Source organism: Podarcis filfolensis (assembly GCF_964270895.1).
Source record: "Podarcis filfolensis genome assembly, chromosome: 7".
In the NCBI taxonomy this organism is placed as follows: Eukaryota; Metazoa; Chordata; class Lepidosauria; order Squamata; family Lacertidae; genus Podarcis; species Podarcis filfolensis.
In genome coordinates, this window is record NC_139603.1 from 58,471,283 (window position 1) to 58,615,461 (window position 144,179).

The following is a 144,179-nucleotide window of genomic DNA, read 5'->3' on the forward strand; positions in this document are numbered from 1 at the left end:
AAACACCTTCCCACCAGATGTCAAAGAGAACAACAACTACCAGACTTTTAGAAGACATCCGAAGGCAGCCCTGTTTAGGGAAGTTTTTAATGTTTGATGTATTACGGTATTTTAATATTTTTTTGGAAGCTACCCAGAGTGGCTGGGGAAGCCCAGCCAGATGGGCGGGGTATGTATGTATAAATAAATAAATAAATAAAATAATTATTATTAATGGGGCGGGGTGCACTTATGCCCACTCCACCGATGCGTGCAGGGGCCAGGAACCTAACCCCCACATGAAATGGTCCTCACCTGTCCTTTTTTTATTTTAACACTTACAGTACTAAATTGTATCAAGATTTTACTCCAAGTGATTTATAAAAATTTGAAGTTGGGGGAACCTTAGGAAATACAGAGTACTGGCTATGTTATGTGGCTTGAGGAGAAAGAGACCATCCCCGGAATAAAGATCAATTAGGAGGTAAAAGCTAACACTGGTTTTCAGTGCAGGTGGTGAGCAACACTATAAATATTTTACAATAACCTTATTGCAAGCATATCAGGTAACTACTAGAAAGGTATACTCCACATATGCAGTCTCCACAGCACAAACTGTATACACGTACAAATAACCGGGGGGGCGGGGACGGGACTAAACTAATGAGAGGCTCATTTTCAATTGAAATAATTATTATTGATCTGAGATCCTGTGATTTGTGGGAGGGCATTATTCAAACAAAAGCTCCTCAAACATTCTAGGAGGTGTAACATGACCAACATAGATTCAGTGACCTTAGTTCTCTTCCCATTAAAAATTTCCAGTCAGCCAAGAATGCACAGTATAAAAACATCTATGAGGACTAGTGTGGATTTTTCACAGCATCTGCTTGGCCAATCTTCAATCATTTCCTACAGGAAGTCCTTTGCTGCCAGCTAGTAGAATGTACTACTAGCTGGCAGCAAGGTTTGGCGGTTTGGCTCCCTGCGACGGGGTGAGCTCCTGTTGCTTGGTCCCTGCTCCTGCCCACCTAGCAGTTCGAAAGCACGTCAAAGTGCAAGTAGATAAATAGGCGGGAAGGTAAACGGCGTTTCTGTGCGCTGCTCTGGTTCTCCAGAAGCGGCTTAGTCATGCTGGCCACATGACCCAGAAGCTGTACGCCGGCTTCCTCGGCCAATAAAGCGAGATGAGTGCCGCAACCCCAGAGTCGGCCACGACTGGACCTAATGGTCAGGGGTCCCTTTACCTTTACCTTAGTAGAAAGTAAGGAAAGTGGGTATCTTAGTGCCTTTGGGAACTCATCATCCTGTTTATTTCAGTTTAATTTTACTTTGTTAACCATTTAATAGAGCAAAATTGCCCAAGAAAATACACAAAGTAGTATTAATTACAAACCTATTAAAATAAAACTAACTTTTATATTTATGTCTACATTTTTTAAGAAAGCGGAAACAGGTTGACAAATCTCCAACAGGGCCCGTTTCTCTTCCTTGTTCTTATAGGAGCACTTAGCAATTTATTCATGTATTTGAAATATATTTGTCAACCAGGCATTCTAAATGGATGTGTATGGCTTCTGCACTCTGTAGTTTTATAAATATTTTTACTGCCATATGGTTTATATTTGTATTTTTTTAAATAAATGTTACTTAGGTTTTTTAAAAAATAATTAGTATTTGTCTCGAACATTTGGATAAGTGGCATAAAAATTTTCAAGCAAGTTATCACACAATAGTCATTGATCCTTATCGGTTTGATGTAAGGTTAGTTGAGCTACTCAAGAAGAATATTTCCTAATAGGAATGCTAACTAGGCTAAATTGGTATGGCATCTGAGTGCAATGTAAATTAAGCAGAGCTCAGCAAGCTGAAGATAGTCACATTTTTGAAAGTGTGAATTTGAATGCCCGAGGGGGATTTTGCTGAACTCTTAGATTTCAGAGGCAGTTTGAACTCTTAGATTTCAGTGTCAGCTGCATAATTGCTTCAATTACTTACTTAGTAGCTGGAGGAACAAGAATGCTGCTGTAACACTTTTAAAGAAAATCTAACGTTTGCATGGAAATGGGAGACTGAAAATACAATCATGCTGACATGATTATAACAACACTGGTCTGTTTCTCTCATTATTGCTTATCAGTATAAGGGCCAAAATTTTGTCAGGCCTTCTGATACTGAACTTTCAGTGTGTGGAAGTCAAGGGGAAGGAGCGTTTTTAGTATCTTTCCTGTGACGCAATGGGTCAGTTTGTCTGGCTGTTAACAAAAGGTTGGTGGTTTGAGCCCACACAGAACTGCAGGGGGTTGGACTATATCACCCTCAGGGTCCCTTCCAACTCTACAGTTCTATGATTGAAATGTCCAGCCATCTTTAACGTACCCTTTTCCACCCTGTATACTAAGAGAGATCTCACTGCTCTATGTACCAGTCTTTAAATAGCCAAAACGGCACCACCCAGATGAACGTCAACATGCTTGTGTGAATGTTCAGGTCTGCAGAATTGCTGCACATCTCAAAGAAAATAACACTAAGGAGGCAAACAGCCCAAGCATGTTCAGGAGATGTGGAATACTGACTGTGGGGGAAAAAACAAAAAAACTGGATGGGGAATCGAATGAATGTGTTCTGAACCCCTGGCCTACCTGGTAGCAAGTCAGTATGTCAAGTCCAAAGTCCAGGGGTCAAGCCACACAAGCAAAGTTCAGAGTCCAAGAAACGCAGTCCAGGGTCAATCCAATTAGCCAAGTCTGAAGTCTAGAAGTCAGAATACAGTCCAGAGTCAAACCTGAAGCACAGTCCCATAGAGGTCCAGGAGCATCCAAGCCAAGGCCCATCTGTTGTGAAGGATGGGGGCAATTAAAAAAAGATCAATCCTCCTGTCCAATTGGAAATACCCCCTCACTCATGTAGTTTAGGATATTCCACCATTCTTCAGCAGAGTTTTCTTTTCTTTCAGCAAAGTAAGCGGCTCACGTATACGTCAAACAAAGCTTTAATAATAAAGAAGATCATAACACAATAACATACCATCTGAGAGAAACTATAACAACTTAAGGCAAGAAAGAGGCAAAAAGCAAGAATGACAGTTGGTATCTAGCTGAACTTAACTGAACACCCAAAGGAAGGGGCCGATTCCGGAGCACAACACAAAAGCTCCGCCCACCAGATGCCAGACATTCTACTATTCAAATTAGGCCCCAGTGTTTTCCTAACACCATCAACATGGGCAGTTGAGCAGACACAGCACCTCAACTCTGCTTCCCTTTTGTACTTTGCATGTTGATTGCAACATCTGGGCTTAATGAGGCAGATGACCCTCACCTGTTTTAGAACTACTGAGGAATCTACTGAGGAATCAGACACCTCCTCCCAGAGCTAGCAAGCCCCACCTGGCTAGCTGGGCTGTGGGACCTTGCCTGCCTCAGCCTCTTAAAGCACCCCTCCCACTGCCCCCTACAACTCAGAGCCTGCCATGTTTGTGGGGACAGGGCCCCCTCTAGCTCTGGTGATGAGTTCAGCTGCTCTGGGTCCCATGTATTGACCTCCATCTTCTCACCATCCTTGGTCACCCTGTGAGTACCGTAATTCCTTCACCATCCCCCGCATGCCCCAGTGTGTCCCAGCCCCAGCTACACCCCTCACTCGGATCCTCTTCCTCCTTCCTCTCCTGCCAGTTCATGACAGCCCTGATGCTGATATTGTTTACTGCACATTTAAAAATATGTAACTGATTTTTACTTTTAAGCTGCCTTGGTAGGATTTGTAACCTGAAATGTGGAATGTAAATAATTGTAGTAAATCTAATATGTAATTTGGAAAAAACCCCAAGGCTATTGGTTTGTTTCACATCAGCTACAGCATAGCCATTTCTGCTTTGAGTGTTTAAGAGATGAGCTGTGCAGTACATTTCCACATAAAAAGTAGCCAGAAGTACCGTATTTTTTGTTCTATAAGACGCACTTTCCTCCTCTTAAAAAGTAAGGGGAAATGTGTGTGCGTCTTATGGAGCGAATGCAGACGGGAGGCTCTGCTCAGTGCTCCCTTTAAAGAGCCCCATGGAGCGTGTGTGCGGCTCTTGGGGGCTTCTGGGATTGCCTCTTGCTGTTCTGGCTTCTGGGATTCGGAATATTTTTTTTCTTGTTTTCCTCCTTCAAAAACTAGGTCGTCTTATGGTCTGGTGTGTCTTATAGAGCGAAAAATACAGTAAGTTCTGCAGACATTCTGAGACATTCGGACAAGATCACAGATCCTCCTCCCCTCCCCTCTCAATTTCTGCTGAGATGCTATGTTTCTCTGTTCCTTCCCCTTCCAAGAAAAATTACTGGCTAAGCAGAGAGCGGCTGTAGGACAGAGAAAGGTGGCTAATGGCTCTTAGCTATTGTGTAATTGCCCACAGGATATCCCAGTCATCTCCAGGGGAAGTTTCTGCATTCTTAAGTGTGAGAGCTTGCTTACATGTGACTCCTTGTCAACTGGTGGATACGGTATAACATGTCACCAAGTGTTGAAGCCCCTATTGAACGCTCAAATGTACATTCCAAAAGATGTCCTTTCCCCACATCACTCTCCCAGCATATGCCACTGCTCATTTGTAGCCAAGGCTGTGCCAAGGCAATCACAACACAAAGGGATAAAGGGGTGAATTTGCCCAAGGGAAGGATCAAAACTCTGTTTTGGCACTTTCTGAAGCCTGCAATCAGATCAGGCTCTCTCTGCATTGCTTGCTACAAAAAGAGTTTCCCTGAAGACACGAGCCATTCAAGGACACTGCTGGAGTCTGCAGCTCTTCACCCATCATTCAGAGAAATGGAAGTGACAGTTGTTGATGTTAATACCAGTTCCACTCCCTTGGCAAACAAGCACCTGCCATCCAGTTGTGCAACACGTTATCAGAGCCGACTTATAACACAAAACTGATTTAAAACTCGCTTCTCCTTTGACACATACATTTTCTTGCCTTAAAGATGGAAACTTGCCAGGTTCTGCCAAATACATGAAGGCAGAAACTGAAAGAAGGCATGCTCTTTAAGTGTTTATTATATATTTATATTTCCAAAGCAGCAATAGCATACCCAATCCATCTTGCAATAGCAATAACTTATTCCCAATCCATCTTGAAAATCTCTTCCAGAAGCTTCATCTGCTATGATCTCCATTTTGTAATATTACACCTTTTTTTGGAACTTGTGATGGATGGACCTTGGGTCAGCCTCCTGGGGATCCAGAAACCAATCAGGGCTAGGTAGAGTGTTATCCAACCAGGAGAGAGTGGATAGTTAGATTCTGACTTAAACTGTCAGTTAAATAGGCTTAGCTACAGCCTGGATAAGGCTTAACTGTCAGATAGGGCTCAGATTACAGCTGGGAAAGGTCTTGGTTAGTGGTTACCTAGGCAGGGAAACCCAGTTTCTCTCTCTGAGGAGAAGATCCTTGAAGAGACTGGGAGTTTTACACAGTAAAGTGAGTGTTTTAAGTGTAGAGAGTTTTGACTGAAACAAAGTGTTGTGCCTCATCAGAGTAGCCATTAAGCCATAGCCCGCATTGTGTTTAAATACAATTCCAGTTTTGTTTACAAAGTGCCTCATCATTACTTTAATTTTCTGATTGAGGGATAAGTGGTCCCAGATTTTCTTTCATATTATTAGAAATCCTTGCTGCTAGATATGAGAGAACATTACCACATACAGATAATATCAGTCCTCTCAAGTGTTACTGATAGGGAGAACCTAAATTTTAAAGCACCCAAATCTGGTCATGTTACCTCACTCTCATCTTTATTGAGGGAGGTTGCCAAAGAAACATTTTCCCAGGTAAGAATATTTGAATCTTTACAGTGCTCCACTTTAGGCAGAAAAGGAAATCTTAAAGCAATTAAAATTTAAGCTTCCAGGCAAAAAAAAAAAAATAGTAAAGTAATCCAATTATTCCAGGTAAAGAAACATTCAACAAAGACTACTAATTCCAATTGTAATGAAGTGCTATCTTAGGAGCACCCTGGTCGCAAGGGAAACAGACCTGGTACATATGTGGGATGGGTATTGGATGGGCAAGATGAGGAGCAAAATGCATGGGACTCACATCTTGCATGCATAAGATGCTTGGGAAGGTGGACATTCCAGAAAAAGGAGCCAGTCATTCTATAGGAAGGAGGATTGAGGTGCATGATTTGCACTAGTACCAGATCATGTTCAAGATCTTGTCATAATAATAATAATAATAATAATAATAATAATAATAATTTGTTATTTATACCCCACCCATCTGACTGGGTTTCCCCAGCCACTTTGGGCGGCTTCCAACAAAATATTAAAATACAACAGTCTATTAAACATTAAAAGCTTCCCTAAACAGGGCTGCCTTCAGATGTCTTCTAAAAGTCTGGTAGTTGTTGTTCTCTTTGACATCTGGTGGGAGGGCATTCCACAGGGCGGGTGCCACTACTGAGAAGGCCCTCTGCCTGGTTCCCTGTACTCGGCTTCTCGCAGCGGGAGAACCGCCAGAAGGCCCTCGGTGCTGGACCTCAGTGTCCGGGCAGAACGATGGAGGTGGAGACGCTCCTTCAGGTATATTGGACTGAGGCCATTTAGGGCTTTAGAGGTCAGCACCAACACTTCGAATAGTGCTTGGAAACGTACTGGGAGCCAGTGTAGGTCTTTCAATATATAGGTCTTTTAATATATAAAACCCTAAACAACTAGGATCCAGGTTACCTGAAAGACCCCCCTGCCCCTGTATTGACTTGTAAGACCAGTTGGATCATCTGGAGAAAATCTTTTCATGGCACTGCACTCTACATAATATCATAGGGCGATGACCTATGTTCTTGCCCCTGTTCTGTGGAATGTCCTCGCCTCTGCAATTCAGGAAGCAGCAACCACCAGCTGCTTCAGATGTCTTGCAAAGACTTTTTTGGTCAGGCTTTCCCTGACCCATATGACTGGACCCCGATTTATGTACATGAATCTCCTGAACTTGTTTCACTTGCTTTTATATTGTTTTAAGGTTGTATTTTTCTTTTAATGGATAGTGTGTTTACGTTGTACATTGTGGACAGCATTTATGATAATTTAAAAATATTAAATTGCTTAGAAATAGTTTTAAATAAATAAACCAACGATCTGTAGCAAGGCACAAAGCAATAAAACCATAGTAGAGAGTGCAAGAGTCAACAGCACTGTTTGGAATATTTAGCATTTTGACTGCTGATGGTTTTTCCTGTAGAGCCCAGTACACTCTGTACTGGGAGATTACTTGGATACTGTTTCAACTGTATGTGGCTTGCTAGATGACTTGACCCTTATCATCAACACAGCTTTAAAGACCTGAGTGTTCTTCTAAGTAAAACTGAAAGACAGCTGTGGTGAGAAGACAGGACTTGTTCCTTAACCAAAGAGCAACGCTGGAAGCTACTCTAATGATGCACTCCTAGCCAACTTCCAATGGTAGGGTCACTCCCAGGACCCTATGTCTAGCCTATCCTTCTCCAATTGTAACCAGGATGCTGCTGTTGTTCTCTTTCTTACTATGTACTCAAACATTTCTGCTCAAACAGTGATCTTCTAGGGTGGCAGCTGTTCCTCTGGTTTGACCACTGCGCCTTCAAAGTTACATCAAGTCACTGAATTAAGGAAAACTCTGAAACAACCACTACAATGCGCCTTTCTGAAGAAGTCAATCCTGGCTCTTTTGAGCACCATACTAGCTACCACATGCCCTATTCCATACTTTGTCTTACAACCGGTCCAAAATGCAGTGACCAGGCTCCACTTAATGAATATAACCCTTGTTTTAAAACAGCTACACTGGCTATCTATTTGTTTCCAAGCCCAGTTCAAGGTGCTTACTTACACTGATGCTTAGGGCTTTAAACAACTTAGGCCCTGTCACAATATATTGTCTTCATTTTTACAGATCCTCTTGGGCATTCTTTTAGTTCCATCACTAAGAATTGGGTGGGAGGGAATGGCAGCCTGGGAAAGGGTTGTCTCCATGTCAGCCCGAAATTGTGGAATTCCCTTCCTACAGAGGTGCATCTGGCTCCATCGTTATTCAGCTTCTGACTTATACCAATGATGCATATATTTACCTGGACCTTTAACAGTTTAGGCATTTCCTGCCTTCCGACATTCCACCCAAAGATCTGAGGCTGCAGCTGGTGGAGATGGGAGACAGGTGTGACTGGGGCTAGTAGTGTGTGATGCTCGCTCCTGTCTCAGCATGCTTTCAGGTGCACACTTGAATGTGGCTTGGCAGAACAAGATCCGATGCCCTGGTTGGTGTGTAGGCACCAGGAAAAGGGTGTTGTAGCTGCTTTACTGGTGTGTTTGGCTTAGTGCATTGTCCACATCCAGTCCTGTGGTTTAGCTTCTCCCTGACAAACCACAAGCCATAAAACAAACTTGTGGTTAGTCAGGAAAGAGATAAACCATGAGTCTGGATTTGGATGAGACAAGAAACCAAACTATGACTTAGCTCACCATGGCACAGCAGAAAAACCACCAGGGAAGAGGAGCAAAGCAGCTGTGGTATCTTCACAGGAAGCCTTCAAATTCAGGAATTTGTGAATGTAAACCAGGAGGATGCCTTGTCACTGGCTATCCAGACATGCTGATGGAAGTTCTGATGGCAACAAAACTCACAGTATACTTGACAATATACATACACAGCAACATTTCAATCAGTCCAACTGTGTTTTAATAAGGGAATTTCTTGAATCATGGGTAGAGATTGTCTACAAAGTAACAAGGATTATTTTGGTAGTTTACAAATTCTGTTCGGAACTGTAAAATCAAAATATACACCTAAGTGTTAAGAGAATATCTAAAAAAAATAATGGCATTACTATTTTACTTAAATGTTCAATTTCTCCTTAAACAAGAATTTCATATTGTCTTTTCTGGAATGGACTAGATTCATCACTGTAAAGCTGGAAGGAATGGCAGATTGTATCACTGATTTCTGGCAAGTGGATTCCAATTAACACTCACAACATTTTCAAAGATACTAAAAAAATAATGTGGCCCCCTTTTTCAGTTTAAAAAGCTGCACAAACGTTATGGTAGCAATAACAAAAAAGTATTAATTTTATTTATTTTTGTTAACCGTAGGAACTCGGGTGCTGAAGGACTTTCCAAAGTAAAAAGCAGTTCTCTTTGGGGATATTAGTCAATTAACTTAATAAAGTTCTGTTTTAAGAGGATTTTTCTTTCCTGCTGCGAGGCGAGTCTGCTCCATTTGAGGTTAATGTTCCATTTATTCCATTTTCTAAAAATAAGACAATATACATTGTTAATCTCTTTTCTAGGTACCATATCTAGAAAGCATTCAAAAAGTATATTATTCATTTAGTAGAAAGCCAAACTTAGAACAATACAAGACGAGCCCTGCTGAATCAGACCAAAGGTCGATTTTGTATAGCATCCCATATCCCACAGCAGCTTTAGAAGAAATGGTAAAATTATGTCCAGACAACTTTATATTACAACCAGATTTTCAAAAACAACATTCACCATACAAGTTAGGTGTGGGGAACCTTTGACTCACCATATATTTTTGGACTACACATCCCATCATCCCTAGTCATTGGTATTGCTTGTTGGGGCTGATGGGACTTGACAGTCCAGCAACATCTGGTAGGCCAAAGTTTCCTCACACCCGATATAGATATATGTTAATAGTGCCCAGAGTGGCTTAGGACAAATAGTATTCTATGCTTGGAAGAAAGGCCACACTATCTGAAAAACACCACTGAGGGCTGCCGCCATGAATTAGAGCATTGGCCTAGAAGCGGGTAGACTTGGAGAAGTGTTTCCCAAACTTGAGTGTCCAGTTGTGTTTGGACTACAATTCCCACAACCCCTGACACTGGTCCTGTTAGCTAGGGATGATGGGAGTTGAAGTCCAAAAACAGCTGGAGACCCAAGTTTGGGAAGCAGTGACTTAGAGGCTCAAATCCTCAGTCAGTCATGAAGCTTGCTGGGTGATCTTGGGCCTGTCAGCAACTCTCACCATATCCTACTTCACAATTGTGAAGAGGAAAGGAACTGCACGCTACCTTGAGCTCCTTGTAGAAAAGGGGAAATATAAACATAATAAAAAAATCTAGATTTCCAAATAGGTAAAGCCCTGTGATTTATGTCATTTACAGAAGATCCAGCAGGCAATGGATGCCTAGGAGGGCACTTGATTACCCCTTTCCTGCCCTTCTTAACTTTTCATCCCAGGTCAGCTTACAATGCAATTAAAAACCTCAAACACTAAAATGCACCAGTAACAAAAATATACATAATACATTTCAAGAGTCAACGAGTGAAACTAGGTAATGACTCCATATGTCTAATTTTCAGCACTTTCATGACTGCATGCAACCCAAGAATCTAAAAATAATAAAAAAATGAATTGGGGCTTGAGCAGTTCAGTGCTACCGAACGAGTGTCAACCATTCTGTGATCCGCCCTGAGATCTTACGATGAAGGGCAGGAATCCAGTAAATAAACAACTTAGCCAGAATTCTGACATTAGAAACTTCTTGCTTTATTTGCAGAGACCTCTGCTGTTTTTGTCCTTTATGCGCCGATACAAGATGCAGTAAATTAAGATCACCACTCAAGCCTATGGATTGTCTACACTCTGCAGTTGTGATCACTAACCCAGGGCAAGAAGATAAATGAAAAGAGACAAGAGCTCCTTCCAGAGACAGAATACTATGAAAGATGCTATGTGTGACACACCCACACCATACATTTAAAGCATTCTTTCGCCCACTTTTCACAGTTCCCCCAAGGAACCAGGGGAGCCATAGTTTTGTAAAGGGTGCTAAGAGTTGTTAGGAGAACATTAGCAAATGACAGTCCCCAGGATTCTTTGTGGGAAGCCAATTTTATCTCCCAATAAATCTGTCTCGCCAATATTTGGTTATGTAAGAAATTAGTACCACTGCCCTTGAATTCAGGGAACGTAGTATTGGCTTAAGGGTCACTGGTAACGAGGTTCCTCAATGTCTTGTGGAACTTGTTTCATTTCCCCCTCCACCAAAAGTGTACAGGGTAAAGGACTGAAATACAAACCTCTTTCTTTTTTGGAAGGCTTGCTTTTAGTTGTTGCAAACTTCTTTTTCACTGGTTGGGGAGGTGAAGAATGTTCTCTCCACCTTCTCAGCTGGAAATTGATGAACTTCCACATCATAAAGGCCTGTGTGAAACAGATAGATGCCAGTACGCTGATTCTACAAAGAGAAGACAGATTACTGTACTAGGATTCCTGAAGATCCGGAAATGAGAAGCATCAGGAAAACTGTTCCCACTGGGCAGGATGTTTCTTGGCCATTTATCAAGCCTTTTATTTCCTTGTTATCTAGGAAAGTACATAAAAAGCCCAGAGAGATTAGGTTTAATGGAAGCATAGCAAAGCTTCAGGAATTTAACAAGGTAATAACACAATAGGAATGCATAGACTGAAAAGCATGTTCTGAAATTGGCAAATTCTCTCCTTCCCATGCAATAACTTAACTACACTTGGCTGTGAGTCCTGGAAGACCTGCTCCCTGCCTTGCAGGCCTTTCCCCACTTGCCCTGGGAAAGCAAGGGCCTGACTGACTCCAGCTACAAAAGCTGAGGCTACTGAACAGACTCTTGGTCTCGGGTTTTGTCTGTGGGGTTTAGTTGTGAGCTGCATGGAGCATGGTTTGAACTGTGGAAAGGCAACATACAAATAAAATTTATGTATTATGAAAAAGAAGATAACATCCAATTCTCTAACCAGGAGGGCGACACTTTTTGTACTTTGATCAAGATGAAGATATTTCACACTTAGTTATTAGTGACATACACTATGTGGCTAGATAAACAGCAGCCCATGATCTGCAGCTCACTGAAACAACATCCTTCCAGGAACTATAAATATAGTCACGGTACTATGTAACTAGAAGCTGAAATTCATACTGAAACTGAGCCAAAATTCTTTGTGGAATGGTTTCGACACTTTCTGGGGTCATCACAGATAGACCCTAAACATCTACCCTCAATGTGAAGGAGTTGCACCAACAACATCAGGTGGTCAACATGCTCAAGTGTTTAAATTTAAGGATTTATGCTTGAACTACAAAAAGAAACGTTTCCTGAAAAGACAGGCAGTGCACACCACACATTTTTAACAGCATGTTTTACATCACATTTTATTCTGCAGAACATGTACACAAGGAAAGTTCTTATTTACTATTTTTATAGTTCTACATCTCAGCTAATTACCTAAATTCACCCTTAACATACCCTAATCCTGCACAGAGAAAGGTAATTTTCATCTGTTTTACTATTTTTAACTTTTGTATGTTTTAAAAGTATGGTTGTGATTTTTTCTTGATTTTAATGTTTTATTTTTTTGTAAACCACTTTGGAGGGTTTCTTTTAGAATAAAGCTTAATTATAATAATATATACTATAAAGTTCATGAAATAAATTAAAAATAACTTTTTGACAGGAGCCAAATATGACCCTCCAGACCTCTGTACCCTGTCTTTGGGATACCCCTCCATCCCTCACCAACACCACTGCCCTGTGTCCTCTTCATTTTTGCCTGGCTGGCATGTGTCCCTAAACTATGAAAACAATTCTTGCTTGCCTTGACAGAGGGTGAGAGATGGGGCAGATGGGGTGTAGAACACACAAATGAAGGGCCTCAGCCATGGCCCCACCCACTTGTGGCTCTAGTCCCACCCACTTTTTGTCTTTCGCCCTGCCCACAATGGAATGCAGCTTCTGGAAGGCTCCCCATCCCGCCTTCCCCTGCTTTATGTAAATGCTGATTAACTTGGAATTGTACAAGTTCTAGGTAAAGCCAGTTCATACAAAAGCAGACTACTCAAACAAGTCTCATTCACATGAAGCTATGACTTTAAAGCACCACATAAGAATGAAGAAAGAAGCCTGCCAGCTGTTCATCTGATGCAGCCTCTTCTTTCAGACAGAAGCCCACCAGATGGTCCCCAAACAACTCATGAAGTTTCACTGCCTCTAACTATGAAGCTGTGCCTGTCGTCTCATACCTGATGGGCAGCACATTAAAGTTTCCGGTACTAAAATCCAATGTTTGATCCTCTGCTCTGGCAAGGCCAAATCCAACAGTAAGGACGGAAAGAATCAGGGTCAGAAGTCTTCCCAAAACAAAAAGGACGGCCCAGATTGAAAACCTAGAGGGAAGAGACCAGGTATGAACATATTATTACTGCACCTCAGTAGAATTCCATCCATTCATTGTACTACTTACAGCAATTATTTCAGAGGCAGATACGATTAACATACGTGTTGAATATTAAGGTGTCATGGGCCAAAAGTACTTGACTTCACACACACATTTTAGAACACCGTTAAGCCAGAACACTGTCCCTTCTCACACATCCAGGAAGGCATTCTAGAGGGTACAATGTGGTGGGCTCTTCTGTGATACTTCTTCCATCTCTGAGGGCTCAGAAAAATGTGTGAAGCTTCAAATAGCTTCTACATTAAGGAATTGTTCAATGTGGATATATATCTTCTATAAACAGGCTGGTCAAGTCCTTTCTTCAAAACTAATGAAGCTATTCCAGGTGGGGGGAGTTTTTGTATGTGCGTCTGAATGCACGCCAATCTCAAGAAGTAATTGGTAACTGTTTTGTGCATTGGAATTCTGTGGTTGTACTGAAGGTAATGAAGGCTTTGTAACTGAACAGCAAGTTGTCTTTATGCCAGAGGGGAAAGGAAGGAATATATCTGGCTAAGCTGCACTGATCCTTGAGGGCAGGAGGTGGCAAGATCAAGGGAGTGAGAAGTGCCTGCAACATGGTGTCAGAAGTGAAGAAAATGTAGGAGAAAGAGGGGGTGCACCTGACCAAGAGATACACAGGTAAGTCAGGCCAAAGTCTGTGTACCTGAAGTAATCAGCCAGATATTTGCTTGCAGACTTCAATTTTTATCTTAAACAGAGAACTTAACAAAACTATCTCTATTATTATTAGCTGTTCTTTTAATGTACAGAAGAACAGGGATCATTTGCTGAAGCAGCCCAATGTTAACTGTACACGTTCAAGCATTAATTAGAAGTTGCATTTCCAGACATATTTTTAAAGGTTGGAAGTTACCGTAAAGTACTTACCCTTTCTGATATTTTTCATCACTGAAGTAAAACAGTCTGGAGATGTGGAACAGAAACTCCACAAAGTAATGTAGCACAAGAAGAACAAGGCCAAGGTGGGTCAAACTGTAAGAACAAAAATGAAAGGAAAGAAGTTTCTAGTTGGTAGAGGGACACAAGGTCTTTGATTAAACCCACTCATTTGGCCTTGCATTAATTAAATTTGGCACAGGAATTCAGGGCTCAGTGACAGTTTCCTATGTCCGCTTTCAAACAGGCCCAGGAACATACACACATGTTCTGCAGCAGTATAGATCCCTCAGTGATGCAGATCATCAGAATGAAAATCTGATGCATGCCTTTTGGTTCCCTAGCCATCCAAGGCACAGTTCATAGGTGTGAAGGATAGGTTCGCTCAGTTGTGGTGCCAGTTACAGAACACCTTCCTGATGGAAGCCCACCTGGCTCTGCCTTTATCACCCTTCTGCCAAACAACGAGAACATAACTCTGTCCTAGAACAGTTCAGGACAGGTGTCCTTGATGGCAACTGTTATCCAAGTTTCAAGTTTTATTGCGGCAAAAGCCAGTGACACTAAACACCACAAGATCAAGCAAAAAGAAATCAACAACAACATCAGAAAAAAAAGATTACGCAAGGGAACTTCGCAGTGTGCCATTCAACAGATTTGAGATTTACGCTTCCTGATTACTAAAGTGCAAAATTTGGCCACCTCATATGATATTGAGCTTGAGGAATCTTCCAGAAGGTATTTTCGTAGAATTTCGGAGGAGGATTCCAAATAATATTGTAGGGGTATAAATTTTGATAAAAGCGGCAAAATAAGTTGAACTTGTTCTTCACTGTAAAATTCGCAAAATAGAAGGATGTGTGTGACAGATTCTACCTTATTAGACATACAGGGGCAGAGACGCGCATGCATTGGTACCCGCGTGAATTTGCCGTACAGCACTGCTGAGGGCATTGTCTCAAAGCGGGCTCTAGAGAAAGCCCATCTATAAGCTTCGTTAGTGATGTTAGTTAAGTAAGGGGCAGCTGCAAAATTAGGCCAAGTTTTTAAGCATCTATACGTCTCCGGGAGTAGGGCGTCTTCTTGTTGTAATTCGACATCGTAAAGTCTCTGAGTGATAATTGCTTTTGCCTTGTTCGGAGTTTCAATAAAAAGATTTTCATGGTTTAGGCCAATTTGTTTGATCTTATTAGTTATTTGCATAAGCCAAGGAGGATAGGGAACTGCGGCCAGGAAGCAAGGTAACAGTCCCTTAGGATTGTAATGGATTTTCAGCCAGAGGGATATTGCTTGCTCCCAGACTTTTAATTCCACTCTGGGCAGTCCAGCCTCTTGCCTTAAAACTGCATTAGGTGTACACTTTGGGGTAGCAAATAATGATCTTAAGAATTTTGATTGTACTGTTTCAAGGGTCTTAAGGTTGGCAGAGGGGCTAATTTGAGAGCCATACAGGAGTTGGGCTAAAGATTTTGCCTGAAAAACTTTTAGGGCCATTGGGAGGAAGCCAGCTCCTTTCCTTCTGAATAATCTAAGGATGGCATTTGGCAACTGTTATGAATTCTCCTGGTCTTTGCACTTTGACTGTTTTATTGATTTTAATGTTTTATTGGCGATTTTAAATTGATTATCTGCTGAAGCAACTCTGGATATAAATAAAAACACACACACGCATATATATATATAAATGCGTTCACACACACAAAACTTGATGTTTCAAAATTTAAATACAAGCTTTTCTAGGGGACAAGGAAATTTGTAAAAATACACTGCCATTAGACATTCAACTTGAAAACTGAGCATTCAAAGTGAACCATGGGCTTACTGCATCATTCCAGTGAATGTGAAGTTCAAGTAACTGCTTGACCCCCCATGCTCAATTTCAAAGGCAGGGGAGAAATGCAATATATATATATATAGTAATCTACTTTGGGTATTGAAATAAAGTTGTTGTGTGCATTCAAGATAAATTCAACTGTTCAGGTACGATCTTGTCTCCTGCGGTCTGGTCAGGGAAAGATGGAATAAATGAGTTATTGCAGAAAAAAACTTTTCCCTTTGAGGGAAACACCTGATTGCTAAACACCTAGTGGACTTCTACAGTCATTTTACAGGGTACAATGTAAGGTATGTTGGATTGCAGTATCTGAACACTTGATACTGTGTTTCACTATCAAATTAGTTATTTATTATTGAATTTAACCCCACCCCCATCCTCTCTAAGGGGCTCTGTATGGCAGCAAAAGAAGTAAGTCACTTACTTTAACAGATAAGCTCCAGCGATATGGAAAAGATAGAGTCCAATGTAAACAAGCTGGCGAGGAATGTCTTCCTATGAAAAAGCCACAGCTTTATCAATTCTGCAGGGAGTTCTCATAACTTAAATACATTCACCAGTTTCTGGACAGTACCCAACCCGGACAACCATTTCTTGTCTTATACTATTCTGTTTCCAATAGCTGATCCTGGAGTTTGTTAGTACCCTGAAATCTTACTCAAATCTTTAAAATAAATGTTCTGCTTGATTTATTTCACGAATGCTTAAAAGACATACAAACATGTTTCTATGTGTGCAAAAATAAGAAAGGTAGAAGATTTGCATGGTAGTAAGATTTCTACAATATGCAATCCTCAGTTCCCCACATCTAGGTTTCAAATTGCAACAGGCCAGAAACTTTGCCACCTAAGAATAATAAATGTACTAGTGATGCTCCAACTATTCACTGGATGTTGCAACACTACCCTTGGACAAATGGTAAAAACCGCACACCGATATATTGTGGTCATACAAGACCTTATTCACCGTTTGCTAACCTGCCATCTTTCGGAACATAATGACCAAATTACTCTTATTATCATTCAAACCACGAACTGTTCAACCAAGCAGAAAATTAATTTTTGTTAGCAGGAAATGAGAAAGATCTCACTGTATTTGCCCTGGTAGCTGCTAATAAGGCTGATTACAATGCTGAAAGTTGTAAACGTTTATACCATGCAGCTGTTCTGCATCGAGATCATCATAAACCAGAGCTGACAGCCACTGCAATATGCAAAGAGGGGGAAATGACTGCGGTTACTTTAAAAAAGGAAATGAAAGCTTCGTGACTGTGCTGGAGGATGGGTGTGTGCTGCTGCCGCTGCCCATACAGGCTAAACCTTGGTTCTGTGCTGGGTCTCACCCTCACCATTTTGGAGCTTAGGAAGGCAGTGACACAGCCTTCAGAGGTTTGCCGTTCAGCAACTAACTGTATTTTTCCATGTATAAGATGCACCTATGTATAAGACGCCCCCTACTTTTGGGGACCCCAAATTTAGAAAATGGGGATATGCACTATCCGTGCATAAGACGCTCCCAGATTTTTAACCTTATTTTAAAGCAAAAACCCCTAGTCTTATACATGGAAAAGTATGGTAGGTTTCCCAGGTGCAGTTTAGTGTTCCTAACTAACAAGAGACTCCTAGGCATGTCTATTCACTTGTCCCACTAAGTTCACTGGCACTTAATTCCTAGATAAATGTGTATAGCAGTAAGGAAACTTTGGCTCTCTAGATGCTGCTGAACTCCCATTAGCCCTAGCAAACATTGCCAAAGGTTTTCAACACCTGCTGCATGGGGTTCCAGCCTAATCATTAGAAATACGGGTTACAGACTCCACTAACCCAGAAATAGTGTTTCAGGTTAAGAACTTTGCTTCAGGATGGGAACAGAAATTGTGCTCCGGCTGCGCGGCGGCAGCAGGAGGCCCCATTAGCTAAAGGGGTGCTTCAGGTTAAGAACAGTTTCAGGTTAAGTACGGACCTCCGGAACCAATTAAGTTCTTAACCCGAGGTACCACTGTACACATATTTTTAGAGGCTTCTGAACATGAAACTAAAGGCGGACTTACTTTTTTTGTCTTCTGGAAATAGAGTTCTGGAAAAGCATGCAACCAATATGCCAGTTGGGAGATGTAAAAAAATTTCATTTGGAACCTACAATACAGCATGGAAAAGGTCAAAGATATTGAAATAGCTCTCGAATAAGACCTTGTTTAAATTAGGTGTTACAATGGAGTCATATCTGAAATGTTTTCTACAGAGATTAAGAACTAATGGTAGGATGGAAACTACCAGTCACACATTTATGAAAGAACAACATGCTTGGAATTGACAACAGAAGACCAGGAGAGCAGGCTTTTGTTTGAAGAAAAGAACTTGAAATACCTGCAAGCAAGTTGCTGGTTGATTTAACACCCTGGGACAAGTTAAAGAAACTATATGACACATGCCCCACCCCGCAACTCTGATAAACTCACGGCAATGATGTATGTGGATAGTCCCGCCAGAGTGATGTTGGGTCAGCTACATAATTCTCCTGAAAATAAGAAATAAACATGTCGAATACCCTTTATGGTTAAGACTAAACTAACTACAGGTCTATGGAGAAGTTAGTCCCATTTGAGATCAATGGGGCTCATTCCTACTAAGTGATACAGAATTGCAGCTTGAGTATGTACAAGTGAGATACTCACAGAGACAAGAATGCTTGTTCCCCAAACACAGGAGAAAAGGTAGAACGCACTGAGTTGTCCAGATTCATTGAACTTGCTGTGCTTTGTTTTGGAAAAGTGCATTTTCCTGTTAATTTTCTAAAAGAAAAGGAATCCGTGTTATTGATCTGAGTAACAGCTTTCATACAAAGTTATCTGTCATGCGAAGCCAAATCCAAGACTCACGTTGACAACACATCCATACACTCAATCAAATACCACTGTAGCAATACTCAATATTGTCCTGACAATACTTACATCTAACACATATTCTTGAATGATAGCATGTATGATTATTGCAACCAGCATGTAGAAGAAAACCGTAGCCAAATCTTTGATGCCGTAGTGATACAATGTGACTGTTTCTGTAGATTGTTTCTCTAAGAGAAGAAAAGACAGCAACATTAAATATACACTTATTTTACCAACCTGCTCCTAATCTGAAATTGGAACTGAAGAAATTAAAGAGTTATTTCAAGTTTAATGAAGACTGCAAGGACTAGTTTGTTATTTACTTCTCCGCTAACACAGCATTAGTTAATGCAAGTAAAAGTCTAAATTAAAATATATGCAGTACGCAAATATGTTGGAACAAATCATGCCTTTATTATTTCAGTCACCAGATTCAAAATCTTATTTATCTTTAAGAGCAGCACAGCAAGGAAAACTTAGTTTCCACCCAGAGCTAAGCTCATATTGACAATAGGCAGGGTAAGACAATGCAAAAATGTGGTTTGGTGCTAGAGTAACAAGGGAAGCAGCACTGCTGCACTTGTGTGCCACTCTTCCTCCGGTATTCATGATTCCCTCCCTGGGTTTGTGGTTTCTGATCCATTGTTTCTGATCCTTGTTTTCAGGGAGTAAGTGTAAACCATGTTGCTGGAGGAAAGACAAACTATGATTTGCTGCAAATCAGGAAGGAAGGGATGAAATAACGATATGTGATGAGTGGGGAAGGGAGGGGAAATTCTACAGCCTTTCAAGACTCATACATGGTGCACCAAGCCATGGCTTGGTGATACATTCAAACTAGTCTATAGGTCACAAAGCAAACATCATTACTGGTGAACTGACACCAAAAAATTGTGCTGATGTTTCTCATTCTTCTGCTGTTTCACTAGAACAGTGTTTGCTAGTGTAGCAAGTTTTAGGACTAGCTTATTAGATTATATGGCAATATATTAGCAGTGAATCAGTATTCCTTTTCTGTCTAGGACAAATGCCTAAATATTTTTAGAGCTTTACCTGTGGCAGGAATGGTAACATTGTACTGAAGTGTAACAAAGACAACAGCTGCTTTTGCTGTAACCTGAAATGAAACAAAACCCAATTAAATTAAATTATTTCTACAAAGAACACACCAAGGATGAAATTCTAAACATACTAACAGCACAACCCTAACCATGCCTACTCAGAAGCAAGGAAAATAACATTATTATTACAATTATTATTTATTTGTGTAGCTGAAGCCATTACAAAAGAAACGACATCAAACTAGGACAATGGGTCACAGAAGACTGGTTATTTCCACAATTCTTTACTATTTCAACAAATATACCCAGTAACTCAAGATCACCTATAAAACCCACAGATATTTCAGTCCCCTACCCCAATCTTCTTGCCAATACATTCCTATTGTTGGCTGTTATCTATATGTAAGCCTATCCAGGCTTGCCACAGTGGCCCAGATGAGTGGTTACTTATAAGCTTGTGGCTGTCCAAATAACGCAAGCAAATGCACTGTTGAGTACACATAACTGCTCATGCCACTTTTAAAACAGCTGTTCCCAACAAAAATTGCCTCAGGACATCACTTATGGGCAAGCTGGTATAGAAAGAACAGAAACTGCTGCAATCTTTAGCTTCAAGAAAGAAAAATGCTAGACACATTACTATTTACCAATGTACTGCATGGAAAACCAACGGCAACTATTTTAGAAAGGCATTTGCAGACATGCTGCTCAGATAAAGTCAAGCTCCTATGTGCAATTCTAATTCCGCTCCTTATAAAAGTGCATCTGCTCCTCAGGCTACTTTCCTCCAAAGTGTCATCAGAATTTGGGGCACCAGCTACTGAAGCAGGTTTTCAACACAGCCTTAAAGTTATATTGCTCAAATACTTTACCAAAAAGCACTACCATTTAAAACTGCTCTGGAGCAAGTCACTCGACTGCTTAAGTCTTCCATACCCTCATTAAGCTCTGGGGCTAATAAGTTCAGTTTCATGTTTTATTGCTTTCATTTTTTTTAATATGATATAGCAGTATATAAATATTTTTATAAGTCAGTTATTTAACTATTTCAAGGACATCTTCCCCTTCCCTGGTTCTAATCCAGAGCCATGGCATGCACACACCTTGACACGTGTCGCATCCCCTATCTGGAGGGGCGCCAGGCAACCCCATCTGGCTGCGACCAACGACTGCAAGCGACCGCCACGCTCAGAAGGCGGGCCGTGGGTCTCGCTCTATGTACACGTCACCGTCCAGCTCACCTTCCCTGGAGCCGAGAGGAGGGGAGGAGCCGCCACGCAGCGCCTCATGGGGCTTGTAGTTCTGCCCGTTGCACACAAAGGACTGCGCGCCCTCTCCCCTCCCCTTAGCCCAGGCAACCAGAGCCAAATCTCCCTCTGCGCGCTCCCCGCTCCGCACACCCTGCCAGCACCTCCCGTCTCCAAAAACGTCGAGTCTCCCCGCCCTCCCCATAGTGCTCCAGCTCCGAGTGCCACGTAACCTTGACGAGACCAGGAACTACTCAGCAGGCAGCCAGGCAAGCAAGCAAGCAAGCGCACAACCCGGTCAGAGAGGCGTGCACGGCGGAGGCTCTTTCGCCACACACTCCGAAAACCCCGTTTACACTGCGGCGGTTGCTCCGCTTCGGAAACCCTGGAGGCAGCAAAGGCGACGGGGGCTGTACCTACTTCCCCTCTCCGACAGCGGGAAGCTATGTGCAGGCTTACTCAGGAGTAAGCCCCACTTGTGCTCCGTGTGGCTTACTCCCTGGTTAGGATGCTCACCGCTGCAGGTCTGCATTTCGGCAAGACGGGGCTGAAGTGGGTGTGGAGCACACCCGGCTCCCCCAAAGGAGAAGCGAGTGTGTATATGGGGGCTGGGGGGCATGAGAGACAGATGTCAGGCCCAGCAGACTTTGACTGAGTACGGAGGCAGCCACATCTGCCGGGGAAGGGCGGCTGCTCCTGCTCGCAGGATGATGCGCCGCTCGGGCTACCTACCAGCTGCTCCTCCGCGCAAACCCACAACAGCAAATGCTGACGCGGACACAACAAGGCGCATCCGCCTGCCTCCCTTGTGCACCCCCCGCCTTGACACAAGGACCTGCTGACTTCCCACCACCCCACACTCTCCGTCTTGCCAAGGCGAAAGGCTCGAGGAAGGACCGAAAAGCCTGCCAGATGTTTCCCGGGGCGGGGTGGGTGGGTGGAGGAAGCCGCTGCCTTAATCACCCAACTCCGTGTCCTCTCCCCCTCCACCACCCACGCCACGCAGGATCCTTTCTAAGACCCACACAGGTTTGCGGCCAGGGAGGAACTCCAGCTCCCCACGACCATGTTGCTGGCAGCATTTGGACGGCGATGAATGGGTTTGTGGATACACTTAGTATACACACGATCGCCACACCACTCCCCTCCTCTCTTTACACACACTAGAAGGGAAAGAGGAAGCGGGAGGGACGGCGACGGCAGGGACTAGAAGCTTGTCCCCGTTGGAAGCCAGTCTCTTCCCCGACCCGCGCTGGCTGAGGCCGGGGAGCAGCGGACCTCGCTCCCTAACGAGGCGCCTGCTTGACCGTAGGAAGGAGCCAGCTCCCCTCCGCCTCCCCCCATCCCTCCTGGGCGCGCTGGTCCTCCTTCCTCACCTCGAACATCAGCCCCAGCAGGAAGACCATGGCCATGCAGGAGACAATGTCCGCGTGGTTCTGCACGACGAACTCGTGGCTCAGCACGGGGGGGTTCTTGCTGCTCTTCTTGCGGATCGCCATGGCGGGCAGAGCGCAGCGCGGCCACCAGCCCTTCCTTCCTTCCTCGGCCCCTGTTCCAGCCGCCGCCGCTGCCGCTGCCGCCGCTAGCCTATAGCCCAGCCCAGCCCCGCTCGCGCTCTCTGCGGCGGGGCCCCGAGGAAGGGGAGGACGCCCAGGCAGCCGCTCCGCCCAACTTCGCCTCCTCCTCCTCGCCTCCCTGCCCCTCCCCCCTTCCGAGTCTCCAGCAGCCCAGCATTCGAAACCGCGACTCGTCGCTTCTTATCTCTCCGCCCGCAGAGAAGGCTCCATACCGGCAGGCGTTGGGAACTTGCGAGAGCGCCACCTTCCGCTCCGGAGGCCCCAGATCCGGAACTGGACGTGGATTGGGTTAACGAGAGGGCGAAGCGCGAGGTTGGGCCCCTCCCCGCCCCTTTTAGAAAGGGCGCCCGGCCAATCACAGAGGCCGGCTCAGAGTCCTAGAGGTACGAAGGGGGAAAGAGAGAGAAGAAAAGTGAATAAAATCAGGGGTCGCGTGTGAGAAAGGTGACCATGCGCGTAGGAGTTGCTTGGGTTACCTGTTACTGAAAGAGCACAGGTTGTCTGCAGCAGCCCTCGAGAACTATATGTGTGAGAGAGGCCTTTTTAGATCTGTACGTTCTGCTTCTTAAGTACAAATGTATGGGTTTCTGTATCCCAAATTTCTATATCTCAACTGAATCGGGCAAGGCAGGGTCGTCACTCAGTAAGGTAACACCAGGTTTCGAATGCACAAGGTCCAAGTTCAGTCTCTGGGAAAGTCTCCCGTCTGAAACCCTGCAGAGGTTTCAAATAATCTGGATTTTGACTCTCTACATGTCTGTGTCCCATTTACTTTCCCTTAAGATTTTACAGCTAAGAAACTTATGGCTTGCTTACCTCCAGTGGCATATCCGGAACAGACAAGCTGCTCAGTGCATCCGATTCCTCCTGTGTACAAAAGCAGGTGTTCCAACCCACCTGCACCCTCTCCATCACTTCACATGTCTGATATGAAGCTTGCACACCTGGACTAGTCCCCAGCAAGCTTTCCCGAAACCAACACGACATGTATTCAACCGAGTTTGAAATAATGCAGAACTATTACCACCATGTTAAAGGTAAAGGGAGCCCTGACCATTAGGTCCAGTCGTGACCGACTCTGGGGTTGCGGCGCTCATCTCGCTTTATTGGCCGAGCGAGGGAGCCGGCGTACAGCTTCCGGGTCATGTGGCCAGCATGACTAAGCTGCTTCTGGCGAACCAGAGCAGCGCATGGAAATGCCGTTTACCTTCCTGCCAGAGCAGTACCTTTTTATCTACTTGCACTTTGACGTGCTTTCGAACTGCTAGGTTGGCAGGAGCAGGGACCGAGCAACGAGAGCTCACCCCGTTGCGGGGATTCGAACTGCCAACCTTCTGATCAGCAAGTCCTAGGCTCTGTGGTTTAACCCACAGCGCCACCCACGTCCCACCACCATGTTACCTGCTAGCTTTTATGCATCTTTGTACAAATCTAGTTGCCTCACCTGTGAGGCAAGGTAAGACAACCCTCTCAAGCAGCAGGATCCACAGAGCCAGCAGATCTGGCCTCCAAGGACTGCACTGTCCACTGCCGCTGCCACAGTAGTAGCAACAGCTGCAACATGCTTCTTAGAGGCCAGATTTGCCACCTCATTGGCAGCCCCTACAATGCTGCCTCTACAGCAGTTTCTTGGTGAACAGGAAGCACTGCTGGTCTCCACCTACCCTTCTTCCTGTTGCATATCTTCACATCCCACTTTGGCACCCACCTTGTGCTTCGTGTCAGGTGTCAAAATGTATTGGGCCAGCCCTGTCTAGTATGCAGTGTTTCCTTGTCCCCCCCCCCCAATGCTTAACATTCTTTAAAAGTGGCATGCTTAAATATTTATTTAAATAATGTATTACCTCAATCAAAGAGATATACAACAATTTTTAAAAGAAAAAATCACCACAAATAAAAATAATTTAAAATAGTTCTGCTATTTCACAAAATAAGACCGTAGACATGCCATTATTTAGACAGGAAGGCCTGTATAATTAAGAAATTCTAGTTAAGATAACACACAGTAATCTGTATGTGAATAATTGCACTTTATTCATTTTGCTGAAAAACAGAATTAAGTAACTTGGTCAAATTTTATGAATTTACTCTTGCTATGCTGAGGTACTCAAAATATCTTTTGCCAAAAATATTGTGTTAACAATTTGGTGCTTCTTTAGAGGGAGGGCACAAGAACATCAGCCTCACACTTATTTTTATGTTTTATCTATAAACTGCTTTTCCATCTGAAGCTGGGAGAATTTTCATATGCTGCAATAGAAGAAGAAAATATTAAATAAGCTGGTATCTGAAAACATTACCATTTAAAACAAAAGTTTTTTGACGCAAGACGTTAAGCAGAAAGTGATTTACAAGTACAACTTTAATCTCAAATGTTTTCTGTTAATATATAGCATCTTTCAAAGATTAGCAATTTGGGAATATGAACATTTTTTAAAAAACAGGAATCTGAATATTTTTTTAAAAGCCCATTAAAACTATTTGAATATCAGTGAGGTATTTAAGTATTTTGACAAGTTATCCTCTATTAAAGCTCCAAAATGCTGTTTTTCTAAATACCGTATTTTTTCGCCCTATAGGACGCACTTTTTCCCCTCCAAAAATGAAGGGGAAATCTGTGTGCGTCCTATGGGGCGAATACAGGCTTTCGCTGAAGCTTGGAGAGCGAGAGGGGTCGGTGCGCACCGACCCCTCACGCTCTCCAGGCTTCAGGAAGCTATCAGCAAGCCTGGGGAGCCCGCGGGACTTGCCGCAGGGCTCCCTAGGCTGTGGATAGCAGCCTGCCGTCCGGCGCACGGGGCGCCCTGAAGGAGAGCGCCCCGCGCGCCGGGCAGATATCCGCAGCCTGGGGAGCCCTGCGGGAGTTCCCGCAGGGCTCCCTAGGCTGCGGATAGCAGCCTGCTGCACAGAGCGCGGGGCGCGCTGAAGCAGAGCACCCCGCGCTTCGGGCAGACATCGGCCAGCCCCACAAGCTCGGGGGACAGCGGGAGGCGCAGCGCCGCCATCCCGCTGTTCCTCGACCTGGTTTGGAGGCTGGCGTGGGGAGAAGTGCGCTTCTCCCCAGCGCCAGCCCCACAAGCTCGGGGGACAGCGGGGAGGCGCAGCGCCGCCATCCCGCTGTTCCCCGACCTGGTTTGGAGGCTGGCGTGGGGAGAAGTGCGCTTCTCCCCAGCGCCAGCCCCACAAGCTCGGGGGACAGCGGGGAGGCGGAGCGCCGCCATACCGCTGTTCCCTGACCTGCTTTGGTTTCCCCACCTGGTTTTGGGGGGTAAATAAAGGAAAAAATTTTTTCCTTTATTTCCCCCCCAAAAAACTAGGTGCGTCCTATGGGACGGAGCGTCCTATGGGACAAAAAATACGGTAGCAGGAAGCTCAACATTTACAGTTCAGAGATGTTCTATGATTTATGATCCAGTGAATTCTCTTGAGCTTTCTTTTGATGCAGTATGCCCATAACCTAAGACTGAGTTGCCAATGAAGGCAGCGGAGATGAAAAAGTAAAGGCAGCATTTCCCCAATTCCATTGCTGGGGCGAGGATGCCTTTGTAAGCGCCCTTTTTCTTACCTGGGAGAGGAAGAGTGCTGGGGTTTTTTGTGCGCAAGCATATATATATATATATATATATATATATATATATGAGTTTAAGACTGCATATGCATGTGTGTCTGTGTGTTTGAAACAGAGTGCTGTGTGCCAGCATGTGTGGTGAGGATGCGTGTGATTGTGTGCTTGTGCTTGTGCCATCTGTATGGGTGGAGTGTGTATGTGTGCATGCGAGAAAGCACTGAGCACACCCACTACTGGCATATGACCCTCAGGAAGGTGACTGACAGTCAATGTAACCCTTGGGCTGGATACAGTTAGCCACCCCTGATTTAAATAAATAAAATATGTGTGTCCACAGTGCAGAACTATTAAAAAGGCTCTGTGCAGATCTGGGCCTCTGAATTCAAGCAAAACCTCCCAAAATATTTGGGAACAAAGAATTGTTGCATTAAAAACGCCTTATTGGCATATGCACAGCTATAGTATACAGTGGTACCTCTGGTTACGTACTTAATTCGTTCCAGAGGTCCGTTCTTAACCTGAAACTGTTCTTAACCTGAAGCACCACTTTAGCTAATGGGGTCTCCCGCTGCTGCCGCACCGCCAGAGCACGATTTCTGTTCTCATCCTGAAGCAAAGTTCTTAACCCGAGGTATTATTTCTGGGTTAGTGGAGTCTGTAACCTGAAGCATATGTAACCTGAAGCATCTGTAACCCAAGGTACCACTGTACAAGCATCCAATAGTACATTCCAGATCTACCTTCTGCCCACCCCTGGGCTTAGACACAGAAAAATTCTGGAAAACTGGATCATAAACATGCTGCTGGAAGACAACAGATGTGGGTTAAAGACAAAGCCACTTACACACTTTCCCTTCTTTTTCTAGTTTCTTCAAGTGATGGCCGAGGTTAATCTCTGCAGCTCTATGCAAGTGTTCAGGTGTGTCCTAGAGAAAAAATAATTAAAAACACATGAACCACACGTTTAGGAAGGAGTCTTATATACACTATCTGTAAGGAAGTTCAACTGGGATAAAAAAAGAAGAGTCTTATTTCTGAGTTGAGATGTATAAGGTTGAACTGTTAAATGGCAACACTATTAAAATGGCATCTTGGTAATTTCATTTCAGTCAGGATTTTAAAAAGTCACACAAGCACACTAATGCCAAGTTAAAGAACAGAACAGAGCCAAATGTTGAACTAATTAAAGCACTCTTGGGGGTTTCCATCTTCTTGACAAACAGATAAAGGAAAAAAGTGGTATGACTGCAGGACCTATTCATATATTTATTAGCAGGGAAATAAAGAACTGCTTAGGCTCACACAAGAAGTTTGTGTTAGCCCAATGTAATTTTTGACATTTATTATTATTATTTAATATATATTCATACTCCGCCTTTTTCCCTGACAAGACTCAAGGCAACTCCCAGGAAAAAATCAAGAACCGCTAAAAACACAGGAAAAATCCATAATTAAAATTAAAATACAACAGAATTAAAATTATATACAAATATAAAATATGTTTAAAACATACCAATAATTATAATAAAAACAGCACGACAACAGCCCTTTGATTAAAAGCAAACAATTCCCAAGGCCTGTGGAAAGAAATACTTCACCTGCCAACATGGACAGCAAGGAGGGAGCCAGTCTAGCTTCTTTAGGGAGGGAGTTCCAAAGTCTGGCAGCAGCCACTGAGAAGGCCATTTTTATATCCCTACCAAATGTGCTTGTGAGGGTGGTAAGACCAAGAGATGGGCCTCCCTGTAATGTTTCAAAACCTAGGCAGGTTTGTATGAGAGAATACGGTCTTTCAGATAGCTTGGACCTCAGCTGTGTGGGGATTTATAGGTCATTTCCAATGTTTTGAATTGTGCCTGGAAACAGACCAGTAGCCAGTGAAGCTGTTGTATCAAGGGAGTCATATGCTGCCTATAACCAGCCCCAGTCAACAATCTGGCTGCAGCTCTTTGACTCCTTTGAAGTTCTGAGCACTTTTCAAAGACAGCTCCACAAAGAGCACGTTAACAGTAATCCAAACAGGATATAGCTAAGGCATGTGTCACTCTGGCCAAATCAGACATCTTTTCTCCGAATAACTCCTCCCCACACCAGATCACGAACTGCTATTTAAATATTTCCCTCAGTTTCAGAAGCAGTAAGCGATCAAGCACTGGGAAGATGGGCAGATATAAAGAACCAAACACAAACCTGAAGCCTCCTTGGACTCACAGAATAAATTACACCATTATTTGGATTTGGGCTATTGTCATTATATTTATACTCCAGCGTCCTCCGCAATATCTGGTAATCATATGTATTATTATTATTTTATTTTACAGACTTGTGTGTGTTCATAGTATTAAGTACATGAGTGCCTTCATCATGTTAATGTTACTGTCCTCAAGCAGCCTGTGTGTGAGAGAAAGAGAAAGAGAAAGAGAAAGAGAAAGAGAAAGAGAGAGAGAACTGTGCAAATGTATTCTTCCCATAATTATAGTTATCAGATAAAAAACACCGCTGAGCTTCTGCTTTTCTTCCCTGGCCAACTGGTAGTGGACAACAGACTATGGATTGCTTGATATTGTGTTATTGTTTATATATATATATATATATATATATATATATATATATATAGTGGTTTTATATTTTGATTTTGTTCTGTGATCTGCCCTGAGACCTCCAGGTACAGGGTGGTAAGTAAGTAAGTAAGTAAGTAAGTAAGTAAGTAAGTAAGTAAATAAAGGGTCCTAGGCTGGGCTGCATGAATCCCAAGCCGGAATTAAGATTGCCAGAAGAAATATCAACAACCTCAGATATGCAGATGACACAACCTTGATGGCAGAAAGTGAGGAGGAATTAAAGAACCTTTTAATGAGGGTGAAAGAGGAGAGCACAAAATATGGTCTGAAGCTCAACATCAAAAAAACCAAGATCATGGCTACTGGGCCCATCACCTCCTGGCAAACAGAAGAGGAAGAAATGGAGGCAGTGAGAGATTTTACTTTCTTGGGCTCCATGATCACTGCAGATGGTGACAGCAGCCACGAAATTAAAAGATGCCTGCTTCTTGGGAGAAAAGTAATGACAAACCTAGACAGCATCTTAAAAAGCAGAGACATCACCTTGCCAACAAAGGTCCATATAGTTAAAGCTATGGTTTTCCCAGTAGTGATGTATGGAAGTGAGAGCTGGACCATAAAGAAGGCTGATCGCCAAAGAATTGATGCTTTTGAATTGTGGTGCTGGAGGAGACTCTTGAGAGTCCCATGGACTACAAGAAGATCAAACCTATCCATTCTGAAGGAAATCAGCCCTGAATGCTCACTGGAAGGACAGATCCTGAAGCTGAGGCTCCAATACTTTGGCCACCTCATGAGAAGAGAAGACTCCCTAGAAAAGACCCTGATGTTGGGAAAGATTGAGGGCACAAGAAGAAGGGGACAACAGAGGATGAGATGGTTGGATAGTGTTCTCGAAGCTACCAGCATGAGTCTGACCAAACTGCGGGAGGCAGTGGAAGACAGGAGTGCCTGGCGTGCTCTGGTCCATGGGGTCACGAAGAGTTGGACACGACTAAACAACAGCAAGTTCATATGCTTTGTATGTGGAAAGTCCAGGTTGAACCACTGGCATCTCCAGTTAGGATTGAGAAAAAACCCTGCCTGAAGGTCTTGAATACCATTGTTGCTCCGTGTAGACAACCCTGAGCTAGATGGACCAACAATCTTAACTAGAGATGAGGCAGCTTCTGTGTCCCTAATATTTTTGCTGGTATATCAGCTTAGGAAGCCTTGATCACATAGCAGTAATACCAGCATATTGTACAAATTGCATTTCCATGCTGCATCTTATATGCTTTTGCATATGTGACATATTCTTTATCGTTTAGCATTTTGTATGTTTAAAATGCAAGAGTTTGAAGATCTGCTTTTCCTGAAGAGGGTCTGCCAAAATAATTTTAGTTCTGGGGAAAAAAGGAAATTGATGAAATTCTTAATGTCCCAACAAAAACAAGAAAGTTTAGATACAGGACAGCTTCCAATTTGCCTTGCTACAGTGAACACATACACATGTCACTTTTTCCTTGTCATAGAAACTACGATGTTTGTGAACCATTCATTTTATTGTGACTGCTTCTACTAGCAAAATTAAACATCTTATTCCGAATTCAAAAGTAAGAGTCAGCTAGACAGCTACCTTGTATACCATTTTCACAAGTTCCTCTCTTGTAAGAGATTTCTCAGCATTCTCTTTCAAGACATTGAGGATTTGCTGTTCCCGTGCATTTCGGTGAGAAATGTACTCTTGAATTTTAGCTCTTGCCCCTTTAACTACTGGGCCATGTCCTGTAAGGGGGAAAAAGTGGTTAATATAGAAAAACTACAACAACAATACACATTTACAATCTCTACTTCTGCTGCAGTATTTGTTATTATGATGTTCAAAGCAAGTGGAATAGCTGTCACGTATGGTTCCAGTATCTTCTGATTTTGCTGTGTGTCTGCACCAGTAAGTTTAGAGGTATTATTACTTTCTCACCCTAGCAGTTGCATTAGATCACCACAACACTAAAATTCTGAAACAAAAACAAAACAGTTTAAGAGCAAAGCCTTTACGTTAATATTACTATGATTTCCAGTTTAGGGTGTCATCAGACAAAGACATACTCAGAGCAGACTCACTGAAACCATGTCTACTGATCTCAACAGGCCCACTTCCGAGTTCATCAGATACCACCCCATATCTTTAACATCTCTTCTATAGTCACTTTTAAGAACTGAACTCTGAATACAGTTAGGTCAAATGTGAAGAAAAATGTTGGCCCTCTAGTGGCCAAAGGGCTTTTCACAACTCAGACCATTAGTACACACCTACCCTAGGAAATGGTTGTGTGCTATCTATGTATGTGGCAATTTGCAAAGAACAGGTATCGCCAATTCCTACCTCAATGGACATAAACTAAAATAGACACTGAGAGACAAAAGAAGACGCGAGGGGGTAGCAGAGGTATCAGTAGGTTGAGGACTAGTATGTGATTACTTAAATTGCACATATTTTGGCTTAGTTATGTAGTGTGAGGCTTCCTGCAACAGGTGAATCTCAAGGAGGGACTTAAGGGAAGTGACTGCACGAAGGCATCTTGGGAGGCAGTTCTAGTCATAAGGGGCATCAAAGGAAAAGGACAAAGTAGTTGCAGAGATCAGGAGCTTTCTAGACAGCTGAAGGTATCAGGCACCTGGTTGGCCACTAAGAGAACAGGATGCTTGGCCTGATCCAGCAGGCTCTTCTTTCATTCAGTATGACATTTTGTCATCAGTAGTTTGAGCACTGCAGAGATTCCAATGGTAGATGTTAGCCAACAAAAAAGTTACCGAATCAGTCTGTGCCCATATATTTCAACAAGGACTCACAGATAGATGGCACCACACTGCATCTTCTCTATTTTGGCAGTTATATTTCATGTATCCTCTCGATAATTTTCAATAGATTCTAGGAAACTATGGGCGCTATCCAACAAAGTAGTTCTGATAGCACAAGGATTTCTATTTGCCAAGAGTGTTGGGGAGAAACTCAGAACAAATTTAGGGAATGAGAGGAGAGGGAATGCACAGCCAGAAGCCCTTGTGCTAATGGGACTATTTCACTGCATATTGCACTAAATGATTTGCAATAAGGCCCATAAATCTAGGATGCACTCTGGCAACATACAAGACTTTTTTAAAAATCAAACGTAGTGCAAGTTCAGGCAGCAATTTCAGCTTATTATGAATAGGTAAGCTAAGGCATCACAAAACACATTGTAAACAGGTTTCAAGAGACACAGGAGACCTTCTCTATGCTTGCTGTAACCTGCCATGAAAGGACAACAATCAACAGAAGGATCAGAGGGCTCTGGCGATGAAGAGCAAAGGATTAGGGATTTTGAACAACAGTTCTAGTCATAAGAACTGTACCAGAGGAGGTCAAGAAGTGATGTGTTATGAATCCAGGTCAAATGTGGAACTAACCAGGGTAAATTAAGTCAGCTTTCACTTCTAGTAGCTTTTCTAACGATTTCATGTAATCATAAAGGTCTTCAAACACTGCTGTTCCTTCTCCTAAAATGCAGTCACCAGAAAATATAGCATTTTCTTCTAGGAGATGTAAAGCCATGTGGTCATCTGTATGTCCAGGGGTATATAATACCCTGCAGATTGACAAAAGAAGATTATTAAACTCATATCTGACCTTTCCACAATAGAGCCCTCAAGGCATTTGACAACAAATACAAATACATATAAAAAGCATGAAACATGAAGCTTTAAGAATCTGTGGTAGAGTTAAAACCACTTGAATAAGGCAAAGGCCTATCTAAACATGAATTTTCATTTGTCTTTGGAAGTTAACAGAGACAGGCTTGTGTTCCTGCTAAAGGCACTTGTGATGTTTGTGGGACTTGGAAAAGCAGTCTTCCTGAAGAACCCAAGAACTCAGACAGGTTTGGGTCCAATCCAAACCCACAGATACACACAATTTTCCAAAATATATAGTAGATAATACCATGATAAAATACATAATTGTGCCAATATTAAAAATCTTGCACATGAAAGAGAAAATCTTCATACAGTGGTCAATGTGCAAAAGTTATCAGTTACCTCAGAGTAGCTCCCTCTGTCTTCAAAAGATCTCCATCTCTAAGGTATGTATACTTTTGCTTTCCTTCTCCTATTATTTCTTCAGAGTGTGGGTTACGTGGAAGTTTGCTTATGCGGTACTCAGAAGCTAGTTTTGAAAAGTAATGTGGCATTAAATATGTTTTAGAAGCAGCTTAGTCACACATCATTTAAAATTTTCTGAAAAATCACAGCATCTTAGTTTTTAAACACAAAAATAAAAAAGCAGCATTACTTTATTTTACATGTTGTAACATTGCTCCCAAAAGTGCATGCTGACATTGTTTTACAGACATTTGTCATATAAATTGTTCTTAAGAAATGAATGAAAAGATTCTGGAATGAAATAAGGATAAAGTGTGCCCCAGCAAATGCTTATAGGAGGAGAGGCAAATGATTCATAGGACCTGGGCTAACATTATCACAAGGCAATGGGCTGATCCAGGTATGAAACATGACTGCTTTTGTTTAGATGCTTGGGCCAATAACCCAGAGTCCGGTGTGTTTAGGAGACTCTTGCTCTCTTTAATGGAAAGGCAGACTGCTTCATCTCCCAATGGTGCATGTTCTGTAGCTTCCTGCTGAAATCCTGTAACTTTTCATATCACTCAGGCCTCTTCAGACTGGGGCTGGTTTTTGCAGGTGTATTCTGTAACACGTCATTGACTCAGTCATAGTGCAAACAAAAAATTTTTTTTCCTTCCAGTAGCACCTTAAAGACCAACTAAGTTAGTTCTTGGTATGAGCTTTCGTGTGCATGCACACTTCTTCAGATACAAGTTGCCTAGAAGGATCTGGCAACTTCTGTTTCAGTGTATCTGAAGAAGTGTGCATGCACACGAAAGCTCATACCAAGAACTAACTTAGTTGGTCTTTAAGGTGCTACTGGAAGGAAAAATTTTTTTTTGTTTTGACTATGGCAGACCAACACGGCTACCTATCTGTAACTCAGTCATAGTGCATCAGTGATGGATTTACACTGGATCAGCCACACATCATTCCAATTTGCTAGTTGTTCTGCAATGCTTCCCCGACACATAATTGCTGTCTGTAGGGGCACTCTTGCACGACAGCACAACAAACACTAGAATATGATTTTGGCAGGAATCTACAGGACCGATTCCAAGTGAAGCAGTTTGACCACCTCAGAACTTTTGCAGAAGCAAACAGTACTGAAAGCAGGATTGCATACAATTATCCTGGTACCATCATGAACGTAGATCAGGAATGCACAACAGAAAGAGCATCTGGAGAGACCCCAAATGTTCCCCACAGATGGCAATAATGCAGTAATGCTTGGGAACCATTGAAGAACTACTAATGAAATTATGTGTGGACTAATGCACTATGACTCTGTCAATGACATATTGCAAAAAGACACCTGTGAAAAACTCCACCAATCTGGAAGGGCCCTTGCCTTCCATGCACCCACACTGTCTCTTAGTTTTTCTTCTTCTTCTGCAGGTTAGGGGTAATGTTAAAACTAATGGCAACTTGGCGGCCATAACGACCAAGCAATGCCCTGCCAACAAGCTGCCCTATACACTTTACATTTGGGTTGAAAAGAATGGCATACATTTGGTAGTGATGGGTTGACAGATAAAGGATGTAGACGCACACACACTTAGTTGCCCAGGGCAACTTTCTATACCATTATGATGCTAACAAGAGTTTTTATGAGTAAGCATGCAAAGAAATGGCTTTGCAAGAGGTCTGGCCAATTTAAAATGCGCAAGTTAAATTTCCTGACTTTATAAGCATAGCAAAGCAGTCTTGTTTTCACTTCATGAGCTGTTTCCCATGAAACGTACTGAAACAATTAACAATAAAACATTAACAATAAACACATACAGTTAAACCTCAGAACTCGAACGACTCCATTGCCGAACGTTTCAGTTCCCGAATGCCAAAAACCCAGAAGTAAGTGTTCCGGTTTTCAAACAATCCTCGGAATTCAAACGTCCAAAGCGGCTTCCGTTTGAGTGCAAGAAGCTATTGCAACCAATTGGAAGCTGCACCTTGGAACTCAAACGTTTCAGAAGTCGAACGGTCTTCCGGAACAGATTACATTCAAGTTCTGAGGTTTGACTGTATTAAAAAAACAATTACAAATAGCTACACAGACTAATGTACTTTATAATGCAAAAACAGTTACCTTGCTGGTTTTACTTATAGCCTGTGAAGTAAACAATCAACTATGTAGAAGTTAGTTGCCAGCATTCAGTGTTTACCAGCAAGAATTTTATTAGACACTGGTATACAAGCCTTCAAATGTTCTTCCTACTTTATCTTTCTGCTATTTAACAGTATTTAATGTCAGATTAAAGTACTGAAAAACAGCTTGGATACATTTTGTATAAAAAACAGAATACAGACATTTTAGACAACAACAAAAATAATGAAACTGCTTACTAGTGGGAAAGTTTTTACAAATATCAGATATGCCTCCTGTGTGATCTTGGTGCCAGTGTGTTATTAAGATTTCCTGGATTGAGATGCTGAATTCGTTGAACGCTTGTTTCAAACAGCCAATATATTCAGGGACAGCTGGTTCTCCTGTATCAATAAGGATCCTTCTGTATTAAAGACAGAATCGCACCCCCCAAAAAAAGACACCATAACTGGAAAAGTCAAAGCACAATTAATAGAAAAGTAAGGTTGGATCCTAGTACAAAATGTCTGTGACATGGAAAGCAACATTTTCTTACTCCAGAACATCACTGCATCCTTACACAAGTGGGAATCCTGATGGATCATTTCTCAAAAATAAAGAAAGGTTCGCTCTTCTCACTTGGCAGGTCTTCTGCCTTTTTCACAACACCTGCAGCTGCTTTACATCTAATGACACCCTTTATCTCAGTACTCAGTGCATCTTGGCTGCAAGTCCTGAAATACCTGCTCCTTGCCCTGTAGGCCTTTTCTTACCTGGCCTGGGAAGGCAGGGCCCAGACTGACTCCAGCTACCAAAGATGAGGCTGCTGACCAGACTCTTGGGCTGCGATGTTGTTTGGGGTTTTTTGTTGTGGGGTGTGTGTGCGTGCGCACTGTTACTGTTTTTTTTGGTACAGTATCTTTATTTGAGATCTTGTCCTGGTTTATGTGGAAACTGTTCAGTTTGGTGGAATATTTTTTAATGTTTTGTTTGTTTATGACCACTTTTGTTATGTTGCAGTTATGCATTCTTCTCATGTTGAAAGCCACCACCTTGATAATGGTTTGAACTGTGGAAAGGCAGCATAGAAATAAAATGATGCCTGTCAGTATTCACTGACTGGCAGCAGCAGCAGAGATCTCATTGTGGATCTTTCCTAATCCTACCTGGAGATGCCTGAGGTTTGAACCTTGGAGCTTCTGCAGGCAGTGCATGCGCAATACCAACTGAACTTGTGAAACATGGGGGGCTCACTACATAAATGTGTGTGTGTGTGTGTTTGTGTGTATTTATGTGCTCACAAAGGTATGTATGCGTGGGTGGTGCTGTGGTGTAAACCACTGAGCCTCTTGGGCTTGCCGATCAGAAGGTCGGCAGTTCGAATCCCGCAACGGGTGAGCTCCCGTTGTTCTGTCCCAGATCCTGCCAACCTAGCAGTTCAAAAGCACGTCAGTGCAAGTAGATAAATAGGTACCGCTGCAGTGGGAAGGTAAACTGTGTTTCTGTGCGGTTTCCGTCACGGTATTCCGTTGCACCAGAAGCAGTTTAGTCATGCTGGCCACACGACCCGGAAAGCTGTCTGTGGACAAACGCCGGCTCCCTCGGTCTGAAGCGAGATGAGCGCTGCACCCCATAGTTGCCTTTGACTGGACTTAACCGTCCAGGGGTCCTTTACCTTTACCTTTTGCACTCACACAAACACACATGTATATGTATAGATACACACATGCCTACTCTGATGAGGAAGAATCCCCACCTGTTGAATTTCTGCCTGCCTATGCAGCTATTACGGGCAAAGGAAGCCCTGCCCATGAAACAGTTATCCGAAGCCAGCTCAAAATCGCTACTTTAGCACCAGGGTAAAAGGGAACTATAAGCCACTCTCTTCCGCTGGTCCCTCCTGGGGAGGTCGGCGGGGGCTGCTACGTACCTGGGGCCGGTCCCTACCAGGTAGGTGTTGGTGCCCTGCAAGGTCATCGGCCCCGGGTTGCAGCCCAGCACGCGGACCACCCGCGACGACAGCCTCTCCACCCGCGGCAGCACAGACACCATCTTCGCGGCGGGGCTTCTTCCAGCGGCTGAGCGGCCGAAACGTAGAGATAGGAATTCTGCAGAGGTGCTACCGCTAAAGAAGCAGCTTCCTGGTTACCTCCGACACTACTTCCCACCCGCCTCCCTGGGCAGGAGTGAGAGCTTATAAGAAACCCCTGGGTTTTAGGGTAGATGTGATGGGTGTGTGTGTCTAACGCCCAGAAAGAAAGAAAAAGCAGCTGCATGTTCATGCACTTTCAAAACGCAGGCTTTCTTACGAACCTTGTTTTCCTCCCAAAGCGTTTGAGCGTTTTAGAGATTGCAGCTAATATCGCCATATACTTGGAGAACGGGGAGATGTGGCGGAGATAAAGCGGCTTTTGACAGCCCCTGCAGTGTAGGGCAGCATATATTGTAGCTTAGAGGTGGGGCTGGTTTGGATTTCCCATCCAAAAGTCGCTGACACAAAACTCTTCTCAGAGCGCAGGAAAGATCAGGCGAGCAACGTCCCGCGCGGAATAAGAAGACCTAAGTTGGAGCACGAATCCTATCTTCTTTGTTGTTTTCATTCGTGAGGGGGAGGAGGGAAGGGAGATGATGACAGGTACCGCTAAAATCCTAATTTTTCTGTCACTTCAGCTCTGACGGTGAACAAAAATGGCGTCGAAAACTAACCCGGAAGCTGGCCATTCCGTGTGAGTCTAGTACTCGAGTCCCGGCACAAACCGCTTCTCCCAGCGGGGTTTGTTTACAGTCACACGCTTGACAGAACGGGGCGTTCTAAGTAACGCACTGGATTTAACTGCGTGCAGTTAGCGTGGGTATTTTTAAATTTATTTTTGCCCATTTCCTTAAATGTGCCTCTCTTCCTCCCCTCTCCTCTCCCAAGAGCAATACATAACGCTGCTCCACTGAACCGGGAAAGCAAGGAAACATACGATTACGCTTAAATTACTCCAGAATTAATTTCTGGAGATTTAGCTGTAGCAAAACAGCAAGGAGTCTGGTGGCACCTCAAAGACTTAAGATTCGTTGTTTTTCCTTTGTTGTAGATTGCAGGTTTTGCCCTGGGAATGTTTCTGAATCTAGGAACAAATTAACTTTTCCAGAGTGAACAACGGACTTTGCTAACAACGAATGCTTAGGAAAGGGTTGAAAGCTGCTTTAATATTAACAGAAATGTATTTCACTAATGAGACACTGGAAAAGGCCACACATTTTGTTTTGTGAACCGAAGCTGCTCTTGATGACACCGACAAAATAAGACTAAACAAGTCCCAGCAGGGTCAGTCAGGGTCTGGATGGGTGAGCATCTGAAGCCACATTTATGCTGCCTTATCTTCCACAACGGAAGAAAGGCGGGCTGTTAAGTTGTGGGTGAACATATCAGATGACACAGCAATTCTTCAAACAGCTCTTGTTTATTCACAGGCCAGAAAAGAACTGAACAGAAAGGTTCAGCCAGCCTGCTTATATAGAGCTCCACTACAACGCAACAGTAACCACTTTCTGTAACTATCCAACCACTGAACGTCACTTTCAATCCCTTATTTGCATATGTGGACCTGAGTGAAAACTACAGTATCCCCCTGCTGGCCCAGGGTGAGAACTTCAGTACATAACATGGACTATAAATGTAATAAACAAACCAACTAGCCAGCCAGCCAACAAACAACCTCCTAGGGGCCCAAGTCAGATAGCAACAATGAAGAAAACCCATTTGGCTGTTATAAAGAAAGCAACACAAAGTGCATGTGGTGAGCTGCTTGCTGCCATTGACAAAAGTAATGAATAATGCTACCGGCCAACATCGAGAGTAGCCCCATTATCTTCACTAACAGGGAATGATATATTCAGGCTGTCACCACTGACAAAGCCTTGTCTCTTGTGTAGATTTATCTGAGTGGGTGGAACAGAGAACAAACCGTCTGCTGCTGATCTTAAAGTCCAGGCAGGTTCATGAGCCGATACAAGATTAGATATGAGAAGGCAGGAAGATTCTGTCTCCTGAATAAGGGTTGCCTTCCTTCCATTACCCTCTCACTTTATGATTTTCAGGCAGCCTATGCTAACTTCTGCTTCGGCTGTGTGTACACTATACATTTAAAGCAAATGGCTTCCCCCGAAGAATCCTAGGAGCTGGAGCTTGCTGCTCTCACAGAGCTCCAGTTCCCAGCATCAGTAACAAATTACAGCTTCCAGGATTCTTTGAGTGGGGAGAGACATGTTCTCTGAATGTGCTCTGAATGGTGTATACACAGACATGGACTAAAGCACTTGTGTACATGCTGATGGCAGGTGTGAACTTAGCTTGAATCAGCTTTTGGAATGCCACTGCTGAGTTGTTGAGCATTGCTTTCCAAGGACTTGATGGAGGCATGCAATGATCTGGACCAGGTTGACGATTGTGCATGCCAGCAGCCTTCATATAACCCCCTTATTGTTCAATCACATGACTAGAAATTAGCACAGGCTAACTGGAAATCACAGATAGGTAGCCGTGTTGGTCTGCCATAGTCAAAACAAAAAAATTTTTTTTTCCTTCCAGTAGCACCTTAAAGACCAACTAAGTTAGTTCTTGGTATGAGCTTTCGTGTGCATGCATGAAATGTGTATCTGAAGAAGTGTGCATGCACACGAAAGCTCATACCAAGAACTAACTTAGTTGGTCTTTAAGGTGCTACTGGAAGGGAAAAAAATTTTTTTTTGTTTTGGAAATCACAATTGTTCTCGGCCTTCCCCCACCACCAGCCCCACAAGCTCGGGGAGCAGCGGAAAGGCTGTGTGCAGCCTTTCTGCTGCTCCCCGACCTGCTCTTTGGGTCGAGCAGCTCTGGGGTAGCCCAGGAAGCCTCCGCAGGGCAGCGGGGAGCCTTCATCCCGCTGCCCTGGGGAGGCTTCGCACGGCTATCCCTGGCTTTTGCGGGAGGTGGGGGCAGGGCAGAGCGAGGCTCTCTTACTTCCCCCACCTCCCACAAAAGCCCCCCAAAGCCACATTTTTTTTCTCTTTAATTCCCCCCCCCCCCCAAAAAAGTAGGTGTTCCTTATGGTCAGGTGCGCCTTATGGCGCGAAAAATACGGTAAATAAATGTTCATAGATCTACAAGGCAAACACAAACATAAGTATATAAACCATGTGTCTGAAATACAGGCGTACAGGAGAACAATCCTGAAGCCATTTTGACTCTCCCAAATTGACCTCAAATATTTCTCTGCAAGGAGGAAGGAAATGGGAATTGCTTTCCAATTGTCTTTGGACGGTAGAGGCTTACACCTCCCTGTAAATACAGTCTGGCAAGTATCTATTAAGCTGAGCACACATATGCACAACAGATTCAGGAACTAAGCATTTACCATCTCAAAGCAATGGCCAGGCTACCCAGATAAGGCAATCAGATAAGGTATTATCAGGTATCCTGGCAGACAGGAGAGAAGCAACACACTCAAATTTCTGCTGGGGACCACCTCTTTCTGTGATGTATGCATGATGTTTTGGGGGGTGGTCTTGAGCTACAGGTGAGGCAATTTCAAAAGTCTATATAAGAGCTTGCACACCAATGTTCTGGCTTCCTCTCCTCCCTCCTTGTGTGTGGGGAGTGGGGGACCCTGTTGCAACAGTTTAATAAAGATAATGCTTACTAGCTGCTTTGTTTCTCAATGTTCTCTGGCTGGCCTCTGTTATTTTCTCCTATTAATAGAGAACTTACATAAGGACTCTATACGGGCTCTTAGATACCCCATAAGGGAAAGGGAGCAGTTTTTTTCCTTATAACACCAGGTAACTCCGAAAATTGTAGCTCTGGGAGTATTGGGATATATTGATTCTCAAAAGGGGCTTGTTGTATTTTTGGCACATCCACACACCGTGTCTTAAACACAGAGCATGGGGAATAAATTGTATTGTCCAGCGATTGTCAGTGCTGAACTGATTTTAGGCAATCCTCCCCCCCAAAAGCTCAACAACTCAGTCTTTTGGGAGTTGGATGTGTCTATTGTAGACTTTTTTTGAAAAGGCTGCTAAGTCATATTTGGTCTGTAGATGGCAGTACCAACACCATCTGAAGTAAATTACAAGTTCTGTCATAACAAAATTGGTGCAGAATGATGATGTAGCTAATATGGTGTGTTCTCAAAACAGGGTCAGCCTTCAGAGCTTATTTACACATACAATTCTGAGCAAAGTTATGTTATTCAACTCCCATTGAGACTGAGAGGACTGAAGCATCCTTTTAACTATGCAGTAGATTGTAGTAATTTGTTTTAAGACACGTTGAACACTTCTCCCGCCTTTGCATGCAAACAGTTGTCAGCTGAAACCCTGGAGATATTTCTGAAGTGTTAGCAATTTTGTCAGCTCAGCTAGAGTGGTTAAAGTCAAATTCCTTTCCCCCCATTTTTTCGCTTAAAGCACAGTTCTGTATTTTTATTCAAAACATACTGAAGATGGTTTACTTTTTTTTGGGGGGGGGAGATAAATTGACGTATGTGAGAAAAATGAACGAGAGACCCCCAAGAAGTAATATGTTAGCTTTTCTTAGACTGCACAGCAGCAGAGCTTTCTCCCACTACCACAGGGAAAAATCCAGTGTGGCTAGATTTCTTTTTGTGTGTTGATTTGCTTTGACTCCCAACACCCAGTGATGCTCAGACAGTAGTAACTGGGTAACTGGTGCCCCCAAATGCTGGTGCTGTGCAGAAGGCCTCCTAACCAATCTCTCCTCTAGGTCTGCCTAGTAGCAGCCTGCAGGACAGGACAGGGCCAAGGTGGAGGAAAGTGAAGGTGGAGGGCAAAGGCTGGAGGGTGGCATTTGCTATACATATGTACACACTTGCGCAATAATGTTGCCTAAGGCTCCTGCTCAATATGTATAAGGCTCAATATATGTTCTATCTGCACATACAGGTGGGCATGTTTACGAAGCAGTGTGCATCAATGTTCTCAACTCCCCTCCCCTCAATCAGTCTATGCACTGGCAGAACTGATGTGAAATCTTCCCTTCTCCACTTAATTTTTTTCCTGTGTCTTTTTTGATATACCAGAAGTCTGATAGGAGAGGGCACGTGGCACAGCCCTGCAACTTCACTAAGTCAATAGGAGGTGACCTAAGAAAACATTATCTATGTACACATGGCAACAGCAAGCACCTGAGAAGTGTATTCTCAGCACAAAATAGATTAAAACTGTTCCTGCAGAATATGCTTTAGATTAACTAATAGTGTGGGACAGGGATAACATGGGGATGACACTGTGTGTACAGCACCTCCAAATGCTCCTGCATCTAGACCTGAACACACATTATCATTTAGTGCAGGCTTCCTCAAATTCTGCGCTCCAGATGTTTTTGGCTTATGACTCCCATGATTCCTAGCTAGCAGGACCAGTGGTCAGGGATGATGGGAATTGTCATCTCAAAACATCTGGAGGGCCGAGTTTGAGGAAGCCTGATTTAGTGTGGTTGGGAAAATGGGAAACGAGCATTCCATATTGCAACATTTTGTTGCAGGACTCTTTTATTCCCTCTGTCTCTGATGTTCAGGTTATGAGCTCTGTTGATTATGTATGCAGACCACCAATGCACAAGTGGGAAGACTGAGCAGGAACCCCGAGGTTTGCAGAAGTACAAAAGAAAAATTATAAATGAAAAACTCTTAAGCAGGAGTGGGCGGTGTTATGTACTGAAGTTCTCACCCTGGGCCAGCAGGGGGATACTGTAGATAGTTATGCAAATGAAGGATCGAAAAGTGACGTTCAGTGATTGGATAGTTTTGTATGCAAATGAAGGATCGAAAAGTGACGCTCAGTGATTGGATAGTTTTAGAAAATGGCAACAGTTAGAATTGTTCTGGAGCTCTATATAAGCAGGCTGACTGAGCCCCTCAGCTTAGTTCTGTTCTGACATCTGAATAAAGAAGAGCTGTTTGAAGAATCGCTGTGTCGTCTGCTATGTTCGCCCACAACTTAACACTGGCGACGAGGATGGGATCGATGGACATCAGAGCACAGCCAGATGCAGCCACCCTCTGAGCAGAGCTGAATCACTGAGCTGAATCACTGAGCGAAATCACTGAACAGAACCAATTCAGAGCTGACTGTTCTGGCTAGAGCACAGTGTTCCATCCATCGCCCTTCATGCCGGCATCGGAATCATGGCTTCACTTGTGCCTCTACCGCCGTTTGTGCCAGCCTCTGAATCATGGGACTCCTACCTCGCTCGGTTCGACTGCTACCTATAGGGCCAACGAGCTGACGCAAGTATCACAGGAGCGTAATCGGGGCCTATTCCTCAGCCTCTGTGGGCCTGAGGTGTTTGAGACGGCCCGAGCATTGGTTGCGCCTGAAGCAGCCCAGGCAACACCGTGGGATACGATCCAAGAGAAGCTCCGCAATCACTACGCACCAAAGCCGTCCAAGATTGCTGCCCGCCATGCGTTCTACCACCGGAACCAGGCAGAGGGGGAGTCAATCAACAACTACACTACCGCCCTTCGACAGGCTGCAATGCACTGCGAGTTCCGAGACTTAGACGATGCCCTGATGGATCGAATTGTCTGCGGGGTCCGGGACATCCGTCTGCAACGGCGTCTCCTCGCCAAGCCAGACCTCACGCTACAGAAAGCCATTGAGGAGACTGTAGCCTCAGAAGCTGCTGAACGCTCCGCCCAGGAGATCCGCAAGTCCAGCAGCCTGCGTCTTGCTAGGAAGCCAGTTCCAGTGCATCATGAAGAGGCCAGCAGTGATGAGGCATCCTCCAGTGAAGACGATGACGTGCACCAGACAAAGCAGGAGCGGAGGAAGTTCCAACAAAAGTCCAAGGGCCAACCGAAATGTGCCGGCTGCAGAGGCAACCATTCCCGTGCCAAGTGTCGATTCAGAGACGCCATCTGTCGGACGTGTTCCAGAAGGGGCTACATCGCTAAGGTCTGCCGATCAGCTCCATCTGACAGCCCCCCTTCACCGACTCGCAAGTCCAAGTCTTCACTCCAGTCTGCCAAGGAAAGCTGTTTCGCTCTCACTAACTGCCGCTGCCCGTCTGGAACCACGATTGGCCAAACCGACTCGCCTACGTGACGCAAGCTGAACGTCACGGTGCTCATTGAAGGAACTCCATGTGACATGGAGATCGACACCGGGTCTGACCTGTCCATCGTGTCTTGGAGCACCATCAAAAGACTGATACCCAGAGTTTCCAAAAGGCAACTCGACTGTCACCGCGTACACCTGAGAGACTACCAGGGAAACGACATTCCCGTGGTAGGCGTTGGCTGGTTCCGGATCGCCTTCAAGGATTTTTCGGGCCTGCTCTGACTGGTGGTGGTCGAAGGTCAGCGGCCAAGCCTCCTAGGGCTAGACTGGCTTGATGCCCTCGGCCTGGAAGTCACCGGCATCAACTGCATCTCTAACGCAGAGACTGAGGGTCTGGTCAAAGACTTTGCCGAGGTTTTTGACGGCACTTTGGGGCAATATACAGGTACGCCCATCTCCTTTAGCCTTGATCCACAGGTCGCCCCCATCAAGCTAAAGCCACGCCGGGTTCCCTTTGCTCTCAAGGCTAAGGTGGACGAACAACTGGACAAGTTGATCGCCCAAGGAGTTTTGGAGCCGGTTGACCACGCCAGGTGGGAAACCCCCATCGTCACACCTGTCAAGCCAGATGGGTCGGTGAGAATCTGCGCTGACTACAAGTGCACGATCAACAAGGCACTTCAGCAGCACGCTTATCCGGTTCCTGTTGTCCAACACCTGCTGCATTCCCTGGGTGAGGGTAAAGTCTTCGCTAAGCTGGACCTTGCCCAAGCCTATCAACAACTGCCCGTCGATGATGCCACTGCTGAAGCCCAGACGATCGTCACCCACCGAGGGGCATTCCGTTGCCGCCGGTTGCAGTTCGGGGTGAGTGTGGCTCCTGGCATCTTCCAAAGCCTTATGGAGCGTCTCCTGCAAGGGCTTCCGGGCGTGGTACCATATTTTGATGACGTCTTGGTGTCCGCAGACTCACACCAGCAGCTGTTCGAGCGCCTCCGTGCCGTGCTGACCAGGTTCCAAGAGGCCGGGCTCAAGGTAAAGAGGGAGAAGTGCCAGATCGCCGTTCCACAGGTGGAGTTCCTGGGCTATCTTATTGACGCCTCCGGCCTTCACCCGACCACATCCAAGATCCGTGCTATCCAGCAGGCCCCCGATTCCAAAGAACAAGACAGAGTTGCAGGCGTTCCTGGGGCTGCTGAACTTTTATAACATGTTCCTGCCCCACAAAGCCACGGTGGCTGAGTCTCTTCACCGACTCCTCAGCACAAAGACGCCTTGGTCCTGGGGTCATTGGGAGACGGCGGCCTTCAACGCGGTCAAGGCTCTCCTTTCATCGGACAGTGTGCTGGTACAGTACAGTGAAGCCAGGCCGCTGGTCCTTGCCTGCGACGCCTCACCTTTTAGCATCGGCGCTGTCCTTAGTCACCGTTTTCCAGACGGAAGAGAAGCACCGCTCGCCTACTTTTCCAGGACGCTGTCTCCAACGGAACGGAATTACAGCCGGCTCGACAAGGAGGCACTGGCACTTGTGGCTGGAGTGAAGAGGTTCCATGAATACCTCTATGGCAGGACTTTTGACCTCATCACTGACCACAAGCCGCTCCTGGGCCTCCTCACCGGTGATCGTCCAACTCCACCAGTCCTCTCGCTGCGCAGTCCATGCTGCGATGGACTGTTTTCCTGGCTGCCTACCACTACCGGCTCGTCCATTGCCCGGGGAAATCGATGGGCCATGCCGACGCCCTCAGCCGTTGCCCTCTTCCAGCGTTTGTGGAAGACCCGGCTCCAGCTTCATCGCTCCTCCTGATTGAGGATCTTCCGGCAGCGCCTGTATCGGCTGCCACTGTGGCCTCCGCATCTGCCCAGGATCGCACCATCAGCCGTGTGCTCAACTGGGTGTGGAGGGGGTGGCCACAAGGGCCTTTTGCATCGGAGTTCCAACCGTTCGCAATGAGACAACATGAACTCGCGGCTGTCTGCTGTGGGGAGACCGCGTCGTGATTCCCCAAAGACTCCGTCAACGCGTCCCGGAGGCTCTGCACGTTGGCCACCCGGGAATCGTCAAAATGAAGGCGTTGGCTCGGTGTTACGTCTGGTGGCCTAACATGGACGATGCCATCACTGCCTGGGTGTCCGCCTGTCAAGCGTGCCAAGAATCGAGGCCTGCACCACCAGCAGCTAAGGGACACACCTGGGAGACGCCCAAGACACCCTGGTCGAGGGTGCACATCGATCTGGCCGGCCCCTTTCACGGGCGGACCTTTATGGTAGTGGTGGACGCCTATTTCAAATGGCTGGAGGTGGCCCTGATGCCCTCCACCACTACCGAGGCCGTCATCTGGGTGCTGCGAGGCCTCTTTGCGACGCATGGGTGTCCTGATGTCCTTGTCTCCAACAACGGACCGCTGTTCACGTCAGGCACTTTTGAGCGGTATCTTTTGGGACTGGGCATCCGCCATGCCCTAACAGCACCATTTCATCCATCCAGCAACGGGCAAGCGGAGAGAATGGTGCGCTCGGCAAAAGAGGCACTGGCGCGCCTGGACCGGGGAGACTGTCATGAGCGGGTCGCCGAATACTTGTTCGTGCAACACATCACCCCTCATGCGGACACAGGGCGGAGTCCTGCTGAACTGCTTATGGGCTGCCGCCTCAGGTCACCGCTTGACCGGCTGCACCCAGACTTTGCCGTGGCCGAACCCCCAGGCTGTGCCAACGCGCCACGGTCATTTGTTCCAGGAAACCAGATCTTTGCCGGAACTATGTGGGGGACATTCCTTGGGTGCCAGCCACAGTAGTGGGAGTCACTGGACCTCGCTCGTACCAGGTGGCACTCGAAGATGGACGCTTGTGGCGCCGGCACATAGACCAGCTTAGGCGCAGGGTTGGGGACTTGGACACTACCGTGGTGCCCCCAACTGTGCTCGTGGCTCCGGAAGAGACACTTACACATGGTGAGGCTTCACCTACACCTCCCTCGCAAACTGCCAGCGTGGAGCCGAACCAAGCCACTTCAGAGGGTCTGCCAGACTTACCACACGCTCAGACCACTCCACTTGCGGAGGCTCCACCCACAGCAGCGGATCCAGGGGATTTGGTTTTGATGCCACCTAGGGTCACACCACAGCCTCAGCAAGAATTGTGTGGCCCCCCGGACTTGGCTACCAGTCCCCGGCGGTCTGTCAGAGTTTCCAAGCGCCCAACTTATGTAAAGGACTATGTTGTTGGACATGTATCACTGTTGGTCTAAGTATGTGAAATGTAACCGATATGCTTTTGTGCCTAATTGAACCATTACGTGTAGTGCTGTATATAAGGAAACCATTACGATTGTAACTAACGCCTTATCTCGGTGGGGAGGGGTGTTATGCACTGAAGTTCTCACCCTGGGCCAGCAGGGGGATACTGTAGATAGTTATGCAAATGAAGGATCGAAAAGTGACGTTCAGTGATTGGATAGTTTTAGAAAATGGCAACAGTTACAATTGTTCTGGAGCTCTATATAAGCAGGCTGACTGAGCCCCTCAGCTTAGTTCTGTTCTGACATCTGAATAAAGAAGAGCTGTTTGAAGAATCGCTGTGTCGTCTGCTATGTTCGCCCACAACTTAACAGGCGGGGAACCCAAAACTGTCCAGTCAGGAGAATTAAGCATGCTCAGTAGTTATGGGATGCTGATCTACTCTTGGAGTGGGGGATATGGGGAAGGCAAATGGAATGGAGTGACCAGAATCCTGAAGAGAGAGGATTCCACATAGCAACACTTTGTTGCAGGTACAACTTGTCATCACCATTAAATACACAGAGCTTGTTATTTAAGCATGTGGAACAAAGCAGCCAAACAAAGGATTCGTTTTTATATCTTGCAGGGATTTAGGAAAGTGGTCACAGATGATTTTTAATAAATGATTTATTTTTTTAAAAGGTTGACTGAGTCAAAGCAATGACAGTTCACGTAGCTAGAGTATTATTAATCGAATCACATGGCCTGGAGGAGACGGGCGTTTCAGTTTTCATTTTATCCCACACCCTTTACCTTTTCCTGGTTGCAGATTGCAAAGTATCACAGTTCAACAGTGTAAACCATCCAGACTTTCAAGGCAGCTCTCTGACTATGGATTTGCTACTGGGATGTTTATTTATCTGGAAAGTTTTAAGGTAAGTCTTCTTTATGAGAGGGGTGTTGCCTGTAGTTAAAAAATCTAGGTGATCATATTCTACATCATCTATATATAGTCTTAGAATGACAATCCGGAATCCAACCAAAGTAGATGTGTACTGTTTACTTCAGTGGTTATAAGGCAGGGAAACAAACAAGTATTACTGTGGGTTCCAGAGCTGTTCTGTTATGGTTAACTCATGCTGTCAAGAAGTCTATCAAAGGATGTATGTTTCCCTAGATCTTGGAAGAAAAATTAGAGGGATTTTTTTGGGTATGGAATAATAAGGGATATGTTTCTTCATGTTGATTCTCAGTAAATGCTCTCCATGTTATTGAAGATGTTATTGTAGGTAGGAGATGAAAAATTGACACTGAAGGCATTTTCAGTTTGTTTCATTCTCTGCATTTCTGTCATGCTTATGTCAAACTTACATTGGGTAGAAATAAAACACATTCAGTTTCGAAATTCCCAATTCCCACTTTCTGTTCCACATAAACACACACACACACACACACACACACACACACACACACACACTTGTGGGTCGCTTTCAAAATGCCCTAGGGTCAAATTGCCCATCTGATAAGGTTGCAATCATAGCCCCACTTATCTGGGAGTAAGGCTCCTAGAATTATATTAGGCTTACTTCTGAGTAGAAAAGGTTAGCACTGCACAAGTGCCTGAAGGAACTGGCTATGTCTCTTTGAAGAGATTAAACAACAATTGTTTGCCCCTGAACCACACAGACAGCAATTGTCTGCAGGGGTGTGTGTGACTATTGTTTATCAGTATCCACAGCACTAATCTAAATTGCTGGGATACTGGGATTCTTGCCTAAGCACATACAATTAGCATTTAGCTGTGTGGATGGCAGTTGTACTAATGCCATAGGTGACTATCAGACGCCATGGACACTATGATGCAATTGCAAGCACCTTTAACCGTCTACCTGTGGCATTTTAAATAGCTTGTTAAATTGTTCTTCTTTTGGGACTTCCCCCTTCTTTTTTCCTCAGTGACCACGCTCTCTAGCCACAAACATCTTACCATCTCTTGTGCCTTCCCACAACGCCAGCCTTTCACCCTTTTAAAATGTAATGGGTATTGCTCTGTATGGCTGTCACTACCAATGAGCCATAAAAACGGCACATTGCTGCGCAGGAAAGGATTTCCCCCTGGAAAGGGTCTCAGAGTTAAATTAAGTGAAATGCTTCGGAAAAGAGCGGCCAATCGTTCTGACAAATGTGCCAAAGATCAAGTGCAAAGTACAAGGCAAACATGCCATGGAAGCATGAAGGGGGAGGAGAGGAAGTAGAAGTCCTGTTACACCAGCAGAACTCTGCTGGCACAGCATTGGGTATAATAGTTTGTTTTCAGATGTGTTTTCTTCCATTCCAATCCCCTGAGAGAGAAGAGGGAGTGTCTGTCCTGAAATGCTGCCTTTCATCTTTACTTTTTGACATACCTGTATTAAAAACAAGCCACTTAAAAAACAACAAATGTGTTCCCTATTAATTTCTTTTGTAAAGGCTTTTATGGATTAATCTATCTGATTAGTAGTTTAGGGCTGCAATCCTATGCACAGTTATCTGGGAGTAAGCTCATTGAACACAGCAAAACATGCACAGGATTGCATTGCATTTGTTGCTACTGTAATCATTATTTATGCTGCTGTTAAGAGGTTTTTACACTCTTCTGATCCAGCTAGTTACCTATCCATTTATTCTTTTCAGGACTTATCAGGAGGAATCAGCTTCACCAGTGCCATTCAATGTGCATATGGATATGTACGCAAATGAATCTTTAGTACTGAAGCAGAGCTAATCTATCCGAGTATCTGTGGTTTTGATTCAATTTGCCACTTCAACAAATACACACCCCAATTTCCCCAAGGAGAAATATGCTCACATATTTTCTTAGTATGTGAAGCACTGAGAAATGACATATTTTGCTTCTGACCTGAGATGAAATGATCCATCAAGACAATGAGATACACAAAGCAAGAGTTTGCTGCGATGGTTCTTGGAATTGTGGTTTATGTCGCGGATATTGGAGCAGATCTCTGGGTAGCAAACAAATATTTTCATGAGGGACAGTATCTCTGGTGTGCCTTGACACTGGCCACAGGGCTTCTTTCATCACTAGTTGTCCAGTATTTCAGTTACACTTGGTTTAAAGATGATGGCACTCACAAGCTGAGTTGGATTTCTTCAGTACATCTCTTACAAGCTGGAATATTTACAAGGTAAATATAAAACATAGAACATACAACTAGCTATGCTTGTAATGTCCTAGATGACTTTTAACGGGGAAGAAGATGATGGTGACTGGTTAAACTTTCAAAATTTCAAATGTGTGCAGGAGTGTGAGGCATAGGAGCCAACTCCTAGGGGTCTTCACCCTCCCATTAAAATATTTGAGGGGGCCAGCCTTCCCCAAGTTGATGGTCACTGCCATTCAAATGGTGTGCATGCACTGCGTCATGTGATTATGCGGGGCAGGGCTTACCTGCCCTCCTCCATGTTTTATTCAAGTTGACACCCCTGGTGTAAGATAAGTAGAATGGGTTGCCTAGCTGCCGTTTTCTGACTTGCTTTATCCTAAAGAGTGACAGTTAGGAAGGAGAAGCAGGGATTTGGAGTGATGTACACATGAATTTGCTGGTACGTGATCAAACCCCACCCCAAAACAGCAACAGTTTGGAAACTACCAAAATTCCTGTTGTTCTTTTAATTTTGTTTAATATTCCTTCACCCCCCCAATAACTAAGGATGTCAAACTCTGACAAAGGAGCATCTATGTACATTGCATCCAAGTGACTGTGTAGCAGTTGCTTTGCCAAGATTCCTTTAATCTTGTCATGAGAACTTGTGTGATTTAAAATGTTCTTAACTAATTACGTTTCTCACAGTCATTTTAGCCAAAGGAACTATTAGATAAATTAACTTTTCCTCTGTTCCAGGCTGTGGATGTTGGAAGTGCTAAGGATGCTTGCTTTCTGTACTTGCCCCTAAAATGTTTCTTCGTCATCTTAAGAAGGCGACTAGAACAAAAGAACCATACATTTGCTATCTTTCCCACTATATGCTCCATCAAGATGAGCGCAGTTTGTACAAGTGGCAAGCAAGTGACCACTATGGAAATGGAATGTGCAATATCAAACAACCTATTAATAATAATAACAACTCAGTAGGGGATGATATGGTGCCGCCACTCGCCTGACCTCTGGTTGGTTGCATTGCTGTTGCATACCAGGAGATAGATGGAGAAGGGCAAGGCAGTGGCAAGGGTGGTGCACTGCTAATGCACCAGCAGAGCCAATCTAACCCTCCTACTGGTGCATTTGCACCATGCCAACCTCCCTGCCCACTTTCTACCTTTCAGTAAGCAGGTCAGGGTGAGCAGTAGTACTGGGTAGACTTCAAATTCCTAACATGTTTGTTGGATGGTGGTGGCGGCAAATGAGAGAATGATACTCTTTTATTATTTGTGATGTAAAAAGCATTGTGGAGCAAACTGTCTAACAGGCCAGGCATTTGTACAATATTTTCCCTTCCATAACATTGTGTCCTTCAGATCTTCAAAATAATGTGCTATTTGTAGAATATGAAGCATTTTTTAAAAAATTGCTCTTTTTCTATTTAATATTTTCCCCATCCAATCCAAACATATATTGGTAAAACTTTTTTTTTAAAAAGCGGTTAATGTATTTAATTTGGCATTAATACAAGGCCCAAGAGCAGGTCATATGTCTGTCAAGAAGCAGAAGCTAAACATAACCCAACAATTTCTCCCTAGGTAAATGCCAAGTGATATTCAGTAAGCACTTTACTTTGTGAGAATCCTTGCCAGGCGTCCAAAGGTCACCTCACACCTTATCAAGCTTCTCAGTTGTGAACTGGGGAGGTTTCACATAAAGCTGCGAGCTTGCCCCAACACACAGCTTGGACAACCACAAGCTTAGGTGTATGAGTGTGTGTGTGAGGAACAGATTGATTTACTCAAACAGGTTTTCTGGAAAATACTGGGCTACACAGATGCCTCAGTCTAGGATACAAGAACCAGATGTTTGCGTTTCTGATTGTTTTATAAACTGAGAATACTGCAGGGCTTTTGTCATTCAGAAATATAAATGTGTGTCATCAGCACCACACAAGAAAGCAGTTCTGTATAGAAATTTTGTTCCTTGTTTTTACATATTAAGCTCAAAGCCATGAATGGGATCCCTACAGTTTTTGTCAGTGTTGCAGGCATTCCCGAAGGAACAGGGAGCAGGTCTTGGATTTTTAGTTTGTTATTCCACAACTGCTCATGTATCTTAAGGGCAGCAATGAACTTCCATGAAAGGAATATGCACCCTTCTTTAGAGGGCAACATCCCTGAAAGGAATGCATATCCTCCTTTAGAGAAAAATGGCACCATCATCTGATGTGTTACAGGTAACCTGCTCAAGAGCCTATGCCCAGCCATTTGCCCACCCAAAGTACTTTTGCTACCCAGTTCAAGAGTTGATAGCAATGCCTCAGAAAGAGCAGGGAGGGGGTCCTTGCATCTGTGCATAGTTATTAAATCCTATGGTTCAACCTTCCAGATACAATTTAACTTCCATCTGCCTCAGCCAGCATGATTAACGGTAAGGGAAAATGGGTGTTGTAGTCTATTAATTATTATTATTTATTAAATTTGTATTCTGCCCTATATCTGCAGGTCTCAGGGCAGTTCACAACATAAAGTCACAATATAAAAACACAAAATACATAATAAAAAAGAACAATCAAATAATCCCCCCTCCACATGTTGCTAGGTGTAGTCTAGCAACATTTGGAGGGCCACAGATTATTATTTTTTTGGGGGGGGGGAATAGATATAGATCACCCATGTGGGATAATCAATAAAAGACTGGCTGGATCCCTAGATCCAAAGTGCAGAGTTAAACATATTATCCAGTAAGAGACAGCTCCCAGCAGTTTTCAAGTCACAAAAGAAAGCAGCAGAATAGCATGGGGATATAGACAGTCAAACCTTTTAAATGTATCCTGTCCTGAGTAAGTTTTAAAATGCTTTACAGTGGTACCTCAGGTTACAGATGCTTCAGGTTACAGACTCCGCTAACCCAGAACTAGTACCTTGGGTTAAGAACTTTGCTTCAGGATGAGAACAGAAATCGTGCTCTGGCGGCGTGGCGGCAGCGGGAGGCTCCATTAGCTAAAGTGGTGCTTCAGGTTAAGAACAGTTTCAGGTTAAGAATGGACCTCCAGAACGAATTAAGCTCTTAACCCGAGGTACCACTGTACTTACAAAGTTCAAAAGGTCAAGTTTATGCATTTATCCATGCAGCAGCAAGTAAACACAGGCAATAATCTTAGGATACAAAATATAACAAAATAGCTCATGGTCTGAGCTCCTAGTGAGAAAACTCAGGCATGTCCTATTTTGATGAGGTCACATGGTGATAGAGAACTAAAAAAGGAGGAAACTAAAAAAGGAGGAAACTGCCCCTGCTGTCTTGCCCTTCACCTCCAAGCAACTGGCAGTGATGTGTGGCTTTGGGAAGTTAGGTCAGTAACGCAACTCTGCCCACACCACCAGCTGCTACTGCTTCTAGGGGCTGGAAGGTGGGGCAAGGCAGTCATTGATGACATCCCCTGATCACAAACATAGGGTGTCCCACTGCTCTGTGGACTACATAACCATGCATACAGTAAGGCAGGGGTCGGAAAGGTTTACCTCGTCTGGACTGGTTTACTCCAGTGGAGATCCCTCCGTGGACCGGATCGTGCATGCGCCCACGATTTCTGGCGTCTGTGTCTGCGCAGAAATGATTTCTGGTGTCTGCATCTTCGCAGACACAATTTCCGGCACCGTGGAAGCGAGTCGCTGGGCCGGTTTAGCACAGCACGTGGGGGCTCGCTGAGTGGGCGGCTCGGTTCGGGGCTGGCTCATGGGCTGGTTAAATGACCCCCATGGGCTGCTTGTGGCTCATGGGCCTTAGGTTGCCGACCCCTGCAGTAAGGTTTCATTAAACTTCCAGTGCAATTGTCAAATATTTTAAGCCATTCAGGCACACTGTGCATGGAACTTCTACCCTTGGGTTAACCTTTGCTATAATTATCAGAATAATGAGGACATTCTGATACCCCAAAATTTAAGGGGTGAAAGTTGTTTTCAGTGTTCAGCTAAAGCATTGTGACGTGAGCCACAGGTATGGAGGGCCACCATTGCTGTTCTGTAGGAAGATATTTATGTATAAATTTACCCAAGATTTCTGCAAGGTACATTGGAGCTTGCCACAAAACTGCCAGCATGTGAACTTCAAAACATTATTCAGAAGTTCCCACAGGGGGGCAATCGGTATTTCTTGGGATATGTTCTTGTAAGCAGAGCTTTTAAAAACAACAAACTGAAGAGGAGCGAGTAAGTGCCCTGTCATTTTGAGAAACAGCAGAAAATGAGGTTGGTTAAAATACGTTTTAAGAGGGGCTTTCTATCTTCCTTTTATTTCTGCTTGCAGTTCCTTCTTTGTGAAACATTTGAGATGCAGAGCAAACACACCTTTGCATCTGCTCAAAAATGTGCCTTGTGCTCAAATGAGAAGACACCTCTGTTTCGAAAACAAGCGTCCAAATCAGCAACTTGGGTATTGGGTTAACGTACTGGTAATTCTTGCGGAAACCAAGAACCAAGCTATACAGCTGCAAATAAAATGTTTGAAGTGCAATATACAATGTGACACTGGATGGTGATAGTGAGCCTTATGGAAAATTCATTTTATTTTAAAAAACACTTTAAAAAAAGCATTTTCATACCTTTTTTAAAAATACAGTGGTATCTTGGGTTACAGACGCTTTAGGTTACAGACGCTTCAGGTTACAGACTCTGCTAACCCAGAAATAGTACCTTGGGTTAAGAACTTTGCTTCATGATGAGAACAGAAATCTCGCGGTGGCGGTGTGGTGGCAGAGGGAGGCCCCATTAGCTAAAGTGGTACCTCAGATTAAGAACAGTTTCAGGTTAAGAACGGACCTCCGGAACGAATTAAGTTCTTAACCTGAGATACCACTGTATGTGTATGGATTCCACCCAAGAGTGTTTCTCCGAGTTTGGCAAATGCCGAACATCTTTTCTTCAGTGATGTACGTGTTCCTTGCCAGAGGATGTATGCTGTGATTTGATAGTGGGAATAAAAACTGCATCTCCCAAAAGAAAATAGAAATATTTTGAGAAGCGAACGTTCTTCATGAGGCAATGAATTAACCCCCCCGAAATGTTTAGTGTGTTTTCCATCTATGTTTTATTTTATAGGAAATTACTTCATAGCCTTAAGGACACATTATTCAGTGTACGGCTGTGGGAGTTGAGATATAATGCAGTAGTAAACATTAGCGTGCATTAGCCCCTCATTTTCCACTGTCTACCAATGAAATGCATGTCACCACAAGAAATTCATGTGCCCTAAGAATTACAATAGAATTTGCATGTCTATTTATACTGAGCAGCAGGTGCCTTCTGTTACAACCTTCAAATGTCTACCGAAAACATTTCAGTTCCTCCAGGCTTATGCAAGCAGTTAAGAATACCTCTTTCCATAATAGTTAGCTGATCTCTGATTGTAAATTTTTATGTGGATTTATGTATCACTGTTGTAAATAGCTCTTAATATCCATTTTGTGAATTGTGGTATATAAATAGGGTTCTTAAAACCAACCAACCAACCAACCAAAATGCCTGCTCAAAAGTAGGTTCCGTTGAGTTCAATGGCGTTTACTCTCAGGTAAGCAAACTGAAGACTTAAGCTGCTTTTGGCATTCCTTGTAACGATAGTACAGGAATTCAAGGCTTATTTTTGAAAGCAGACATGCATATCTGATGGTATATGGGGTTTTTATTGCTGGCTGTAACAGATGAAGCTCTGCACATATATACATGTCATTTTGGTCTGCAACTGTCATCAGTTGGAGGGCGTCCCTCATGCAGGAGTTATGTAACTGGATTGTGGCTATACTATATATATAAAAAAAAAGCGCAGGTGGAATGTGCTGTTACCAATAGGATTGTAGAAGCAAGGACTGAATATAAAATTTTCTGATATAAGTTTAAACCCCCAAATACCGTTACTTTAATATTATTGCAAGCTACATTGGATTTTTTTCTTTAAAATGGAAAGCAGGCAATAATTTTAAATAAACAGATAAGGGTTTGTTTCCACAGGGGAGGGGGGGGACACACAGCTTTTTATAGAGCTCTGAAAAGTCCTCAGCAAGTCATTTATCCTATCTAGGGTGGCGCTCTTGATATAGGAAATAAAGTTGCCATCAGCAGAGAAAAGCTTAGCATGTGCAGCAATGGGCCCTATCTGCATTATATATTGAAAGCAGTATCATACCACTCTAAACAGTCATGGCTTTCTCCAAGGAATCCTAGGAACTGTAGTTTGTTCAAGGTGCTGAGACTCCTGTTCTCCTCCCAGAGCTATAATTCTCAGAGTGGTTTTACAACCAATCCTTATTCCCCAAGAACTCTGGTAAAGCAGCTAGCCCATTTGCAAAAGCTAAGCAGGGTCCGGTATGGTTTCACATTGCGTTGGGTTACCTTGCATTTCCTGCACTGCAGGGGGTTGGATTGCGTGACCCTCAGGGTCCCTTCCAGCCCTACACTTCTATGATTCTCACCACCTTTAACAAACTACAGTTCCCAGGATTCTTTGGGGCGAAGCCATGGCCATTTAAAGTGATACGATACTGCTTTAAATGTATAGTGCAGATGGGGCCACATTCTCCCATATTTTGATTTAAGTTGGGGGGGGGGGAGACTCTGAAAAAAGAGGGAAAATAAAATGGAAAGAGGGAAGTGGGAGCAATAGTTTCTATGGGATCTGTCACCATGCCAACATTCTCTTTCCTTTAAAATTTCAGAACTTCCCCGCTAATTTTGTGTTTCATTTACCGGATTTTTCGCTCTAGAAGACGCACTTTTCCCCTCCTAAAAAGTAAGGGGAAATGTGTGTGCGTCTTATGGAGTGAATGCAGGCTGCACAGCTATCCTAGAAGCCAGAACAGCAAGAGGGATTGCTGCTTTCACTGTGCAGCGATCCCTCTTGCTGTTCTGGCTTCTGGGATTCAGAATACTTTTTTTCTTGTTTTCCTCCTCCAAAAACTAGGTGCGTCTTATGGTCTGGTGCGTGTTATAGAGTGAAAAATACAGTAGATGCTTCTTAGAGGTTGAGTTTCTTGCACTCCCTTTGTGTGAATGGGTCTGAATGTGAAGGAAAGGGATGATAAGCCAGTTGTGCTCATGGCATGATGTGTTTCACGCTCCCACTGTGAAATTCAAAGGGGAGCAGAAGAATGGCTGGAAGAGACAGACTTAAGCAACCCTCTCCCTTTCCAGTCCTCCGTTGCTGCTTTTCATTTGAAGAAACAAACTCCATGAGATTGTTAACCATGCCTGTTGCATCATGTTTACTTTGGCCCTAAATCTTACAAAATGCCCGACTGTGCCTTTCTCCATTGCAGGTACTGGGCTGCACTGAAATGTGGCTACCAGGCAGCATTTAAAACGAACAACTCGGAAGATGGATTGATTGATGGTTGCACCAGCCCCATTCACAAGAGCGCCATTTGTGCAATGACTGATATAAGTATGCTCAGACTATTTAGGGCATTTCTGGAGAGCACGCCCCAGCTCATTCTTCAGATCTACATCCTGATGACATCTGACAGTTCTACCCCCAGTCAGTGTAAGTCTGCTTGTGGTGATGGAAGCCATTTCCTAACAGTGTGTGGAACATGTGATGGCGCAGAATGTTCACAAACATTTAAACTGCTCAGAGAACTGCTTCAGTACATATGAAATGCACCTTCTGTGCCTTAAGACAGAGATCAGTCACCACCAGTTCATTCCTCACTGATGTTTATGTGGCATTTGATTATTGTTTTTTGTCTCAATGTGCATTACTTTAGACTCGCATTAAATAATGTTTGCCATGCTGTTGCCCATTCACCCAACTCCATGGTTGGAGTGTCTTTAAATCTATGTCTCCATATTTCTTCCATTTCCCCTCTAGATCACTCATTGCTTCCTCTCTTTTCTGCTTCTTAGTCCATTGTCCCCGGCTCTACTTTCTTTAGCCACTTTGTTTCTTGTCTTCCCTTGTACCTCTCCCTCTCTCTTTCCTTTCCTCCACCACCCATTCATAGTAGAAAATCTTTCATACCTCAGTACAGTCATACTTTGGGTTACAGACGCTTCAGGTTGCGTTTTTTCGGGTTATGGACCTGCCGAAACCCGGAAATACCAGAATGGTCGCGCATGCACAGAAGGGCTAAATTGTGGTTTGCGCATGTGCAGAAGCGCCAAATCGCAACCTGCGTATGTGCAGATGCGCCACTGCGGGTTGCGAATGATGCAGGCTGCGAACGTGCATCCCACATAGATCAAGTTCGCAACCCGAGCAACCACTGTACTCTCTTATTTACACCTTTCCCAGGCCATACCAGTCACTGGCCCTCCCTCAAACCATCCTCCCATTCTTTATTTTCTATTTTTTTTACTGTCTAGGATGTTTCTTTGGTCTATAATAAAGGCTCCTGCTTGCCTGGATAGAAAGATGGGTGCATAGATGATATGCATCCCGCTTGGCCCTTTGGTGGATGGACTTCTAACCTATTGCACAAAGTTAACAGTCACACCCATTGTGCCACCTAGTGTTGTCATGTGGCCTCTGGAAGGTTGCCCACTAGGCAAGAATGCCTCTTGAGATAGGCCTTTGGTCTGATCCAGCAGTGATCTTCTGATGCTCTCAAAGAAGGAGCTAAGGAAAAAGGAGGACTTTGGTAAAACCTCATGAAGAGCCTGGAGGCCAAAGTGGCTGTGTGCATTTATTAGGGAGGGAATAATCAGGCAGAGTAGTTGGGACAGTGGGTAGAGAGCCAAGGGGCCATTTTGTCTACTGCTGAGAACCTGCCAGGTCAGCTGCACCTTCGTGAACTGCATAGAAGAGATATTCTCCCACTCAGTGTTATTTTTCTAGAAAAGGAGGTGCCGGAACTCTCCATGAACGCCTCCCTTGTTCTCTTATAATGGCAAAGGTGCCCACCTGAGAGGTGCCGGAACTGAGTTCAGGTGAGTTCTGGATGAAAAAAAGCCCTGCATCGTACTTGTGATTTCTGTTGACATCTTTCCTCTGGGATCTGGCAGCTTTTGTAGGGTAGTGAAGGAAAACAAGTTATGGGATGGGACAGGCTGAATTGATATGAATTCACCACCAGCCAGTTATTTGACCGAAAGCTTCCCAGAAGTTAGTACAGTCATACCTCGGGTTACAGATGCTTCAGGTTGCGTTTTTTTCGGGTTATGGACCGCCGAAACCTGGAAGTACTGGAACAGGTTACTTCTGGGTTTCAGCAGTTGCGCATGCACAGAAGTGCCAAATCGCAACCCATGCGTGTGCAGATGTGCAGCTGCGGGTTGCGAACACTGCGGGTTGCGAATGTGCATCCTGCACGGATCACGTTCGCAACCCGAGCGTCCACTGTATATTTAATTTCCATAGCTTCTAAGAGTATGTCTGTCTGTCTATCTAGTTCAGACTATTGTGCCATTTTTGTATGAATATTATTGAATAGAAAAAACTCTTCTTTTTCTAACAGGGCTAACAACTTTTATTTCCTTTTATTTAGATGTAACCATTGCAATGTCTTTCTGCGGCATCTCCTGTGCAACTGTGGACTATCAGATAGCGTTACGAAAATCCCTGCCCGAGAAAAAAAACTTTCCAGGGATATTTTCCAAATTAATATATCTTTTCTATAAACTGCTGACTTTGACTTCTTGGATACTCTGCATCGCTCTGGTCACCATACTAAGCATAACGTCTCTCGTTCTACTTGTGTTTCTTTGGCTTTTGAGTATATGTTGGGTCCTGAAGCAACACACAACATTTTGTACATCTAAAGGACCAGAAATTGTCTACAGGACTATTGTGGGAATCATTCTTATTTTTACCTTTTTTAATGTCAAGGGAGAAAAGACCAAAATACCTCTGATTGTTTATTATACTGCTCGGGGGTTTATAACTGCAATAATAGTGTTTGTTTGCATGTCCTGCAAATCAGTGTTTAATGGGAAAATATATTTGTTATCTGTAATCATGGTGGCCATTATCACCCTAATATTGGGCATTATTTTTCTTATTTCATATTATGCATATTTTCATCCTAGGAATTTTTACACACAAGATGTAGTTGATGGACCAGGAATTTGTTACACACAAGAGGTGATTGATGAACCAGGAAGTGAAAGAACAGAAAACTGTAGAATGAGGGGATTCCTGATGCAATAAATCTCGTGACAATTATCTGTTGCAGCTGCTATGCTTCTTTTTATTTAATAAGATATGATAGCCATCTTCAAATATCTAAAGGGCTGCCACATGGAGGATGGAGCAAGCTTGTTTTCTCCAGTTCCAGAGGCTAGGATCTGAACCAGTGGCTTCAAGTTACAAGAATGGAGATTTCGACTAAACATCAGGAATGATTTCCTGACAGTAAGAGCTGTTTGACAGTGGAACAGACTCCCACGAGAGGAGGTGGTCTCTCCTTCCTTGGAGGTTTTTAAATAGAGGTTGGATGGCCATTTCATATGTGTGATCTAGTTGAGATTCCTGAATTGCAAGGGGGTGAACTAGATTACCCTTGGGATATCTTCCAGTTCTATGATTCTATGATTCCCTCAGTGCAAAAAGTCACTGATGCAGTAATAGTGCATTGGAGGGCAATTTATACTGGGCCATCCTGTTTCATTTTCCCAGTAGTGATGTATGGAAGTGAGAGCTGGACCATAAAGAAGGCTGATCGCTGAAGAATTGATACTTTTGAATTATGGTGCTGGAGGAGACTCTTGAGAGTCCCATGGACTACAAGAAGATCAAACCTATCCATTCTGAAGGAAATCAGCCCTGAGTGTTCACTGGAAGGACAGATCCTGAAGCTGAGACTCCAATACTTTGGCCACCTCATGAGAAGAGAAGACTCCCTGGAAAAGACCCTGATGTTGGGAAAGTTGGAGGGCACAAGGAGAAGAGGGCGGCAGAGGACGAGATGGTTGGACAGTGTTCTCGAAGCTACCAGCTTGAGTTTGACCAAACTGCAGGAGGCCGTGGAAGACAGGAGTGCCTGGCGTGCTCTGGTCCATGGGGTCACGAAGAGTCGGACACGACTAAACAACTAAACAACAACAACATGATGCTTCCCCAATGTTTCCACATTATTTCTGTCTGGGTGAGTGCTCTTGCATATAATACAACATCAGTTGAAAGATAACCCAGAACAATTGTGGCATATGAAAAGTTAGAGGATTTCAGCAGGAAGCTGCAGGACATGCGCTGATTGGAAACAAAGGACCCTGAAACTTTGGCAGAATTGAAAGTGTGATCACATACAACTAGTACGCCAATATCATAATGAGCCCAAATCAAGAATGAACAATAAAATACATTTGGAAGGCTCCCGAGTTTATTAGACTTGCAGGCTTGCTTTGCTCCTTGTCATTCAGGTAGGAACTATAACTAAATCCTTTCAGTGACTTCATCTGGAGGGGAAAATGCAACCTTTCTTTCACTTTGGTCTTGACAACTTCATTCATGCCTTTTAATGCCAAGACTTGATTGCAGAAATGTTTTCTACAGTGTGTTTCGCCTGAAGATTGCAGCTGATGCAGAATGATCTAGACAGTGCATGAGTAATCCAGGATGTTCAATGGTTTCTTATGCCCTTATAATACATCACAATTTGTGATGCTAGTTTTGATCTGTGAATATGTGAACAGCTTGAGCCTTCCATGACTTTTCTGTGAAATGTCATGTTCATGGCAGGCTGGCATTTCCTGGCTGGAATTATTGTGTGTACAAAGCAATTTTCAATTATGGTATAATGAGCCTTTGTATCTACAGTATATCATTTTATTTTATGTGTTGTATTTGGTTTGGCTTTCTGTTTTGTTATTTTAGGGTGACTTTCTATATACTCTTTACAGGGAAATGTCCCACTCAAGGTACATTTCTCTGCAATTCCTTCGATATGCATCTTATAAGCATGTGAAACTGACGAAAGGCTACGTTAGTTCAGCAAATGGAATTCACATGCTCACATGTGATGTTTGACTTTCACCCCACTGGAAAGAAAAAGCCACAGGTGCTATGAACGGTATGTTATACAAAAAAGGGGGAATGCTTTATACAGCTTGACCAGGAAGCTCTTTGTAAGGGCAAAATCCAAAGGGCTGTTCCACTTATTGTTTTGATTCATGACAGAACCACAGAATCAGGAAGTATCTCTTAAGGAGGTACTTCTTGTTGGAAGGATTAAGAGCTACCATAACTGTTGTTATACAAGAGTAGCTCTGTCTCTATGCTGTTTCTGCTAGGCAGGGACTAAGTCTGCATACCTTAAACTGTATAACTTCTCCAAATAATCCTAGGAAGTGTAGTTTGTTAATGGTGCAGGGAATTGTAGCTCTGTGAGGGGTAAGCTAGGATTCTTTGTGGTAAGTCGTGCTTTAAATGTTGGATGCCTATGCAGCCAGGGACTGCTGCTGCCATGAGCTTGTGGTTAGTGGATGATTAGTTTTCTGCTTCAGGTGCCAATTGTCTGCAAAGTGCTTTGTGTGGAAATGCCCTCAGTAATACTATTGGCATCTAACAATAGCTGGTGGTAGGTTTTAGAGGAGGAGCAGCCCACTTTGTGTCCTCCAGATGTTGTACTGCACCTTCCAGCAGGCCCAGGCAACGTGGCAAAGGTCAGGATCCGACAACATATAGAAGGCACCATATTTGCTGGCCTTATTTCAAAGAGAATGGAAGTTATGGAGTGAACTGGCCCCAGCACAACATTTATAAAGATATGGCTATCCTTTTTTGCACATGCTGCATAATACACTATTGAACCTCTCTCCTATTCTTGTGTTTATGTGAAAAATAGCAATGCAGTTCAAAATAGTCTTGTATCAGGCTTTTTAATCCATTAATAGTGGCATTGAAAGGTAGAGTTGTATCATAACCTTCTTGCACTTTCTGTTACCTGTGAACAGCTGTGGTCTGTCCGAAGCACATTTTTTATCTTCCACTCACCATTTTCCTGCAGCTTTTCCTATAACACCATCTCCCTGTTTGCAAGTGTTGTTATTGACTGGCATGCCCTCCTTATCAAATTACTCTTCCTTTTCTACAAATCTGGCCTTCTACAGTATGACCGTTCTCTTCACTCTTTGTTCTTCCATGAAGCTTACAAGGTAAGATAAACTCACTGCTGCAATTGTTTTCTTCTTTAACACGTCAGCAGCTCAGGTACCACCAACAGCTGTGACAATGACAATTTTTTTACCTAATCAGTTTCATGGAGAAGTGGGAATTGTAGCAACACTCATTAACTGTTGCAGTGGAGATTCCTGAACGTTGATTAAAGTACTTAAAAACGCATGCATGATTTCAGTCTCTCTCTCCACCCATCTTGCAGGACAGTCCTTCCGTCATGTTATATCTTGATTTCACCACATGAGGGCTTCTTTGTAAGAAACAGGAACGAGTAACTACAGAATTACAGCAAAATGTAATGATAGCGTTTCCTGTAAACATTGCCTAGAATAAACCCATAGGCTATAAAACTCGAATGACTCAGATGTGCTTAAGCCTCGTGTCAACTGAATGTGTCTAAATCGGTACCTGTGTATCTGAGGTCAAGCAGAATCATGTAAATGTGCATATTATTAAGGGTGATATTTCAAATTAAAAATGGCCACCTCGAAAATAAAATGGTAAAGGCCTCTTTGGATTTCAATCTATTACAGATGCTCACGCACACTTCCGCTTTCTATTCTGGGCAGCCCTTAAAATCCAGCTGCCAGTCAGACCGTGGATTGTGCTTGACCTTGTCATTTTAATCTAACTGCAAATTGAAAGCAAATGTTACCCGCCACATCCACCCCCATCCCCCAGTATAGCCATGACATCTTGCAACAAGTATTTTAATAAGTTAAATGAAAGATAATAAACAATTTCTTCCTGTTTTGACTACTGTCAGTGCTGTGGATGAGGGGGCAGGATCCCACCAAATTATTTTAATTACTCTGCTGGTCTCAGCTGCGGCATCTGGTGGCACTGGCAAGCTTGCCTGATGTGCCACAGAGAGTCCTGATTTATGAAGCTGTAATTGGCTTTCCAATAAACATTTGTCAAAATAATGTACTCATTCAAACCAAAGCCTGCTTTATATGTTCATATAAAAGAGCACTTAACTTTCAGCAAAGAATTGTCTGCCATCAAAAACACTCTATAAACGGGGGAAATTTATGAAGACTAAGTACTTGAGGGTGATCACTGGAGGACTAAAGTTCACTTTCAACCTTTGGCGTGTTGAGTTCTGCTGTATGCTGGTTACTGATACTATATGTATCTCTCCCCCTCTCTCTCCAAGACTTATACTGAAAATCCAGGGTGCCCCCCCCCCCCACTCTGGCATGAAAATATAAATCTATCTTTTCAACATAAATTATTTACTGAGCAATCTGTAGGTAAGTAGGAACATAAGACATAAAGGATAAATGTAATTAACTGGAAGGAGATTTCACCTTAATTACTGAGTTTATTTAAATAGATGCATATCCCATTGTTTGCAAGGACCTGCTAATATTTCTATTTAGAACTAAATGGCTGACGTGGCTGTTTTTTATGTTACTGGTTAGCTACAGTTTTTGCACAAGACTATTGATAACGTGTTGCAGAGGAATGAGCACCTGTTTAGAAATGAAGCTCCTTCTCTGGACTTGGACCAAACAGCATGGCTGTAACAAGCCTGTACTGAAATAACAGAAATATTACTATAATACCAGAAATGGAACGACTTTGTGGATAATTCAGTCTTAGCCCAAGAGGCGAGATGTTCTATGTATGCCTAGAGAAGTGGTAAGGCATCCCCATGGACTACAATTCCCATCATCCCAGATCATTGGGGCTGATGGGAGTTGGAATCCAACATCTGGAGGCCCAACGCTCCCCCATCCTTGGTCAACTCTAAGCTTCCTTGGACACTTCTGAAAAACTCCTGCTGAAGGAGAGTTTGTAAACTCTCATGTCAGCATCTTCTCTTCGTAAATTGTTCTAATAGCCAAGAAAGAAGGAACTGACTTCCCGTGATTTAGACCCTAATGCATCTTGTGTTGGTGCAGAGATGTATGCATGAACAGGAGGACCGGGAAGATCCGTGTTCAAATCCCCACTTGGCTATAAAGTTCCCTGATGACCTTGGGCCAGTCACTACCCACAGCCTCTCCAACCAGCTCACAGAGTTGTTGTGAGGAAAAAATGAATTGGGGGTGGGTGGGTGGGAGGAGAACCATGTACACTGCCTTGAGGTCCTTGGATGAAAGGCAGGATATAAATGTAGCTAAATAAGTAATTAGTACAGCTCCTAACTTGCATTGCTTTCTGATCACCCTGCTATTGCACAGGAACATAGGAAGCTGCCTTATAATGAGACAGACCGCATAGCCTTGTTTACACTGATTGGTAGCAGCTCTATTGCAGTTATTAATATTGCACATATGGAAGCAATAGGATGAATAAAAGTTGACTCTTCCTGAAATAAAATTGTCCAGATCAAAAACATGGTTCTAAAGCTTTTCTAACAGAACTTGTTCCAAAACAGACTTTCAACAATAATGGTGCATCCATACAGTTGCGTAAAATCATGTACTTGTCCAAGCACGGGTTTAGCACCTTAAAAATATGAAATTACTTCAAACAGAAATCGAAAACCTTTCTCTCCACACAGACTCCATTCTAGCCTGAGGCATTCCAGGAGAGACATCATTAGCACACCCTTTGTATATTCTGTGGCTTGAGAACAAAGACCAGCTCACACAAAATGGAGATTTGCAATTGAATACCCCTCCCATGTGATCTAAGTTAAACACCACGGGAAAGCTAGCAGAGACACATTCTTAGTTAATTATGAACCTATTAGGCACTCAGAGAGCCACACTTAGTTTCAGTGGCGTTTAGCAAGACACATCCAGAGTCATTTTCCGTTTCAAGGTACAATTAAACAATTATACTTAACAAGCTCTCCAGGGTTTCAGACAGGGGTTTCTCCCAGTCCTACCTGCCGTTGCTGGGGAATGAACCTGGGGCCTTCTGTATGCTCTACCCCTGAGCTACAGCCCTTCTCCACCACAGTGTTCCAAAGCCTGGATCAGCAGCCTAAAGGGGTGGAGAAGGACATAATTCAGATGAGGATTAGATCAAGGTGTTCTCCATTTACAGTGGTACTTGGGTTAAGAACTTAATTTGTTCTGGAGGTCTGTTCTTAACCTGAATCTGTTCTTAACCTGAGGTACCACTTTAGTTAATGGGGCCTCCCGCTGCTGCTGCTGCGCGATTTCTGTTCTCATCCTGAAACAAAGTTCTTAACCCTAGGTACTATTTCTGGGTTAGTGGAGTCTGTAACCTGAAGCGTCTGTAACCCGAGGTACCACTGTATTTGCAGTTCTGGTTAGATCTTGTTAATGAGGTAAGTATTTCTGGCCCTTGTCTGGAGTTGTGATGTGGGGCCCTAGAATTTATCTAGACTGCAGGAGAATTATTATTTCCAAAGCAAACTAAATATTTAACTGGATGTATACAAACCAGTTATTAACATTTACAGAGAAGACACTGCCATAAGGTCAGTCTCGCTTGTTCCCTATTGCAACATTAATGTTTACCCGGACTGCTACTGGAATTGACCTCACTTTCATGCTTGCTCGGATCGTTATATAACACTGGGCAGAACAGTCAGTTGGGGCACAGTGTGTGAAAAACAATTCCCTGAATAACATGTAGAACATTGTTTGGGTTGGCCTTTTCAAACCTGCAGCCACAATATATGGCTTTGGTTTGAGCATATGCAGCAGTGTGATGTTTTGTATCTATTGCATTTTCTGCATTTATTCACTTAAAATAAGAGCAGTTAGTAAAACACACAGGAATATTGAGGGGAAATGTCTGGTTTTCATGATTAGACCATGCAATGAAGCAATATAGAATTGCTGTTATGTATTGGTGCCCTTCTATGATTCGTGTGCATTTCATTCCAGTCCTAAATAAATATCACTGAAGTCAATGGAATCTTATATTGAATAGGTGTGCTTCAGATTGCATGCTTTGTCAAGTCCTTTGTTATAATGATTGATATCATTTATTTGCTGAATACAAAGGCTATTTGTGTTTCCTATGTATCTTGCTATGCCAACACAGAACCTGTTATGGAAGGCAATCATATATATATATATATAATTTAAGTTTTTATTAAAGTGATCATATCTGACACTTTTGATACGACTTGCACAGGCAGCCCCTAGGGCTGGATGCAAAGTGGGCTTGGAAGCTCTCATCCTCCAACCAGAAAAAGGCTCTTCCTGTGAATCATGCCCAATTAATTAGCCCAATTGATCAGCATTCTGCAATCCCATGCAATACTTATTTGGGAATAACTCAAACTTCTGCCTTCAGCTAGTAAAGCATATTGAGCTAAAGAACGTCAGCCAGCTGAAATGCAAACTTTAGCTGTTAAATGAGAAATGCAAGCAATTTTGTAAAGAAGTGTTACAACTGAAATTGCTAGTAGGAAGCTGGAACCCCATCAAAGAACAGGAAAGTCGTATTCAGCCTCTGTTTGATCATTTCTCTCATTCTCTGATTTCCTCTATGCTGTTCTGTCGCAAGCAAACCTCATTTACTTGCCAGAGGAAGGCCATTCTGTCATTTATCCTGGCACTCTGATAGATGACACTCTTGCTTGTTTAAAAAACCCCGGTGTTTTCAATCAAAATTGGAGGACTGCCATAGAAACTTTAAAATATATTTGAAAAGTTGTGCCATAGCTGTCCCACTTCACAATGCTTTTGGCCCTAAGAATACAGCTTTGTGTGTGTGTGTATGTAGGCACATTTTTGCTGTTATGGTTACCCTCTGTTTATTTAAAAGCAGAAAGAAATTCATTGTGGTACATGTCAAAAGCTTCTTATTTATTTAACAAAATGTATATACTGCTTGATTGTGAGAAAACCTTTAAGTGGTTTACAAGAAATATTGCAGTTACTAATAAAAAAACATTTTAAAAATGATTAAAATTAACAATAGAAGAGATGAAAACGCATTAACATCTGTCTGCAGAGGCTTGCCTAAAACAAAAATCTTTTAAGCAGGCAATGAAAAAAAGTTCAGTTTACGCAAATACAGTTTTGAACATATGGAACCATCTCCAAAAGCTTTCTTTAAAAGGGAATGTGCCTTCTTCAGGACTGTTGTGTTTTTAGTAGCTATGCAATACAGAATTGCTAAGAGCTGGTGTGCAACCTGTAGGCTGTCTCCGCTGAGATTGGCCACTTGTCAGCCTTTCCGAGTAGCTTTGGTGACCAACAGTAAACAAAAGTCGTTTCCTGTCCCTTTCAGTTATAGCCCAATGTCATCATCCTGAACCAATCAAAATCATTTAGCTCTTCAGATCAGCTGTTGTCATAATATCATGTGATTACATATAATCATTTTTCAGGGCCTTTCTTTATTAAGACTTTCAACTAATTTTTCCTATCCATTAAATGTCTCCCAAGTCCCTCTTTCATCTATCTACAAAACAATTCAAGATTAATCACAATCGCCATGTCTAGCCGATTCTCTTTTATTGCGTACAGAGTTTCATGCATTTTAGCAGTTTATTCTTTTAAGTGTTCTAGAATTAACACCCATTACACAACGAACCTGAAAACAGCTAGTTCTCTATTATAAAAGGTAAGCACAGGCCTCTCCAATTTAGACTCAAAATAAAATGGAACCATCAAAACAATACAGCTTTTATGAAATGATAATTTTCTCCATCGCTTTCATTTCAGAGATTAGGGATACTCTTGCAATGCTCCCAATGCGAGCCTCCCTCACTGTGCAATTCTCTGTGGACCAGCCTAACGTTCAGAAAAACCAATGCAGCAGAAGAGTTGAGCACACGGCCTTTGCAGCTTATTGCCTAGGAGTGTCCTGGAGAAAGAGTTTCTTGGCATTCTTGCTTATGCACCCCACACAGAGGTAGCCAACGTTATGCTCTTCAGATATTGCAGACAGTTCCTATCAGCCCCAGCCAGCATGGCCATTGGTCAGGCACAATGGGAGCTGGAGACCTGCAACATCTGCAGGGTACCACAGGGTAGAGCTGTTAGGATATTCCGTTCCACCTTAAGTACAGGCATGACTGTTGTGTGTCACATGCCTGTTTACACTCCAGCACAGCTTGCTGGGAACTTCCATTTTGTGTATAGCTATTGCTTATGCTGCTTGCTTGACATGAAAGGGAGAAGACATGTTTTTCCTTTCGTCCTGATGTCCGCTGAATAAACTGCTTGTAAATATGCTGACACAGCCTCTCCTGCCACTTCTGTTGCGTAGCGTTTACTCTGCTGATTAGAGCGTGCTCTAGCTTCTGAAGGCTTCTGAGGCTGTGGGTTGCTGTTTCATGCTGAGCCAAGGACTAGAGATCGCCCAGTTTACCGGCCGGTGGGCTGGGGCCAGCTGGGGGCTTGCAAATTGCCCCTGTTCCCTTGGCTGCATCCCAACAGCCGGACAGATCCTATCAGCCCCAGCCAGCATGGCCATTCGTCAGGGACAATGGGAGCTGGAGACCTGCAACATCTGCAGGGTACCACATTGCTTGCTGGCTTTGAGACAATGGCAAGAGGGTAGAGCGTAGCCAAATATCTACAGAATCACTCAAGAGTCTTATTTGAACTTTCTGCTCAATGAACATTCACAGCAGCGTGCAGCCTATCAGCAAGTCAAGTATAAGAGCAGGAGCCTCTTAATTTCAGGGTCGTGGGTTCGATCCCTGCTTTGGGCAAAAGATTCTTGCATTGCAGGGGGCTGGGCTAGATGACCCTTGTAGTCCCTTACAACTCTGCAATTCTATAAACTAAAGGCAACAGACTTCTATTGACCATAAAAGCCTGCATCAGGTCTGGGAGTGGTGAAACCTGGGTTCAAGGCTCGTTTCCAGTCTTTGAGGATACCATATGACTATCACCATCTATGAAATTAGGGAGGGGGAGGAACCATTATGAAAATATATTTAATTAACCCCCCCATGGTAATTGGCTTCAAAGGGAAATTAGATGTTGTTCATTATTGACCTAGCTGAATTTATTATGAAAACTGGTTTCTATGTATATCTGTCTATATCCATATTGATGAAACTAACATGCTGACAGAGATTTCTTGTAACATTAAATTCCCCATTTTTTTCTTTTTTTAAAAAGGGCTTGATGCATGGAGGGGGGCACAATGATTTATTCATTTATTGAGAGGTTAGCAATGACCAGAACATCAAAGAAGCCTTGTTATTGTAAATAAGTACTCCTTGCCAAAAAGATGACTAAAAATTTAGTTGTAACCAAACACTTACTGGAAATCTCTTGCCTGCACACGCATGCCTAAAATAAGAACTCTGATCAGAATTTGTATGACAAAAAGTATGCATTAGGAAATCATCAGTTTCAGATTTCTGTTTTTAGACAAATGCCTACTGAAATGAATGAGAGCTAAAGGAGAAGATACATTAGCTCTGTATCTGTGCCCTTAAGTGCAGTGATATTTGATTTTTTTAAAAAGGGCAAATTGCTACTTCAGGGCCCTAAATCTGGATGAAGACCTTTTTGTGGGGCACTGTGGCAATCACACAGGGTCCCCGGACGTTTAATGGTCTATTGATCCCTGTGCCACCACTGTGCTCGCTTCCCCGCTGCCACCAACCCATTACTCTTGGGTAAAACTCTGAGTCCAGACAGTTGTTAAAAGTGAACCAAAAAACCCAAGTTTATTTTACAAACATTAACAAGTTTATGGTTTCTCAGATAATATTCATGTCAGTATCTTAACTTTAGTTTATTTACCGGCCTATAACTTCCTAATACCTTCTGACTGATTATCTCAATTATTTGACTGACTCCTCTTAACAAATTCTCTCACTCTCTCACACCAGACTAGCCCAACCCACAGACTTTTCTTCTCTGTCTCTTCTAACTCCAGACTGTCTTCTCAACCACCCTAACTCTAACTCTCTAAAAATACACCCCTGTGCTTAAACCTTATACACAGTTAACTCTATCCCATAGCTGTCAACTTACAGATTTGAAAATAAGGGACCAGCAGCCTTGAAAATAAGGGATCAGCAGCCAAAATAAGGGACCTGCAGCCTCACCTGTTCCAGGCACTCCAGTCTTCCTGTCCTCCTGCAGTCTGGTCAAACTCATGCTGGTAGCTTCGAGAACACTGTCCAACCAACTTTGTAACCAGAGGTTCAACTGAATAGAATCTGAATCACATGCACCACAAGGCCTATGCAGCCTCAACTTAAGATGGCTCCCTGGCCTGGCTTTGCACTGCGAAGTTTGCAGCAGCACGTGAAACAAAATGGCGTCCAGCATTCAAAAAACCCCTCAGCTTGCATTAACTAGCCACACACAAGGCATGCAAGCTCCACCCCCCAGTCGTTCTTAGACTTCTTATTGGGTGAGCAACACAGCCAAGCAACACAGTTGGAGCCTCCCTCCTCCCTGGCCGGCAGGGAGGGAGGGAGAGGAGCTGCTTCCTTTGAAATTTAAGGGACATCATTTAAGGGACATTTAAGGGACATCCATCAATAAGGGACAGCAGCGGGACATGGCGCTGGAACAAGGGACTGTCCCTTCAAATAAGGGACACTTGACAGCTATGCTCTGTCCCCTGAGTTCCCATTGGTTAGTCATCTTACAATTAGTTAACCCTTTCCCTATGAACCCAGTATGATGTCACACACATAGGAGGGCAAACGCCACAGGCGCCTTTAACTTTTTGACTGCCACTATGATGCTGATTTGGATTGAGGGGTAGGGGGAATTGCAATTTGCAAAGGAAAAATACCCCTCTCATTTGCTTCATTGGAAACTGTTTTCCTTATGTGTAACTGCTCTGGGAGCAGGTCTGCTCTGGAAGGAAGCCGTTTGGTTGAGGATGAAGGAAAATACATTTTCCAATATGGCTCCTAGATTTTTGGAATACATTGTCTGGGGTGAGCGGAATTAGCTGCCTCTGCTCCCGTTCCAACTAAACACCAGGAAGAACTTTCTGACAGAAAGCGCTGTTCAACAGCCAAATGGACTCCCTAGTGCTCCCTTCCAGCTCTGTGATTCTATGATTTAATGTTTTTAACTGGGCATTGAGAACTGTATTAGCACAGTGGACATTTTAATATGCATCATTGCCAATAATATTAATATATACTGCTTAATATGCAAAATCTTGACGTGGTTTACATAAAACACAGTAAGATAATAAAGAAAAAGAAAGCTGTATATACAACATTTAAAACCAAAAATACCAAGAAATACATCAGTAAAAACCAGAGAAGCCATTAATAAAACATTCAGTTAAGTATCAATAAATAATAGAGCAATGCAATGAATCTTGTGAGTCTGGGAATACCTTCTTAATTAGATGGTTTTTTAGGTGGTGCTTAAAGTTTGTCACTGTTTCTGCCTCATGAACAGATCTGGAGTGCTTGTCCCCACAGTCTACTCTCATGTGTTAAATTAATCCAGAAGAGGGCTTAGGAAATATGAAAGGAAAGATGCACACCCTTGCTCTGGTCCTGCTGCCATTCAGGAATTGTTTTCTCATGGAAATGTGGTTTCTCTATAACCAGGCCTTGGGCTGATGGAACATTCCGTCAAAGATAGATCTAGGGCAGCGAGACCGATTTGGTCGCACTGGGTGGGGAGCTTCTGGGAAGCTGCAGCAGACACCACAACGACGCCCAACAGAAGGTGACGGGAGAGCCACCAAATTTTGGCATCGCACAGGGTGCCACTGAAATATGAGGTGTCAAGGTCTCCCACGGATTCTATGGCCTTTTAAATGTATTTATGGGAGGGGGGATTATTGGTTTGTGTTTGTTCTGGTTTTATTATGCATTTTGTGTTCTCATTTTGTATTTTTATGTTGTGAACCACCCTGTGATCTTTGGATGATATACACATGTAATAAATAATAGTAGTAATAATAATAATAATAATAATAATGGGAATCAGACCCTCATGTTTCTCTTAGAGGCTCTGCCTATCCACAAACAATTAATTCTTCACTTGAAAGCTGTTTTCAGGGATGAAGCAGCTAGCAAAAGTAGTTCCCTGGAAAAGCAAAACTCAACATCACACGCTCCTTTGCTGTTATATGCAACTTCCTTAATTACTCCCAACTTTTAAAAGCTTGTCAGAATGAAAGCAGTACTAATCTGATTAGTAACTGTGATAGAGTAAATCTACTGTAAAAATGGATCATACCCCAGGTTTTGAACATGATATCATTCAAGTCACTTGAGACTTGCCACTGTGAAACAAAAGTCTCTTTGATGGAATTTTTATTTCAGGATATATCTTTTTTTAAAAGCATAAGAAACATTATTGTTTTGTGTTCCTCGACAAAAAAGTTGCTTGTAAAAGTTTATTAGCAAAGGAGGAAATATTACAAACATGAATGAATACACTGTACAATGCTATAAGACAGAGAGGAACCGTCAGCAAAATAGAAATTCAAGCACTTTACTAATTTACTTGTTGCATTTACATACCTCCCTTCTGCCAAAGCAGTTTATGTTTTTTTTTATTAAATCAATTGGCAAATAGCCATTTGCAAGTAAACCATTGTTTACAGAAAATAAATGTCTTTCAAGAGCCTTACATTGGCGTAATTACACTCCAGTAATTGATAATACAAGTCCATCTCTCTATAAACTAATCAATCCAAAAATTTCCATCTCCATTTGTCAATCTCTGCCATCTCTAGATGTTTCAGTACCCACTCCCTTATAGACAGATCTGCTATTAACATAATTGGCATCAAGAAGTTCAAGTTGTTACACGTGTTTTCCTCAATCGCATTAAGCAAGACAAGAGAATTTAAAAAAAAAATGGAAATGGAAATTGCCAATGTTTGCATATTTGTCCCATGCCCAGAATGGAAATCAATCCAGAAAATATTGATTGATTGTATTTAGTCTGCAAAGATACGTAACTAATGACACCCCACCCACCCCATTTAAATTGCATGCCCTCTTCACTTAAATGTATAGAACAATGACATCATTAATTATATTAAATTTGTAACTAGCATAAAATTATGCACATAATTCTATTAAATCGACAGCAAGAAGAATAGTGTAATATTCAATTTGAGGGAGGTAGCAGGGAATCTGAACTGCAGCAGAATGGAAACAGCACTGACTGAGATGAAGACAAGATGGCACAGAATTTACTGGTTTCCTACATCCCTAACTAAGACTAGCACTGGAGTGTATCTTAATTTGCAACCTATCATTTTCACTATAGTTCTGACTATTTTCCTCCCCAAATCATAAACCTTCTGACAATCCCACTGCACATGTGACAAAGGCGCATTTATAGCTGGGAACTTCCAATGCTTAAATTGTGCGTCTGAATGAATTTTATTCAGCTTAGCTGGAGTGAAATTCCAATGTAATATCAGCATAATTTAATATATTAACACAAACAAACGGTATAAAATATTCCCATGCTGACTTCAGGAACAGACGACACTGGCTGCATGGGTTGGGCTTCTCCTCTTCTACCTTCGCTCAGGGCACACGGGACTTAATCAACCCCAGGAAAAGTGGAGCTGGGACTGCCCCATAAGTTCAGGAGTTGTTGAGTATGTGCTCTCTGGCCCCAGGTGTCTTCTCCTAGGAGCATTCCGCTGCCCCAATTTCTTGGCAGCATCAGCTGCACTGAAGTTAAAAGGGGGAAATACTTTGGACTCTGTGTTTGTTAAGTGGAAAAATCAGCACATTTCCTTACGTGGAACTTGGAAACTCTCTGTGCCTCCATCCCCTTCTGTTTCTGCATGTCATTCTGGCACTCGCAGCTACTCATTTTAAAGCAGCGAAAGCTCTTCATTCCTCATTGTGTGTCATATGCAACTCTTATTAGATTTATTATAAAATGACAAAAACTCTCTGGCAGCTGCAGTTGGGGCCAGAGATATGTCAGCATCGATGATGAATGGGCTCCCTGAGAGGAAATGGAGAAAAGCCTGAGTAGCAAAATGTAGCTCTGGACCTACGTGTTGAAAGCCCCAATCTGGTGCTTTATTTTGGACAACTGAAGGCACAGGCATCAGTTTCTAAATTTGGTCACTATTCTGTTTTTCTGGTGCTGCTTCTTTTGCTTTTTAAAAATGCTTTCCTGGAAATTTGCAGAATTGCAAAGGCAGAAGGGACCAGGCAGTCCCGCAGTCCAACTCCAGTGGCCCAGGCTCATATCTCAGCTCAGGAAGGACACCCATGAGTAAGTAGGACAGGCGGCCTGGGAAAGCAAGGACGAGCATTTTCTCCTCATCGTCTTCCATGAACTGGAGGTGGACTGTCTGCAGCTCTACTAGTGTAGAACCTCTATGTGATGCAAGACCATGGGAAATCTACACGATACAGGGAGCCTCCATTAGTACAAGAGTCTCCCTGCTGCTAACTTGTGGAAGGAGATGGAGATGGCAACAGGGTGGTGGAGTTAGTACGCTTGTCTCCACTCATCTCACTTGCATGTTTTACTTGCTCATGAGGATAATGCCTCAATACTGCTATAGTGTCAGGGACTGGGCAGAGGAGGAATGGTGGAGATTGCCTCCCCATCCTGACCCTTCCAGGGAGGAGGAAGACAGTCTAGATTTACAACAGGAGTTTGAGGGAGGTAGCAGCTCAGAGGCAGATGAAGGGGAAAGCTGGGAAATCATGGAAGAGCCAGAACAACACCCAGTTGACGTGTTGTCATTAGAAAGCATTCCATCTCCCAGAACCTGGTGAGCCTTAAAAGTAGGAGAGCAAAGAGTTCAAAGACAGAGGGCAAATAGCAGAACCAATAGAGGAGATGATGAGAATGACAAATGAGGAAGTGGGAGAGAAAGGGGGTAGAGATTCACTCAGGACAACACCATTATCCAAGAGGCTGGATTCTATAGCCTCTCTCTGTAAAGACTGAAATAAAAAAAGGGTGGTAAGAAACTTTTCCTTGTCTTTATACTTTCCTGGGCAACCAGCTGGGAGCTGCTGAAAGCATCCTGACATGTAGGCAGGAGCTCCAACTTCATAGGGCCAAGGTGTCTCAAGCTCTCTCAATATCTGTTGGGAGGGGCTGGGCCCCCTCAATGCTGAGGACATGGAGGAGACCGAGCGTGGAGCTGAGCGTGTCACGGCTTCAGTGGCCAGCTCCTCCTGAGCACAAGAGAGGAGGAGCCACCAGCTATTGAAGCTGCACTATGCTGGGCTCCAGGCAAAGCCTCCCCTGAATTTTTAAAAAAGCATAAAACATACTTAGAATTTTGAATCTCCATGGCAAGACATGTATGTCCTCTTCACATCAGTTATGATGCAGATAGAAAACATGTAATTGGTGCTGTCAGCCAACCTAAGGAGCAACTGGGAGCTCATGTTAAGCAAAGGCAGAACTGGGAGCTTGCTTTGTAGCCTTCGGTTCACTTGCCCTACACCTGATGTCAGGTGTGACAGGTGTGTGTTGTTTGGAGGAAATAGGTTTATGGGCCAAATTTAGACCCATGCTAGGCCTAATTCAGCCCACTGGTCAGAGGTTTCCCACCCTGATTCAAGGATACATTCCAGTCAGGTAAAAGCAACCACAGAGAGTGCAGACTGAGGCCTGGGGAGTCCTGATGGGTAGACAGATCTGGAGATCAACATTCTTTTTTTAAAAAAATCTATTTTTTATAGATTTTTGAATTTTCATTTCAAAATAAACATTTTACAAGCTTTAAAATATCTAATGACTTCCCCTTTCCCATATATTTGATAAATATTTTCCACTCTTCTTTAAATATACATTCTTCTTTCTCTCTTATTCTGTGTGTTAAACCTGCAAGTTCTGCATATTCTAACATCCAGTCCTCTTTACATGGGACCTTGCTCACTGTCCATTTTTGGGCTAACAGATTACTGGCCACTGTTGCACACATAAATAAACTTTTCTGGAACCTAGGGATTTCTGTCTGGGTTATTCCCAATAGAAAGGATTCTGGTCTATTTGGGGAGGTAATTTTAAGCATTTCCCCCTCAACTCATTATAAATCATTTCCCAATATTCTTTTACCTTTTTACATGTCCACCACATATGAAAAAAGTTCCGTCCATTTATTTACAGTTCCAGTGCATATCTGATTCTACTTTATACATCTTAACCAACCTACTCGGAGTTAAATACCAACCACGAATCATTTTCAAATAATTCTCTTTCAACGAATAACATGCAGTAAATTTCAAGTAACTTTTCCAGAGTTTCTCCCAGAGGTTTAAGTCTATATTGCGTTCTATATCTATTTCCCAGTATGTCACTGAAGTTTTAACTAGCTCGTCTTTTGTTCCCCATTCTAATAAAAAATTATACATTTAAGGCAAAAGTTTATCCTTATTTTGTAACAGTTCTTTTTCAAATTGTGAGCTTTGGTCCCAACATACCTGCTGGAAGTTCGCTGCCCCTGTCCTAAAGTAAAGTAGCAGCTTAAAATCTCTTGAACAGGTGAAACAGGTGAAGCTGCCTTATAGGTCTCTCTAAGGTTGCCAACAGGGATCTTTCCTCAGCTTTGCTACCTAAGAACTAGGGCTGGCCCACTCATGAGGCAAGGTGAGGTGACTGCTTCAGGCAGCAGGATCCACAGGGGCAGCAGATACCGTCTCCCAGGAATGCATCACTTGCTGCCATGCTCTTCTTGGAGGTCAAATGGTCTTCTCCTCAGCAGCCCCCCCCCATGCCACCTCTGGCAACTAGGAGGTGGTATCGGTCTTCTATGGAGTAAATGGCAGGTGCTGCCCTCTGGGGTCTGTACCCACCTTAAAGGGTGGTTACGGGTGATTTGAAGTCTTTGTGGCAGAGGGAGAGCTTTGTTTTCAGCTCTGAATAGAAGAAAATCATATTTCTAAGATGCTGTACCTGTGCTTGGACAAACACATGATATTATGCAACGGTTTGGATGTAACATTATTGTTTTGAGTGTCTGTTTGAACCTTATTTTTGGACTGGACAATTTTTATTTCCAGAAGTTTTTATTCACCCTGTTGCTTCCATATACACAATAACCGCAATAGACCCAGAGAGCCAATGACAGGTGGAGCTAGAGTCTATGACATGCAGAGGTAACTAATTCTGGATGTGTCCTCATCATTTCCCCTGCTGGGTTCTGTAAGAGGCAACACTGAGACTAAGGAGGAAAAAGTTGATAGCCACTTCGAGGCCCTGGATGCAGGTGGAGGCTGAAAGCCAATTGAGTTTGGTGGGCCAGTGTCTAATCTGCCCGAATGGATTAGCCTTCACTAGATGATGTCGATTGGACTAGTGTACATGGCTCCTGGGTGGGAAAAAATGTCAAGACCTGAGCCTGTTTTCTTCACCAACTTTGCATCTTCTTCTGCAGCTAAGCTGTTTATACCAAGCCAACAACAAGAATGATGTTAATTTCCTGGATATATAAATCTCTGCATTTGTGTTTTTCCATACACAAATTGTGCCTGGAATAACAGCGTTGCAATTTGCCAAAAAGTGCACATGAGGGTATGCACACATCACTGTGTGTGGCTTGATGCACAGACTAGATAGCCAGACATCCAAGGACCTCGCGTCTGGGTTTATGACAAACTGCCCGAAACCTTGCAGTGATAAAAGGAAAGACTGAGTTAAGGCAACTTTTATAAAAAAAGAAATTCAGCAGCAAATTCATTTCCCAGAGAGCTACAGTCCAACTTTGGCTTGAATTAAATGTTCTGTGGTTAACATTTTTATTTCACTGCCAACCATCCATATGTGATGAGAACAGCAAAATGTTATATAAATCATGATTGGGACTGCCCTCCCCCATTGTGGTCCTGTTATTAAGATGTATATCAATGGATGCAAAGCTCATTTTATTGGCAGTGTAGGCTTAAATTTAGATCCAGTACAATAGTAGCTGCAATGGAAAGAGAGAAGACAGGTGAGGGGCCTCTTACTGTGCACAAAGAGTACTATCCCACCTATATGTAGTTAGCATGGGAACATAGGAAGCAGCTGTACCCCCAAGTCAAACCATTGGTCCATCAAGCTGAGTAGACTGGTAGTCTGGTTGGCAGCAGCTCTGGAGGGTTCCAGGCAGGGGGCATTCCCAGTCTTGGAGATACGGGAGATTGAACCTGGGATCATTGGTATACAAAGCAAATGCTCTACGACTAAGGCATAGCCATTCGCCATTGGGCCATGTGATATTTTCTTAGGAAAAGCGGTAGGAGTTGGCACCCTGAGTGAGACTGGGATTAGCCGTGCCACATCTCTGAACCCACGGAGGCTCCAGACCAGCTGGCCTTTAAAGTCACCCAAGAAAAGAACAGAAGAATGGCATTTACCTTATTTTCCTTTGCTAGAGAATTGTTATAGCAAGCGGAGGCCTAGCTTTAAAGCAGGGGTAGGCAACTTAAGGCCTGGGGGCCAGATACGGCCCAATCGCCTTCTCAATGTGGCCCAGAGATGGTCCGGGAATCAGTGTGTTTTTACATGAGTAGAAGTATGCTTTTATTTAAAATGCATCTCTGGGTTATTTGTGGGGCATAGGAATTCATTCATCCCCCCCCCAAAAAAATATAGTCCAGCCCACCACATGGTCTGAGGGACAGTAGACTGACCCACGGCAAAAAGGGTTGCTGACCCCTCCTTTAAAGGAAGACCCAGAGCAGGAACTACAACCAGGCTTCTGGTTGGAGCTTACTGTTAATAAGAGCATCACCTCCTTTCCACAGCATGCTGCATCTCCTGCAGAGCAGCAGATTAAATTCGTAGCCTCAGCTTGCCATTGTCCTTAAGACAGGGATGAGGGATCGGTGTGCTTCCAGAGGCTCATAGCAGTGGTGGGACAGAAGGCAGGAGGACTGATGGTATGTGGAGATGGAGCCAATGACAGACAGAGTCAGCTGATTCTAGTTTTGTCTGCATCCTCTTCCCTACTGAGTTACCAATGGGCAACACAGACTAAGGAGGGGAAGCTGTTAGGCAGTATTTATTTCTTAGTCCGGCTCTAGCAGGCAGGGAACTGGCTGACTGCAGACTGAAGGTGGTGAGGCCGCACCCCATTCGCCCTAGTGGACCAGCCTCCATTGGTTGCTGGACCACACTCGACATCAATCGCAGGCTCCACATCCTTGGCTCAAGGCTTAGCTACCACAGCTGACGGGGATGGCAGAGTCTTTAAGAGACCTTCAGCATGCAGACATACATGAAACAGAAGCAAATCACAGAATTGCAGTTGCAAGGGATCTTGAGGATCATCTAGTCCAACCCCCTGCAATGCAGGAATATGAAACTGTCCCATACAGGGATTGAACCGTCATTCATGGCATTATCAGCACCATGCTCTAACCAACCGAGCTATCCAGATATTGTTTGTTCTTGTGGGGTAAGCTAGGTTTTCATCGACCTTTGCTGTTCAAATGATACATATATTTGCCTCTGTAATAAATGTGGATTTCCTCGTACAGTGGTACCTCGGGTTACAGACGCTTCAGGTTTCATACGCTTCAGGTTACAGACTCTGCTAACCCAGAAATAGTACCTCGGGTTAAGAACTTTGCTTCAGGATGAGAACAGAAATTGTGTGGCGGCGGTGCAGCGGCAGCAGCAGGAGGCCCCATTAGCTAAAGTGGTACCTCAGGTTAAGAACAGTTTCAGTTTCTATATTTATATGTACCTGTTTAAAGCAAAATAAAAGTTTTTTTTTTTAAAAAAGAACAGTTTCAGGTTAAGAATGGACCTCCAAAACGAATTAATTTCTTAACCTGAGGTATAACTGTATGGACACACACATACAGTGTGTGTGTGTGTGTGTGTGTGTGTGTGTGTGTGTGTGTAAAAAAATGAGGTGTTGGTGCTCATATCTTGATAAAAGTGTCATGGATGCCAATGGAAAATGGCTACCATGGACATCAAAACAATATGTGACGGTATTCCTTATCTGTGAGTATTGTCACCAAAAAGGATTAATATGGTTTTTTAAAAAAAGCCTGTTATTCTTATTCTTATTACCCCACTTACTAATTACCTTCAACACATCATCTGGAGACTGTCCCTCCTTTGCTTTCCCCCAGTGAACGAACCTCCCTGCCTTCTGCCCACTTTTATTCAGTGTGCAAGGAGGTGCTGGCACTTCAGGCAGGTGACCACCCATACTGTAAACAGTCTATGGCAAGAGTAGACATCTTCTGTCTGGGATTCCCCTAGTCTCCCAGAAGTATTCTATGACTGACACACCAGTCTGGATGAATACAGTTCCTACCAGAAGGAGGAGAAGGAGAAATAGAAGAGTGATACTGCCTGTGAAACACTCACACAAGAGTGCTATTTTTCTAGAAAAAGAGGTGCCAGAACTCACCATGAACACCTCTTTCTCCCAATGGCAATGGTGCCCACCTGAGAAGTGCTGGAACTGAGTTCTGGCTGAAAAAACCCTGCACACAACCTCCAAAAAAAACCAGCTTCAGCATAAATGTTTGTTGCTGGCTACTAAAGTCTAGTTATACTTTAGTACAAAAATATATGAAATCCATCTATAGTGAAATAAGCAACTCACCACATTGAAGCTGCCAGTGGAACAGGCAATCCTGATTTTTTTTGCATTAAAAATTTCCCACAGATATATTGCTGCCGATAGCTATTGATTATCTGCAACTGAATTGATATCGAATGAGAACACACTAACTAACTTAGTTTGCAGTTATCATTTAAAATGGTTGGGGTTTTTTTTTGCCGCATATATATTTGATAATTCTTATTGTATATAATTTCAAATGTTTCTGTTAACAACCATTCACATCAAAATACTATTTATATATCTTGTTTGGACTACTACTACTTCAGGGAAGGGAAATGGATTTTGGGGTGGTTTGGGGGGTGGCGAAGCATCATGTAGGGAAAGTGTAAAATTTTCCTGCAAGTTTTGCACTTCAAATCACTACTACCATAGCTAACGTTACTTTAGAAAAAGCAACCACTGCGAGTTCATTACACATATTTGTGTGAGACGCATACTTGGACTCTCATGCAACCCCATTTCACTCACAGGCTTATACTATGTGGCAATACAAAGTGTTGATTTTATGTCCCTTTGAGTACATGGTTTTTACAATCCTTACACAAAATGAAAACAAAGAAGCTCAGTCCTGCAGCAGATGTGGTCTTCTTCCCCCTCTACCTCGGAAATTAATTCCACATTTCATCTAAAGAATGAACAGGATGCAGAAAACGAAGATTCTGATACAGAAAAGCCCGGCATTCATAGATAAATGCACCACGGTCAAAATGCAAAGCTACGGTCAGGCTGTGCTCCTGTCCTTCAGGAGACTGCCAGCAGATGGCACTAGTCCTGCGTGCATCATCTCATGTCCTCATCCTCAAAACAAACACCAGTGAGCACAAAAGAAACTGATAGCCTAGTGAGGTCACATGCCACTTCAAAGAAACCTGATAGTTTTAGCATACTGGGAACCCATTTAACATTATCTTTCTGACTATTATCTCATCTCTATATTTTATCTGACAGTTTTCTAACTCAGCATTTTATATACATGCACTGTGCCATCCTAAAGGTCAAACATTGCTATGTGCATTCTGAGCTTTCTTTACAATACGCCAAGTCGAACAAACCACGTCAGCTTTTAGCAGTAGGTTATTATTTAGTGCTTTGTGCAGTGACCTTGGCAAGACAGGTTGCATTTACCCTGTTTTTTTGGTGTTTATCATTTGGTCTCATTGTTCATCCAAACCCATTCTCACGTTCAATTAACCTAAATTTGAAAATGCAGGCAGCAGGCATCGTGTAGTGTTTTTAACAACATATTTATTATTATAAGGAGCTAAATTCAGAGAACATCAGCCTAGCTTGATGGGACAAGCACTGGATCAGATCCCTTTTGATCTTCAAGTACCCGAATAAAGTAAACGAAGGAGTACACACCATACCAAATGAGCCATGTTATATAGACAATAATGCTGTGAATGAGGTTTGTTTTCCAGTGTTTAAGGGACAGATAACAAACACATGAAAATTAACAGACTGGATCAGACTAGTGTTCTGTCTAGTAGGCTATAAATAACCACCACTTCAAGGAAGGTTCATCAACGTTGTGACAGGCTCGGGTGCTCTAAACAAATACAGTTTGCAGTGAAATGGAGGCTGAAATGGAAAATCACACTTCAGACTGAAATTATCTTGTGGAACATATACAATTGTGCCACGTCAGGAGGTAAAAAAGTACCTAAACTTGCACTGTCTGTATGCCACACTTGCTCTTTACTGAAAAACAAGAGTTAAACCCGCAGCTTTCCCCATAAAAATAAGAATAATACAAGATTGATCGCTGTGCCCATGAGATCCAAATTTTTGCACTGGGGAGAACAATTTTTGCTCTTGGGAAGAAAAATCGCAAATTAGGAAATTCTGACACACACACACACACACACACACACACACACAGAAACAAACAAAAAGCCACACAATGTGATCTGCAAACAGTATGACTGAAAATGGAGGGGTTTTCTTTCTTTTTTTGCATGCAGTGGAACTAGCTTATTGGTGTACAAGGGAATGATATATGTAAGATATTGTTAGGCCACAGAAGTGCCATGATTGGCATGATGCCTTCGTGAGGTTGCACAAAATGTTTGCAAAATGAAAGGCCTGGGCAAAGAGGTTCCCCACAACCTTTCCCTTTTCAAAGCCCTGAGCAGGAATTGTACACGTGCTTTCAGGTTTTCTATGGAAGGACGAGGGTAGCAATTTACTTTAAAAGAACAGACCATTGCATTCCAAATTATCTGATGTTGCTAAAGAAGCATGGATCGGAGTCCAAATGTTGCATTGTGATGATCATAATTGCTGCTTGCGTACATTCCCCGGTAATCCAAGCTCAGATGTCCACGTCCTGTTTAGGCTCACCATATACACAGCCATTTAAACTTGGCTCAGGCCACAGGCTGCCTTCTTTCACCAGAATGCAAGTGCTAATCACACATTCCTCTGCGAGGTTTTGTGACTCTTACCTTATTTTGAGTATGTTCATACCACCCTTCAAACATTATAATGCACATGTGTTCCCCTTCACAAAGATTATTCCCACTCATATAGAAAAAAATGTCTTAAGTGGGTTATTGATTAGTAATGCATTAAGAGCAAGGATGGCCCGTGAGACGGTTGGCTCAGGGTTACCACTGTCTGTCTGGCGATGAGGAGCAAACAAGACAAAACGTTAAATGTGCCTCTGCATTTAATGCACATTTTAAAAGAAGCAAATAGCAGCCAAGGTGTGATAATTATTGGGGGCTAAACAGTTTGGAAAGGGAGTTTTCCCCTTGGCTACAATCTCGACACAAAAAATTGCTCTTTTGAAGCTGCTATTTGCATTGGAAGGAAAAACCCCACTGGCACCAATAGGAGCTTTCCTCCGAGTGCAAACAGCAGCTTCAGAGGAGCAGTTTTCATCAGCACTGAAGCATGGGAGGAAAAGGGTAAACTGCCATCCTTATTGCTGTGATCCTGCTGAGATCCTGTGGATATCCTGCTATCATCCCAGCACACCAGTGGCTGCTATTTACAGAGCGGGAAAAAACATTAAAAGCAAAGACGCATTAAACACCTGCGTGTGTTACTGCATGATGTGGAGGGCAGTGCTGTTGCTGGAGGGCATCTCAAGACAGTAGAGGAGGCAGAGGGACTGTTAACATGACACTATGAAACTGTGCATGTGCTGAGTGGGGAGCAGTGACCAGCAGCGACCATTCTGGTGGCTGCCAGCTGCTCAAAAGTTGCTGACTAGCATTGCGAAAACACCTTGGGTCTGAATATCCAGAAGTGTTACACTAAACTTTGGGACTTCCCAGTAATGGAGAAACTAGAATCCCAACCACCACAACATAGAACTGTAGTGTTGGAAGGGACCATGAGTTTCATCTAATCCAACCATATTTCTTTTGTGAGGATGGTGAGATACGTATATCAGCCAGATAAAGCATGACTATGGGACTTGTAGGAGTTTATTTCAAAGTGATAGTAGCATTCTGGAGTTGGGAGGTGTAACTTTCTAGGACAAAGCCTTAAATGTACATAGAATTTGATGCTATCACGGCTATAATATATTGGTTTAATGTCGCATTAATTGCTTTTTTCAGTTTGTTTTTTTTAAATTAAAGGATGAGAATTTGCATGGTGCTGAAAAACAGATGATGAAGAAGAGTTTGGATTTGATATCCCGCTTTATCACTACTCGAAGGAGTCTCAAAGAAGCTAACATTCTCCTTTCCCTTCCTCCCCCACAACAAACACTCTGTGAGGTGAGAGGGGCTGAGAGACTTCAGAGAAGTGTGACTAGCCCAAGGTCACCCAGCAGCTGTATGTGGAGGAGCGGAGACGCGAACCCGGTTCACCAGATTATGAGTCTACTGCTCTTAACCACTACACCACGCTGGCTCTAGTGAGCGACCTCATGAAACACCACTATGAAGAGGGCAAGCAAACACAGAACAGGTTGTTGCAGTGTGCAGGCAGAAGCATCTGAGGACAGATGGTACTGGCAGTAAAGCAGCATTGCTCCCTAGTTGGAAACAGGGAAGATAGCTGGATGGTGAATGACTTTTAGTCTTGCTATTGTCACTCAGAATCCTAACCTGCACAGTCCTGGCTCCTGTATTCTGTGATCAGCCTACATTAGAGTTGTGAGAAAATGTCACTCGTTTACTGAAATGGCATAACCACCCCAGCTTATTGTGCAATCTTTAATTTTTTGGCTGCGATAGCTGTTTTGTAGGAAGTCATTTCTAGCCTGTCCTTTAGAAAGTCTTATCACAAGGCAGTTTGCAAAAAAAGAAAAGAAAAAAAGCCCAAGTTATTGTTTAGCAGATGATGCACATTCAAGACCTCCACTTTCATGAGGGTTAGGTGCTTGTTTTCTTTGAATAATAACTGTGACGGAGCTTAAGCCAGGTAGAGCTCAATCTCTTTATGCTAAAAGGATAGCAGGGATGAGTTCATTGGTGGGAATAGCTGTGGAGCATTTGCTTTGTATACAGAAGAGCCCTGGCATCTCCAGGTATAAAAAAAGATCCTGCCTGAAACCCTGAAGGGTCGCTGCTGCCAGTCAGTGTTGGTAGCCTGAGCTCGATGGACCAATGAACTGAGCCAGTGTAAGGAAGGTTCTTATAAAAGGGGTAGGGGAGGAATGTTGCTTTGCCACAAGTATGGTCTTTATTGTTTTGCGAAGATTTCTTGTCTGCCCATTTATTCCGAGCTAGTATGATCATTCAGATCATACCTAACAAATTGGAAGCGCTGCCATTTTCACAACGCAAGGCCCCGCTGCCTTATGTTTTATAGAGACTGCAATTTTACGCCTTTGCCTTTTGGGTTGCTTTGTTCAGCGAGAGCTCCTTTGGAGCATCTTGACCTGTAACTTCCACGCTACTGTTCCACTGTCAGTCAAGCCCCATAACTCACCCAAGGAGACTGACAACTTCACCTATAAAATTATGTCTTCACCTCGCCCGAGTTTTCTGGATTAGTCTCCCTGCAAATGCTAACAAAAGCAAAGAGTATCAGATCACTGCTCAGGACACCAGCGGTGATGTTTGTGGAACCGCGCACTGTCTCAGAGCTAATCTCCGGGATAATTTAGATTAACCTTTCTGGTCGCTGCAAACCACATTGCCTTTTCCCCTGACCGTGATGTGCTACTCGGACTTATAATAACCATTTTGGATCATAGCAGTGGAATCAAAGCTGGCACTGAGCTGGCCTTCTGCTAAAGTTTCAAACGGAACCAAATTAGAAACATTACAGTTTGGGCTTATTTCATCTTTCTGTCTAAATAATAACAATATTAATATTTTTTGAAGTGCCTTGACAGAAAACCTAGTATTTCACTGTGAATAATTCCCCCCTCCCAAATAATTTTTATTTGATCTTACAAGTGCAAATTTATAACAATACCAAATATATATCCATATTTAGAGATTTCTCTGATTCTCCAGACTTCCCACCGTCCCCTCCATGGGACATATTGTCAGCGTTTTCAACTGCATATTATTTCATCTTCCATATTTATATCTCTCCATATTTTCCATAGTATTTGTTACACAACAAGTGTTACTAGAATCCTGCTAATGTTTTCATCTGCTTACAGTGGTCTCCTAAATAAATTATAAATCTTTCCCATTCTTTCTTAAAGTTTTAACTGTGAATAATTCTAACCAGAAATATGCAGGGCGTCTTGATGTCCTCTTGTGTTTACTTTTTTCACAAGACAGATAACTGTGGCAAATAGAGGCTATGTATCAAAGACCTGTCCCTTCTCAGGTTTGGTAGGTTTATAAGTTGAGCTGCTGGGTGACTGCGGGAGGGTGTGCTTTGTCAGGGTGGCAGATGTACCCTCAGAGATCCTCAAGAGGAGGGGAAGGCAAAATCGATCTCTTTCAGTTGCTGAGCAATTCTTCCATTTGTTGCCGCTTTTCATGACTGTAATTCTTGCTGCTCATGGCTATAATTAGAACTTTTAAATTTATAGCACATGCCTAAAGGCCTCGAGATGCTTGGAGGGAATTTAACTGAATCCATGATTTCTTCGGCAGGGACAGCTGCTACTGTGTTAAGAACGATTCTGAACCGAGAGGTCAACAGAAGATTCTGTGAAATGCTAAATGCCGAAAGAAGTAAGGAGTAAAAAAAGAGACAAAAATGAAGACTTATTAACTTTATCACTTATGGTTGTTATCAGGCATTGAAAAGCCACCTTCACTGCACCCAAAATTAAAATTAGACTAGACTAGACAGGTCCAATAGCAGAGTGATGAGATGGCCCCCAACTTGGATGACTTTAAAAGAGGATTAGACAAACGCACGAAGGAAAAAACTTTCATGGGCTACTCATGATTCTGGCTATGTTCTACCTAGGACCCTAGTACCTATGGGACTGCCTCTCCCAGTATGCCCCACGGAGAGCCTCAAGGTCCATAAATAGCAACACCCTAGTGCAGTGGCGTAGCGTGGGGGGTGCAGGGGGGCCCGGCCGCACCGGGCGCAACATCTGGGGGTTAGGGTTAGGGTGCGCAAATCCACGGGTTAGGGGGCGCAAATTACTTGCCTTGCCCCGGGTGCTGACAACCCACGCTACGCCACTGCCCTAGTGGTCCCGGGCCCTAAGGAAGTTAGATTGGCTTCAACCAGAGCCAGGGCCTTTTCAACTCTGGCTCCGGCCTGGTGGAACGCTCTGCCTCAGGAGACCAGGGCCCTGCAGGATCTGATTTCTTTCCGCAGCACCTATAAGACAGAGTTGTTCCACCTGGCCTTTGGCTTGGAGCCAATTTCATTCCCTCCCCCTCTTTCTTTTTTCTTTTTCCTTTCTCCTCCTGTGATGAGGCTGCATTTTAATATTTTAATGTTTCAATATTTTAATTGTTGTATTTTAATCTTGTTTTTAAGTTGTATTCATTCAACTTGTTTTTATTATTGCTTGTTAGCCTCCCTGAGCCCGGCCTTGGCTGGGGAGGGCAGAGTATTAATAATAATAATAATAATAATAATAATAATAATAATAATAATTACCTCCAATGTCAGAAGTATTATGCCTCTGAGTACCAGTTTCTGGGGAAACAAGTTCATACCCCCTAACACCTTGAAGCCAAAATTTGAGACGCCATCTTCCTGGATGCCAGCTTACTTTTTTTTAATCACGAGAGCACCAAGTTGATTTCACACCACGGTCCCTCCCTAAAAGCGCCTTTTCAGACATATGCCCCAAAATGTGTGTTTTGAGGCACTGTGTGAGATCACAGCCCCCCAAAAGCGCTTCCCCTGGGAGAAATCATACCCACAAATTGCATGAGAATGTGGCAACCAATATGGCCGCTGTTCTCTCACGATAAAAAATGGAATGGTTTTTCTGGGACACTTGTGAAGTTGGGAGAGTACTGTTTCGCTCGTGTCTAGTTCGCAAGCTTCTCAGAGGCATCTTGAGAAGAGAATGTTAAACTAGCTGGGCCTTTGGCCTAATCCACCAGGATCTTCTTGTGTTATAATGGCTTATAGGAAGAAAAGAGGGGAGGGGAGGCACTTGAGGATCATTGCAAATCTGCTGTGCATGCAGAAAGTTTAGGTCCTGGAAGGTTTAGGCCCTAGCATCTTCAGGTATAGCTGGAAGAGACTTGTCTGAATCCCTGCAGCACTGCTACCAGGCAGTTCAGATGATACTGAGATAGATGGACCAGTGTTCTGACTCAGTTTAAGGCAGATTCCTGTGTTCCTTGCTCTGTTCAATTTACAGAAAACCAGGTGGAATGGCCACTGATGGAGCAAATTCTAGGAGGAAGAAGCTGAGCGGTCCCAGCCAGACCATGATTATCAGCCACTTTTAGAACCAATGCACACTTTTTCTAGGCATGGAATTATGTCTGTGAGAGACGGCCACACCTCAATACGCACGGAATAAAATGTAGAAATTGCTGCCTGGTGATGATGCAGAATTCCAAACCTGCCTGCAGTTCATGCCATGTCTTTATTACCTGCACACCCATGCAAAAAGAGTAGACTACCATGTCTCACCTTAGCAAGCTGCTTTTGAAATTCCCATCAGTTCCCCCGTGATCTGCCACGAGGCATGGATGGTTCCTCTCTGTGAAATACAAACCCAACAGCTCACAGTATTTGGCAGAAGTTCTCCTGCATTTCCCCCTATTATTTCTTCATCAATTACCAAGAGCAGTAATTACATTTGAACATGATCAAAAGGGAGAGAAAAAATTGGAGAAATTATTGTGGAAAGGGTGGAGGTTATTTTGCTGCACTTAGCTGACTTCTGAGGTGGCCTAGCGATGTTTGTGTGCCTCTTTTCTTTCAGTCTTCAAATCTGCATCCTGCAGCCTCTCTGGGTGCCTTCACTTCCTGAAAACCCCATGACATCCTCAGCTGGGCTTTTATGGATGTGCAGAGGGAAACCACACTGCCTATTGTGTGCCCGGCCATTGTTCATTATGTTCAAGAGAGAAGCATTTTTATTTTTCAAAGAAATCAGTGCAGAAAGCTTTTTTTTTTTTTAATGGTAAAATGAAACCTTATCTTAAAAACAAAGTCAGGGAGCACATCAGATGCTCAGTAGTCACCTTTTCAACTTCTCACACTTCATTTAAAATGAGGCAATTCCTCCCACAGGGTTTTTGGGTTTTTTTTAGATCAGGAGACATAGGCAGCAGGGGAGGCTGCAGAGTGTTTAATGGGAACAAAAGAACATGCACCACCCACAGCTGCTTCACAATGACATATTAAGTTCAATCCTGCACCCATTGAAAAGATAAAGAATGTCTAAAGCACCCTGAAAAAGAGGCAGAAAAACTGAAGTCTTGGGAGAAATTAGTGGTTGGGTGTATACAGAACTAGTTCATAGTTTGTTAGGTAAAGGTAAAGGGACCCCTGACCATTAGGTCCAGTCGTGGCTGACTCTGGGGTTGCGGTGCTCATCTCGCTTTATTGGCAGAGGGAGCCGGCGTACAGCTTCCGGGTCATGTGGCCAGCATGACTAAGCTGCTTCTGGCAAACCAGAGCAGCACACGGAAACACCGTTTACCTTCCCACCGGAGCGGTACCTATTTATCTACTTGCTTTTGAACTGCTAGGTTGGCAGGAGCAGGGACCGAGCAACAGGAGCTCACTCCATCGCGGAGATTCGAACCACCAACCTTCTGATCGGCAAGTCCTAGGCTCTGTGGTTTAACCCACAGTGCCACCCGCATCCCTTCATAGTTTGTTAGAACCTGGCTATTGATTTCTAGAATGGAGAGCGGTGTTACATTTTTTAAAAAAGTGTTATATGAATTATACAGCTGGGGGTGGAGCTGACTGAGTGAAATGGATCTGAGTCTTGCGATTTATGAACTTATGCACTCTATGAGATGGAATGGTTGCCACTTGCTGCTGCATAAGTGAAAATGTAACGGACAGGACTAAGCTTCTTACAGCACAATCAATGCATGTTGATTCAGAGGTAAGTTCCATCAGCAATAGATGGAAAGGCTGGATAACGATTTCTTTATCCACACAGAGATTCTCAAGCTAACCGAGTTATGATGGATGCTTGCTGGAGCACATGTCTTGCGTGGCATGTGGCAAACAGTAGTGGCTAGTGAGTTATTAGCAGTTATTGACATTTGTCAGCTTTCCGTGTTCTGTAGCAGGAAAACAGAAATGGCAGCAATCATGTCTAATTTAGCCTGCTATGATGTCAGGGCTTTGCGGACTCCCACTCATGTCAAGAAGCACCTAGAAAAGGTTTACAGATGTGTAGGAGGCAGTCAACTATGGCAGTGATGTTGCCAATGTTGCACATGGATCAACTAACGATTAAGCTATCAAAAGCAATCACTGGAGCTTACTGACAGCTGGCTCAATTGTTTGCACCTGTTTTCCCCCCCCCCGCATTACACATATGTCTGGAATGGATTACCCTGGCTTGTGCTGGACACATTTCACCTTTCCCTATCATGATGTGCCAGAACAACATCTTTATGAAACCTCGGAAAAGCAATAGGCATGGTACATCGTGTGCACCTCCTTATGGGAAGGACTCACTCGCAGAGATACCAGGGAAAAGAACTGTGTTGGCCTGGGAATCCGATTCAGAGGCTGAACCAGAGGAATCCCAGCCTGCACAGGAGTCCCCGCCTCCAGGGCCGGCTGAACTGGGGCAGGGCCTTGATTCTGAGGCGCCTGCACCTGTGCCGGATCCTCAGGAGCAGGCACCAGGTGAATCCACTCTAGCTCCGGAGGTGGTTGAGGACTCAGTGCCTACAGGTGAGTCTCCCCCTGGGTCCAGTAACCCTTCAGCCTCTCCTGAACTGCAGAGGCTCAGGGCAGAGAGGCGGAGGGAACTGGTTTCTCCCAGGAGGAGTGCTCGCCTTAAGGCCAGAAGAGGCAGGTCTCCTGGGGGCCGGGACCGCTCCTGGCCTCAGAGAAGATAAAGGCCAGTCAGCCCGGTCCCAGGTTGCGGGAGCAACGTCGTTGAAGAGCTGTTTCGGCCAGCACCCAGTCCGGTTCCACCAGAGTTCCTGTCCTTGCCCGGCTCCTCGCTGTGGACCCCGCTTCGCCCGTGGAGGACTGTCTGCCGACCCTCGACTCAGGTCCTGGACCTCGCCCCACGGTAACCTCCCCCCCTGGACCAGCACAAGAACCAGTTGGACTCATCCCTTGACTCCAACTCTGCTTTATAACCCCTCTGGATCTATCTATAATCTGATCCAGAAAACAGTGTCTAAAACAAGGCCTGAGATTGGATCCCAACTCAGAGAAGGTCCCCACCCCCTTCTTTTTGCCGAGACTAGTGTAATATAAGACCATTTGTACTTCAGTAGAATTAGATCCATTTTGACCAATAAAAGCAAGGACCTTGTTTCTGATTGGTTGGCCATGCAGTATACAGAGAAGAGTACTAGTATTTCCTAGGAAAGGGAGAGCTTCTAATGAGCAAGCAAAAGCTCTCTGGCTCAAAACCCAACATTAAATGGCTACTTCATAATAGGAGACATAAAACCCCCAACAGTCCCTTTCCCTCCAAGACAATTGTTCTTTTGCAGGTGGGGTTCAAACATATACCAGTAGATTCAGGTTGCACAATTAAAGTGGGTTTAGTGCTCAGGTGCAAAATACTCCCCCCCTTCCCCCTCTCTCCACACGCACCCTTGCAGTAAGGAAAGTGATGTGGAAATGTGCTGGAAAATGTAGGATAACCATTACTTGACCAACCACTCAACCAGCTGGTGGTCTGGCTAGCCACTGTGAGAACAGAATGCTGGATTAGATGGGCCTTTGGTCTGATCCAGCAGAACTCCTCTTCAGTGCTTATGTCATTGTATAACTTCCCTGCAGACAAATGCTCAGTAAGCAGTTGGGGTTACAAACTTTACCTCCCCACAAACTTTGTGCAAACAAATCACGATGCATGCTCAACATACAGGTTGTGGCATCTTTCCCTCTCTTACATGCACCCCTTTGGGATGTATTTTCCTTCCTTAATCAGAAGGCAAGAAACGGTTTCTCTCCCACACACTCTCGCCCTTCCCTTTGGGATGCCCTTTTCCTTCTTAATCACGAGACAAGGAATAGTTTCAGCAAAGGTCCCCCACTCAGCCATTGGGGATTCTTACATTGGTTGCCAGCTTGCTTCTAAGTTCCTTTCTTCCATTTTTGAACTCAGTGCTCTGTTGATTTTAGGAAATACTCAATGCCCTGCCAATACTTCTGGAGAACAGCTACATTACAATTGTACCTTGGTTCTCAAACGCTGAAAACCTGGAAGTAAATGTTCTGGTTTTTGAACTTTTTTTGGAAGCCAAATGTCCGACGCGGCTTCCTCTTGAGTGAAGGAAGCTCCTGCAGCCAATCAGAAGCCGCGTCTTGGTTTTTGAATGGTTTCGGGAGTCGAACGGACTTCCAGAACAGATTACATTTGAGAACCAAGGTACCACTGTATTTGATGTTCTCTCTCTCTGCTGAAAGGTTCTTTAAGTGAGCCAGTGTGGTGTAGTGGTTAAGAGTGGTGGTCTCGTAATCTGGTGAACTGGGTTCGCGTCTCTGCTCCTCCACATGCAGCTGCTGGGTGACCTTGGGCTAGTCACACTTCTTTGAAGTCTCTCAGCATCACTCACCTCACAGAATGTTTGTTGTGGGGGAGGAAGGGAAAGGAGAATGTTAGCCGCTTTGAGACTCCTTCGGTAGTGATAAAGCGGGATATCAAATCTAAACTCCTCTTCTTCTTTGAACATGACGAGGACATCATGTTCACCACCTGTCTGATGTAGAAAATCCCTAACCCCACACCATCGAGTGCACTCTGTTGTGGTAAATGGTATATGCATGAAGTTAGTCCCAATCAATAGCTATCTTGTATCTATCCTGTTGTTTCTAATGAAATACTGCGTTTTGATGTGTCCCTCCCCAAAACCAGCTTTGATCCAAACTGAGAAAAAGAACAGCTTAGCTGCATTTTAAAGCCGTTTGCACAACCAAGGTCACTGCCAAACAGCTTTTTTTATAAGATATTTATTGAAGTTTAACAATTACAGAAAAAAGAAAAACAGACAGTAATAATAAAAAAGATTACACTACTTCAAAAATAAAATAAAATACAACACTAAAGCGAAAAAAGAAAAAAAGAAAAGAAAAAGAAAAACATTAACATCCAGTATTTTCATATCATTATCTTTCATTTACTTATTTCCTTGACTTCCTCACGCCTCCCTTTTTGTATTCTATTTCATAATTGTTCCAGCAAGTCCTTTCCCTCTTTCTCAAATTTTGTTCCTTAATTTATCTTAACACAATTTAACCTTGAATTTTACACTTTAACCCATTAACAGTCCATTTTTACTTAATTCTTTATAACCTTTCTGCTAAGACCATGTAAATCCATTCCAACATCTTTCTAGCATTCATTAATTTTACAGTATTTTTTAAAGTATACTTTAAATTTTTTTCCAGTCTTCTTCCATTGACTCTTCTCCCTGGTCTCGGATTCTACCAGTCATTTCCGCCATTTCCATGTAGTCCATCAGTTTCATCTGCCATTCTTCCCTGGTGGGTAGGTCTTGCGTCTTCCAGTACTTTGCAGTAAGTATTCTTGCTGCTGTTGTGGCATACATAAAAAACGTTCTGTCTTTCTTTGGCACCAATTGGCCAACCATGCCCAGGAGGAAGGCCTCTGGTTTCTTCAGGAAGGTATATTTAAATACCTTCTTCATTTCATTATAGATCATCTCCCAGAATGCCTTAATCTTTGGTCATGTCCACCAAAGGTGAAAGAAAGTACCTTCTGTCTCCTTACATTTCCAGCATTTATTATCAGGCAAATGATAAATTTTTGCAAGCTTGACTGGTGTTATGTACCACCTATAGATCATTTTCATTAAATTCTCTTTTAAGGCATTACATGCCGTAAATTTCATACCAGTGGTCCATAACTGTTCCCAGTCAGCCATAATAATATTATGTCCAACATCTTGTGCCCATTTAATCATAGCAGATTTCACCGTTTCATCTTGAGTATTCCATTTCAACAGCAAGTTATACATTCTTGACAAATTCTTAACTTTAGAATCTAACAGTTCTGTTTCCAATTTGGATTTTTCCACCTGGAAGCCAATTTTTTTGTCCAAATTATATGCCTCCATTATTTGATAATAATGGAGCCAATCTCGCACTCTATTTTTTAATTTTTCAAAACTCTGCAATTTTAGTCTGTCTCCCTCTTGTTCCAAAATTTCCCAATATTTCGGCCATTTAGCCTCCATATTGAGTTTTTTCTGAGCTTTCACTTCCATTGGTGACAGCCACCTTGGGGTTTTATTTTCAAGCAGATCCTTGTATCTTAACCAAACATTAAACAGTGCTTTTCTGACAATATGGCTTTTGAACGCTTTATGTGCTTTGACCTTATCATACCACAAATATGCATGCCAACCAAATACATTATTGAAACCTTCCAAATCCAACACATCAGTGTTTTCAAGAAGCAGCCATTCTTTCAGCCAGCAAAAAGCGGCTGATTCATAATAAAGTTTTAAGTCTGGCAGGGCAAATCCACCTCTTTCTTTTGCATCTGTTAATATCTTAAATTTTATACGAGGCTTCTTGCCCTGCCAGACGAATCTAGAGATATCTCTCTGCCACTTCTTAAAACAATCCATTTTATCCACAATTTGCAGTGTTTGAAACAGAAACAACATTCTTGGCAATACATTCATTTTTATCACAGCAATTCGGCCTAAAAGCGATAACTTCAAATTTGACCATATTTCTAAATCCTTTTTCACTTCAGTCCAACATTTTTCATAATTATCCTTAAATAAATTCACATTCTTAGCAGTCATGTTTACCCCTAAATATTTCACTTTCTTAACCAGTGTCAATCCTGTCTCCTTCTGAAACGTATCTCTCTCAATCTCAGTTAGATTTTTCTCCAAAACTTTTGTTTTCATCTTATTCAACTTAAAACCTGCTACCTGACCGAATTCTTGAATCAGTTCTAATACTCTTTTAGTACTTGATTCTGGCTCCTGTAAAGTCAATACCAAATCATCAGCAAATGCTTTTAATTTGTACTGTTTGGCTCCTACTTGTATACCTTTTACCATTTGGTCCCTTCTAATCATATTTAACAAAACTTCCAGGACTGATATAAAAAGCAATGGAGAGATTGGGCAGCCTTGTCGTGTTCCTTTCTCAATCTTAAATTCTTCCGTCACTACATTGTTTACAATTAACTTGGCTTTTTGTTCTAAATAAATTGCACCTATACCGTTTCCAAAACCTTGACCAACCCCCATCCCCAATAAATTCTTCTTCATAAAACTCCAAGAAATATTGTCAAAGGCTTTCTCCATGTCCACAAAAATCAAGACTGCTTTAGTATTAATCTTCACTTGTAGCTTTTCTATAATATTAATTATATTCCTCGTATTGTCAGACAAATGTCTACCCGGGAGAAAACCCGCTTGATCTTTATGAATTTCTTCTGCTAGCACCTTTTTTAATCTTTTGGCCAAAATGTCTGCAAAGATTTTGTAATCCACATTAAGCAGTGATATGGGGCGGTAGTTCTTAAGCTGCATCTTTTCAGTCTCTGTTTTCGGTATGAGTGTAATGTATGCTTCCTTCCACGACTCTGGCACCCTTTTCCCTTCCAATATTTCATTACAGACTTCCTTTAAAGGTTTTATTAACCCTTCTTTCAAAGATCTATAATATCTAGAAGTCAGTCCGTCCGGTCCTGGAGATTTACCTAATTGCATATTCTGAATGGCCCCTTCTACTTCCTGTTCCGTTATTTTGTAATCCAACATTAATCTGTTTTCTTGGGAGATTTTTTGTAGTCCATTTATTTTCAAAAATTTATCAATGTCCATTTCTTTCTGCTTCTCCTGTGTATATAATTGTTTAAAGTACCTCTGGAAACACTTTCTGATTTCCACTGGATTCTGTATATTTTTCCCCTCTACTTCCAGGTTCGTAATAGTATTAAGTTTTTGTCTTTTTTTCAATTGCCAGGCCAACAGTTTCCCACACTTGTTTGCCGATTCAAATGTCTTTTGTCTCATCTGTTTAATCTTCCATTCTATTTCCTGATTCATCATTTTCATATATTGTACTTGGTATAACTTTATTTCTTTCAAAATCTCCTGAGACTTTGGTTTCGCCCTCAGTTTCTTCTCTCCTTCCTTTATTCTTTCCAAAATTTTGTCTTTTTTCTCTGCCAAACAGCTTTTACCGTCAAGACTTTTCTCCTGATGTTCTGTTGAAATCTACCCTTCTGCTACTTCAGCCCATTTGACACAGGGCTTATCCATACTTCCTCTTGTCGTGCTGCTTTCCCCCGGGAAAAACTATTCTGTAGTGCTCAAGCTACAGGTTTTCTCCAAACTGACATTTGCTCCGATTTAGCACGAAAGAGTGGGTTTTCCCTGAGAAAGGAGCAGGGAAGGGGAAAACTGCTCAGACCTGTGGATTCTAGGCATGGGGCTAGTGGAACTGGGGGCGAGCCCCTAGGTCTGCCCTCTAGGGCAGCACAGAAAAAGTCTTCTATGGTGAGTTCATGCAAGATCAGGCTATACACAATTATGAAACAAAGCCTTTCATTTCATTTGATTTTTGTGTTGCTGCTAAACAATGAATGGCTTTGACAGCAAAATCCTTTGCATGTCTACCTGAGAAGGAATTCTTGTTAAGTTCAATGAGACTTGCTCCTAAGTAAGCGTGTAAGGAGTTGTAGCCTTAACCTGTTTATTTTCATTAGGGTGGATTTTTTCCCACCCAACAATGAGATCCAGGCCTGTCTGAAATACAGCAGCTGAAGTTTGCCAATGGTTTTCAAGAAAGCCAAACATGTGTTCAAAGCTCGATGGCTCTTGGCAGACACTTAGGTTTTAAAGAAGCCCTGATGCCTTCTAGAAAACACAAAAAGACAGTCTGTTTGGAAATAATCTGCTTGTGTCACATCAAGTGAAATCTTAGCTCCTGTGAAGGCAAAGGAAAGTTTGTCATTCACTTTAATGGGGACAGGCATTGCCCAGGCACATTTATTCTCATGGAGAGGACGTTCACACTTTGAAAACATCTTTTGCTTATTTAGCCCATTTATTTCCTTGTTCTATAGGAGTCTATTTAACTATATACAAAATTAAAATGAAGCAGCACATTCCTATACATGTCTACTCAGAAGTAAGTCTAAACTGAATAGAGGTGCATAAGATTGTACTGTATAATCTTTTCCCCCACAAAACCCAAACATACATCTTCTACTCACTTACCTGAAAGGAAGTCCTGTTGATCTCACCTGGACTTACTTCTGAGCAGACACATATCTGCTTGTCTTTCCAGGCTCCAGCTGTCACCCAATGTCTCTCTTTCTCTGAAACAAATGAGTTGTACAGGGTCTTCCTTTTGTAGATCTTGACAGGTGACTGTTGCTCATGGATATTATTATTTTAGAAATGTGACAGGCTCTTAATGAAATGTCTACATCAGCAAATATAGGCTTTCAAAAGCTATTACACTAAATGTTTCATGTGTTAAAGGCATGCTGAATCTCCTGAGGATCACACCCAAAGATTTAGGAGGTGAGAGTCTGGGAGCTCTGGGTACTTGATGTTGAGGCCAGATATGGTGACTCCTCTTCATTCAGGCAATGACGCTTTGTGCTGCTGGATTGGCCAAAACCGTTCACATTTAGTGAATCAAGAGGCTAAGTTGCTGGGCTCTGGTTGTAGGTCAGTGTATGGGGTCATAGAAAAGCTCTAATTTCACTTACTGTAATATTCATAATATATTTTTGGAGATGGCTGGGAATGGACCCAAGCAGAAATAACCGGCTCCCTGCCCTCCTCTTGGAAATCTGAAAATGCAGGCTTAAAAACTTGAGACTGGGGAAATGCAGAATGGTTGTGCCAGAGAAAGTAAGATAAAACTGGTTTCACCCATGACTAGCGATGGGAGGGAAATTTGATTCAGTTTGCATTTAATAGCAAACTTACCCAATTTGCACCTTCCAAAACAATATGAGAATTGTGACATAGTCATCCTTTGAAATTTGCACTGCTCTGAATTTTGCAATGGCATGTGTACAAAAATGTATTTACTAGGGTAACGTGTTCGTGTAAGTGCATACATTAGTGAATATAACATAAAAATGCATTATGTTAGGCATAGACACTGGCTGTGCAGGGCCCTAGGTGCCTAAGCACCCACAAATCATAAATGAAGGGGCTGACCCCTCCCCCAAGACTGCACTTGGCCATGTTGGCACCCCCCAACATGTGTTGAGTGATGTCAGCATGCTGCTGGTGTGCCAATGTCACACGCACACTCCCCGAGCCCCCACTGTTGCAGGGCAAGGCAGTGTGGCTGATGTTAGGAGAAACTGCATAACTTTTAGGCAAAACTGCATACTAAAATGTGTATATCACAAGAAGTTTGCACTAAGGAGCTGATGAATTTTCATGAGGACTTAAAAATAAACAAATCACAAACCGATGTGGAAATGTGATGAACTGATTTTAAGATTGGAAAAATGAGAAACTGAGAAAAACTGAAATTGACATACTCACCCATCCCTGCTCATGACTCCACTGTTCTTATGACCACGCAATCCCTGGTTCCTTTTGGATGCCTATAGACTCAGTTTCAATAATCAACTTGCATCCCTTGGGCTTTTTCTCTCAGTTTAATATTCATCTCAAGGAAGCATATTTATTTGCCTTGCAGAGGCCCAACATGTGCAACTGAGCCAATGGCAGGAGTTTCTCTCTCTCCTGCATTTCCCAATATTGGCAGAAGCGATCAGACCTCGTTCTGCTGGCCCTGCTTTGGAACTGTGGCTGCTGCTCCTAAGCTGGCCTGGAGCCTCAGCTTCCTGTATTGCAGTATTAGAACCAAAAAAGTAGCAGCTTTCCACCCCACCAGGGACTGGGGAGTGAGCCCAGTTAAAACTGCCATGGGGGAAAAAATGGAGTCAGGCAGTGAGCTGTGCTTGAACCACACAAAGCTATGGGGTGCCAAAGAGGGCCCAGCACAGATGGTGGCAGCTGCAGGAATGAACGCTGCCTTTCTTGACTCACTATACTCTTCCATGCTGCACAAAACCAAGCCTGCTTTGTTTGCTCTCTTGGGCAAGCGAGGTTGGACTTCGCTGTTTGTCTGTTGGAGCCCTGATGGTGTTTTAGGCAAGGGTTCAATCAGCTCTACAGAAAGGGAGGGGACCAGGGCTTTTATCAGAGCCTGCAAAAATGAATTTGCGGGAGAGTTAGCAGAGCATAAAGGCTCATAAATGCTTCCCAAATCCTATACTTTCTCTCACTATATTGTTATGCTCACCCACATACTGGAGTACTGAGATATTCCAGGGGGTGCAGCACATGTTTCCTTGGGATGGGAGGTCACTGGAGGCTTAATTGGTATTTTGTGGTACCTGCATTTGTTTACAAACATACAGGCTGAGCTAAGGTGGAGGTGTAACTCGAATATTCCAGAGATGGCTAAATCTAGTGGCTCACATCAGATCTTGAGAGAGAGGCAGCTCTTACAATGCTCACAGAGCCTACAACTCAACTCTTTTCCTTGTCTTCTGTATGGCCTCCAGGTTTCCTTCCAACTTGGTAATTTTACGATTCTACAAGCAGTTTACTCACTGGTGAATTTCTACATGTTCATATGCCTTATACAACTACAGATTGTCCAAGACTGAGGCCAGGGCTTTATTCATGCCATACATCATGGGAACTGCAGTTTGGTGAGGGTGCTGAGACTCTTGTTCCCCTCCCAGAGTTACAATTCTCAGAGTGGTTCAACAATCAACCATCTTCCTGGAGAACTCTGAGAATTGCAGCTTTCGGAGGGGAGAAGGGGTCTCTTAAAAACTCTCAGCACTCTTAACCAGTGGTGGCCATTGGGGCCTCAAATTTCACCGGTGCCCTGTGTGATGCAGAAATTTGATGGCACCCGCTTCTCGCCTTTTGGACTACTTCAGAGCCAGTGTGGTGTAGTGGTTAAGAGCGGTGGACTCATAATCTGGTGAGCCGGGTTTGCGTCTCCGCTCCTCCACATGCAGCTGCTGGGTGACCTTGGGCTACTCACACTTCTCTGAAATCTCTCAGCCTCACTCATCTCACAGAGTGTTTGTTGTGGGGCAGGAAGGGAAAGGAGAATGCTAGCCGCTTTGAGACTCCTTCGGGTAATGATAAAGCAGGATATTAAATCCAAACTCCTCCTCCACCTCCTCCTCTTCTTCATAGCTGTGATGCCCCTGTGGCGGCCCCAAGGCTCCACACCCAGTGGACCACACTGGTTGCGCTCCCCCAAATCTGACTCTGCCTTTACAAGCTATACTTCCCAGGATTTTTTGAGGGAAGCCATGACTGTTCAAAGAGATACCATGGTGCTTCAAATGAATGGTGTGCATATGGCCCTGGAAAACAGGTTTCGAGGGCTGACTCACAGTTGAAATGAAGTAGCAATGATATATCACCATGTAGAGAGGATACCAAGAACATGCTCTAGAAAGAAGGGGGTGACATCAGACATAGAAAAAGAAATGAAAGTGTCATTTAAGAATGCGCCTTGCAAACACAACAGTAGAAACTTATTTTTAATAAAAGTGCTACAAAGGGTAGCATTACTTATATTTATACATTTGTATGAAAAGATCAGAGCGGTTTCCATTGAAAACATATGCTAAATGCACGAAATGTTTCTACACTTGTAACCACTGAGGGAAATGATATACTATAATGGTTGCAAATGTGGAATAAAAACATAAGATTGCTTTTTTTTGAAAGCAGTTTGTTTTATGTCTCTCTGTTGATATGGCTGAGGGCTAGAATTTTAACCAAGCTCTTTTTTTTTAAATAAAACAGAAGGTTTTGTGACAAGGCCTATCATTTGGCATGTCAAAAGCATGAAATATTTTTACAGTTGACACATAAATCAGTCTGTACCATGGAAATGCAATGTACTTTAAAAATTTCCCAGACATAGGTAAATGTTATGCTATATAGCTAAATAAGTAAATAAATAGTCACAAACAGCAATGATTGTGCAAAAACAAAAACAAAAAACCATTGGGCAAAGTGTCTCTACTATCCTATATTAGCAAACTTTTAATGTTCATTAAATGCCTGTGTGTCGTGGTCTGTGGGGCAAAGCTCCTGGGAAGTGATTGGGTTCTAGAAAATACCCTATAAAGAGAGTCTCCCAGCACTGTAGTCCTGATCCAGATTGGGTGGCCCAGCGGCTGCATTTTCAGAAAACAAGGGAGATTTGATCCCTGATACCATACACCTAATTTGGCCTCCAAAGCACATCATTCTAGGTAAGTTATTACAACTGTATGCTTGCTAGAATCTTTCATTGCATCCCTTCTTGGCCCAAATGTTGCAACACACATGTAAACATCAAGAACATCACAAGCTGCTTATACTGAGCCAGTCCATTGGTCCATGTAGATTAGTTGTGTTTACATGGTCTGGCAGCTGCTCTCCTGTGGTTTCAGGCAGGGGTCTTTCTTGGCCCTACCTGGACCAGGGGTTGAACCTGAGGCCTTCTGCATTCAAAGTAGATGCTCCACCACTGAGCTACTCCCTGAAGCTATGGTCTCTGATGTTACATCTGGCATGATCTCTGATAGGATTATGATCTTGCATGTTTACCTTGTGACCTGGACCAACTGGATTATCCCCCCCCCCAGTTCCCCATGTCTTCTTTGCCTACCATTTGTTGTTGTTGTTTTGTTGTTTAGTCGTTTAGTCGTATCCGACTCTTCGTGACCCCATGGACCAGAGCACGCCAGGCACTCCTGTCTTCCACCGCCTCCCGCAGTTTGGTCAAACTCATGCTGGTAGCTTCGAGAACACTATCCAACCATCTCGTCCTCTGTTGCCCCCTTCTCCTTGTGCCCTCAATATTTCCCAACATCAGGGTCTTTTCCAGGGAGTCTTCTCTTCTCATGAGGTGGCCAAAGTATTGGAGCCTCAGCTTCACGATCTGTTCTTCCAGTGAGCACTCAGGGCTGATTTCCTTCAGAATGGATAGGTTTGATCTTCTTGCAGTCCATGGGACTCTCAAGAGTCTCCTCCAGTGCCATAATTCAAAAGCATCAATTCTTCGGCGATCAGCCTTCTTTATGGTCCAGCTCTCACTTCCATACATCACTACTGGGAAAACCATAGCTTTAACTATTCGGACCTTTGTTGGCAAGGTGATGTTGGCCTACCATTAGCGTAAGCAAACTGCACAGACGAGTTCCTTTCATACTCCTGTTGGATTTGGAGCAGGCCGGCCACAAGAGCGAGAACAATAGCAAAAGAATGAGCTGGTTCTTGTGATGTGGCTGTTGTTTCCCTCCCGCTCTTCCCTTCCTTGTTTAGTGACAGGTGGCATTTTTCTAAGCCTCTCGTGGGCAGCTGGTGGATGGTTGACTCCAGCTGGCCAGCTTCTCTCCATTTAGCCCCTGCCACACCTGCTTTGTACAGCAAACAAGAGCCTTTTAAAAGATGGGCAGCAACTAGCAAGGGAGCAGGACCCTCTCTGCACACATGAGGAGGGAAATCTGGGCCCAAACACATCGTCACATTTCTCCTGCTTGCAGATTCTGACCTGCTTTCTCAGCCCAGAAAGAAAGAATCTAAGGTGTCATTCTCCCTTTCCCTTCTTCCCAGTGCTTTGTTATTTTCTTCTCTTTAACACAGCCATCTCTCTCTCTCTCTCTCTCTCTCTCTCTCTCTCTCTCTCTCTCTCTCTCTCTCTCTCTCGTTTGATCAGATTTGTTCCCCCCCTCAAAAAAACTTCCTTTCCCTTGATGCACACAGTGACAGGAGAATGCTTGCCCCTTGGAGCCTTTTTTTATTGTTCGGAATTAAGAAATGGCAGAATGGGCTCATGAAAGATTAATGACTTCCTGTAAGCATCTTTGCACCTGAGGACAAGCAATTACAAAAATATGTCCAAAAGGCGGGGGGAGGGGGGAGGCTGGGGGTGAGAGGGAAGGGGGAAGAAAACCAAACAAGAAAGGACGTTAAGGGTAGACTGGCCAGGTATTTCCTGACAGCAGACGGAAAACTGAGCTTTGCTTCGCTGTGGCTTCACTGAGCGAGCAAATCTCGTTTCCCGGGTGAAACGTCAACTTGTACCTAAAGTTGTCAAGGGACGCCCTTTATTCAACTCTTGCATGTCTCGGTGTAAGAGAATGGCTGTCCCTGAGCAGCGCTTTGGTGCTGCTGTTTCTGAAAGGTAGCCAGCTTGGGGTTTCTCAGTGCCACAGGAGGAGCGATGAGGGAATTCATGGCTGTCATCCAATAGGGTAGCCCCCAAAAGAAAACCCATATCCTGAAAAGAGGACAGAAAAGGGGTGTGAACGTTACATCTGCTAACTTGCAGGTATAGATTTATTTTTATTTATTAATTACATTGGCGCTGTGGGTTAAACCACAGAGCCTAGGACTTGCCGATCAGAAGGTCGGTGGTCTGAATCCCCACGATGGGGTGAGCTCCTGTTGCTCGGTCCCAGTTCCTGCCAACCTAGCAGTTTGAAAGCACGTCAAAGTGCAACTAGATAAATAGGTACCGCTCCGGCGGGAAGGTAAACGGTGTTTCCGTGCGCTGCTCTGGTTTGCCAGAAGCGGCTTAGTCATGCTGGCCACATGACCCGGAAGCTGTACGCCGGCTCCCTCGGCCAATAAAGCGAGATGAGTGCCGCAACCCCAGAGTCGGTCACGACTGGACTAATGGTCAGGGGTCCCTTTACCTTTACATTTTCCTCCAAGAAACTCAATGTGGTGCATATGATTCTCCGCTCACCATTTTATCCTCACAACAACCCTGTGAGGGAGGGCTGTGAGACAGTGACTGGCCCGAGGCCACCCAGAAAGCTTCATAGCAGAACAGGGATTTGAACCCTGGTATCCCATGTCATACTCCACATTGGCTCTAGATGCCGATTTTGAGACTTTGGGTTGTATGCAAAGCAGTAGCAGCTGATTTCTGCTGCCACAGAAGCACTTCTGTTTTGTTTCCTTTCTTCTCCAAAAGATCTACTTCATGTGTGTGAGGCTGATTCTTCCTGCACAGCAAGCTTTCGTGACCAAGATCTATAATAGGCATACCCAACCTTCGGCCCTCCAGATGTTTTGGGCTACAATTCCCATCATCCCTGACCATTGCTCCTGTTAGCTAGGGATCATGGGAGTTGTAGGCCAAAGCACCTGGAGGGCCACAGGTTGGGGATGCCTGACCTATAACCTCAAAGAGAAGGATCTATGGGGTAAGTAATAGCTGTGAGGTAGTGATGATCTCATAAGGCCAACTCTTGCCACTAGTGGCATCTCGGTCATACATCAGCAGCTAGGGCAGCAGTTCATTCTTCTGCATCCTGATACCCAGACTTTGAGGCACAATGTAGTAGGAAGGAATCCACTGTGGGCTGTCTTTTTCTTCTTCTTAAAAGGAACTTCCAGTTTGGATCAATTTGTGCTGCTGCACAAGGAGAACAGAACCCTTTCCCCTTACACTGATCCCCTGTTGTGAATGAAACATACACACAAACTTGAGCTGCTATTAGTCACAGAGAGAATACATCTAGGCTCTTCCATGGCCAACATCCACTCAGGGTGTGTGTGTGTGGATTTGATTGGGAAATCAGTGTGGGGTTAACCCCCCCTTGCACCATGGCCCTGATCCAAATGACCTCTGCCACAGCTCTTTTTCAGTTCTTTCCCATGTCATGTGACATGCTGTTTGGCCCTGAATCTCAGGCCCGTAGATGATGATGAGGATACAGGCAATTCCCCATTTATGCTGGGGTTACGTTCTGAGGCACTGCATGTTGAAGTGAAATTGTGTATATTTGATACACCATTGGAAAAGCCTGCAAACAGTGGCATAGCATGGGGACCCAAGGGGGGCATGGCCCTAGGCACAAAATTCTGAGGGGTAAAATAAGGCGCCCCACGCAGGTGCTGGCTTCTGCTGGGATCTGTGTCCCGGTGGCTTATGGGATTGCTAGATACTGTTTTTAACACATTTTTTTTTGCCCTTTCTGGGCTCTTTCAGGGTCGTTTCTGCCATTTTTAAAGTCACTTCCAGGTTTGGTGCGATGTGTGTGTGGACGCACATAAATTTGTCATTGCCTGTAATATACAGTGGTACCTCAGGTTACAGACGCTTCAGGTTACAGACTCTGCTAAGCCAGAAATAGTACCTCGGGTTAAGAACTTTGCTTCAGGATGAGAACAGAAATCGTGCAGCGGCAGCGGGAGGCCCCATTAGTTAAAGAGGTACCTCAGGTTAAGGACAGTTTCAGGTTAAGAACGGACCTCCAGAAGGAATTAAGTTCTTAACCCGAGGTACCACTGTAAATATAAATGTAATGCTGGTTTACAATATATAGCCTTTTTCATGCCCCCTCCCTCCCCAGAGTCCTGTGTTCTTGTAAAGGTTCATTTTCTGCTTGATTTCCTAGCATTTGCTTTGGGTTCACAGAGAGAGTCAAGGTAAGAGCCTGAGAAGAAACCCTATATACCGAGTACTTTAAAGTGAACATTCATCATTCAACTTGCTTTCTGTCACTGCCTTTGAGGGAGACGAGGGAACTAAAAACAATCTCCTGTTTCTCTCCAAAAAGCATCAACACTGCAGATAGACACAACTGACTGGAACTCATTTATATTCAAAGGAAGCATACATCTATTATTCAATTAAGTAACAAAAAAAGCCCAACTGATGTCAAAATATCACAGCATGAGAACAGAATCTAACTTAAGAAAATGACACAAAAATATTGCTTCACTCATCATAAGTAGTGTGCAAAATGCAAATGGATGTACTATAAGTAAGCAGACAGAAGCACTGTTTTTTGTAGTCTTTCAGAGCAAATTATATATATATATATATATATATATAGTATGTTCCGCAAGTGTTTGACCAACTGGTTAGTGTGCATAGGATTACAACCTCAGTTCTTCATTAATTAATTCTAAATTACGGGGCTTTGTATGCAGCTGGTGAAGGAAGAGTTATCTGCAGGGCGTATTTCCTTAGGCATGGACATGATCCAATCAAAAATAACATCACACATTTGTCTTGCTCTTTTTGTTGTAACATTGACTCCAAGCTACGGTGCCCTGTGTCTCACCTGAGTTGGCCTAAGAATTGATTCTGAAACTATTCCATAACAATGCCACCACATGGAATAGCCTTTCAGTTAGGTCTTTGTTGAAGACTGTCACCACTCTTTAACATGTGATTAAAAATAATGGTTACAACTTCATGAAACTTCAGGACAGAACGTCCACTTAAGTGGTTCTTCAGATGCAGATACCCTGTTGAGCACGCTCGTTCCATTTGTGCGTTTGAGGTGAATGTGTGCTGGTTTAAAGTACAAGCAGGGGAACATGCACAAACCATGCTCTCAGCATACTAACATGCTCCAGGTCCACTGCAAACCTTCCTGCTTTTAGCACAAAGATCTGAAAGGCAATTCTAAGGGTGATTCTAATTGTGCCCCCCAATATCAGAGGGTTCCTGACCCAGGAAGGCTTCTAAGTACCTTCTGAACACATTCCAGCCCATGCATGTCCCCCTCATAATGTTTTTAATTGTAAATGCTTTCAGATGTTTTCAACTGCAATTGTTTTCCTAATGTTTTAACTGTTTGCTTTTTCTTTTCGAATTGTGGATGTGTTTGTCATCCTGGGCAGGATATCAATTCAAACATTAAATGAACATATCAAAATTAACAGGGTTTCTGTCTGTTCTGCAAAATGGATCCAGGTTTCAGAGCAGGACTGCTGGCCCTAGTGCCATATTTCCCAAAGAGTGGTAAGCATATCCCTGGGGGTACATGCAAGGCTTTGAATAGATAAATAGTATTATTGGAACTACCCCAAAATTATCTTCATCCAATAAGGGGTGCACTGGTAAGACTCAACTCTCAGGGGTAGGTAAATATTGTAAATTTTGGAAACATTGTCCCAGTATATGCTGCCCATTATCTTCTAAATAGGGCACTCTAGTTCTCCCAACAAAAAAACAGTGATCCAGAAGTAGAGAAAGTTCAGCAACCGTTCCACTGAAATCAATGGGCATTATTAGTTGCAGCTGGCTTGTATTGATTTCAAGGGGATGTTGAACAGTGCCTTGAAGAGGGTTAATGATTTTGTTGGACTCCCAAGGCTTCAGGTGATAGGACACTTTCTACAAGGCAGTTCCATAGCCTGTAATGCAATGACCACGCTGGAATAGGTCCCCTATTCTTCACATAAGGCAATAGTCATATCAAAGGGCTCAGTATATGAACAGAGCACACCTCAGAAACCCTCCACTTATGTTTTATGTGGCAACTGCATCCTAAGAGTGTCCTGATCACAAGTGTGCTATTTCACCAAGGCAAGCTCAGCTTCCTTCTCCTGACTTGTCTGTGCTATGCCCAATAAGGCCGTTACGTAAGTGTGAAGAAAATAATAAATCTGTGTTTTACAAGTAAGTGATACCCCATCTCACATTGTTAAATATGATCACTGGCCCAAAGGGAGAAACACATGGCTTAGTCTAAAGAATACTGGCTGGTGCCAAAAGTTGAAGACCTGGAGAATTCAAATTGAATAAATGAGATCCTTCTTGGAATCTTAATGACACAAAGTTATGGAGTGGGGGTGGAGGAACACACACCCCAAGGGTGGCAGAGATAAGTGTGTGCTACTACTTTTGCTATCTAGAGCAAGATTAAAATAGCTGGCCTTAATCATGACTGATAACCATGGTAATTGTAGGACTCAGTATTGGTCTACCTGAGGTATTGAGGCTTATTCTCACACCAGCCCTTATTTTGCAGCATAAATCTTTATGTGTACAAAATGAATATAGGGAGGCCTGGTGTCAGCAGTTCTCACAGTGAGGCAAATGCTGGGGCCCTTGAGCTCTGGAAAGCTCACCAAGGGACGTCAGTCATTCCTTTTTTAAAATTTAGAAATTAGCTTCCTCCCTCAGCTCAGCAAATGCTCAGAGAAGCACTGAGCAAAGCAACGTCTACCATCTTTATTACCCCAGAATGCCCCTGGAAGCCAGCAGAGGGCTGTAGCTCAGTATTACAACGTCTACTTTGCATGCAGGGCATTCAATCCCCAACATTTCTAGGTTCATATTGTATTGTATGTCTAAGTAAGCACCCATAATTCTAGATTCAGGTAGGTAGCCATGTTGGTCTGATGCAGTCGAAATAAATTAAATAAAATAATTAAAAATTGTCCAGTAGCACCTTAGAGACCAACTAAGTCTGTTCTGGGTATAAGCTTTGGTATCTGAAGAAGTGTGCATGCACATGAAAGCTTATACCAAGAGTTGGTCTCTAAGGTGCTACTGGACAATTTTTTAATTTATTTAAGCACCCATAGCCAGTGTTTTCTGGATAGAGGTGACACTGGGGAGCTATGGGGTACAGGAAGGATGGAGGGCAGAGTCAAGGGAGACACTCGTGTGGTGAGGAACCACAATAGGAACTGGAAGCACTGAGGCACAAAGGACTGTTAGGATTGAACTTGTGCCCTTCTGCATGCAGAGCGTGCGCTCTTGACACTGAGCTACAGCCCTTCGTAATGGACTAAAGGTTAGTCTGACATTCTGGGAGATGGAAACAGATTGATATGGGAAATTCATAATGATTAGTACTGGAAGGGGGAGGAAAAAAGAGTGAAATGAAATGGAATAGTCAGTGTGTAATAATCTGTTAGTGTGCACTGGAAACGTTCAGGGGAGTCTGTTTGGAAAAGATGGAGGTTTTCTCTTCAGGCAGGAGTGTGCCAAGGAAACTGGGAAAGTAGGGAGCCATCAATTGTTTTAGGCAACATGAAGCTGTCTACAAAAATAACACAAAATATAATATGAACTAGCAGCCTGTTTATTACGATCAGGACAACAAAATATTTCCTAAACTCTCCACTCATGTCTCTTTCCCCCACTATTGCAGCACTTCATGAGTAATTTTTGTCCTAGTGGATTATTCTGTTTGGGCATTAAAAATGCACCAATAATTAACTTAACGTAAATTACCTGCTTGCATTAAGCCTTGGCTTAGGGCATGTAGGTCTTTCAACAATGAGACTTAACATTCTGACCTAACATTTAATGCATTAATACTAATTTTATCCTGGTACTAAGACTCTGTGCTGCATTAAATCAATCCAGGTTAATTCAGAATTATGTCTCTCCCCACCCTGAATCAATAGAGGTACTGTTGGTTTTCCCCAGAGCTGACCACCCACTTTCCTGAGAATCTGCAGTGAATTAGGAAATCTGTCATTGCAGGAGAAGCCGGACAGCTAGGATATGGCTTGTCATTCCACCTATACAATACTCGCTCTTTGTCTGCTATCTCTTAAACTAACCTGACATAGCCTAGCCTCCCTGGTCAATGGCAGCTTTATTCTCTTGGAAGGAATGCAGCACTCACCGGCATTATTAAGAAATTTCTGGACAATGTTTTGTAGCTGAGCAATAATCCAAGCTTCTATTAAAAAGCCATCTGGGTAATTAATAGCACATTTGTTCTCAGCCTCCTCCCAATTTGTCCATTAGTGGAATAAAAGCACAGGACAAAGGGTAATGTGGTTAAGTTATATTTTACAAGAATTCTTCAGGAAGTTAAAAACACATGATAGTTTTCCAAAGATGCATAAGTTTATGAGCACTCTGTGAGATCAGCAACATAGCGAGCCCCAAAGGCTTTTAATCAGCCTTTTCCACTGTCAATAGCTGATGAGCAGACATGCAGGGCAGGCTATGCCCTCCCTTGCGTTGACAAGGTTCAACATGAGAGGAAGAGGAGGAGGAGGAGGAGGAGGCAGTGGCGACGGCATGTGAATCACTGGTACAATCTCCATTATTAAATCAGAAGCGATTCCAAGACTCATGTCAAGGCTCCACATCAAAAGCGACACAGATAACTTTTATACCCTCTCACCTGATAGCTGAAGACTTTGTCGAGGTTTCTCTTTAATGTCTCCTCTTGAAAGTGGGATTCCAGCCTCAGGCTGCACAAATTGTCTCTCTTTTATTTTTCTTGGGGTTTCCCCCTCGCCCTCCCCCCGCATGCTCCTGCCTCTTTCTCTTTTCAAAGCACCTCGAGAGATTTGAGAAATTTGTGGTTAAAGTTAAGAAGCAAGATTCAAAGGGGTTTGGGCCGGCCTCCCACTCGTCCTCAGGCAGATAAAGAAGGTCCTTCTTCAGAACATGTTGCTTCTTTGAAGCTACCGTATAAAATCCAGCGAGAAGCTATCTTTGGCTAAATACCTAGTTTGGGGTGTGTGCTGAAAAAACCATCGTCCCTCACTTTCCAAGCACAGTTCCATTCTTTCCCTGTCCATGTCAGGGCACTTTTTGTTTGTTTGTTTTACCCTACCACTTTCTCCAGCAAAATAATGATCTTCCATTGAATTGGAGCAAAAGGCAGTCTGGGTTTTCTGTCTGTTCCAATTTAGCAGTAAAAAGCGGACTTCCGTGTGCTGGAAGATGATACGTGCAAGTGAAGTGATATGGTTATGGCTGATCTTCTAATAGGTCAAGCACATGCCCCATGGTTGGGACATCTTGGAGGGGTGTTCAGGTATGTAGCTCACATCATGCCATTCTTTTTAAATGGAAAAGTCTTGTAGCGGACATTTGAAGCATGGGCATGCAGCAAAATGTTGCAGCGTTGCTAGGCAGTCAGCCAAACAGACACGCCCTCTTCCAGGCCCTCTCTAGCAACCTGACAGCAATCTGTACTTCCTGAGCGTCTGCTCAGTCCTCACTGCCCTGTTTTGGCCTCATACACGATTCAATTTGGTGAGCTGCTGTCTGTGGATGCTTTCAAGTTACAGTTTCAAGCCCAGTCCTAAACGTATTTACAGTCATACCTTGGTTGTTGAACGCCTTGGTACGCGTACGTTTCAGCTCCTGAATGATCAAAACCCAGAAGTGAGTGTTCCGGTTTTCAAACGTTCTTTCAGAAGCTCAATGTTTGTCACAGCTTCCGTAGCTTCCAATTGACTGCCGGACGCTCCTGGAGCCAATTGGAAGCCATGCCTTGGTTTCCAAACATTTCAGAAGTCGAACGGACTTCCAGAACACATTCTGCTTGAAAACCAAGGTACGACTGTACTTAGAAAAGTGTTCAGTGGTGTTCACATTGTTCTGAAATAAATATGGTCCTATTTCACCATACAGTGGAACCTCGTGTTACGTATTGTCCTCCTTATGAATGCTTCGGGTTATAAGCTCCACTAACCCAGAAATAGATGCCCCTAGTTGCGAACTTTGCCCCGGGATGCGAGCGGAAGTTGCGTGCCAGCAGCGCAGCAGCAGTGGGAGGTGCCATTAGTGAAAGCGCACCTCATGTTAAGAACAGTTTCGGGTTACAAATGGACCTACGGAACAAATTAAGTTTGTAAACAAACTTGTAACCAAACTTACAAACTTAATTTGTTCCAGAGGTCCGTTTGTAACCAGAGGTACCACTTTACCTCTGTCAACTGCACTGGCTTCTAGTCCATTTCCAGGCCCAGTTCCAAGTGCAGCTTTTAACATTTAAAGCCCTGAATGACTTGGGCCCAGGTTACTTAAGAATCACCTTTTCCCTTATATACCTGCCCAGACCTTGAGATCTGCACTGGAGTGTACAGTATAGCACTTTGCTGAATCACTGAGAAGAGGGCCTTTACAGTGGTGGCACCACGACTCTGGAATGCCCTGCTCAGAGAAGCTTATTTGAAATCTATGCACCTATGAAGCTAATGGTGCTTTTTAGGTGCCAGATGAACACATTCTTGTTTTCTCAGGCCTTTTATTTTTATTAGTTTAACAGGATTTCTATCCCACTTAATTATCCAAACTTCTAATAGAGCATTCATCCTCTTGCAATTTTTTGTTTTAAATTGCTGCTTGGCTTCTGCTATTTTTCCTAGCTGCTTTTACTGCTGTTATTTTGGTTTAAGTGTTTTATTTTGTAAGTTGGAAATTGTATTTTGTCCCCCCCCCCCCCCGTAAACCAGCCAGGGAACTTGGTTGTATAGGTGATATCCAAACGTAACAGCAACATCTATGATTATGCATTTCACAGCAGCCTCATAATAATATTCTGTGATTAAATTGAAACGGTGTGTGTTCAATCCAAGTTCATTTCTTTATTTCATAAAATGTATGATTGTAAAAAGGAAGAAACCCTCTAAGTGGTTATTCCCAAGTAAGTGTACACAAGATTGCAGCTGAACTGATTTGAGTGGACTGACTTGCAGGTAAGGATTGTAGTTTTTGCCTCATTTTTGTCACACAGGCGTTAATGCACCTTTATTAGTTGTATGGTTTCTTAACAAATAATTTTATTATTGTCGAGGAAATATAGCAAATGTTCAAGTAGCTGTTCTTAGGATTATTATTATTTTGCATTTGAATGTATAAAATATACTGCAACTTTTCTTTCAGAATATAATGGAGGCCTTACTTTCTGTCTAAGCCCTCCTTCCTTCATGCAGGTCTCTTCAGAAGGCCAATAGTGAATATAACCTGCAAGAGAGTCAGCCTTGATGCACATATAATTTCAAGTGTGTGTCTGTGAATTTATTGCATGGTTTTACATGCTGTGGGTAAATATATGCATGCCTTGAAAAACATATATTTCCATTTATGTTTCAGTTTAATAGAGCATGCTGGGACTTCAGGCTGGACTGCAGCCAAATCACATCATGCATGGAGCGGAGGGACAATTTGGAATGCCCAGTGGGACACTGGGAACAAGGTTTGGGTTTCCCCCTCCTCCTGCATTCCTATCTTTTCACCAAATTTATGTGCATCATTGGACCCTTTTCCATAAACATAAAAATTATTTGTTGGACGTTTACAGCCTGTAAGCACACTACAGTAACCAAGATAACCGTTCTGTTAAATACTCAGAGCAAATTTAGCCAAGTGTAATGTAGCTACATATTGACCTGAATGTACAGTTTGACTGCATATTGCAGAATATACCGGTAATTCCTGTAACTTTACTGAGCTGGGATTATCTGCCAAAGCATCTACAACAGTACTGGTATTGCAGTCTTGAATCTTAACACTTCAGATAATGAAGTTATTAACGTTATAGTATGTATTGGGGAAAGCCCTTAATTATGAAATGAATCAATTGTAGCGTTTTAGTTGCCTCACTGGAATTTCTGATAGTTCCAATGAAGCGTTAGTCCTTTGAGCAGTGATTATAATGATTGAGGGGCAGGAATTCACAGATAAAATATATCGTTTGCCCCCTCCCCCAATGGGAAGAAGATAGCCAGTGTGGTGTAGTGGTTAAGAGTGGTAGTCTTGTAATCTGGGGAACCAGGTTCGCGTCCCCGCTCCTCCATATGCAGCTGCTGGGTGACCTTGGGCCAGTCACACTTCTTTGAAGTCTCTCAGCCCCACTCACCTCACAGAGTGTTTGTTGTGGGGGAGGAAGGGAAAGGAGAATGTTAGCCGCTTTGAGACTCCTGAAGGGGAGTGAAAGACGGGATATCAAATCCAAACTCTTCTTCTAACACAAAAGGCCTTGGGTTCAGGCTCCCATGTCACCCCCTAATAACATCTGGATGGTACAGCCTGATCTGCCTTCTGCCCACTCCTGGTGAAAGCAATTTAGCAGCAATCTTAACATTGTGTAGCTCGTGCAATTTTTTTTTTTAAATGGTTTCACAGTTAGTCTGTCTGCTTCACATCCTAGGTCCCATCTGCACTTTACATTTAAAGTGTTATGATACCATTTTAAACAACCATGGCTAAGAATAATGGGAATTGTGGCAAGCATTCTTTCCTGGTGAACCATGTGCATCATTGCAGATGGCTTCTGTCACTTTCTACACCTCACTTACAAAGCTCCTATTTGTAGTTAGTGTATACAGGTTTTATTTAATGCATCTCAATAAAGCTCCAGGGAATTGTACACAGTGCTGTGAAGATATTTTGTTAAGTTGTGGGTGAACATATCAGATGACACAGCGATTCTTCAAACAGCTCTTGTTTATTCACAGGCCAGGACAGAACTGAACTGAAGGGTTCAGTCAGCCTGCTTATATAGAGCTCCAGTACAATGTAACTGTAACAATTTTCTAAAACTATCCAATCACTGAATGTCACTTTCGATCCCTTATTTGCATAACTATATACAGTATCCCCCTGCTGGCCCAAGGTGAGAACTTCAGTACATAACATATTTCCCCCTGAATTGGACCAATGTCCTAAAACTGTTGCTTGACATCCCATAAAGCACAAACCATCCTTTAACTCAATTTCCTCCTTTTTCTCTCCAAGAAATATAATAGCATGATGGTCATGAAATGTTGCCTATACAGGTCAAATGGCAGGGCGAAAAATTAATAATTGTCGGGATCTATGCACCTAACGGAAATAAGACTGATTTTTATAAAAACTTGGAAGAAAGGCTGTTTGATTACATGGATCAAAAACTGATACTTATGGGGGATATGAACGGAGTAGTTTCATTGGAAATGGACAGATTAAGAGAAAAAGAGGTTAGCAGGGAAGGAAAACTACCTAAGACTTTTTTTCTATGACGAAAAACTGCAATTTAATTGATATTTGGAGACTCAGACACCCATTGGAGAAACAGTTTACATTTTATTCGGAACCAAATCAGTCAATGTCGAGAATCGATCAAATTTGGGTCTCTAATGAATTAACTCCAAGAATTCGACAAATAGAAATTCAGCCAAGAACAATTTCAGACCACAGTCCAATAAAAATGGAGATAAAAGGATATGAAGAAAGATCTTTCAGATGGAGACTTAATGATTATCTTTTGGATGATCAAAAAATCATTCAAGAGGCAAGGAAAAAGTTGATGGAATATTTCATGGACAATATGAATAAAGGCACAAACATGAGTATAGTCTGGGATGCAAGCAAAGCGGTAATGAGAGGGTTCTTCATCCAACAGAATGCGATTAAAAACAAGAACAGAGAAAAAGGAAGGAAGGAAATTCTAAGACAAATAATGGACAATGAACAAAAACTAATCAAGAAACTGAATAATTTGAAAATAAAACAGAATATCAAAGCCCTGCAAACGCAATTCGCAATGATCATAAATAAAGAGGTGGAATGGAACATCAAAAGGTTAAGACAAAGAAATTTTGAGTTCGCCAATAAATCAGGCAAATGGCTTGCATGGCAAATCAAGAAAAGAAAGGAACAAAGCACAATTAATAAAATTATTGTGGATGGAGAAGAGGTAGAAAACCCAAAAGGTATTAGGAAAGGATTCTTGGACTTTTATAATTATTTATATAACAAAAGAGAAAAGAACAATATGAAGAAAATAGAAAGATTTTTAAGAGAAAAAAAGGTGCAAAAGATCCCAACAGAAAAGAAAGACAGACTGAACGCCCCAATTGAGAATGAGGAAATAACTGAGATTATAAAAGAAATGAAAAAAAGGAAAGGCACCAGGACCGGACGGTTTTACATCCAGTTACTACAAAGAATTGAGGCATACCCTGACGGCACCATTGAAGGAAGTCATGAACAACATTCTGAAACAACGAGATATCCCGGACACGTGGAAAGAAGCCTTTATTACACTCATTCCCAAGCAAGACTCCGACTTGACACAAGTAAAGAATTATAGGCCGATCTCACTGCTGAATACAGACTATAAGATTTTTTCTGGAATACTAGCAAAAAGATTAAAAAAGATACTGCAGGAATTTATCCATGTAGATCAGGCAGGTTTTCTCCCTGGCAGACAGATGAAAGACAATGTGAGAAATATAATAAATATTTTGGAATATCTGACTGCCAGGAATGAGAAACAAGCTATACTAATGTTTGTAGACGCGTAGAAGGCTTTTGATAATATATCGTGGGAATTTATGTTAAAAAACTTAGAAATGATGGAAGTTGGAAATGATTTCTATAATGGAATAAGGGCAATTTACTCAGAACAAAGAGCGAAATTGATTGTAAACAACATACTTACAGAAGAAGTTAAGATACAAAAAGGAATCAGACAGGGATGTCCTCTATCACCACTGTTATTTATAACGGTTCTGGAGGTCCTTTTGTGTTCAATTAGGAATAATGAAACAATAAAAGGAGTGACAGTCGGTCAAAATGCCTTTGCCAATGATCTGGTAATAACGATAGAAGACCCTAAAAACAGTTTAAATGAGGTGTTAAACGAGATAGACCAATTTGGTAGAGTGGCCGGATTTACGCTAAACAAGAGGAAAACTAAACTAATGGTTAAGAATATGGATCAGAGTTTAATAGAAGAAATGCAAAGAGAAACAGGGATTGAAGTGGCTAAAAAGATAAAATATTTGGGAATTTGGTTAACCCCCAAAAATATTGATTTATTCCAGAACAACTACATACCGGTGTGGAATGGAATTAAGAAAGATTTAGAAAGTTGGAGCAGAATGAAATTTTCTTTCTGGGGTAGAATTTCGACGATCAAAATGTGTGTGCTTCCAAAGATGTTATTCTTGTTTCAAATGATCCCTATAATCAAGGGAACAAAGATCTTCATAGAGTGGCAAAGAACGATTTCAAGATATATCTGGCAGGGCAAAAAGCCAAGAATACAATTTAAGTTATTAACAGATGCCAAGGAAAGAGGCGGTTTTGCCCTGCCAGACCTGAAACTATATTATGAAGCGTCTTGTCTCTGTTGGTTAAAGGAATGGATAAAATTAAAAAATAATAAACTTTTAGATTTAGAAGGTTTTGATAATAGATTTGGATGGCACACCTACCTATGGTTGGAGAAGAAAAGTCATAAGGGTTTCAACAATCATATTTTCAGGAGCTCCATAATAGAGATATGGGATAGGTATAAAAATATTTTGGAACCCAAAGTTCCACACTGGTTATCATCATTAGAGGTAATGAGTGTAAAGAAAATCAATATGAGAGGGAATTGGATAACTTATGGAGATTTAGTAATTAAAGAGGGGGAGAAATGGAAAATGAAGCCATATGATCAAGTTAAAGATTATGTCTATGATTGGTTGCATTACCTTCAGGTAAATGAAATGTTTAAAAAGGATCTTAGAGAGGGGATACATAGAAAAAGAATCGAAATTTCAAATAGAGATAATAAACAATGATGTTAAGACAATGTCAAAAATGTATAAAATGCTATTGGAATGGCAAACAAAGGATGAGGAGATAAAGTCGGTTATGATACATTGGGCCAGAGATTTTGGTTACAATATACAATTGGCGGACTGGGAAAAAGTATGGAATGAAAATATGAAATTTACTGCATGTACGGCGTTAAAGGAGAATATTATGAAAATGGTATACAGATGGTACATTACACCCGTAAAGTTAGCAAAAATGTTCAAAACATGTAATAAGTGTTGGAAATGTAAAGAAAAAGAAGGATCATTTTTTCATATGTGGTGGGAATGTAAGATGGTAAAGGGGTTCTGGGAACTGATATATAATGAGTTGAAAAAGATGCTTAAATATACGTTTGTAAAAAAACCAGAAGCCTTTTTGTTAGGAATAACAGGAAGAGAGATAAATAGAAGGGATTACAAACTTTTTCAGTATGCAGTAACAGCGGCAAGAATATTAATGGCCCAAAAATGGAAACAAGAGGAACTACCGACTTTGAATGAGTGGAGAATGAAACTTATGGACTACGCAGAACTGGATAAAATGACTGGAAAAATTAGATACCAGAAAGATCACAAATTCATCGAGGACTGGGGAAAGTTTACGGATTATCTGAAAACTATATGTGATGAACAGATAACGCTAGTGGGTTTTAAGGAGGTTTTGTGATAGTACAAGGTATATTGTAAAAAAGAAACAGAGATGGAAGGATATTATTAACGGGCAATATTATATATAGAAAATGCGTGAAGATAGGAAAAATGGTTGATTGATGGAGGTGCCGGTGGAAGCTCAAAAATTGGAAATTTGTAAACATGGTTGTATGGATTTATTTGTAATGGAAAAATTTAATAAAAATCTATATATATATATATATATAAAGAAATGTTGCCTATAAGGCTCCCAAAGACAGAATATTATTTCAAAGCAGAAAGATTTGAACTGAAAATGTCCTGTGTGTCTGACTATCCTTGTCTTCTTTAAATCAGCTATATTATATTATAGCAGTCTCCTGTATGTCTAAAAAAATAGTAGACCACTTTAAATCTGTTTCAGTGAGAATCCAGGAAAATACACTCAATTCATTTCATGTGAGAACTGGAATTGACAGATCCATCCATTGCTAGTCAAGAGAGACTGTTCCAGTGTATCTCTTTATCTAATAGTTACAAACTTTTTAATTTCTGCACAGTTTGTATCCATATGTTTTGTGCTTATATTTTTGTTTAATGTAAAGAAAAGGGGGGAGAGAGAGAGAGAGAGAGAGAGAGAGAGAGAGAGAGAGAGAGAGAGCGCTTCCTTGGTTGAGGTTCAGGAGATGAACCTCAACAGATGAAAGAAATCAGAATTTTGCAGAACTCTGTGGAAATATTCTGCAAAGAAAATTGAAGGCATATTATGTCAACGCTCTATGATTGTTTATTTATTTATTTGAATCATTATTTATCTGAAATAAAAATGACCAACTAATATACATAATAAAGCATAATAATTGAGCATGAATTGATATGGCCCATTATAAACATTTTGTGACCAGAATCCATAGCACTTCCTCAAAAGAGGCCTTGTCTGAACACCATCATTCCACACAGCTTGAAAGTGTGTGAGGTGACCAGTCATGATCTACTATAAAACTAATGAAGCTTAAGTTTTGGGGTCCTGAAGTCGAGAGGGGCCCCCAGAAGTAACTTTAGTTCACATTGCTAGAAATTTTGGGGTCTAGTAGACCCAATTCCATCATTCTATGCATGTATACAACAGTTCCCTAATTTTCATCCCATAACTCGAAAACTACAAGGAACAGAAAAAGGTCATTCCTACCAAGTGACTTTGACATGTGAGATAATCCAGTACAGAAATTTGAATCACAATCTGAGATGTAGTAGTTAATTTTTCTTAAAAGTGGTGATCTGTTGTGGAACAACCCCATTGAAGACAATAACAGTGGTTACCCAGATCTCGCTGCTGGTTGCGAAGGAGCCCCCATATACAGGGCCCCCCAAATGTAGTCCCACCAGTGGGTGTGACTGTTTTGAACTCTGGTGACCATGCTGATCCTGTGAGCCTTAGGTTTTCCATTTGGGCACAAAGATTATCACACACCAGTGTGGCTTCCAGGTGTCCCAAGCAAGGGTTTCTATGCATCTAAGAACTCCTCTTGCTTAAAGATCCCCACTATGTTATTCTGCAGAACAGTCACAGCACTTTATATTTGAGGCAAGTGGGACATCATCTGTTTTTGCCTCGTTTGCTAATGGTGGCCTAGATCTCCCTCTTTTTGTGTCTGTTTAGGATCATTAGTAGGTCTGGCTGTACTTGGGTGAACTGGTGGAGAACAGAGGCTAGGAATGTGTTGGTAAACTGAGACCTCGGAAGTCCCCAGTTCAAATATCACTTCAGAAACAAAGGCTCTTGGCCTTCTCAGGACAGTGCTAGATAGAAGATATATGGATCTGCCTGTCTCCCATGTCTCTCTTCTTTGTACTGTGTGTACTACAAACACATGTGTAAAATGGTGGCACTGCACTGTGTGTTTCCCTGCTAGCCATTTATGTAAAGGAAGGAGCAGGTTACTGGCCCAAAAATGGAAACAGGAGGAACTACCATCTATAGAAGAGTGGAGGATGAAATTAACAGACTACGCAAAACTAGATAAATTAACAGGGAAAGTCCGAAACCAACGAGATCACAAGTTCACTGAGGACTGGAGTAAATTTGTGGATTATATGAAAAGCATATGTGATGAACAAATAACGTTTGTGGGTTTACAGGAAGCTTTGTGAAGAAATATGTATAGAAACATTGTAAAAAAGGGAAGAGGGGGAGTAGGTGGATTTTAAGATAAAAGACAATGACAAATTTTGAACTTGCAGTATAAAGATGAGAACACGGAGGATTCACGGATGAACTGATGGAAGTCAAAAATATGTATTTGTAATTGTATTGAAAATGTATGACTAAAAATTCTTTTTTATTGGAAATTAATAAAAAATAATTAAAAAAAAAGTAAAGTAAGGAGCAGGTAGGTGCCCAGTGTAATGAAGTCGCGACATGTATTGTCCTGTGGTATGTAGTGCAACGAGAGAAAATGCTGTCTAATGCTGCCTTAAGACTATAGCTTCCAGATGTACCTTCGACTGCAAAATGAAGATTTCTTGAATAATTGATTCTGCCAACCAATCAATGCAATTATCAGAATAATAAAGTGTTTTATCCTCTCTCTTTGTCTTGCAATAGGCTCTTGTTAGTTCTTGGCCTTTTTCTGTTTCATAAAAACTGACGAATTTTCATCTGGCAAATGGGGGTAATTATTGCTATTGTTAATGACTGTGTGATATAAAGGAACAATTTGTACACTTGGAAGATACTGAGCGCTGCTCTGTTCTCTTATACTCTTAAATATATAATTTTTTTTAAATGTGCCAAGGAAATCTAAATTCTGCACTCAGAAAAGCTGGATTCTGTAAGCTGCGTAAGTTATGCATTTGCTTGCTGATTTGCGTGCTGAGGTCCCCCAAAACACCCCTACCCCAATAACTCACACATCACTCATAAATTTTTGTTTAAGGTTTTTGGCATAGTTTTGGCCACAACTTTATTAAACATACAAATTGTGAGTGGTTGCTTAGGCATTGGTTATGACTAGCTGTCCCCCCCGCCTTGGGGGACAGCACTGACTCCCGGATTCCAGCGAGAGCCAGTGTGGAGGAACAAGATCAGGGATAACTGGAGCTGCGACACAGACCCTCAGCTTCTCCCCGCATGCTCCCAGGAGCTTACGCGGCCCGCACCCGATTCCAGGGGTTTGGACGAGAGGATGGTAAGCCCCTGAATTCCTTTAACAGAATTCCCATGCAGCAGCAGCATTGGAGGGGCAGGCACAGCCAATCCATACCCCTCCACCAACCAATTTAAACCAATGCCTAACCGCCTTGCTTAGGCATTGGTTATGACTAGCTGTCCCCCCCGCCTTGGGGGACAGCACTGACTCCCGGATTCCAGCGAGAGCCAGTGTGGAGGAACAAGATCAGGGATAACTGGAGCTGCGACACAGACCCTCAGCTTCTCCCCGCATGCTCCCAGGAGCTTACGCGGCCCGCACCCGATTCCAGGGGTTTGGACGAGAGGATGGTAAGCCCCTGAATTCCTTTAACAGAATTCCCATGCAGCAGCAGCATTGGAGGGGCAGGCACAGCCAATCCATACCCCTCCACCAACCAATTTAAACCAATGCCTAACCGCCAACCTTACAAGTTGTGACGATTTGCTACGCAGTAGGCAAAAACCAAATGGCACACACTAATCAGCCAAATGGAAAAATTCCTACCAGGCCCCCGCACCAAGGCGGACGACCCCATGATAGGCATAGCAAGGTCAAAGCACAAGCCCAAAGGGGAGGGCGGGCGGGTGATCCGGTTCCCACATTGAAAGAGAAAGCAGCTTGCTGTGAACCTTGTTTAAATAACCTGTTCCCACCCCCAAATTGGCAACATCCATTTTATCCCAGCAACTCAAACAGCCAATCCTTGCCAGGCCCCTCTATCTTATACTGCCTGGCAACTATGGGGTGTCTTGCTAGGCCCCATCCGCAACACGTGCTCTCCTTTAGTGAGAACACGCTTTGCGTGCTGAGGTCCCCCAAAACACCCCTACCCCAATAACTCACACATCACTCATAAATTTTTGTTTAAGGTTTTTGGCATAGTTTTGGCCACAACTTTATTAAACATACAAATTGTGAGTGGTTGCTTAGGCATTGGTTATGACTAGCTGTCCCCCCCGCCTTGGGGGACAGCACTGACTCCCGGATTCCAGCGAGAGCCAGTGTGGAGGAACAAGATCAGGGATAACTGGAGCTGCGACACAGACCCTCAGCTTCTCCCCGCATGCTCCCAGGAGCTTACGCGGCCCGCACCCGATTCCAGGGGTTTGGACGAGAGGATGGTAAGCCCCTGAATTCCTTTAACAGAATTCCCATGCAGCAGCAGCATTGGAGGGGCAGGCACAGCCAATCCATACCCCTCCACCAACCAATTTAAACCAATGCCTAACCGCCTTGCTTAGGCATTGGTTATGACTAGCTGTCCCCCCCGCCTTGGGGGACAGCACTGACTCCCGGATTCCAGCGAGAGCCAGTGTGGAGGAACAAGATCAGGGATAACTGGAGCTGCGACACAGACCCTCAGCTTCTCCCCGCATGCTCCCAGGAGCTTACGCGGCCCGCACCCGATTCCAGGGGTTTGGACGAGAGGATGGTAAGCCCCTGAATTCCTTTAACAGAATTCCCATGCAGCAGCAGCATTGGAGGGGCAGGCACAGCCAATCCATACCCCTCCACCAACCAATTTAAACCAATGCCTAACCGCCACAGAGCCTTAGCTCACCGCCAAACCACTCACAAATGCAACCCTTCCTTCAATCCCAAAGCAACCGTAGCCAACCAGGTGTCGTTCCCCATAGGGGAAAGATGTCCCCTAAAGGGGGCAGCAGCCTTGAAGGCAATCACAGGGTGCAAAATCACGGAACCACCTGAAGCAAGGACCTATTTTATTTTACTTTATTATTTATTTTATTTTATTTTATTTTCCACTGCCTTATTAACATGCTTTCCGGCCTCTTCGGTGGTAGTTTGTCTAGGCATTGGTTCCCGACTAGCTGCACCTGACCTCAGCAGGGCAGCACTGACGACTGGGCCCCACCATATCGTCAGTACAAGCAAACATTGTGGCGGAGCAATGAATCCCAAAGCAACCGCATCCAGCCAGGTGTTGTACCCCATAGGGGAAAGATGCACCCCATCTGCCCTAAAGAGGGCAACAGCCTTGAAGAAAAACAGCAGGGTGCAATATCACAGAGCCACCTAAAGCAAGGACCTATTTTATTTTATTTGTTATTTTATTTTATTTACTTTATTTATTTTATTTTATTTTCCACCGCCATATTAACATGCTTTCTGGCCTGCTCGGTGGTAGTTTGTTTAGGCATTGGTTCCCGACTAGCTGCACCTGACCTCAGCAGGGCAGCACTGACGACTGGGCCCCACCATATCGTCAGTACAAGCAAACATCGTTGGGGAGCAATGAACCAGGATCAGACTCAAGCTCACCCCAAATGCTCCCAGGGACTCTTGCGTGGCCCTACCCCTCGAAAGGGGTTGACAAAAGCATGGCAAATCCTTGGATTCCTTTAATGGAATATCTTTGCACATTGGAGGGGACAGGTGCTCAAACCCCCCCTCCAGATCACCTTGAACCAATGCCTTAAATTATTTTGAGTCCAGGGAGAGCTGCCATCAACTCGAACCAAGCCCTCTTGCATGCAGGAATGCAAACTTATGCTGGAGGAAGACGGCAAATCATTCTCGCCTAGCTGTACCACCAGCACTGCGGGAGGACCTGCACAGGTCACACTTGACCGCACCAAAGGAAGGATCTCCTCCCAAAGCATTCCCCATCTGGACATCCAGTATATGTTCACATGGGCAGGAAGACTGAGATGGCGCCCCAGTCCAGACTCGTCAGCGCGCTTGCCAGCCGAGTGTATGCTATGGCCCAAATGCGCACAGCTGCTCCTATGAAAAAAGGAAGTAACAGACAAGCATCAGCACAGACATCATTGTGACACTTCCTGATATAACCCTTGTCAGCGTCAGACTTCCAATGACCCGTATTCACAATCCTGTCTACTGACAGGCCCCCAGTGTGCAGCCTTTGCAGCAGCCCTATTCAGAAGGAATGAGGCGTGTTCAGCGGTAGGCAAGCCGCAGGCCGTAATAACTGGTGCACGACGTAAGCACATTGATGCCTGGCTAACAGGAACCCATTTTCATGCACTAGGAGCGGGCCAGCCCCCAGGGGAATGAAAAGCCAAATATTTCTGGTATCCATAACTGGGCAAGGGCCCTCCTCACCTGTAACGGGAAGCCTGATTGTGGCACTCCTGCCCACTAAGTCTGTTTTAGAGTTCCCAACTCTAATGACAAGCTCCAAAGCAGATAAGGAAAAGTCCTGAAGCAATAAGCCTCCAGACTCTCAGCCCCGTGCTGGCTCCAACAACCATTTCCCCAACCCTCAGTGCACCAAAATGCAATGGAATACTGAAAGGAATCTCGCCTTGATCTTTTACCAGCAGATAAGCTTTAGCTTGTTGCAGATACTGCATAGGTAAAATTGACCGACTTCCTGCCCACTGTCCTATGAGGTTGGAGCCTATTCCAACCTTCCAAGGCCCTGCGCACTACAAACTTTATACAAGGGTCTCTGAAAATTAAAGCTTCAGTATAACAGACATTGCAGCGGACTGAATTCTTATAGTTATAACAGCATGCCCAATCTGCAGCAGGTGGACCAAATACTGCAGGATCTGCTCAGAGGATGGGGGCCAGTTCATCTGAATGGCCAAGGACTGCCAGCTTAGGGCTAAGAAATCCATCCAGACCTTCCCATAAGAGCTAAAAGCAGAAAGGGAAATGGAAGCTGCTGCTCTCTGTAATTACTAATTGTTGTCAAAATGCCATAGGTGGTCTGGAAAAGTCTGGCAGTAGCTGAGTGTCTGCAGCCCAGGATCCGAAGCACTCCATCTGAAAATGGGATAGAGTGTCAGTGACATCATTAGAGGATCCCGTAATCAGGGGAGCAGAAAGCACAATATTAAACCTTAAGCGGCGCAGCTCAAAAGCGTGAGCGGAGGGGCGGAGACTCTGCTGGAGCGTGAGGACTGTTTTGCCAAGACGCTCACCACTACCTGGTTATCAGACCAAAAGCAGATCTGATGTTCACAGAACTCCTCGGGCCACATGTGAACTGCTACTACAATGGGGAAAACTCAAGAAAAGTTAGGTCACATGATTGCCTCACCATACCGGGCTTGAGGCCATGGCTTTGCACACCAGCAGCCCCTGAAATAAAAAACCAAAGGGCAAAGATCCAGCAGCATCAGCATGAACCTGAAAATCCCTGTGCAAGTTCCAGGTATCCTGCCATGGCCAACTACTATTGCATACATTTAGGAATTGCAACCATTGCATGAGATCCCATTGCATGTATGAGAAAGGTAAGGGGACCTCAGGCCGCAGGCAGCCTGGCCTAGTGGAAAGGGAAGGGGCGGCCTGGGGCAACCACTCTGCATGCAAGATTAATTAAGTGACCCAGCAAGATCGGATCTGATGAAGCATCACTTGCTACAGAGGAAGTATTACAAAATAACTTCCTTCAAGGCAGACAGCTTCTCCATAGGCAAGTGGTATGTTTTAGCAAACGATATCCATCTGGATCCCTAAATAAAATGGGAATATGGGCAAAAGGTATTGAGGTATTGCTTGCCAGCTTCCAGCCCCTGCTTGGGCAGGGGGCATCTTGTGCTGCCATCATAATACGTAAATTTACAGGGCTGACGCTGGCCAGAACCCCTAAAGAAGTCCCGACAAAGCTGCTGCCGAGCCAGCTTCCTTTTCAGACACACACTCTGTGCAATGCAACTACACACTCCATGCAACACAACTACACACTCCGTTCAATGCAACTACACACTCCATGCAATGCAACTACACACTCCGTGCAATGCAAAAACGCACTCTGTGCAATGCAACTACCCTCCATGCAATGCAACTATACTCCCTGCAATGCAACTACACGCTCCGTGCAATGGAACTACATACTCCGTTCAATGCAACTACACACTCCGTGCAATGCAACTACACACTCCGTTCAATGCAACTACACACTCTGTGCAATGCAACTACACACTCCGTGCAATGCACACACACTCTGTGCAATGCAAAAAACACACTCTGTGCAATGCAACTACACCCTCCGTGCAATGCACACACACTCTGTGCAATGCACACACACTCTGTGCAATGCAACTACACACTCCTTGCAATGTGCCCACACCCACACTCCGTGCAATGCAACAACACACTCCGTGCAATGCAACTACACTCCGTGCAATGCACACACACCCTCCATACAATGCGCACAACCTCCATGCAATGCAAATGCAAATCTCTCATGCAATGCAATGCAAATGCAGCCCGTGCAGCGCTGTGCCCTGCAACGCACAGAGCAAACTGCAATGCGGGCACGCAAAGGTGCTTTCTCCCGCTTGCATATTGCAAACGTGGCGCCTGTTACATCCCTCGCAGTGAGGGAACCACCAAAAGACCCTCGACACTGGACCTAAGTGTCCAGGTAGAGCAATGGGGGAGCATGCAGCTGTCCCATATAGGGACCAATCCTGCAACCTAGGCATTACCGGCAAAAGCCCTGTCATAGTCCGCAAAAACTAAACAATGTAAGGAACCGGTGAAACCAATGCTTCATGGACCACATGGGGACACTATTCAGGCCGGAAACGCTTCCAGGCCATCGAATTCTAGGGCAAAGCCCTAGGATCACGTGCTAGGCCAGGCATGAATGTTTCCATCAGAGACTTAAAAATTACCTGCTACCTGTAGCAGACTTAGGCTTGGAAGTTATGTGCAGGCCAAATAGGCCTCCCTGCCTCTGCTCTTGAGAATCTTAGTCTCATAGCAATATTAAAGGAACTCAATATAGTGCTCCCGCCCAAGGCTAGATTAAAATTTGGCCAACAGCGCTGCACACACTCAAATAAAGCCAACCTTCGGGGGTGCTATAAACGAAAGCGATTCCAGCTAAGCTGGGAACAGCCCTGACTAGCCCCACAATTTACAACAGGAGAAATGGGGGAAACCTTTTTTGCGAAAGAAAGCCCCTAACGGGGACTCTCTCCCTATTGGGAAAGGCAAGCCACAGATACAGGGAGAATCTTCCCACAGGGCAGGGTAAGGGATGGGGTGGGAAATCGAATAGGAAAGGGGAATTAAATTATTTAAGGGACTAAAGAGGATTAAAAGAAGGGGGAAATAAAGAAATGTAACCAGACAATGAGAAGATTGCATCACTGTCCTCCAGACAGTCCAAGTGCTCCACGTGATCCGGTTCCCACATTGAAAGAGAAAGCAGCTTGCTGTGAACCTTGTTTAAATAACCTGTTCCCACCCCCAAATTGGCAACATCCATTTTATCCCAGCAACTCAAACAGCCAATCCTTGCCAGGCCCCTCTATCTTATACTGCCTGGCAACTATGGGGTGTCTTGCTAGGCCCCATCCGCAACACGTGCTCTCCTTTAGTGAGAACACGCTTTATTGTGCCAGTCATGGCAGATTGGTATTTTGGGATTGAAACCCACTTACCTGAATATCATAAATGATGGCATCTAAGATTTTACACATTTTATCTTCATACTATGAAGACTGAATGTAGTTAGGGTTAGGACCGCCCCAAACACCAAATCTGCACTCATGTCTGCTTATGTGTATGCTTTTTGCATTGCAACTGATCAAACATGTGTTCCTGCATTATTTTTCTGTTTAAAAACGGTTCTCTTTTTCAGAGGTAGAAAAGGGAGTGTTTTAAAGGCAAGTACAATTCTTTATCTCTTCTGTTTTCTCTAAAAGCAAACTACATGGTAATTTTGGTCTATACCAGCACCACCGCAGGTGGAAGAATCCTGAAGCTGGCTTAATTCCTATGAACCTCGGATGTCCTATCACATGTGATCACAAGTGTCACCTACTCCAGCTTGGGGAGCCTGTGTCCCACTAGCCTAATTTGGCCCACATGGCTATTCCCCCCTAACCACTCAGAAAGAAAAGGAAAAGCTGTTCGATCCTGAGAGAGAAATTGAAGATTTATAAATATCCACAGCTCAACTTCATTGTTACGGAATGATTTGCCAGCAAAGGGATGTTGAGTGTATTCTCTGGCATTTCATAGAATGTCTGAAATGTCTCCAAGCCATTCTTCAAAATCTTTCTGTTCTGAGCCATACAAGTCACGGATAAAAGGCAGCGGAAGTCATGGCAATGCCAAGTTTCAGCGTCAGATACAGCTGTGTTTAGCTGAGCCTGCTAAACTTTGCAGAACTTGCAAGATCAAACAAGCACCTGTAGATTCTGGATTGCAGTATTCCAGCGACATGAAGCAAGCAAGATATGCAAAACGTCCCTGGTCATTCAATGTGTTTTCCAGAAAGTCACAAGAGAAGTAAAGGGATTCCATTGGCAGTTTCATTTGGAATTTTGGTTTACAGCCAGGACTGGTGAAGACCAAAGGAATTCATACCAGCCTCAAAGTGCTGCAAAACCACAGTCATTTGTAACCCCGAGGGGCTCATAAAGAGAGTGCCAACATGCAGCACTGGATTAACCATTATGCTACTCCAATGGTGCTCTGCAAGCCTCAACGATCTCTTCGTCAGTGCTTGCATAGCCCTAGTAGTCAGTGGATTGTTGGGGTCTGCACAATTCTGTACCTTCAGCTGCACAATTTGATTTCAAACTGCATGGGTAAAAATGAGTCACCTGACATCATTGTGATGTCAGATGATTGATAGACCTCCACCCATGCCTAACTGTCCATTTTGGCCCTTGAAGGGCGGATCCAGTTCACCCCCTCTTTTTTCTAAACTGCACAATGCCTTTTCTCTCCATGGGTGGGAACTGCTGTGGGTCCCTTGTTCACGCATGAACGATTTCTTTAGGTTTCAGTCTATTGCTCTGGATTGCAAATAAAGTTACAGCAGTAATTCCAGAGCTGCAGTATCTTTCTTAGGCTGTCTTGGCTCTCTTTCAGAGTGATATGTTGCTGTACAAAACAGATGCTGCTTGTCTTTAGAAGTTTGAAACAACAACAAAAGGAAACCCTTCAGAATCAAATAAATTAGGAAAAAGGAGGCTGTGCAATTACTATAAAGACTGTGTCCAATTGTGTTTGAACAGTACCATCTGGGATGCTTCAGACTCTATTGCTACAGAAATCTCCTTGTGAATCAACCATAGGCTGTAAGAACAGTGGAGCCTGACAGTGGTTTAATGGAGAGAAAAATCACTCCTACTTTTTAAAAATCTGATTTGCATTTTGTTGGCGTGGTAGTAAAAAAACAAACAAACAAACAAACAAACCCCAAATGTGTTATCACCATCTTCCTCCCAAATTTTCCGTGTGCATGCAGTTGTCAATAAGAACTCACATTCTCCTTTCAAGGTTTTAGCTAAACTGATAGAGGGAAGTCAGGCAATTATTTGATCCTTGATTGCCTTGCTGGGTTTCCAAAGCCACTGAAATAAATGCAGTCCTACAATTTTTCTACCAATTCTTCATAAATTTATGTGGGATCATGATTCTTGACTGCAGATCTGCAACAGTCATTTAACACAGCTTGCTTTAAACACAATTTAATATTTTAAATACCATTATAATTATGACACAAGGAAATGCTATTTTGGGGTCTACAATATTGTGAAATACTTTAAAAAGATGGAAGAGGACCAGCCTGTAGTCTTTAGCAAGAGAAGACGATGTTTTCCCCACACCTCTTGTTCATTTCTGCCTAGTTTATAAGAGATGCTCCTTCGCAATCCCCACAACCTGAGGCTTGCTGGCCTACAATTTCCACTCCATTATTATGCAATAACGACAGTAGCTGGAATGCCTGTTAATATATTTTATTGGTCCAACATAAAAGGGAATTTACACGAGCAATTGGGGCAGCCTGGCTTCCCCCGTGCTCCAGGTGTGAAATGCGAATGCAAAGCATATGAGCCTTTTTACAGCCATAGCAAGCCTGCTACACAATGTCTTCCTTTGTTGCAAAGGCAAGCCAGAATTATTGGATCCTGAAAATCCGCCATCTATATGATCTTAATCAAACCAGCAGATGTTAATCAGCTGCCAGCGCTTTGTTCATTCCGTGTGTTATGTTTTGCTTCTGTGGAAAAGGATTTAGAGGGGAAAGCTGAATGCAGATGTCTGTAGCTTAAGATCCGCCCCCCTCCCCAATACCAGATGATGAACTAAGTATGCGCTGCTTCTGTGTCACTTTACAAATCTTTCAGAGCTGAATGTGTTTCTGTTCTGCTCTTTATTGTCAGCCATGTTGCTGGTGTGCTGTTATCCCCATAGCCCAATCTGGCCCAAAGCCTCCTTTCTTCAAATGTGGTTTCCATTTTCACCTGCAGAACTACTGCCAGCATAAATCTGCAGAGCTCTGGTGGAGGCCATAAATACTTTGCTTATCAAATCAACAGGGTTAGGTTGAGTGGGTGACTAGGCCATTGCATTAATATAATGGTGGCATAAAAAGAAGCAGCAGCAGCAGAAAACCCATATGCACTAATTAAGAGTTGCCATCTTGGAATAATAATGACAAAAGGGAGGAAATAAAATGTTCTACACCAGCTGCATATAGAGCAGTGATTCTGGAGGACATTGTTGGTTCCATGTATTGGAAGGTCCTCAAGATGTCCTCAGTAGAATCCTTCTCCTTCCCACTGTGGCTGTCCACCACCTCAAACTTGACTCTCACTCTGGACTACCTCCCAGACGGAGGCGACAAGGTATGTTAGTATTACTGCTCCTTCTTCTCACTCAGCTGGAAAAGGCAGGTGAACAAGAAGCGTGGAGGAAGTGGCCAGGATCAGGAGCTTCCATAAATTGTCAGCAGGCTCCCTATTAAAGCACAGATCTCAATAGGTACACTAGGAGTATGTACACATTACTGTTTACTTTGGAATCAGTGTGTTCTGGCCACTTTGAATCCATGTACACATGACTCACGATCCACAAGCTTCTTGTAATTTCTTCTGAAATACTGTGTTTTGCTGAGGTTTTCCCCAAGCCAGTTTCTTGACAACTTTAAGCTTAGGATCAAGGCCTTGGGATTAGGGCCACCAATTGGCCTCTTTCAGCCACCCTGGAAGCAGGCCTGGAAGCAGCTGGGAAATGAATCCACCTTTTAGCCAATAATGTCCAAGTGTAGGTACCTAAAATAGATATATTTGTTATGGCATAGGTATTAAACCAGAAAAGCATCTTCCACCCACTAGTGTGGACATGCAGTGAGAGATTTTTGACGCATAACAGTTCATGCTGATGTGAACTGTGGTGTGCTAATATGATTTGAAACACAGCAAGAGAAAAATAAGAACTTGCTATGTTTTAAGCTGCGTACACAACCTTAGTGATGCCATGCACGATTGCCAGCCCTGCTGGGGAATGCCAGAGAAAAGAAAGCAAATTTCAGCAACCATTTTATTTCTCTGTAAGAGCTTCCCAGTTCAAGTTAGGTTCCTCTGTTGCACACTCCAGTCATTTACTTGCATCACTTACAATTTTTGCAGCCACCAATTATCACACCTCTTTCAGTGTGGCAAATCATGGACAGTTCAGCAGTTCATACATCAGTGGAACTAAACACAGAGCATCATGTTTGGTCACACAATTCTGTTTTCACCCACCCGCTCCATCCCAAAGATGGACAGGCTCCAAAAGGAACAATTGCTAAAAACTATGAATGGGTGCCCACCCCAATTTGCAGACTTGGTTCATGAGGTTTGAGGCATTTCAACAGCTAGAGTCCAGTATTCTGTAATACATGCCAACTTTTGCAGCCAAAACGAAAACACAAATTCTACGCATTCGGAACGAATTATGCACACTACGCTGCAGTACTTAATGTACTTAACCCTCTAATTCAATCCTGATGTACAACCTGAGGTTTAGAAAAATAAAGGAAAGATTCTTGGTGGACATTAGTATGTCATGGAACATGGAATGGCCAGGATGGGAGAGGTTATGTGAGAGTAGATAGGAGAGCAAGTGTCTCATCTCCAATCTGGGGGCCTGTTTTTGGGATTTTGAGGGTGTATCAGCAATAAAAAAAATTCTCAGTTTTAACTTATGACTTTTCATATTTATCTGTTTGTTATGGAACTTTTACCTTGCCTTCCCACTCCCAACAGAAGTAGTCAAGTCTGCTTACAATATTAAAAAACATACACACTAAAATATACACACTAAAATAATAACAATCCCTTATAATAATGACACAACAGCAAGATGTGATAATTTGATTGGGATAGTCCTCCCATGACCAGCCCATGCTCCCACATGGCTGCCATTTTAACATTCAGTCCCATGTAGCATGGAGTGGCCCCCCCAGTGAAACTGTTCCCATGTGGCTATGTGTGCATAGAGTCATACAGAGGGATAAGATAGCTCAATATTCTGCTGTGTTACCTTGATACTCAAAGGACCTGTCCCTTTCCTTGAAAATCTACCTTGCTCATCTTGGGCAACTTCAGATCTACACTATCGGAATCAATACTCAAATCAAGTAACACATTTCAGAAAACAGCTATTTCTTTGATTCCAGCAGGCAATGATGCTTTTGAGCTCGAAGCATAATTTCAACTTCCGACAGCTGGCAGTGAGACCCAGTGGCGCTTGCCTCTCTGGCATCCAGTTGTGTGGCTAGGCACCTCATGGCTTCTTCCATCTCTTAGCTGCCACACGCAGGCACCAGGTCCCACCCAACATTGGGGATGCCCAGCACGTGAGCATGATGTCACACACATGGCGTGCATGTGTGTCATCACATGGTGAGAGGAGGCCATGAGGCCGGCCACAGTTGCAGGGAGGCCCAACATGGCCCACTGCAGCTGTGGGGAGGCCCAGCAAGGCTTGTTACAGCTGCAGATAAGCCCAGAGAGGCCTGTCACAGCTGTGGGGAGGCCCTTTGAAGCCCGCCATAGGCCATGAAATATTGAGGGGCCCCGGACCCCTTCTTGAAAATTTCAGTAGGGAGGTTTGGCCCCTCAGCCCTGCCTTGATGGCGCCCCTGGTGCCACAGCACTCTCCCGGCTATGGTTCCTGGTAACAGATATTCAGAAGCCTACTGACTCCACCCATTCTGCTACAACTAAACCAATATGAGGGGAAACATCTAGCAAATTGCAGTGACTTAGAGCCTGGTGTCACAGCACAAGCGCATAGGGACAATACAAGTCAAATGACATTTCTCAAGAGCTATACTCTCTCCAAATAATAATAATAATAAAAAATTAGGGGTGGAGGAAAGGCTGCTCTCGGCCCTTGGCAGAATCATTTGCCTTTTTACCTCCTTAATTTTCATATTTAAGCTTGAAAAGCACAGGACTAAAACAATCAGCAACAGATGTCCTTTTCAATCTGCACGGTGTATGAGTTCAGTTAGCATGCAAATTGTCATCCTTCGACTCATAATTCAAGCAAACTCCTGGGAGGGGAAAAAAAGTGCTTCTGCTTTGAGCGCACAAACACATGTAGACACAAGTATAGCACCCCTACACACACACACACACACACAAGCTTTAGATAATGAGTGTGGTTTAAATGTCTGGATCCAATCATATATTTAATTGCTACAATCCTTTTCTTTTCCTCAGCTCAAATGACTGATAGGTATTATGACAAAAATATTGAGAATGTACATGAAGGATAGTGGCACTATGGAGGCTGATAGGTGGTCTGTGTTTGATCAGCGTGATCAAAGCCCTACATCAGGCTTGCGCTCCCTACAATGCAATTGGCCTTCCATGTACAAAATGCAATTTGTGTAGCAAAATACTTTCACAGAGAGAGACTGTGTGTGCACACTGTATATAGATATTGGGCTGGTTGGTTGGGTTTTTTAAAACTTTTTTTTTTTGTACAGAGCAAATTTATAGATTCAATATCAATTTATGTATCGATCAGACCATTTTCAAATTTTGTCACAGTTTTGCATGACCAAGAACTCAAACCTGCTCAGTGCAGAACTAGGCTCATGTAGGGAAGAGATGGTGCAGACAGAATCTGACTTGATCCTCAATGGCTGAGGTCACCAACAGCATACAGTATGTTTAGTCCCACTTCTGCCCACACCAATTGTAGTCTTAACATTCCCACCTTACTTTTTCTCTTGTACACAAGAATGGTTACCATTCACCCCATGGAGAAAGCAAAGCACTGCCCCACATAAATGCTGCAGGCAGTAAGATTTCTGAAGCTTCAGTTTATGTAGTAACTCACAAGAAGCTGCCTGTTAACCACACCATACTAATTGCCTGTCTACCCAAAACTGTGACCACACTGGACCAGATACACTGATTGCCAGCAGCTCTCCAGGGTCTCAAGCAGAGAACACCAATTTCATAGAACTGTAAAGTTGGAAGGGATCCCAAGAATCTTCTACTCCAACCCCCTGCAATGCAAGAATCTCAACTAAATAATAGATAACATTATGTTGACGCAGCCTAGAAGAACATTTGCTTTCAGCAACCCCTCCTGGTAGTGGCGGAGCAAGCCAATTGGGAGCCTGGGACGGCATGTGAGCCCGGCCCCCAGGGGCGGGGCCAGCCGCCCCCAGGGCAGGGCAAGCCGGGGCAGAACGCTCCGTGGGGTGTCTGAGGAGTCTGCCTGCCTACTCCCACTGAGCCCCCTACAGCTGGGAGGGAGGCAGTGGGTGGACCGTTTTGGGCAGTGTGGAGAGATACGTGGCTTGGGTGTGTTGCACGCCCCACAGTGAGTGCAGCCCAGCATTTTGTCATCCCCTCAGTGGTGACACCTGGGGGGAACCACCCCCACCGCCCCCTTCCTCTGCCCCTGCTCCCCCAGTTATGAAGGTGTGTTTGACACCTATTACCTGCTCTTTCAAATTGAAGATGCCCAAAATTGAACCTGGCACTGTTTTGCATGCAAAGCCATTACAGTGGTACCTGGAGTTAAGAACTTAATTCGTTCTGGAGGTCCGTTTTTAACCTGAAGCTGTCCTTAACCTGAGGTACCACTTTAGCTAATGGGGCCTCCCGCTGCCACTGTGCCGCCGCTGTAAACTCTAGTCCTCTTGTCCAAATACAAGATCTAGGAACTTTTCCTTTCCAGATTTGATTTAATAATTTTTATAGGCAACATCGACTGACAAGGGAAACAGGGAGAGCTAAAGAAAAAGGAACTCACAAGCCGATTTGGGTGTATGGATTTTGTTTTGCTCTGAAATATAAATTTTGCCCGGCAGCTGAATTCTCGTCAGAATTGAAGGAAATTGGCGTTATCACAGATGCACCGATTCATGCTGTTCAACTTGCACCAGGACTGGGGGCTCAAACAAATATTTTCATGGTCAGCAAAATTATGTCATGGGTTTTATTTATATCTCCCTTTTCTGAAATTATGTCTAAGGAACAGTAACCACAGTTTATATATAACAGGTTTATTTGATATGGCTCAGTTTTGATAATACCAATAAAAGTGGAAAATAAGTCAGAACTTGGGCTCATAATTCCCACCAATAATTCTGATTCTTTAGGACTGTGTTCCTGCACACTTTTTGGCAGGGTGATGAATGAGAGCTTCCAATGGACACCAATCATCTTGATGTGCCTCTACTGCTCAACAGCTCTTTGGAAGGCCAAAACAATATTCCTCCATTTCTTCTAGCCAAGGATTGAAAGCACCTGATATGCAGCTGAGGCAGCAAGTCAGAATATCTATGAACCAGCAAACTAATCTACAGAAATAAAACACTAGCTTTCCTTCCAGAAAGAAAATCATTTACCTCTGACAAGGCTGGCTGCGGGCAAGGCGTCAACAATGGGAACTAAGGGTGCTTCTACCCAGAAAAGGAGCTCTTGCTCCAATCATATTCGTAAATGTGAATGCAAAACTTTCATTGGCTACTTCATTTTTAATCTTCTCTGAAGAGTTAGATATTAACATAAATAGCATTCGCAAGTCTGAAATGTGATGTATGCCTCATGCCCAAAGTGCAGCCAAACCACTGTGCCAGATGATTCCCAAATTATATTTAGAAGACCCTTCCACATTTTGAGATACAGTCATACCTCATGTTACGTTTGCTTCAGGTTATGTGTTTTCGGGTTGCAGACGGCGGGAAACCCGGAAGTAACGTTTTATTGTTGTTAGCCGCCCTGAACCCGGCTTTGGCTGGGGAGGGCGGGATATAAATAAAATTTATTATTATTATTATTATTATTATTATTATTATTATTATTATTATTACCGGAACAAGTTACTTCTGGGTTTCACCACTCGTGCATGCATAGAAGCACCAAATCATGCTTCGTGCATGCAAATCGCACTGGCGCCTGTGCAGATGTGGCGCTTCAGCTTGCGAACGCTGTGGGTTGCGGACGTCTGCAACCCAAGGTTCCACTGTACACTAAAACATGCAAAATACAAGAGTTGATTTACATGCATTCAAAATATAATCACATGGGGTTGTATCCAGCAGTGTGGCTCAGCTGTCAAGTAACACTTTGGTTAGTGGAATAGGAAGGGAAGCAATTTTCAGCCACTTCTGCTGGCTGGCAGCAGCCCCCTGTGTTGCCCCCTAAATCTGCTCTGGAGCAGATGGGATTCCTGAAAATGGCTCCCTCTCCATTCTGCTGACAGAAGCCTTACCTTCAGCTGAGGCACATATTTGGATGCACCTTCCTTTGTACTGCATAATTTCAGGCACAGGCCAATGCATTTAGAAGTGTTATTTTGTTTGAAAACCTTTCTGCATTCTGAACACTAGCTTGTCAGGGAAAACAGTTCTAGCTTAGTTCTCACTTCAGCTTCCACTATGAGTGGAGGGTTTTAAATTGGTATTATTATATTTGTAATGTGAGGGAGTGTTCATACTCACCCGCAAGCTCATTCACACAGAGAATCTGCAGTGAGAGATTTGCCACAGAACTGTACTCCATGATTATTCCAAATGGGCATGTATGTTCTGACACTGTCCATTTCCAAATGAAAAAAAACACACAACATCAAAGGAGATCTGAGCCCGGATGTCTCGGACCTTGGAAACAGATGCCTGCATTGCCCTGCCATGGTGGTTACATTTTAAGGGTATTGGCAGGGGAGTACCTAAAGGTTGGCCCCTGCCAAGGATGGAGTTCCAGGGAGCACAAAAACCACACCTCTCCAATCTGCTAAGAACCTGCCTGCCCTCATGCTCCCAAGGCTGCTCCTCCAGTGCTCATAGGCAGAAAGGAAAGCAGCAAGCAGAGGGAGGGAGGGAGGGAGGCAAGAAGGCAGGCAGACTGAGAGACTGATGGAGGAGGAGGAGGAAAGGAAGGGAGGCAGAGCAGAGCAGAGCCCAAGCTGCATGGCCCCTGGAGTCACTGGCAGAGTGTGAAAGGCGATGAAAAGCAAACTTTCTGAGTTTCTGGTCATGATCTCTCCTGGCTTTGGAGGTGCTGAGATAACTCCTTGCCGGGGGGACAAGGGAGCCTCTGAGTATCGGTTGTATATCTTGTCTGTCGTGAGAAATGTATCACCGGTACCTTAAGGCTGCAATTCTGTGCCCCCTTTCCACACAAGAGGCTCTCTGCGTAAAATGCTGTGAGACTGCAGAGAAGGCAGCTAACTGAATAAATGTTAGTTTGAACGAGAGCTTCATGGAAGCAATGCTTTGAGTTCCTTTCCCCAAATCCTTTATGTTGGCAATAGGATGTATATTTGTTCTACTTTGCAGTGAGGAGCTGAAGGCAATGAAATGAAAGAACATGGAGAGCATCCCAAAGAAGACGGAACCCGCCAGCGGGTTTGCTGCAATTAGTATATTTTCACATTCTGTCCTGATTAAAGCTTAATTGACGAAAATGCTGATCCCACAGACTCCCTGTCTGCTAGGAATACAAATATTTAAAGTACACTATTCTTGAAGAAAGGTTCTGTGCATGGCTACCACCAGCCTTAAAATAGAAACAACAAAGGAACAGAATAAAAACACAGATCATTTCCTCAATCCAAAAATAGAACTCTAGCAAATCTGAGGTTACCTTTACCAGAAGGTGTGCAAACCTCTTTGCCTTATATGCCTTTATTTAGATTTTTAAACTGCCCTACCTTGAAAACATGGAGAGGGTTACAGTAATTCCAATATATGTAAATACAGAAATATCTGGTTAAAATTCCCAGAAGGAGCCACCCACTCTCAACATTAGCACTCTCTGGTGGTTTCTTTGTTTCCCAGTTCCACAGTATCTATCATCTCTCAATGTCTTCCTCCTAGGGAAGCCATCTCTGTGCCCTAGCCCATCTCACCATCTCAAGTCCATGTTCTCTAAAAAGTTTTTTTGGGGGGATTGTGGGAGAAGGAAAGTGGTGGAAATTCACCAGTTAAATCCTCTAGTTCTTCAGAGTCATCAACAGTATCATCAACATTAAATCCATTAAAACTCATGAAAAGTTTCTAGCCACGCCCACCATTCTGCCATTCATAGGCCCTTTCCTTTCTACAGCAACACCTTGTACTCTCTGGTCTCACTAGGTGAAGCATCCAAACACATGCTCAATCTTTCCCACCTGATAACTGCTGATGTATGAGCTCCACTTTTTCCAAGTCATTAATTATGAGCCAACACAGGGACTGCCAGCCTGGTGCCTTTGGGTGCCAAAGTTCCTGTCAGTACCTTATATAGTACCCATGAAAGGTCTCAGAAAATATCACCTCAGAAATCCACAATTCATAAGACACTATTTGCTTGGCTTCTTCTACACTGAACATGTCCCCTTAAACATGATTGGGTTTTATTGGGTTCCAGGATACCCACCCTCCCATTCTGAACAGAGAAGTACAAAGAATCTTTCTCTGTGACAGTGGCAGTGGCTAAGCTAAGTGCCCTTTCCTCATTAATGGGAGGGCATGTTTGCACCATTTTGATCTCCTGTTTCCTGCCCCTGCTCTTTTAAATGAGGCAGCCATTTTGTGTTATGCCACAAACCCCACAGCAGCCATTTTGTGACTGGCATCCACAAAACTTCCTCAAAATTCCAAATATGCCCATTGGTCCAAAAAGGTTGCTCACCCCTGGGAAACAAAATTATCTTGATTGTTAGCCGCTTTGAGACTCCTGAAGGGGAGTGAAAGGCGGGATATCAAATCCAAACTCTTCTTCTTCTTCTTCTCCAGTTGTTTGTGGCAACAGCCCAGGGGTGTCCAAATATATTTTTTCTGCCTGAAGGGGACCAGCAAACAGAAAAAAAGTTTGCAGTACCTGTATTGCAGAGGCAAAAATGGAAGGTATGAAATTCAGGGCTGCCTCAAGTCATTTTGGTGCCAGAAGGAGAAAATGACACCCCCCACTTTGCCCACTCCAAAGCACATAGCATCTAAGGCTGGTTGAGTTATTTTGACACCCATGACAGAAAGATCCACAAGGGCTTCCCCATCCTTGGCAATAAAAAGCAACAATTAAATAATCCACAGTTTTCTGTGCTTTCACAGTACTCTTTCCCACATCAGCTGCCTTAGGTGGTTGGATCATTCTTTCTAATGATTAGGACTAGCCTTGCAACAGCCAATCCAAGATGATGCCCTCCCAATGTTGTGGGACTCCAACTCCCATCAGCCCCAGACGGCCTGGCTACGGGTCAGGAATGAATTGAACTGGAGTCTAACAACATCCAGAGGGTGCCAGATTGAAGAAAGCTGCTGTAGATTTTATAACGAGAGAATATATAAATACCCCAAATGGTGAGTACTATTGTTATGTACTGAGCTGAATCCTAGAACAACAGGATCCAGAATGCAGCCGTCTGATTGGTCCGCAGGAGCCACCCAATCCAGCTCCAGGTGAAAGTGAATCAGTGACCTGATTGGCCTGTAGGAGCAGCCAATCAGGCTCCTGCATGAAGTGAATCAGCAACCTGATTGGCCTGCAGGAGCAGCCAATCAGGCTTCTGGAGGAGGTGAATCCACAACCTGATTGGCCTACAGGAGCAGCCCAGAATTAGCCAATTATGCATCATGTAAATGATGTATATATAGATAGACGTTTTGCTACTATGAGCTGAATAAAGAGCATGAAATTCACACTCGACTCCGAGTATATTTCAACTATCGAGCTAGAAGAACAACCTGGATATAACTAAGAGTGGGGAAACGGAAGCTGAGTTTCTTTGCCATCTCCATTGCTCTCCATGTGTTGGAGCCCCTTCTAAAGTGCGGAGTTTCCTGCACTTGTGAAAGCACCCTGAACAATGTAGACTTCTAAATCCCACGGGTACAGGAGGCTCCCTGCTTCAGAAGCATTAGAGTGCACTTGTCCTCATTTGCCTGTTGCTTCTATATGCAAATATGATGCCTGAATGGGGCTAAAGGGAATTGCATTTCTATAATCATGAAAGGTTGTGTACGCTTAAAGCAAGGACCACACCAGCTCCCTCTGCTACACTCTTCTACTTCTGACATGTATATTGTATAAAGGCTTGGAAGAATACTTTGATACACACTCTTACAAAGCCAACAGCCCATTTTCAAAGCTCTTAGGTTTTAAAGGCATTTTAATATGGCCTCATTACTTGTAATGCTATTTATGCAAGTATCTTTTCATCTTTTTAAATGTTAGCCCTAACTCTGTCTGTAGACAGGAACTTTCTGTTAAAGTAATACTTCACAACTAGTGAAACCACTTTTGGTCACATGCAGCCATCTGTTTACGAGATCAAGAATGCAAAAGTCTGATTTTTATTTTATTTTGAGTGTGTGTATGAGTGTGTTTTACTGGAAGAATTTCTCTTTTAACAAGGGAGCCAGAAGAGCTCCCATATACATACCCTGTCCCAAAACAGTTTGCTAAACACCCCTTCTAGTATTGCAGCAGGACTCAGTTCTTCAGGGATGGGTTTTAGAATCCTACTGTCTGTGATAATTTCTAATGAGCACAACAGCAAGGGAGAAAACAAGGCATTATGTTCATATCAACATTAAGGGATGCCTCTTGCAATTAAAAGATCAGACAGAAAGCAGCATGCTTTGTAGGAGTTTAACCTTATATATGTAATCTTGTCCAGGTGTTGCTTTCAGAGGTATGGAAAAGCCTTCACCACCAGACAGTCTAAGGCATCCACACCTGGACATGAATGCCACATCTGGAGCCACTTTGGCTTCCTCAGTCATGGCCTTCAAATTGTCCCTCACCAAATGGCTGTTTAAACAGGCATGGCACCGGAGATTTGTAAATCCTAGACTCCCTGCCAAATCCAGTTTGATATTAAACACACTCTTCTTTTAGGACAAAATGCCGTTCTCCTGATTATCATATCCCAGTAGTACATTTCAATTAAGAAAACCTCCAATAATTTACTGAGGTCCTTTCAACTAATGGTTATATGTTTTGTAATTTTGGAAGCAGAGCTTCCAGGACTTTTTAAAACATGTTGCTGGAAAGTATACAATGTTGCAGAAAACGTGTTTCATCACTGATGATATTTGCCTGTGGATTGCGGCTACTTGCTGTGATTGCAGATACTTGCTGATAAATTTTGTATATACAAGCCAAAAGAATAGATGTTTTTAAAGGAGGAAGAAGAAGAAGAAGAAGAAGAAGAAGAAGAAGAAGAAGAAGAAGAAGAAGAAGATATGCCACCTATCTGACTGGGTTGCCCCAGCCACTCTGGGCAGTTTGCGACAAATTAAAACATCTTACATTAAAAACAACTATTCCTGCTGCATGGCAAATGACAACTAGCTATGAAGTTCTTCTAATTTAAGTCCTGGATGAAGCATCCTGTCAAAATGATAGAAAATTATGTAGGGAGCTACATTTCCTTCTGAAGTAAAGGAAGGGAACTTAGATTCATGTAGTTGAAACCCAGTGACTGCTCTCAGTATGTGAAATAAACTCTGATATATGTCATGGGGTTGTGGTTAGACTAAATGACTCTCAGGATGCCCTCCAACCCTGCAATTCAAAAGTTACTGCCAAAAGTTTCAAGCCAGTTTCTTCTGTTATCTAAACAGCTGTGCAGAGGACTATTATGCATCTCCTTTATTATGCAAGTTAATGGCAACTGGTTGCAAGTAAAACTTAAATAGCTGGAGACACCTCTAGAAGCTTTGATGAAAGAAGGCTTGGCTTTCTTCCCGATCCCCTGCTTGAGGCAATGTCATTGAGGTGATCAGAGGTGCCACCTCCTCTGGAAAATTGAAGGGACCTGACCATGTGACATCACATGACTCCCTGACTTTGTGCATGGGGCCCTCTGAATATTGAGGGGTCCTGGGCCCCCTCAGAAAAAGGGATTGGGGCCTCCCACAGTGCCTCGGCTGCCAGGAGCCGGGACCCTTGGAGGTGATTAGGTTTACCATGCAGCATGTTGCAGATTTCCCCAGAATGCAGGTATGGTGATGGCACAAGTGTTATCTGCTGAATATCTACTGGACACAATGAAGCTGCAGGAACTTTGCAGAAAAGAAGATGGCAGCATTTTTCATGTGCAGCAATGGCTTGAACATAGCAAGAGCCTGCTGGATTGGGCTAATAGTCCATCTAGTCTAGCATGTCTTTGTTCATGGAGTTTTCTTGGCAGGGATACTGGAGTGGCTTGCCAGTTCCTGCTCCAGGTGGATCATGTTCGGTCAAAACTCTGGTGTGCTCTGGTCCATGGGGTCACGAAGAGTCAGACACGACTAAACGACTAAACAACAACAACAACAAGTCTAGCATCCAGTTCTCACAGTGGCCACCCAGGACTCTCTGATCCTGTGGTTTCAAGAAAATGGTTTTCAGAAGCATTACGGCCTCCAACCATGGATTCAAGCCAGGCTGCAAAGGAAGCATGAAAAGACTTGGGAGCACACTTAGAGTCCCCTCCCAGGTCTTTCCTTTGAAGTGACGTCAGGTTACAGACAGATGGGAGAGCTCA

The 144,179-nt window shown here is 43.3% G+C and overlaps 3 protein-coding genes and 1 long non-coding RNA gene across 8 annotated transcripts; 1 reads left to right on the forward strand and 3 right to left on the reverse strand.

The window, feature by feature from the left end:
* Positions 1-8,650: 8,650 nt before the first annotated feature.
* On the reverse strand, positions 8,651-22,989 carry TRAM1 (translocation associated membrane protein 1). Of its 2 annotated transcripts, none has more exons than XM_083623389.1 (11): positions 22,515-22,989; positions 19,884-19,947; positions 18,897-19,018; positions 18,621-18,737; positions 18,405-18,463; positions 17,997-18,081; positions 16,371-16,441; positions 14,104-14,208; positions 13,019-13,162; positions 11,046-11,203; positions 8,651-9,243 (listed from the first exon to the last, which is right to left on the reverse strand). In XM_083623389.1, the coding sequence occupies exons 1-11, from the start codon at positions 22,635-22,637 to the stop codon at positions 9,170-9,172; spliced, it is 1,122 nt and encodes a 373-aa protein (XP_083479515.1). In that variant the 5' UTR covers positions 22,638-22,989; the 3' UTR covers positions 8,651-9,169. The 2 variants fall into 2 exon arrangements, with proteins under 2 accessions (XP_083479515.1, XP_083479516.1); XM_083623390.1 differs by lacking the exon at positions 22,515-22,989 and adding an exon at positions 20,995-21,158.
* Positions 22,990-24,726: 1,737 nt separating this feature from the next.
* On the reverse strand, positions 24,727-37,516 carry LACTB2 (lactamase beta 2). Of its 3 annotated transcripts, none has more exons than XM_083623432.1 (7): positions 37,384-37,516; positions 35,331-35,494; positions 32,901-33,027; positions 32,274-32,452; positions 30,463-30,611; positions 27,128-27,209; positions 24,727-24,965 (listed from the first exon to the last, which is right to left on the reverse strand). In XM_083623432.1, the coding sequence occupies exons 1-7, from the start codon at positions 37,437-37,439 to the stop codon at positions 24,922-24,924; spliced, it is 801 nt and encodes a 266-aa protein (XP_083479558.1). In that variant the 5' UTR covers positions 37,440-37,516; the 3' UTR covers positions 24,727-24,921. The 3 variants fall into 3 exon arrangements, with proteins under 3 accessions (XP_083479558.1, XP_083479556.1, XP_083479557.1); XM_083623430.1 differs by lacking the exon at positions 37,384-37,516 and adding an exon at positions 37,001-37,162; XM_083623431.1 differs by lacking the exon at positions 37,384-37,516 and adding an exon at positions 37,001-37,160 and having other exon boundaries at positions 35,331-35,491.
* A 269-nt stretch (positions 37,517-37,785) lies between these two features.
* XKR9 (XK related 9) lies at positions 37,786-63,958 on the forward strand. 2 transcript variants are annotated; one of them, XM_083623385.1, is made up of 6 exons: positions 37,786-37,918; positions 38,533-38,858; positions 48,175-48,280; positions 50,019-50,530; positions 57,798-58,021; positions 59,964-63,958. In XM_083623385.1, exons 4-6 carry the CDS (start codon positions 50,271-50,273, stop codon positions 60,623-60,625), a joined length of 1,146 nt encoding a protein of 381 aa, XP_083479511.1. In that variant the 5' UTR covers positions 37,786-37,918; positions 38,533-38,858; positions 48,175-48,280; positions 50,019-50,270; the 3' UTR covers positions 60,626-63,958. The 2 variants fall into 2 exon arrangements, with proteins under 2 accessions (XP_083479511.1, XP_083479512.1); XM_083623386.1 differs by having other exon boundaries at positions 37,879-38,406.
* A 23,682-nt stretch (positions 63,959-87,640) lies between these two features.
* LOC310766864 lies at positions 87,641-98,841 on the reverse strand. The gene is made up of 3 exons (XR_014550476.1): positions 98,755-98,841; positions 90,008-90,077; positions 87,641-88,103 (listed from the first exon to the last, which is right to left on the reverse strand). It is a non-coding gene; the product is annotated as an uncharacterized lncRNA (long non-coding RNA).
* Between the last annotated feature and the right edge of the window lie 45,338 nt (positions 98,842-144,179).

What these genes read in the sequence shown, in the direction of transcription:
- XKR9 (XM_083623385.1), top strand. Translation starts at nt 50,271, where the DNA reads ATGAGATACACAAAGCAAGAGTTTGCTGCGATGGTTCTTGGAATTGTG. An exon ending in CAAGCTGGAATATTTACAAG is followed by an intron (nt 50,531 to 57,797) that starts GTAAATATAAAA and finishes TCTCCATTGCAG; the next exon opens with GTACTGGGCTGCACTGAAAT. An exon ending in CAGTTCTACCCCCAGTCAGT is followed by an intron (nt 58,022 to 59,963) that starts GTAAGTCTGCTT and finishes CCTTTTATTTAG; the next exon opens with ATGTAACCATTGCAATGTCT.
- LACTB2 (XM_083623430.1), bottom strand. Translation starts at nt 37,122, where the DNA reads ATGGTGTCTGTGCTGCCGCGGGTGGAGAGGCTGTCGTCGCGGGTGGTC. An exon ending in CTGGTAGGGACCGGCCCCAG is followed by an intron (nt 35,495 to 37,000) that starts GTACGTAGCAGC and finishes TCTTTAATACAG; the next exon opens with AAGGATCCTTATTGATACAG. An exon ending in ACAGAGGGAGCTACTCTGAG is followed by an intron (nt 32,453 to 32,900) that starts GTAACTGATAAC and finishes GTCAATCTGCAG; the next exon opens with GGTATTATATACCCCTGGAC.
- TRAM1 (XM_083623389.1), bottom strand. Translation starts at nt 22,637, where the DNA reads ATGGCGATCCGCAAGAAGAGCAGCAAGAACCCCCCCGTGCTGAGCCAC. An exon ending in TATCCACATACATCATTGCC is followed by an intron (nt 18,082 to 18,404) that starts GTGAGTTTATCA and finishes GCTGTATTGTAG; the next exon opens with GTTCCAAATGAAATTTTTTT. An exon ending in ATTTCCAGAAGACAAAAAAA is followed by an intron (nt 16,442 to 17,996) that starts GTAAGTCCGCCT and finishes GCTTTTTCATAG; the next exon opens with GAAGACATTCCTCGCCAGCT.